The sequence below is a fragment of the Furipterus horrens genome, unplaced genomic scaffold (genome assembly GCF_987537825.1).
Source record: "Furipterus horrens unplaced genomic scaffold, mFurHor1.1.pri manual_scaffold_17, whole genome shotgun sequence".
NCBI lineage: Eukaryota > Metazoa > Chordata > Mammalia > Chiroptera > Furipteridae > Furipterus > Furipterus horrens.
In genome coordinates this window covers 75,895,533-76,039,711 of record NW_028327187.1, presented here as the reverse complement: position 1 = coordinate 76,039,711, position 144,179 = coordinate 75,895,533, and the positions used below count along the sequence as shown (strand labels likewise).

Here is a 144,179-nt window from a genome sequence, read left to right as displayed (position 1 = left end):
GCCCTGTCCACTTCTTTCATAGAAATTTCTATGCTGTTATTCATATATTCCAAAAAAAGTTAAAATAAAAAAGGTAATAAATACATCACACAATTTACCTTGTGGACAAAAGGATAAATAGAAATCGGACTCAATGACCAGTTCATTCCATCAGTAATTTCTGTCTCTGGAGATTGATAAGACTTCATGTCAAATCTAAAATGGGATTTATAGAAGGTAAGATGGCGGAGGAGTGAGGAGAGGTTGCGGTTTTAGGCTCCGGAGACCTGTCTGCAGTTTGGGCTAATTGCAGACAGAACATCTCAGTGAGCAGCTGGACATTGGTGGGAGTTGAGCCAAGGCACTGCTGAATTAGAGAAAATCCATCTGGGAACAACCTGTTTAGTGAGGATAGCGGAGAAAAAGGGGACGAAACGGGATTCCTGACTGGGGCGGCTGCCCGAGCTGCAGCGGGAAGCACACAAAGGATTTTTGGCGACCACAGGCTGCCCCGGAGAGGAGTCAGGCGGAGTGCGGACCTCTGCCCGCTGGCAGAGATGGGACTCGACCAAGTGGCATTGGCGCTGAAGGACAGGAGACAGCGTGCTGCCGGGCAAGTGAGAACATAATTCTCCTTTATATTTTTCTCTAGTGGACGGTGGAGAGGGGAGGAAAGTTTGGGGGTGGTAGGCCGTTCTGGAGGAGCCCAGGTGCAGAGGCGCGCGCATCCACTCCCCAACCCTACCCTTGGGTCGCGGGGGCGCGCATAGGGAAGTGCTCTCACTCACTGGCCCAGGTGCGTGGTGCCGTGAGTCCAGGTGTCCCTCGGACACTCCCCAACGGACATAAGATCAGTGCCCCTACGGGCACAGGGAGGGCCCACTGAACAGGCAGAGAACCGTGCACAGACACCCCTAGACAGCTCCCGTGGGCGCAGGGCCCCAGGCCGGAAAGCAGAACACTAGCGCAGGCTCTGTTTGTGCCCGCCCAGACGGGTGAGGGAAGGCGGGCGGCTGCAGCACGGGAACAGCAGGATGCGGCGACCCACGGACGCTTGCTTCCACTGAGCACAAGTGTCCGAGGCCCCGCCCTAAGAGGCGAGAGACCAACTCCCGGAGCTCGGCTCAGCGGGACTGAGGGCACGGGCGGCGCCCGAGCGCGAAAGCACCTCAGCCCGGGGTCAGTGGGCGCCAATCCTGGGGAAAGCTCTCGGGCCGCCCGCGAGTGCAGGGACACGCGCAGGGGCACCTCAGTGCGAACGCGGAACCGCCGCAGCCCAGCGACAGCAGGAGCCAATCCCGGGGAAAGCGCTCGGGCCGCCCGCGCGGACAGTGACGCGCGCAGGGACACCTCGGCTCGAACGGGGAACCACCGCAGCCCAGCGACAGCAGGAGCCAATCCCGGGGCAAACTCTTGGGCCGCCCGAGCGCGCAGGGGCTCGCGCGCAAGGGCTCGAGCGCAAGGGCACCTCAACTGGCTCCAGCAGGCAGCAAGGGAGCGCGCCGTGCCAGCAACCGCGGGCGCGCACCATAGCGGCAACCGGGGGCGCACACCAGTCCTGCAAAAAACAAGAACCTCTGACCTGCCACACTAGACCAGCTGCGGACCCAGAAAAAGAAGGCAACACACCAAGGCTAAAACGGAGTAAAAACATCGCTTTTTTTTTTTTTCTCCAAGTTTTTTCTCCCTTGTTCTTTCTTTCTTCTTATTTCTTTTCTTTCCTTCTTTCTTTATTCTTTTCCTGGGTTTTTTTTGGGGGGGTTTTGCGGGGTATATATATTTTTTTTCTCTCTTTTTTCTTTCTTTCTTTCTTCTTTATACTTTCTTTTCTATCTTTCTTGGTTCCTTTCTTTCTTACCTTTTGGGGTTTTTTGGGGGGGGTTTGTGGTAAATTTTTTATTTTCTTCTCTTTCTCGCTTTCTTCTTTTCTTTCTTCTATTTTCTTGGGGATTTTTTGGGGGGGTGTTTTTCCTTCACCTCTTCCAATAATAACAAACTTTATCTCTAACGTGTTGCATATAACCTCTCCTTCTCATCCTTTCTCTTTAATCGTTGTTTATTCGTTTGTGTGTCTAGCTTAGCCCCCCTATCACTCTAAATAATATAATATAATTACTATATAAACCCAAATACAATACAATCCCACTTTCTTACTATATTATGTATTTTTCTATCCTTTTCTTCTATTTTTATTAACATACAATGTAAATATTACTAACTGGCTTGCACAGTCTCAAATATTATTAATCTATCACCCCCTCTATCAAAAATTATATTTTTTCTCCCCCAAAACAACTCTTATCTATTCTTCTTATAGTATAAAAGCTCAAATCTCTTTACATTTATATTAATACGGGCTAGTTGGCTAACGATAGCAGGATAGAGTGGGGGATACTTTTTGAGGGTGTGGGTCTCCTGCCTGGGCTGTGTGTTTATGTCTTTAACAGCATATCCACAAAAGAACTCAAGACAAAGCGGATAGAGTGATTCTCAACCAACTAGCCAGAAGGAAGATCCTATCAAAGAACATCTGAAATATAACCGAACAGCATAAACAAACGACATAAAGGGTAACTCAAGAACATCAGGCTCAGGATATCAAAGAGACTGCACCACTGAAACTCCCAGACCTTCGATAAAGAATATTACACCACAAAGGAGGGAAGTCAAAGCAGACTACCCCCCCAAAAAAAACGAATAAATAAATAAATAAAAACAAAAAGAATCCAACATGGTAAGACGCAAAAATAACCCCTCAATGAAAAGAAAAGAGGAATCCTCAGAAAGAGAGATAGATGAAATAGACATAGCCCAAATGTCAGACATGGAATTCAAAACAATGGTGGTAAAGAAGCTCAATATACTCGACATCCTTAAAATCAACTATGACAACCTTCAAGGAAGTTACCAACAGCTCCAAGAAAATTACAGGGAACTTGCAGAGAACTACACCAGCATAAAAAAAGACATAGAAATTGTTAACAAGAACCAGGAAGAACTTAAGAATACAATCTCTGAACTGAAAAACACAGTAGAATCAGTCAAAAGCAGACTAAACGAAGCAGAGGATCGGATTAGTGAGTTAGAAGATAATGTAGAGAAAAACTCCCAGACAATACAGCAAAATGAAAAACGATTGAAAAAATATGAACAAGATGTAAGGGAATTACAGGATAGAACTAGAAAAAATAATTTAAGGATCATCGGAATACGAGAGGAAGAAGAAAAGGAACATGGAATTGAAAATCTGATAGGAGAAATAGTGACAGAAAATTTTCCGAACCTGATGAGAGAAAAAGCTATGCAAGTCCAAGAAGCAATGAGAGTTCCAATGAAGAGGAACCCCCCAAAACCCACTCCAAGGCACATCATAATTAAAATGGCAACATTCCAAGACAAAGAGAGAATCCTAAAAGCAGCAAGAGAAAAGCAGCAAATAACATACAAGGGAGCTCCGATAAGGCTATCAACTGATTTCTCAACAGAAAGATTACAAGCCAGAAGGGAATGGTCAAAAATATTTAAAGCAATGAAAAACAAAGGCCTACAACCAAGAATACTCTACCCAGCAAGGCTCTCATTCAAAATAGAAGGTGAAATAAGGAGTTTCTCAGACAAAGGAAGGCTGAAAGAATACATCTCCACCAAACCAGCATTGCAAGAGATGCTAAAGGGTGTGTTCTAAGAAAAAAGAAGAAAAGAACAAGAGAGGAGAGGAACAGAGGTACAAAGGGCAATGAATAAATACACGTCAATAATAACCTTAAATGTAAATGGATTAAATGCTCCAATTAAAAGACATAGGGTTACGGTATGGATAAGAAAACAGGACCCACATATTTGCTATCTACAAGAAACACACCTCAAAACAAAAGATTTACACAGACTGAAAGTAAAGAAATATAAAAGAATATGCCAAGCGAACGGACCGGAAAAAAAAGCCGGGTAGCAGTCCTCATATCAGACAAAACGGATTTCAAAGAAAGGGCAATAAAAAGAGACAAAGAAGGACATTTCATAATACTTAAAGGAACAACCCATGTAGAAGATATGACATTGATAAACATATATGCACCCAACATAGGAGCACCCAAATACATAAAGCAAATACTAGAAGACCACAAAAAGGATATCAACAACAACACACTCATAGTAGGGGATTTCAGCACTCCATTATCAACAATAGACAGATCATCAAAGCAAAGAAACACCGAGGATATACAGGCATTGAACAACACACTAAACCACATGGATCTAACTGATATATATAGAACTTTCCACCCCAAAGAAGCAAAATATACATTCTTTTCAAATGCATATGGGACATTTTCAAAGATAGACCACATGATAGGACACAAAACAAGCCTCAACAAATTCAAGAAAATTGAAATCATATCAAGCATCTTTTCAGATCACAATGCCTTGAAACTAGAAATCAACCTCAGAGAAAAAAATCAAAGACACCCAAACTCATGGAGATTGAATGACGTGCTATTAAATAATGAATGGATTAATAATGACATCAAAGAAGAAATCAAGAAATTTCTAGAAACTAATGATAATGAGCACACAACAGCCCAAAACCTGTGGGACACAGCAAAAGCAGTCCTGAGAGGGAAGTTCATAGCAATACAGGCATTATGTGAAAAGGATAGAAGAATCTCAAATAAAAAACTTAACCATAAAGCTACAAGAACTAGAACAACAACAACAAACAAAGCCTAGGGCAAGAAGAAGGAACAAAATCATCAAGATCAGGGCAGAACTAAATGACATAGAGACTAAACAAACAATGCAAAAAATCAACAAAACTAGGAGCTGGTTCTTTGAAAAAATAAACAAAATCGACAAGCCTCTAGCCAGTCTAATCAAGAAAAAAAGGGAGAAGACCCAAATAAACAAAATCAGAAATGAAAGAGGAGAAATCACGACTGATACCACAGAAATACAAACGATAGTTAGAAATTACTACAGACAACTGTATGGCAAGAAATTTGACAATCTAGAAAAAATGGACAAATTTCTAGAAACATACAACCTTCCAAAACTGAATCAAGAAGAAGTAGAAAGTCTCAACAGACCAATGACAAAGAAGGAAATTGAAACAGTAATCAGAAATCTCCCTGCACACAAAAGCCCTGGACCGGATGGCTTCACAGGCGAATTCTACAAAACATTCAGGGAAGAACTAACTCCTATCCTTCTCAAACTGTTCAGAAAAATCCAAGAAGAGGGGAAAAATCCCAAACTCTTTCTATGAAGCCAGTATTATTCTAATCCCCAAACCAGGTCAAGACACAACAAAGAAAGAAAACTACAGGCCAATATCACTGATGAACATAGATGCTAAAATCCTCAATAAAATTTTGGCAAACAGGATCCAGCAACACATCAAAAAGATCATGCATCACGATAAAGTGGGCTTCATCCCAGGGATGCAAGGATGGTTTAATATTCTCAAATCAATAAATGTAATACATCACCTAAACAAAATGAAAGACAAAAATCACATGATCATATCAATGGATGCAGAAAAGGCATTTGATAAAGTTCAACACCCATTTATGATGAAAACACTCAGCAAAATGGGAATAGAGGGAGCAGACCTTAACATAATTAAGGCTATATATGAGAAGCCTGAGGCCAACATCATACTCAATGGACAAAAACTGAAAGCATTCCCCCTGAATTCAGGAACTAGGCAAGATTGTCCACTCTCTCCACTCCTATTCAACATAGTGTTGGAAGTCCTAGCCACAGCAATCAGACAAGAAAAAGAAACAAAAGGCATCCAAATTGGGAAAGAGGAAGTAAAACTTTCATTATATGCAGATGATATGATAGTATACCTAGAAAATCCTATAAACTCCACTAAAAGACTACTCGATATAATAAGTGAATTTGGCAAAATCGCAGGGTACAAAATAAATATACAGAAATCTAAGGCATTTCTGTACACCAACAAGAAAATATCAGAGACAGAAACAAAAAAGAAAATACCATTTACTATAGCAACAAGAAAAATAAAATATCTAGGAGTAAACTTAACCAAAGAGATAAAAGACCTGTACTCTGAAAATTACATAACATTGAAGAAAGAAATTAAGGAAGATACAAATAAATGGAAGCAAATACCATGTTCTTGGATGGGAAGAATCAACATCATCGAAATGGCCATACTACCCAAAGCAATTTACAGATTCAATGCAATCCCTATTAAAATACCAACAACATATTTCACAGACCTGGAACAAATACTCCAAAAATTCATATGGAATCAAAAAAGACCCCGAACAGCAAAAGCAATCTTGAGACAGAAGAACACAGCAGGAGGAATCACAACACCAGATATCAAACAATACTACAAAGCCACTGTAATCAAAAACAGTCTGGTACTGGCATAAGAACAGACATATAGATCAGTGGAACAGAATAGAGAATCCAGAAATATACCCAGGTCTCTATGGTCAACTAATATTTGATAAAGGAGGTAGGAACATAAAATGGAGTGAGAAGAGCCTCTTTAACAAATGGGGCTGGGAGAACTGGATAGGGACCTGCAAAAAAAATGAAACTAGACCACCAACTTACACCACACACGAGAATAAACTCAAGATGGATCAAAGACGTAAATGTAAGCCGTGACACCATAAAAGTCCTAGAGGAAAACATAGGCAAGAAAATGTCAGATATCTCATGTAACAATTTCTTCACGGCTACATCTCCTAAAGCAAGAGAAATAAAGAAAAAATAAATAAATGGGATTACATCAAAGTAAAGAGTTTCTGCTCAGCAAAAGAAAACATCAGCGAGATGAAAAGGAAACCAACCATATGGGAAAATATATTTGCCAATGACATCACAGACAGGGGACTGATTTCCAAAATATATAAAGAGCTGATACGACTCAACATCAAGAAAAAAAACGACCCAATTAAAAAATGGGCAAAGGACCTGAACAAACACTTCTCCCAAGAGGACATACAGAAGGTCCATAGACACATGAAAAAATGTTCAACATCATTAGCCATCAGGGAGATGCAAGTAAAAACCACAATGAGATACCATTTTACACCAGTCAGAATGGCCATCATCAACAAATCAACAAACAATAAGTGCTGGCAAGGATGTGGAGAAAAGGGAACCCTACTGCACTGTTGGTGGGAATGCAGACTGGTGCAGCCACTATGGAAAACAGTATGGAATTACCTCAAAAGATTAAAAATGGAACTGCCTTTTGAACCAGCGACTCAACTGCTAGGATTATACCCGAAGAATCTTAAGACACCAATTCAAAAGAACTTATGCACCCCTATGTTCATTGCAGCACTGTTTACAATAGCTAAGTGCTGGAAACAACCTAAGTGCCCATCTGTAGATGAGTAGATCCAAAAACTGTGGTACATTTACACAATGGAATACTATGTAGCAGAAAGAAAGAAGGAACTCCTGCCATTTGCAACAACATGGATGGAACTAGAAAGAGTTTTGCTTAGTGAAATAAGCCAGGCAAAGAAAGAAAAATACCATATGATATCACCTAATACAGGAAACTAAAGAACAACACAAACAAAAGAACTAAATAGAACAAAGAGCAGAATAGCTGTCGATAGGGGGGAAGGGGAGGGAGAGAAGGGGGATAAGTAAGGGAAGGGTTTAGTCAAAGTACATATATAAATGACTCATGGACATGGACAACGGGGAGGGATATGATTGTGGGAGAGGGGGTGGGTTGGGTGGGGGAGAGAAATTGGGAGAAAAGGGGACAACTGTAATTGAAAAACAAAAAAAAAAAAGAAAGAAAAAGAAAAGAAATTTATCATATTCTTGGTACAGAAAACATAATTATCTCTACATTGAATGATCAATTTATGAATGTGCAGACATGCAAGTCATACATTGCTTTTTAAATTTTTTTAAATTGATTTTTAAGTTATTCTTGTTTATTCTATTACAGTTGGCTTAATTTTTTCCCTCTTTGCCCTCCTCTGCCCAGCTTGGAACTGGAGACTATTATGGTAAATGGAAAAAACTTGTCTGAATACATAAGATCCCTGCAACTTGGAAGTCAGAAGTGAAGAGTATAGGGGAACTTCCTCCTGGGAAGAGGAAGGGTCCAAACCCTTGAAAACCCTTCCATTTTCCTCTTCTGTTAATAATAGCATGTCCTCAGAGACTGGGATAACACAGGCCCATTTGGCTAATTATGAGCTCTGTGTATTGAGCTCTTAAGTTCATGCAAGACTAGATCATCAGCTTCTCCCTCAGGCCTTGAGGTTCCCCATCTCAGTGCAGTGGACTTCACATCTGAGTCTTCTCATCTCACATCACTGCATTGGGAAGCCCATGATGAACTCAGCCATGCTGCCAGCCCCGAGGATGGAGCCTGAACCCTTACTGCCCAAGCACGGCAGGGACAGTGGATTCTCACTGTTTGGTCCTACGGCAGACACAGAACAGCCCAGTGAGTACTGAGGAAATGATGGATGGAGAAGGGACTGCCATGAGCATTTTTTCTTTCATCATTAGGACAAATAGGAGAGTTGGGGTGAACAGATGGGAGGGCACCAATATGGAAAGTTTCAGATATTTTTGTCCTTATACAGGTAGATTTTGAATATGTGGAGGGAAACAGTCTAATTCATTGCTGACCCCCCGGCACCTATACTCTGCTTGGCAGCGAAGAACAACAATCTCTGTTAAATATTGAACAGATTCTTCTATGGATCTTAAAAAAAAAAAAAAAAAAAAAAAAAACACTGGTGATAAAGATGCTCATAGGCTTGACAGATATGCTTGAGTACGGAAAAAGCATAAGAGAAGAAGTGAAGGCTATGCTAAGTGAAAAGAAGGAAAATCCACACAAAACCAATGGTGAAGGGAAGAAAATGATTTGGAACATAAGGAAGAAAAAAACAGTCAAGCAGTGCAGAATGAGGAAGCAATAATTGAAAAAAATGAGGAAAACTTCCCAAATTTTGCGAAGGAGATGGACATAAAGGTCTGGGAAGCACGGAGCGTCCCAGGAGAGCTGGACCCAGAGGGGTCCACACCAGGATGCATCATGATTGAGATGCCAAAGGTGAAAGATAAAGACAGAGTCCTGGGGGCAGCAAGAGAGAGGCAGAGAGTTGCCTACAGGAGGGTGCCTATAGGACTATCAGCTGATTTCTCAGAGGACACTTTGCAGGCAGGAAGGGACTGGCAAGCAGTATTCAATGTGATGAAAGGCAACCTGCAACCAGGATTACTCTATCCAGCAAGGCTATCATTTGGAATGGAAGGGCAGATGAAGTGCTTCCCAGACAAGGTAAAACTGAAAGACTTTATCATCACCTGCCCATTATTATATGAAATGTTAAAGGGACTTACTTAAGAAAAAGATAAAAGCTATGAACACTAAAATTACAACAAACTCACAACCATCAACTGAATCTAAAAAATAAAAACAAAATCCAACTAAGCAAACCAGAATAGGAACAGAATCATAGGTATGGGGATCATTTGGAGGGTTATCAGCTGGGAGGGGGAGGGGGAGGGGGAGAAATGGGGATATGGTGCAGGGATTAAGAAGCATAATTGGTGGTACAAAATACACAGGGGGACATTAAGAATAATATAGGAAAGGGTGAATCCAAAGAACTTACATGCACAACCCATGGATATGAACTAAGGGGGGTAGGATTGTTGGGAGCAGGGGATACTGGGCAGAGGGGAGCAAAGGGGAAAAAATTGGAACTACTGTAATAACATAATCAATAAAATATACTTAAAAATCATTTTACCTTCTGTGACACTTTTATCCATGAAGTTGTGTAAAGTGAACAAAGAGTCTCTAGATGCAAGATGTTTGATAAAACGCTGTCAAACAAATGTGCCAAATCCAAAAATTAGTTTCTTCTCACAAATAGAATTCATTAAGGATTTTGTCATTGTGAAAGTGTTCTCAACATAATTCCACCATACAGATTCTATGTACTCCATGAGCATTGATCAAGATGAGCATGATCACATCCTGGGCTACACAACATAAGTACCTGTAGTGTTGTCCTCTGTTTATATACCTCCCGAGTAAATAAGGGGTTAAACATTAAAGCTCATGTGTATACACACCCTTTTTTCCCCAAACTTTCTATCTAGCCATTCCCCACTTTTGATTTTGAGAACATTTAATTACAGATTTAAATTAATAGTAAATTACTTAATTTAATTTATAGAAAATGTTTAAAAACATACATCTGTGTATTCCACACCCCTACTCCAAAATGATGACTTTTTGACATATCTGCTTCAAAATCTATTTTTAAAATAAAAGGATTAAAGTATCACAGATAAAATTAAAAATGCCCTTAGCCCCATCCCTAAGTTCCATTTCTTTCTCCTACCTGGAATGGACCTGTATCATAATTTTAATGTGCCATCTTTAGTTTATTTTCTTTACAGCTTCATAAATATTTGTTCCATGGAAAAATACTAAATGCATTTTGAAAATTTATATAAATTATACTATATGTCATTTTGCAATTTGCTTCCTCTAGTAACATTGTTTTGTTGAGATCTAGCCTTGTTCGTGTACATTCCATTTAATGCAAAGTAATATTTCATTGTATAAACACACCTCATTTTAGTTATCTGTTCCCTACTTATTGAAATTTAGGTGACTTCTACTTTCTAAATACTATAAATATGCTGAGTAGTGGATATTCTGGGTTACTGGGCTAGGCATTTTCAGTTTTACTTAACATGTCTTAATGCTCTCCTTTGACAGTGATAAACTGTAGCAAGTAATATTTGCATGTCATCCAATGGTATGTCAGTTACCATTTCCTCAATGTCCTTGAAACTCTTGACACTGCCATGCATTTTAAATTTAGTTCATCTGAGCATGTGCTCTGATGGTTATCAGCCATTCTGGTTTCCCTTTCCATGAATTCTCTGTTCATTTTTTTGTTCATTATTCTATTGTACTGCTGTTTTCTCTTTTTTTTTAATCCTCACCTGAGGATATGTTCTTTTCAATGAATTTTTAGAGAGAGGGGAAAGGAGGGAGGGTGGGAGAGAGGGAGAGAGAGAGAGAGAGAGAAAGGGAGAGAGGGAAAGAATTGATTGAGATTGGTTGGCTCCCATGCGTGCCCTGACGGGGGATTGAAATTGCAACCTAGGTATGTACCGTGACCAGGGATTGGATCAAACCTGTAACCTTTTTGTGTACAGGATGATGCTCCAACCATCGGAGCTACCCAGCCAGGGCTGCCCTTTTATTATTGATAATATATCCTGAATATTAATCTTTTGTCTGTAATATATAAAATTATATTCCAACTTTATGGTATCTTTCCTACTAAAATGCCATAAGTGTATTCTCCTACATTTTATTCAATTTTAATATTTAGGTTTTTTGCATTTATAGGTATTTCATTCATGTGGAATTTATTTTTGTATATGATATAAGATAAAGATCTCATTCTATTTTTTCCATAGGGATGTTACTTGTACCAAAAGGCTTTATTTTAAATTGCATACTTTCCCCATGTTTTTAGTGCCACCAAGCTCCCATATATAGTTCTCTTTCTGAGCTTTCCACTGTGTTGCATTTATATAAAAATCTATTTTTACCAATACTATGCTATGTAATTACTGTTGCTTTATAAGTTTCAAAATCCAGTAAATTTCCAAATGCTAATTTTTTAATGCAAAGTTTACTGAGATAAAATATTAATTTGAAGTAGAAAACAATAAGTAATTTATGTTATAGAACATTTCAGTTGTTCTATAAAACAAAAAGTGCATGTGAAAAGAGGTGGACAGGTGATGATGTAATACACTCAGGCACCCAGTTTCTTCTGGTAAAATAAAGCAGCTATGCAGCAATTCATTTTTGAGGGCTTTCTCTTTCTGGTCTAAATCATCTAAAGAATTGAGTGAAACACCCAACCTATTGTCCAATTTATTATGCAGTGGCTAAAATAGTATACCTTAAATACTGATTTCAAAGATATATTCATATGCAAAATGAAAAAAAAAAATTTTTAATACCCACTTCCCTTCACTTCCCTTACTTGTCGCAATTGGAAGTAAAAGGTGGTAAGCCTTTGTCAAACCAAGAACATTTTTGCAGTTGGAAATGACTACCATTTCTATACCCAGTATGCTCACCTCATTTCCATGCACCATAAGGTGATGCACAGTAACCAGAGCTTTGTACACCATCACTGAGCTGCTGCTCCTAGTTTTCTCAGAAGGAACATCAGCCAGGCATTTAACACTCATATTTGTTTCATTTATGTACTGTATTAGATCTAAATTAGAGACAGTGACAAGTATTAAAATGCAGACTGAGAAATAATTTTCAAAACCAAAATTGGTAACTTCAATTTAAAGACAGATGCAATCAAATTTCAGAGTAATGACAAAGCGAATAATCCAAAACATTTTCTTCATTACAAGTATTACAATTTGTAATGACATGTTACATGATATTTAATGCCTACCTACCCTATTGTTCTGTATACTTGATGAGGGTAGGGACTGTGTTCATTTTGGTCACAACTGTCTCCCCAAGATGCAGCATAGTAGTTGGTACATAACAGGTTACGGTAAATACTTGTTAAATGAATAGGACCCTAGAAGGTAATTAACACACCCAAGGACATACACGTAGTTAAGTGGCAGGGCTGGGATTTGAAATTATATGTTTCACCCTGGACACCAAGATATTAATCATCGTGTCATACTGCCTCTCTCAAGAAAAGTGTCATGCCATGAAGTTAGGAACTTTCTTTGTAGTGTCATTTTTCATCTGACCATTTTGTTTGTATCCTTTAACCCCTTATTGCTTCTTGAGTACATTTCCCAATAGCCTTGTACTTGGTTTACTGCAACAGCTTCCCAATTTCCTGCCTCAGGATTATAACCATTCATCAATTTATTTCATCTAGCCCCTCAAAAGCTACTTTTCATCATTTCATTTTCCAATTAAAGAACATGCAGTGATTCCCTGTTGTTTATCAGTTCAAAATATTTTTTGCTTTCAAAACTATAAATTATTATTATAAAACTTCATCCCTAGAACTTATTCGTTGATTAATCCATGCACAGCACTAGGATAGGTACTGAGGAGAGTGCTTAACAAATATACCAGTGGATTGGACCAATAGGCTGGCCCTAGCTTCATTCCCAGATTCATTTATTCAGCAAGTATATACAGAAGACAGAAAATCATGATACTGACTCAAGTGTCCCCCTTTGCATGCATTTCACATAGATAACTACTGCTCATCTTTTAGGTCTTGAGAAGCCAATTCTGATGCATATTACATTACCATCCAGGGCTAGATAATATCTGTTTTGCCAGAATCTAGCATGGGGCCTGCCCAGAATAACATTCAGCAAACTTCATATATATATTAACCTGTGTTTAACTTAGTGAACCGTTAGTTGCTGTAATACATACACACTATCATGATGATAAGAAGATAAAATTTCAGAAGGCAAATATATATTAAGTCAATGGAGTTTTAAAGCAGAATGCCAAAATAAGAGATGAAAAGCCTGAGTCAGCTATGAAGGTTTCAATAGCAGTAGGATTTAGGTATATTGCCAACAGCACATATTATTTAAATAAGTCCTTGTTCACTAGGAACTCAAACAATAGGGAGTAGGTAGATTCTGGAGGCTATTCTGTCTTTGAGCAAAAGCTAACTTTAAGAATCAAAATTCTTCCCCTGGAAATGCACACACAGGAACAAAAAAATGTTGCCGTGGACACTCTAAAGCCTATTCATGGACCTTAAGTTAAGGACTACCTATGGGAAGATCTACTTGATAGACTTTTCCTTCCTTTATTTCAGAAGTCTCATTAATAGCGAGAATTCCCGTCATTTCTAAAAGGCATTTAAATACTCCCGTATGCAACTTGCTAATGTCATGATTTATAAAGGGGCCTGGGGTGGACTTGGGAATTGAGACTTTTCTCAGAAGCCTGGGGTGTTATTCCACTACCTCTTGTGTCCTAAATTATTTGGATATTATAATTTGGACTTAAAAAGCCTCTGGGCGCAATAAAAACTTACCAGAAGTGAGAATCCAATCTCACTGGTCCTGCAGTTACACGGAGTCCGGAGCCCGGAGAGGAGGGCTGGGGAGGGGGTGGGGCGTGAGGGGCGTGAGGTCCCACCATTGTAAGTACTTAGAGCAGGCTAGCCTAGCCATCTGTGAGCCACCTTCACTAGACCTTCTACTTACCAGCTAGGTGTTTCGGCTCCAGTTCCATGGAGTCATCTGTGGTGGCCCCAAAGGCAGCTTTGGTCGCAGATGACCCCATGTGTGCTTCGTGGTAGACTGCCAGCCACGAGGATGATGGCTGCTGAGTTTGGCCCCACCCCTTCCAGATCAGCAGACTGAACAAAGGAACAGCAACCCTAGTGACAAATGGGGCACCTGAGGTGACCAAAGAAAGATCTGGCTCTGCCCGTAGCTTTCACCAGGTGATCTTCTCATGGAGCCTGACATAGATCTGCAACGCTATGAGGTGGGATTTTAAGTCTGAGGTGCTGGGGTACTGCAAGAAAGCTGGGAAAGATGGCGGCACGTCCGAGAACAAGTTCTGAAGACAGGATTGGGTTTAGGGCGGGGCAGGCAGACCCTCTGCATAGTAGACACCCAAAACAAACAATCATCAAATGAATAGTATGAGGGAGGGGGACATTTTGGCAGCTCCAGATGAAAGGTCTGCATATCTTCAGATCTAATGTAGTTAAGCAGTTGTATGATAGTACTTTGGGAATTCCGACCATTGCATTTTTAGGGCGACTTAAGTCACACATTATGGGGGCTGTATCTTTCCTGAGGTGATGTTCTCAGATACAGAAATCCATACAGTTGTTTAATAGTATTCCTTTATTATTGTTTAATGTCTCTGGAATCTGTGATGTTACATCTGTTCCTGATACTGGTAATGTAAAGGTCATATCTCTCTCTTTTTTCTTTTTTCTTTTTCTTTTTTTTGCTGGTGTGGCTAGAGAGTTATCAATTTGATTGATTTTCTCAAAGAACCACCTTTAGGTTTCATTGATTTTTTTCTATAATCTATTTAATATTACATTGATTTCTGCTCTTTATTATTCCCTGCATTCTATTTGCTTTCACTTTCTTATTTTCAGGATTCTTAAGGTAGGGTCACTTACATAAGAGTCTTCTTTTTTAATAATATAGGCATTTAGAGGTAAGTATTGCTTTTTTCTTTTTTCTTTTTTGTAAAACAACATATTTCTGCCCTGGCTGGTGTGGCTCAGTGGATTGAGTGCTGGCCTGCGAACCAAAGGGTCATTGAATCATTCTCAGTCAGGCCACATGCCTGGGTTGCCAGCCAGGTCCCCAGTTGGGGGCGCGCGAGAGGCAACCACACATTGATGTTCCTCTCTCTCTCTTTCTTTCTTCCTTCCTGCCCCTCTCTCTAAAAATAAATAAATAAAAAATCTTTTAAAAGAACATATTTCTTATAATTTCAATATATTAAGATTTATTGTTTTATGGTACAAACTAAGCTGTTAAGGTAAATGTTCTGAGTGAAATATTCTAGTTTTATATATGTGGACAATATACTTGAAAAATTGCAAATTCTAAATATAACGATGACCTTTAAATTCTTTATGTTGCACATTTGTTGGAAGTCTAAATTTTTCATTTGTAAGTAAGTGTATTGAAGTGTTCAGTTCTTCACCTTCTTATACAAAGTTATACCTACCCTGGTTTGAATATCAAATGTATATGTTCAGGAAAAAATATATTTATATGTAATTCATTTCATTTTTTAATTTTTCAATTACAGTTTACTTTCAATATTATTTTGTATTGCTTTCAGGTGTACAGCTTAGTGGTTAGACAACCATACACTTTCCATAGTTTTCACCTCGATATTTCCAGTACCCCAACTGGCACCATGCATAGTTATTACAATATTATTAACAATATTTCCTATGCTGTAACTTATATCCCTGTGACTGTTTTGTGACTAACAATTTGCACTTCTTAATCTCTTCACCTTTTTCACCCATACCACATCCCCTCCTATCTGGCAACCATCAGTTTGTTCTATCTCTAACTTTGTTAGCGTTTTGTTTGTTCATTTATTTTGTTCCTTAGATTTCACACATAAGTGAAATTATATGGTATACGTCTTTCTCTGGCTGGCTTATTTCACTAAGCCTAATAACCTCTAGGTAAATTTCATGCTGTCACAAATGGTAAGATTTCAATCTATTTTAAGGCCAAGTAATATTCCATTGTATATATGTACCACAGACTTTTTATACACTCATCTATTGATGGGCACTTGTGTTGCTTCCATATCTTGGCAATTGTAAATGATGCTGCAATGAACATATGGGTGCATATATTCTGTCGAATTTGTGTTTGGGTTTCTTCAGATATATACCCAGAAAGGCAATTGCTAGCTAATAAGGCAGTTCCATTTTTAACTTTTTGAGGAAACTCCATATTGGTTCCCATAGTGGCGGCACCAATCTGCATTCCCACCAACAGTGCATGATGGTTCCTTTTTCTCCACATCCTCGCCAACATTTGTCATTTGTGGATTTACTCATGATAGTCATCTGACAACTGTGAGGTGGTATCTCATTGTGGTTTTAATTTTAATTTCTCTAATGATTAGTGACATTGAGCATCTTTTCACATCTTTTGGCTACCTGTATGTCTTTTTTGCAGAAGCATCTATTCAGATCCTTTGTCCATTTTTTAATTGGCTTGCTCGTTTTTTTCGTGTTGAGTTGTATGAGTTCTTTATAAATTTTGGATATTAACCCCTTATCAGATGTATCATTGGTGAATAAGTCCTCCCATTCAGTAGGTTGTCTTTTAATTTTGTTGGTGTCCTCTGCTGTATAAATTTCTTTTTACTTTGATGCAGTTCCTTTTGTTGTTTTTTTTTTATTTATTGCCTGAGGAAATATATCATAAAGAATACTGCTAAGAGAAAAGTCAGATATTTTACTGCTTATGTTTTCTTATAGGAGTTTTATGTATGGTTTTTAGTCTTTTGAGTTTATTCTAGTATATGGTATAAGAAAATGAACTAGTTTCATTTTTCCCATGTATCTGTCCAATTTTTCCAACACAATTTATTGAATACACTGCCTTTATCCCACTGTATGTTCTTGCACCCTTTGTCAAGTATAAATGACCATGCAGGAATGGGTTTATTTCTGCACTCTCTATTCTATTCCATTGTTCTCTACATCTGTTTTTATGCCAGTATCAGGCTGTGTTGATTACTATGGCCTTGTAGTATAGCCTGATATGAAGTAGTGTGATTCCTCCAACTTTGTTCTTCTTCCTGAAGATTGCTGTGGCTATTTGGGAACTTTTGTGGTTCCATATAAATTTCTCAAATGTTCTAGTTCTGTGAAATACATCATTGGTATTTTGATAGGAATTGCATTGAATTTATAGATGGTTTTGAGAAGTATGGACATTTTAATGATGTTCATTCTTCCTATCCATGAGTATGGTAATATATGCTTCCATTTATTTGTATCTTCTTCAATTTCTTTCTTCAGGGTCTTATAATTTTCCCAGTACAGGTCTTTTACTTCCTTGGTTAAATTTATTCCTAGTTCTTTTTTATGCAATTGTAAATGGGATTGTTTTCTTAGCTTCCCTTTCTGATGGTTCATTATTTGTGTACAAAAGTGCAAGCAATTTCTAGATATTTTGTATCCTACTAATTTACTGAATTCATTTATCAGTTTTAGTAGCTTTGTGTTGGAATCTTCAGGGTATTCTATATACAGTATCATATCATCTGCAAATAATGCCAGTTTACTTGTCTGATTGTTGTGGGTAGGACTTCCAGTACTATGTTGAGTAACAGTGCTGAATTTGGACATCCCTGTCTTTTTCCTGATCTTCAGGGAAATGCTTTTAGTTTTCCCACTGAGTATGATGTTAGCTGTGGGTTTGTAATATATGGCCTTTATTATGTTGAGATGTATTCCCTCTGTTCCCACTTTTCTGATATTTTATTATCATAATGGTTGCTGGACTTTTTCAGTTGCTTTTTCTGTACCTGTTGATATGATATGATCATAGGATTTTTATTCTTCCTTTTGTTTATGTGGTGTCATGTTAATTTATTGGGGGATATTATACCAACCTTGCATCCCTGGAATAAATCCCACTTGATTATGGTGCATGATCTTTTTCATGTATTGCTGGATTCACATTATCATATTTTGTTGAGAATTTTTATATCTATGTTCATCGGGGTTATTGGCCTATAATTTTCGTTCTTTGTAGTGTCGATCTGGTTTTGGAATTAGGATAATGCTGGCCTCATATAATAAGCTTGGAAGTCTTCCCTCTTCTTGAATTTTCTGGAATAATTTGACAAGGATAGACGTTAGTTCTTCTTTGACAGTGTGGTAAAAAAAATACTTGTGAAGCCATCCAGTCCAGGACTTTTGTTCGTTGAGAGATTTTTCATTACTGCACCAATTTCATTAGTTGTAAACAGTCTGGTCAGATATTTGCTTTCTTCTTGATTCAGTTTTGAAAGATTGCATGTTTCTAGAAGTTTATCTATTTCTTCCAGGTATTCCAATTTGTTGGCATATAGCGTTCATAATATTTTTTTTTACAATCCTTTGTATTTCCATGGTGTCAATTTTTACTTACTCTCTTTTATTTCTGACTTTATTTGGATCCTCTTGCTTTTTATTCTTAATGAGTCCAGTTAAAGATTTATTAATCTTGTTTATCTTTTCAAAGAACCAGCCCTTGGTTTCAATGATCTTCTGTATTGTTTTGTTAGACTGTATTTTGCTTACTTATGTTCTAATCTTTATTATATCCTTTCTTCAACTTACTTTGGGCCTTGTTTGTTGTTCTTTTTCTAGTTCTCTTAAGTGTAATGTGATAATGTTTATTTGAGATTTTTTTGTTTCTTGAAGTAGGCCTGGAATGCTATGAATTTTCCTCCTAGGACTGCTTTCACAGGGTCACAAAGATTCTGAGTTGTTGTGTTTTTATTTTATTTTGTTTCAAGGTATCTTTTGATTACTTCCTTGATCTTATTGTTAACCCATTCATTGTTCAGTAACATGTCATTTAGCCTTCATGGGTTTGTGTGTTTTTCAGGGTTTTTTTAAAAAATTAATTTCTAGTTTCATAACATTGCAGTTGGAGAAAATGCTTGATATGATTTCAATCTTTTTAAATTTATTGAGACATATTTTTGTCCTAACATGTGGTCTATCCTAGAAAATGTTTGATGTATATTTGAAAAGAATGTATATTTTGCTGCTTTGGAGTGAAATACTCTGAAGATATCAATTACATCCATCTGATCTAGTGTGTTATTTAGGGCTCCTGTTCCCTTGTTGATTTTCTGTGTAGAAAATCTATCCATTGATGTCAGTGGAGTGTTAAAATCCCCTAATATGACTATTATTTTCATTCGCTTTATGTTCATCAAGATTTTCTTCATATATTTAGATACTGCAATGTTGGGTGCATAAAGGTTTATAAGAGTTGTATCCTGTTGTTGGATTGATCCTTTTATCATTATGTAGTGTCCTTCTTTGTGACACTTCATGTTGTCCCAAACATCCTTTAAACTATCCTTTAAAAAAAAAAATGTCTTGTTTTCTTTTTTGCTGCTCTGTGTGTTTCCTGTTGTTTTCTTCCAAATCATTGAGTCAATCCTCTGCTTCATCAAACCTATTGTTGAGCCCTGGCTGGTGTGGCTCAGTGGATTGAGCACCAGACTGTGAACCAAAAGGTGGCTGGTTCGATTTCGAGTCAGGGCACATGCCTGGGTTGCAGGCCAGGTCCCCAGTTGGGGGCATGCGAAAGGCAAACAATCAATGTTTCTCTCACACATTGATGCTTCTCTCCTTCTCTTTCCCCCTTCCCCTCTCTGAAAATAAAGAAATAAAATCTTTTTAAAAACCCTATTGTTAATTCCTTCTAATGTATTGTTCATTTCTGATTTCTATGGTTTCTATGTCCTTTTTCATGCTTACTGTCTCATGTTCTCACTGAGATCATCCATTCTTCCCCTAAGTTCCTTGAGTATACTTAAAACCATTCTTTTGAACTCTACATCTGGTAGATTGCTTTTCTACATTTCATTTAGTTCTTTCCCTGAGAATTTTCCTGTTCTTTCATTTGGAGCATGTTTCTTTGTCTCCCCATTGTTTGCTGTCTCTCTGTATTTGTTTCTGTGTATGAGTTAGATATGCTATGCCTCCCAATCTTATTATGATGGCCTTATGTGGTTGGTGTATTGTTGGGCTCAATAGTGCAGTCTTCCTGATCACCCAAGCAAGGCGCTCCAGGAATGCTCCTTGTGTGGGTTATGTGAGCTCTCCTGTTATAGTTACGTCTTGATTGCTGTTGGTCTGTCTGTGCCCAGGGTCAATCCTCAGGCTGGCTGACTATGGGATTGATTGCCAACCACAGTGTAAGGGCTGCTATGCAGACTCTGACCACATGCAGCAGAACTTGCCCCAGAAGATTCTGGTGCCTGCTGAGATCTCCCTTTGGATGTGCTGCTTTTGGAGCTAATGGGTCCTGCTCTGGTGTTTTCTGATGCCCGCCACCTGGTGGTTGGTTCTGGGGTCTCTTGGGTGGGACTCTGGTGCAGATCAACATCAGACACTGCCTATGACTGCCCACAGGCTACCTGTTTGAGGCTAAAAAGCTATATACACTCCGGCCAAGACAAAGGCATAGACAGACACGCTGCATCTCCCTCCACAACTAAGAAGGAATACAACTACTTCAAAACTAGAAACAACCAAAGTTCCACAAAATCAAACGGCATGGAAGTTCAGCAAACAAAGATATAAAGAAGAAATACTCATCCAGACAGGTAGGAGGGACAGAGCCAGGGTGGACAGGACGCGGTGTGGTGGCGGTAGCAGCAGTGGCAGTAGCAGCAGCAGTGGTAGGTCGGCAGAAAGCACAGTCACATGTTTTAAAGAGTCAGGAGGGACACCTACGGAGTGTTCCCAGCTCCTCATCAAATCTCGCAGCCCACAGTCCCAGCACTGGGGAAAATCAAGCCTCATTGCTTCTGACTGTGCAGACCAGTGGCAGCTGGGGCGGAGGAAGAAACTGCTGGTCTCTCAGCAAACTCCGCTTGTTTAAAGGGCCCCCATGGTCCTAGAACATCCGCAGAACCACCCATTCTGGGAATGACAGCCAGGGCAGCAGCCAGAAAGGCGCCAGTCTGGTCCAGAAGTGGGAGAGGTGCCTGGAAAAGGGGCAAGTGCTGGGTAGGCGACATTGTTCCCTTTCAGACCCCTCCCCCACACAGTGCCACAACGTGGTGAAACGGGTAGCCCTGTACTGACGAGTCCTTAAGGCTCCGCCCCTTACAACATAACAGGAGCGACAGCTCTACGTGGGACGTGGAGGCAAACAAACACAGCAGCCTGTCAGAATGAGGAGACAGAGAAGTATGTCCCAAAAGGGGGAATGGATCAAAGTTTCAGTGGGAGACCTAAGTGATGAGGAGATACCCAACCTAAAAGATGAGGAGATAGACAACCTAACAGATGCAGAATTCAAAACACTGGTGATAAAGATGCTCATAGGCTTGACAGATATGCTTGAGTATGGAAAAAGCATAAGAGAAGAAGTGAAGGCTATGCTAAGTGAAAAGAAGGGAAGTTCCCACAAAACCAATGGTGAAGGGAAGAAAACCGGGGTTCAAATCAATAATTTGGAACATAAGGAAGAAAAAAATAGTCAACCAGTGCAGAATGAGGAAGAATAATTGAAAAAAATGAGGAAAACTTCCCAAATTTTGCAAAGGAGATGGACATAAAGGTCTGGGAAGCACGGAGGGTCCCGGGAGAGCTGGACCCAGAGGGGTCCACACCAGGTTGCATCATGACTGAGATACCAAAGGTGAAAGATAAAGACAGGATCCTGGGGGCAGCAAGAGAGAGGCGGAGAGTCGCCTACAGCGTATGCCTATAGGACTATCAGCTGATTTCTCAGAGGACACTTTGCAGGCAGGAAGGGACTGGCAAGTAGTATTCAATGTGATGAAAGGCAACCTACAACCAAGATTACTCTATCTAGCAAAGCTATCATTTGGAATGGAAGGGCAGATGAAGTGCTTCCCAGACAAGGCGAAGCTATTATTATATGAAATGTCAAAGGGACTTAAGAAAAAGATCAAAACTATGAACACTAAAATGACAACAAACTCACGACCATCAACAACTGAATCTAAAAAATAAAAACAAAATCCAACTAAGCAGAAAAAAAAAAAAAGGCTATTTTCAGTTTGTGGCTGCCTCTGATGGGCCTGGGTATATGTGGGAAGAGCCAAGCTAAGCACCAAGGCTGACTTCCACCAGCGCTGAGCATCGGGGCAAGTCAGCAAAAGGCACCCTGAGATCCACCTCCACCTGCATCCACCTGCCAGCCACCTGTTAGGCTCAGTTACTGAAAGGGCCTCTGGTAGTACCTGAGTTGCATGAGGAAGGTTCTCATGAGTCACCAGGTAGGGGCAAGTGGTGTTCACCAAATTGATATAGATTCAAACTTGGTGCCAGTGCTGGGTCTGAGACCTCTCAGCAGAAGTCCTGGGGTACACAAAGGCCAGCTGCCACCTACCAGGTGACCACAGACCTTTTTGGTGTGGGAGGGTCTCAGGGAGTCAGCAGCATGAGGCCAACACAGTTCACCAGGCCCCAACAGACCAAGATTCGGCCATGTGAAGGCAGGACTCTGCAGAGGCACAGTGGCACCAGTCAAGCATGTGAGGGAGAGCCACACACTGTCTCTCTTGGATTGTACCTAGATCTCCTCAAGAGCCTGAGATCAGCATATCTGGGTTCCCAAAGAATCAGGGGTCGGGGGTTGGGCTAGTGGATCTCCAATGGGAGGGTGCAGGTCAGGCTTGCCTGAGGGGGGCGGGAATTGCCCCTGCCCCAGAGCCATACAAAGCAATCTCTCGTGGATTCTGCCCAGACCTCCTTGAATACCTGAGCTTGGCAGAGGGTGGCAGGAGTCAGGAAGGTGGGGTTACTGGGTCTCCAATGGGGGGGTGTATGTCAGCCTTCTGGAAAGGAAGGGAATAGCCCCTGCCCCAGTGCCACACATTCAGTCTCTTGACACTTCCTGAGTCCACCTGGCCTCAGGCAACTGACTCCTCTGCAGGGTAGTGCAACAGGGAGTCAGGAGTGTGGGGTTAGTGCATTCCCTCAGGCTATGCCATATGGAGGGGAGTTCTTGATCCAAGAAAGATGGCATCTTTAGCGTGGGAGAGGGACTCAGCACAGTGACCTTTCAGATGTCCCTTCAGCTCTCTCCCCAGAGCCACACAACCAAGCCTCTCCTCACATGACTCTAGTCCACTCTACCCTCCCTCTGCTGGAGCCTAGGGTGAGTGGATGTGAATGAGGTTTTGTGCACTGGCCCTTTTAAGAGGGCACCTGGGTTTCTAGCAGAATCTCATCTCTTCCTGGCGGACAGAATCCCTGCTGATTTCCACAGCCACATATTATATGTGCTCCTTTTCCTGGCTCTGGTGCTCTGGGCTGGAGAGCCTGACATAGGGTTAAGACTCCATGTTCCTCATGGGGGACCTTTGCAGCTGGGATATCCCTCCAGAATCTCAGCTACTGCACATGTCTCTGCCCTTCCTACCAGTCTCAATATGGCTTCTGTAAAACCTTGGTTATAAGACTTCTGTTCAACTAGTATAACTGACACCTGGCTGATGTGCCATTAAGGCAGCCGAGTCGTCGTCGGCAGCCGTCCGTCTCGAGAGACGATGGTGTAGCTTCTTAAGAGTCTATCTGCACCGCCGAGAATGGCTGTGCAGTCTGACTCGGGAGTGACATGGTAGTATCTGTCTCCTCCCATGTTGAATCGACATCTTATGATGACGCTGAAGCTACAGAGCCTGGGCAGGGTGATATGGAGGGTCTGCTGTTGCCCATGCAGCAGACCCCCCCTCTCTTCGCAGCTGAAGGGTCCAAGGGAAAGACGGAGTCGATACAGCTTGGGTTCAGGTGCGCCGCAGGAGTTGCCGGTGTTGACTACAACGTCAAACCGCCTTAGGGACTCCGGCTCCAGATTTTCTGTCGGGGTTTACTCCCTTAGCCTTTCCCCTGAAGAGGTATGCCGCAAGGCAGCGGAGGTTTTTTGGAGTCAGAGTTTTCCTTCTCTGATGTGCCCTGACTGGAAGATCGAACCAGCGACACTTAGCTCGCAGGCCGATGCTCAATCCACTGAGCTAAACCAGCCAGGGCAGCCGAGTAGGCAGGTGGAAATGTAGGTCAAGTCCAGATAATGGTCCAGATGGAGACATAGATTTGTCTGTCAACTGCATATAGGTAAACAATGATAGAAAATCCTTTAAATGAATTTGAAAAGAAACAGCAAGAGAAGAGAAATACCAGAAAAGAATAGAATAGCCGAAGCCAAGAGAGAGAGATTTCAATGAACAGTGTCAAATTGTGTCAAGACTGAGAAATTCATTAAGGACAGGAAAGGCATCTATTGACTTTCACTATGTGGGGGTTACTGGTGAATTTGGCAGGAGTTGTTTGAATGGAGTGATATGGGCAAAGGTCAGAATGCAATTAGTTGAATGAAGAAGAGATGAGGAAACAAAGAAAACAAGTGTTTATTGTTCCCATCAGAGTCTTGGCTGTGATTGAAAACAGAATCTGCTAACCAGAAGGGAATACAGGATTGTGAGCAGAATGCGATATGTTGTTTAAATCAGATTGGTACAGGTGGGAAGTAATGACATATCTTGTTTACATCACTGTTCCTGGTAATGCTTAACACTTAAGGACTGAACACTTAGCTAAGAGGAACCTTGGTGGTCATCTACTGTAACCTTATTTTTTAAAAAGGAAAGAAAGAGAGAATGAGAGAGGGAGGGAGGGAGAGAGAGAGAGAGAGAGACAGAGAGGGAGAAAAGAAAAGAAAAAAAGAAAGAAAGAAAGGAAAAGAAAGAAAAAGAAAGAAGACAGGAGAGAGAGAAAGAAAAAATGGAAGAGAGAGAAGAAAGAGAAAGAATAGAAAGAGAAAGGAAAGAAAGAAAAAAGAAAGGAAGAAGGAAGAAAAGAAAGAAAGAAGGAAGAAGGAAGAAGGAAGGAAGGAAGGAAGAAAAGGAAAGAAAGAAAGAAAGAAAGATGAAGCCCAGAAAGGGAGAGGGACATGTGCTCAAGGTTGGCCTGCAAAAATATTCAAATCATTTTATTGCCCTTAAAATTTATTTTTATCATTCTTATTTCATAAAATAAGTACCATAATTTATAGTACCTTAATACTTATAATTTTATTTTGCAATAATTATAGTCTTACAGGAAGTTGCAAATAGTACAGTGAGTCCCAAGTACCCTTCCCCCGTTACCTCCCAGCAATAAGATCTTACATAAGTATAGTACTACTTCAAAACCAACATATTGAAAATGGTACAATACTCCTTGCTAGATTGAAGAATTTATTTCAACTTTACACACATTAATTTCTGGGTGTGCATAGGTATATGTAGTTTTGGCACAGATATAAATTCATTTAATCAACACCACAATCAAGATACAGAACTGTTCCATCAGCACAAAGGAACTCCTTGTGTTATCCCTTAACAGTCACATATATTCCATACCCCTCCAGTTCCTATGCCTGGCAACCATTAATCTGTTCTTCTATAATTTTGTCATTTCAAGAATGTTATACAAATCAGTTATACAGTATGTGACCTTTTGAGACTTTAAAAATTTCATCATGATACTCTTGTTTTGTGTGTCAATAGTCCATTCGTTTTCATTGAAGAGTAGTATTCCTGGTATGGATGGTTGGTTTAACCACTCAATTGCAGGACATGTGGGTTGCTTCCAATGTGGGGGTATTACAAATGAAGGTAATAAGAACATTTGTGTACAAGTTGTCTTGCCAACATAGGCTTTCATTTTTTTGTGATAAATGTCTATGAGTTATGACTGCTGGGTCATATGATTATATGTATGTTTAACTATATTATTAAATTTCATTTTACTTTCCTATCAGTCATGCATGAGAGATCCAGTTTGCATGCTCAATGGCATCTGGTATTTTCAAAATTTTTTCTTTAGCTGTTTTGATAAATATGTAGTAATAAATCATTGTGATTTTAATTTGCATTCCCTGATGACTAATGAACTTCAACATCTTTTCATGTGCTTACTTGCTATTCATATATTCTCCTTAGTGAAATGTCTTTTGCTCATTTTCTAATTGAATTGTTGGTTTTTACTGTAATATATTCTAGACTGATCAGATATATGGTTTGTAAATAATTCTTTCAATGATTTCATCCTCTTACATTTTTTGCAGAGCAAAAGTTTTCATTTTGATAAAGTCTAATAAATCAACTTTTCCTTTTAGAATTGTGCTTTGAGGGTGAAGGCTGAGAACTTATTGCCTAGCCCAAAATTATGAAAAATTTTCTATGATTTTATTTGTAAAATTTTTGTAGTTTTACATCTTACGTTTAAGTCCATGATACATTTTGAGTTAATTTTTATATAAGATGTGCATTTTATGTCAAAGTTCATTTTTTTTGCCTTTGGGTGTCCAATTATTCCAACATCATTTGTTAAAAAGACTATCCTTCCTCCATTGAATTGCTTTTGTACCTTTGTCAAAAATCAGTTGGTCATATACTATACCATTTTGATTACTCCTGCTTTATAGTAAGTCTTGAAGTCAGGTAATGTGAGTCCTTCCAACTTTTTCTTCAAATTTGATTTAGCATATTTAATTTTATACCGGGATACTTTCATTGTTCCTATAGGGAAAGAAAAAAATAGAGAAGAACTGTGGCTGTGAGAAATTAGGGAAAATACAGCATTTATACTGCATATGCCCTAGTATAGTGGTATGCAAATTTTAGCATGCCTTAGAATCAGCTGGGGAGTTCATGAAAATGTCTGGGTTCCACCCCAGAGATGAAGTTTGACCTCCAAGTGATTCTGGTGCAGGTGGTCCTGGACTATATTTTGAAACATGAAAAACGATAATCTAAAGAAAAATAAGAATCAACAAAAAGCAACACTTTGTCATTGTTGCTGGGATTGGGGCTCTTTTTGTTTATTTTCTTTATACTTTATGTCTCCTCTAATTCCTGCTTTAATTTTCAGTACGCAATAGGCTTGACTCCTCTGAAGACACATTTACCATTTGTGGTTACACATGGTAAAAATAAAGCAAAAGAACTTTATAAAGTATGGGTTTTGTTATATCCTAAATCCTGAATATTCCTAGAAAAACACATTTATATTATAATGGAAGTTCCTAGGTAAATAGGATCTTCTTGATACAATTTTACTTCAGAACCAAATATGCTAGAACTCATCTATTTGGTTAGAAAGGCACTCACATAGATTCAACTTTGATACATATCTCAGAATATATATTTCAGAGATCAAGAAGGAAGACATAATCCTGTGTACTTATTTACTTGTGTAACATAAACATCATAGCTACAAAACTGAAACATTAAATACTCCTCTTCCTTCAGCTCATTGTAGGGAGTGCATCTAAAAATGAATATAAGTATTTCCAGATTACACAAGGGAAAATAAACATTTAAAATATACTCCCCAGACATTTTATTACTGGTTTTCCTTGCCAATGCACATTCCATAGCCTTTTAAAATAACCTTTAATACTGTCCTTAAATCATTTTTGCAATGTTCTTTCTAAGCAAGTTACCGGTACAGGGTTCATTAAGCCCCAATGAAACTTTTAGGAAGACGTCTTGTGTTTATCCCATACATAAAACTCATCCATTGGGATATAAAGAGATACTCCATTGTCTGCCTACACATGAGGTGTGTGAATTTTCAGACCATTGAAAAAAATTTTTTTACCCCATTTTGTCTCCAATTTTATTCTAGAGAAGAAAGTTCTTGCATAAGCTCTTCCTTTTCTTGTTGCAACTCCTGCAAATGCTGTTGGTTTTGCTCCAGTCTGTCCTCCAACCACTGCAGGAGAGGCCCGCTGACTGCTGACATTTGACTGCACAGATTCTTGGTAAACACTTCAATAGGAAAAACACATGAGATAACACTCCACTACCAGCAGCCCCTCAACTGTGAGCACAGAAAGGAGTTGGAGGAAGAAGTAGAAAAAGTGCGTTAAGTAGGACTGGCAGACAATTTTGTATAGCCAGCCAGGGAAATGAAAGAACAGTTGAGCAAAATAACCTATTCTGAGGCATTCCTGAATATCCTTGGATCCATAGTCCAGAGGGAAGCCTAGCTAAGCAGAGAGCAGAAAATGACCAGCTATTTATTCCTTTAGGCAAAAAGGCTAAGAGTTATAGAAGGTTTTCTTTCCCAAACCTTCAGCCCTTCCCAGTGTAAATAACTTTCTAGAGAGATAGAACTCTGCCTTCTGCAGCTTAGTTTTCCACAAGTCCAGTAGAAAAATTGCTTTGCAAATGTTATGTACCTTGAAGAATCCATGAATTCAACTCACTTGAAATCTTCTCTTTTAAAATGAGGAAAAACCAAAGAGATGAAGAGTAAGAGAGTTATCATCTTTCATGTCTTACTATGAATGTTTAGCTTCATGGTGACAGAAGGATTCAATGGCACTCTTTTTAAAACAAATTCAACCTAAAAGAAATATCTTTCTCTCTCATAGGAGATGACTTATTTATAATGACCACTGTAATATGGTGGGGTATATCTTCCAAGATATATATGTATGTGTATGTCTACGTATGTGTGTGTACATGTTTATATGTATACTTTAGAACAAAAACTGATTCTGGGTGTTACTTTTTCCCCACATAACAATATGCTACAGACTTTTCTGTTTCAATAAAGATCTAGTTTTCCTTCTTAAGAACTGCATAGACTTCCGGCCACAATGGAGGCATAGGTAGACATCCTGCATCTCTCTCCACAACTAAGAAGGAATACAGCTGCCTAAAAACTGGAAACAACCATAAGTTCCAGAAAATTCAGCTGCATGAAGTCCAACAAACAAAGATATAAAGAAGAAATATTCATCCAGACAGGTAGGAGGGGCGGAGCTGGACTAGAGAGGACATGGTGTGGAGGCATTGACATGACAGCAGCTGTGGCTTGCTGGTCTCTCAGCAGTTTGTTTGTTTAGAGGGCCCCTACGGTCTTAGAACATCTGCAGACCCACCCACTCTGGGAACCATAACCAGGGCGACAGCTAGAGAAGCGCCAGTCCCACACAGGAAGTGAGAGAAGTGCTTGGAAAAGGGGTGAGTTCTGAGCAAGCAGCATTGTTCCCTCTCAGACCCTCCCCCACAATGGAGTGAAACAGGTTGCCCCACAATGAAGAATACCTAAGGCCCCGCTCCTTACAACATAGCAGGTGTCACAGCTCTACCTCAGACACAGAGGCAAACACAGGAGCCTGTCAAGTTGAGGAGACAGAGAAGTATGGCCCAAAAGAGGGAACAGATCAAGGTTCCAGTGGGACAACTAAACGATGAGGAGATAGCCAAACAGACAAGGAGGCAGCCAACTTAAAAAACACAGATTTCAAAACATTAGTGATAAAAATGCTCACAAACTTGACAGATATGCTTGAGTATGGCAAACTTAGAAGGGAAGAAGTGAAGGCTATGCTAAGTGAAATGAAGGAAAATCCACATGAAACCAATAGTGAAGAGAAGGAAACCAGGGTTCAAATCAATGATTTGAAACATAAGGAAGAAATAAACAGTCAACCAGTGCAGAATGAGGAAACAAGAATTGAAAAAAACAAGGATAGGCTTAGGAACCTCTGGGACAACTTTAAATGTGCCAAAATCCAAATCATAGAGGTGCCAGAAGTTGAAGAGGAAGAGCAGGAAATTGAAAACTTATGTGAAAAAATAATGAAGGAAAACTTCCCAAATTTGGCAAAGGATATAGACATACAAGTCCAGGAAGCACAGATTGTCCCAAACAAGCTAGACCCAAAGAGGACCACACCAAGACACATCATAATTAAAATGCCAAAGGTTAAAGGGGCTCCTGTGATGAAAAGCAAGGACCTACAACCAAGATTACTCTATCCAGAAAAGCTATCATTTAGAATGGAAGGGCAGATAAAGTGCTTCCCAGACAAGGAAAGCTAAAGGAGTTCATCACCAAACCATTAATATATGAAATGTTAAAGGGACTTATTTAAGAAAAAGAAGATCAAAACTATGAACATTAAAATGACAACAAACTCACAACTATCAACAACAGAGCCTAAAAAAAAAAGACAAAAAACTAAGCAAATAACCAGAATAGGAACAGAATCATAGGTACGGGGATCATTTGGAGTTATCAGCTGGCAGGCGGAGGGGGAGAAATGGGGAAGTGGTGCAGGGATTAAGAAGCTAAATTTATAGGTACAAAATAGACAGGGGGAAGTTAAGAATAATATAGGAAAGGGTGAAGCCAAAGAACTTATATGCACGACCCATGGACATGAACTAAAGGGGGGGGGGTTGAATTGCTGGAGGGAAGAGGGGTACTGGGTAGAGTGGAGCTATGGGAAAAGAAATTGGGACAACTATAACAACATAATCAATGACATACACTTAAAAATTAAAAATAAATAAAAAATAAATTAGCAATAGATATTTAAAGTGTTATTTTAAAAGGAAGAATCAGAAACCCTTTTTAATGTTGTAAGTAAAAGTTCCTTCCATGCTGAGTACCTATTTTGTAATATTTTTGCATTGACACTTTTTAAAAAAATTATTTATTTATTTATTTTTAGAGAGTGGGGAAAGGAGAAAGAGAGGGAGAGAAACATCACTGTGTGGTTGCCTCTCACTTGCGCCCCCAACTGGGGACCTGACGTGCAACCGAGTCATGTGCCCTGACTGGGAATCGAACCAGAGACACTTGGCTCGCAGGCTGACGCTCAATCCACTGAGCCACAGCAGCCAGGTGCACTGATGCTTATTAAAACCTATTAAGCTACCATATCGGTTAAAGTATCTCTTTTGGGAAACACATTATTATTTTTAATATTAAGGAATTAGGAATTATTTTTAATGGCACAGTAACATAAAGGAAAGTTTTCACTTAGGAAACTGGCAAAGTTTAAAGGAAGATAATAGTTCTGAGATGGTCACTCACATATTATTTGGGTTTAAACTGAAGCCTTGCTAGAAAGAAAATTTGGCAAAATGTTTCCTAAATTGTATAAACATTCACCTATAGAACATAAATCCATCTTAAATTAATTTATCATAAGGGAATAGCCAGAGGCATGTACACATACTTATGTAAATAGAAATTCTATAACATTTATCATAATACCAAAAAGGTATAAACAATCAAAACAAAATCCTTTGAATTAATTAAAGTATATTCATTGGTAACTTAGATTTAACAAATATATGTGTTTAACAGTATTTCTAATATTTATAATAAAACCCCCATGCATGCACACAGAAGCATAAATACATACACAGGATATTCACCAACATTTTAAGAATAGTTATTTTAGGAGATTGGATTAAGGATTATGTTCATTGTTTTTCCCTGACTGGTGTGGTTCAATAGGATGAGCAATGTCTTGCAAACAGAAAGGTTGCCAGGTTACTGGTTGGTTTCCTGGTCAGGGCAGATGCCTGAGTTATCGGCCAGGCCCCCAGGTGGGGCATGGGAGAGGAAACTGATCACTGACGGCTGTTTCACATATGTTTCCCTCTCTTTCTCCCTCCCTTCCCCTCTCTAAAAAATAAATAAAATCTCTTTAAAAAGCAAAACAAAAACAAAAACCTGCACAATATTCATCAGAATGGATATACCAATTTAATAAAACCTCTATTGATGGACATTTCAGTGGCATCTGGCTTTTTGCTATTACAGACTGCATATTAATGTCCCTTTCAATTTATTTTTGCTCCCTTATCCTACAAATTTTTGATAGATACATCTCTGGAAGTGGACTTTCTATATTCAAATCCATTCATATTTTAAAAGTGATTATCCAGTATTTTCCATATTATACTAATTTATACCTCCAGGAACAGTATATGGAAGTGTTTGTTTTTCTCTCTCAGTTTAATCTTTGCCAAAAGAAAAATGTGAAGAGCTAATAATTTTGTCTTAATCCATACTTCTTTTAAAAGTTATTGTGAACCATTTGATTTTTCTGTAGGGGTCTATAAAAGTCTTTAATTCTTATATAGTTAGTCTTTTCTTTTTGAGTTCAGGGTTTCAGATTATATTTAGGCCATTACCTCCTTAGAGTTTGAAAAATATCCCCTTATATTTTCCTCTTGTATTTTTTTCCTTTTAAAATGAGCTCTACGAGGATATAATTCACAGAAAATAAAATGACCCTATTTTAAGTGTACAGCTCAATAAGCTTTGACAAATGCACACATCTTGTAACCACTCCTAGTCAAGGTATAGACCATTTCTATCAGCCCAGAGGCCTCTCTGCAGTTCCCTTTGCAGTCAATGCCTCTTCACCTCTGGCTCCGGCAGCTACTAATGTGCTTGCTGTCACAATAGGTTAGTTTTGCCTATTCTTGAATTTCCTATAAACTACAGAATATATAGCATTTTGTGTGGTGCTTCTTTTTCTTAGCATACTCTTCTTGTGATACATCCAGGTTGTTCATGTATCAGTACAGTAGTTTATACTTTCTGTTGCTGAGTGGTAGTTGTTCTATGGATGGATTACACTTTGTCCACTTACCCACTGACAGACACTTGGGTGTTTACACTCTGACTATTGTAGATAATGCTGCTATGAATGTTCCTGTTACATGTTCCTGTTTGAACACTTGTTTTCAACTCTTTGGAATACATGCCTAGAAGGGGAACTGGTGGGACATTTGGTAACTGTAATTGCTAACCTCTTTCCCAAAGTGGCTGTACCATATTTTACAGCAGAAGTTTATCAATTCCCAGTCAGGGCACATGACTAGGTTGCACATCAGGTCCCCAGTTGGGGGCGCGAGTGAGAGGCAACCACACAATGATGTTTCTTTCCCTCTCTTTCTCCTTTCCCCTCTCTCTAAAAATAAAATAAGTAAACAGTAGAAGTTTAAATATAGCTGGAATTTATTTTTGTATAGGATATTAGCTAGGAATCTATTTCCCCTAATGGAAATAGAATATATACTAAGTACATGAACATTAAGGCTGTCTCTTTTTTTAAAGATTTTTATTTATTTATTTTTAGAGAGAGGGGAAGGGAAGGAGAGAGAGAGAGAGAGAGAGAGAATATCAGTGTGTGGTTGCCTCTCACATGCCCCCAACCGGGTACCTGGGCCTCAACTCAGGCATGTGCCCTGACTGGGAATCAAACCGGTGACCTTTCTGGTTCACAGGCTGGCACTCAATCCATTGAGCCACACCAGCCAGGGCAAGACTGTCTCTTTTTATATAGCACTGTGCTATCAGTCCTAGATTAGTACCTAGCTGAGAGCAGGTACTCAAATGTTTCTTGAATGAATAAACTAACAAATGAACTATCCCAATACTATTTAGTAAATAATTTATTCTTTTAAAATTGATTTGAAGTAATATCTTTCTTAAATTTAAGTTCATATACACACATATCCCTATTTCTGGGCTTTATTCAGTTCTCCTGATTTGTCCACTTCTGACTTAAATTACATTACTGTGACTTTAGAGAATGGCTACATTTTATACGAGGTCTGTCCAGAAAAATGTCCACCCATTGTTAATATAACAAGAATAGTTTGCACATCATCGATGAACCTGGAAGACAAGGAGAGTGGACTGGAATGCGCATGCATGAACAATGACGACTTCACTAGTCAGTGGGGGCAGTAGTCATTGAGTGACCATGTGTACTGTGTGGCCATCACATTCAAAATGACTGAGTGAGTAGAACAATGAATCTGCATCAAATTTTGCAATAAGCTTGAACATTCCTCTGCAGAAACTATTCAGCTGATTCAGAAGGCTTTTGGGGACGATGCAATGAGTGCACCACAAATAAAAGTGTGGCACAAATTCTTCAAAGATGATTGAGAGTCTGTTGAAAGCGATACACATTCTGAAAGGCCTGCAACAAGCAGAACACCCGAGAATGCTGAACGTGTGTGGGCTGCAATCAACAAAGATTGGCAACTGACAGTGCAAGAATTAGAAGCTGATCTGAGGATTCCAAAAAGAACTGTGTTCTGGGTTTTCATGCAGGTCTTGACATGAAACTTGTCATGGCTAAATTCATTTTGTGGCTTCCGTTACCAGAGCAGAAGGAACATCATGCTGCAGTTGCTAATGACTTAATTCAAACCGCTACCAATGAACCAGATTTCCTCATGAAGGTCATAACCAGAGATGAATCGTGGGTCTATGGCTATGATCTGGAACAAAGGTCCAGTTGTCCGAATGGAAGTCACCTGGTTCTTCACGCCCAAAGAAGGCATGGCAAGGTTGCAGCAAGATGAAGACCGTGTTAACTGCATTTTTTGATTGGGAAGGTGTTGTCCAACACAAGTATGCCCTACCAGGCCAAACAATAAGGAGTAGTACCTCATTGTTCTTCATTGTTTGAGAGGTGCAACATGACGAAAACAGCTGCAGCTATGGGCAACTGGTGATTGGCAACTTCATTACAACATGCCCACTCATGCATGTCTTGTGCAGTTTTCGGCAAAACATCAAATCACCTAGGGGACTCAGCCCCTCTACAACCCAGATTTGGCACCCTTCAACTTCTGACTTTCCCTAAAAGTAAAATCACCTTTGAAAGGGAAGAGATTTCAGACCATCGATAAGATTCAGGAAAATATGACAGGGCAGCTGATGACAGTTCCAACAAAGGATTTTGCAGTGTTTTAAACAGTGGAAGAGATACTGGGAGAACTGTGTGAGGTCCCAAGGTGCCTACTTTGAAGCGGACTGAGGCATCATTGTCCTATGTACAATGTTTCTTGTATCTTGTATCTTCCATAAATGTCTCTATTTTTACAGTACACAGCTGGATACTTTCTGGACAGACCTCAGTGTATTACCAACTTTTAACTATTTGTCATGTTTTGCCTCCAGACAGAAATTATGGGACAGATACACTAACCCATCTCTCTCTCTTTTTTCCCCTCAAAATAATTACCTGTACACCTGAAAGCCTCCCCTTATTCCTCACTTTGTCAGCCACTGAGGAAGACTGCACAGAATGGCCTGAGAGTCGGGTTTAGAGAGGAAGTGTGAATGTATAGCTTTGTATGTGAAGGAAAAGTAATTTTGTATATTGTATTTAGCTTGCTGTTCCTTGGCCTGTATAGGAATTCCTACTATATTTAGTGGCATGAAACAATTTCCTCCCTTTTTTCTGCCTTTCTGTCTATCCATCTCTTTCAGCTCCCACCACAATAGGATGGTAGTGCTGTGCTAGAACCAACTTAGACCATCTCATGAAAGCCAATTGTTGAAATTTCAGAAAGTCTGTGATCTTATTGAGGCCATGTTAGTGGTCTGAAATGAGCCATGGAGGGGTATTATACCATGGAAACTGGCAAAAACACCAAATGAGAGCCCTCCCCAATCCCTGAGGACAGGTTATTAAACATGTACCAGCATACCACTGAGAAGGTCTATCATAGACCTTGTTTCTGTCTTTCCTTCAGTCTTACTCTAGGTAGTATTTATATTACTCAAGGGTCCAAGGCATTCAATAGAAAAGCTGGGAGTAGGATTAATGAAGCAAAGCTTTTGGGAAATGAAACTTGAGGATAACTTGTACTCATCACTTCAATCACAAACTAAATTTGCTTCTGTCAGCTGAGTATTTCAGAGATCACTGCCTATACTCAAGAAAAAACGTCTTACCTGAGCCATTATGGATCTTGGTTACCGAGTCCAGATGTGTAAGACTAAAGGGATAAAACAATTTAGGTTTAGTAACAAAGCAGCAGTGAAAATAAAATGGTCATAAACTATATAACAAAATGATAAACTACACCTGACCTCTGCCATCTGAATTAGATAAATATGTATAATTTAAATCCCCATTATTAAGTTTTTCATGATTTTTGAGATGTGACTCTATTCAGAACTTTGATATAATTCAAAGAGATAATTTTTAAATTACTGTTTCATCGAAGTCTTCACATAGTACACAATTATTGGGCAAGACCCAGTGGTTGGCATCAGGGCTACTAAGACATTGTAATTTATTACCTTTTTACAACCAGAAAAGTGTCTTTGCCTTTGGAGGATCCAAAGTGCAGCTGGACATAAACAAATGTTAAGATTGTTATCATGCAGTGTGAGAAACATTATAATCGGGGACTGCTATAAAGCATTTTCACAGAGAGGTAAAAGAAAAGTGTGCTCAAGAGTCGAGCTGCTAAGATGAAGGGACAGAAGAGGAAAATTGGGACTGGGATCTAGAATTGGAGAAGAGGAGCAAGGAAGGTTTCTACCTGTGAATCCTTCTATATGCATCCTGCTCCTCTTGGCACAGGATCTTGGGCAACTCAACTGCTGATTCAAGGCACACTTTCCCAATGGTTATATGAGGTACAATATGGATTGGGATTTCAATTCTCTCATACCTGCAAGACAATCAATTCAAGTCAGTTTTTTTTTTCTTTCCAGCTTTCTTGAGGTATAATTGACAAATAGGAATTACACATATTTAAGGTTTACAAATTGATATTTTGATACATACATATTGTGAAATGATTACCACACTCAAGCTAGTTAACTTATACATCACCTCACATAACTACCATTTTTGTGGTTAGAACACTTAAGATATACTTTCTTAGAAAATTTCAAGTATATAATACAGTATTATTAACTGTAGTCACCATGTTGTACATTAGATCTCCAGAATTCATCCCAAAACTTTATACCATTTGGCCAACACTTCCTCATTTTCTCCTCCAGCACCTCACCCCTAGCAACCACCATTCTACTGTCTGCTTCTATGAGTTGGAGTATTTTAGATCCCACATGTAAGTAAGATCATGTAGTATTTGTCTTTCTGTGTCTGGCTCATTTCACTTAGCATAATGTGCTCCAGGTTCATCTATGTTGATGAAAATGGTATGTATATACTCATACATATATCATCTTTTCTTTATCCATTTGTCCACTGACAGATATTTAGGTTATTTTAGGATCTTAGCTATTGTGAATAATGCTGCAATGAGCATGGGAGTGCAGATATCATTTTGAGATCAATATTTAATTTCCTTTGGATATGTACCAAGAAGTGACTCAGGTTTTAATGTTGAGTTGTCATGATCAGAAGTTATCTGCAGTTTTAACAGAAATTTGGGGATATGGCATGCGTCAAAGGTTAAACATTCCTATAATTCATTTAGTAGCTCATCTTCAAAGTGGATAGAGTTCAAACTGAGTTCATCTGGAGAGAAAATTGGAAGTATATTTGAAGAGCCAATATACTCTAGTCCCATAGAAAATCTAAGGCCACTTCTATAAACTTAACAGAAGCCCTTGGAGCTCAAGGTCCTTATGCTTGTTCCCCAGACCAGGGTAATAGCAAATTAATATTGTTTTCAGTCAGGAAGTTGCCAGTAAGATTGAACATTGATCATAAAGCCTGGGGGAAGAGGAACTGCACATTCTTCAATGACTCCATTAGATTCATTATGTACATAGGGTTACTCATCTAAATGTTTACTTGTTCTAACTCGGTGTTCACAGAGGCCCTTACTCCCCATTCTCTTCCCTGGGGGGAAATAGGTAAGAAATTCACAATTACTTGCATTTTCATGCTATGTGGGAGGAACAGCTTTGCTTGCTACTACGGCCAACCAATCTACCTCCACTTACTTCTCACCCCAAATACACCTAAACTCAATCTGCTAGTGGGTTCAGTGTGTCATCCAGGTTGAGGGCCTCTGGCACTGTGAGACCTCATTGGTACACTGTGATACCGCAGCATAAAATCTAGCTCTCCTCTCTCTTTCCCTCCCGGCAAAATGTGTCTGGGCCCCACATGGCAATCCAGACTGAACACAAATGATGAAGGATTACAAACACCCTTCCCCTCCATACATCTAAGTAGTCAGGGAGAAACTCCTTAAAGAGTATGCCACAGCTGCTTGTGGTTTGCAGAAGGTTCTTTGAAGGCAGTGACTATTGTTACTGATGTTTCCAGAAACCCTGAATAAGTCAATCTGCTACTGTTATTAGTCTGCTCAGCAGTGTTTCCCACTGAGTTTGTCAGGACCAATGAGTAGAAATGGTTCCAGTGGTCCACTGAGACTGGGTACACATCTTCATAAACTCCTAATGGAAATAGCTAGAACTTCTGTCAGTTTATTCAGAACTACAATCTCAGGACTTTGGTAGGTAGAGATCCAAAACTCAGTAGGGATTCTGCTTCTAATGAACTGGATGGTCAAGTCCAATCATCCTGTTGAGAGCAACTAGAATAGCTGGACAAAATAAAATAGCATCTTTTGGAAGACACTAGGTCACTACCAAAGCACTAAGTAATTGTGGGGTCAAGACCTGGGAAAGGAGGAAAATCCAAAGAGATGAGCCTGACATTCAAGGACAGTGTTCCTGGAAAAGCATTTGCTGATTTCAAAGGAGGAAGCTTATTGGCTGGGAAATTTAAGTTTCCCAAAAAGGGCTTATGGGTGTTAGGTGACAAAATAGGTATTCAGGGCTTGTCAGATGGGAGAGGCACTGGTAAGTTGTTTTCAGGCTTTGGATTGGAACCTTAACAGTATATTAGATCAGCCCTTATAGGGACTGGAGGCCCAACTTTGAATCATCTCAGTTCCTAAATGGATTAATATGAGCTAGTAATTCTGCTACCAGGTATGATGTAGTTCACCAAAGACCATTACACCCTCCATAATAACAAGAAAACAACAGATAAAACAAAAAATGTAGATCTAAGATCCCAGAGAACCGTGGATATAAAGATAAATCTAAATGAACTATATTCCTGAGAAAAACAATGAAATGAATATATACCAGTGGTTGCTCTCCTCCCTGGGGGGTATCTGTGTTACCTGGGGACACAGGTAGGTAAAGGTGAGGCCTGTCACACACAGATAAATGTTACTGGGGTAAGAGGAATATAATGGGGCTTATAACAGCAATGTGGGGTGATGTGACAAAGTGAAATGTGTAGAAGCCTGAAAAACAGTCAGTTCTCTCTTCCTGCTGATTTTACCCCACAAGACTTGCTGAAAGTACAGACACATAAGCAGCTGATACCTGAGCTGGAACACAGAAAGATATATTCATAATTTCATGTTGGTTAGATCTAAAGTTCCTGCTAAAAGGTGGGAACTGGAATACACACAGGAAAGATCTCACCCTGTGCTAAAATTCCAGCAAAGTGAAGTAAAACAGAAAATAACTAAAGTAGCAACACAGTTGTGACACAGCTAACTTTTGATTGGATAGAAGTGATCACTCTCCCATTCTAGCTGTTGATAGAGAAATGGGCATGACCCCTCTGAGGAATAATAACATTTAGTCTAATCTTCATGGTGCTTTTAATAACTCTTCAGTAAAAGGTTTAAAAAGAGAAATGAGAAAATAAAATATGACAAATAATCAGAGAAAAAAAATCAAGAGGAAGACCCACAGATAACACAGATATGGAGCCCACTCCAAGACACGTCATAATTAAAACACCAAAGGTTCAAGATAAAGAGAGAATCTTAAAAGCAGCAAGAGAAAATTAGATAATTACTTACAGGTGAGTTCTGCATGACTATAAGCAGATTTCTCAAAAGAAACTTTGCAGGCTAGAAGGGACTGGCAAGAAATATTCAAAGTCATGAAAAGCAGGGAACTACAGCCAAGACTGCTCTATCCAGCAGAGCTATCATTTAGAATCGAAGGGCAAATAAGGAGCTTCCCAGACAAGAAGAAAACTAAAGAAGTTCATCATCACCAAGCCATTATTATATGAAATGTTAAAGGGACTTATTTAAGAAAAAGCTCAAAACTATGAACAATAAAATGGCAATAAATACATACCTATTAACAATTGAATCTGAAAAACTAAGTAAACAAGAACAGAGACAGAATCATGGATATGAAGAGCGTTTTGATGGTTGGCAGATGGGAGGGGATTGTGGAGATATGGGTGAAGAAGTGAAGGGATTAAGAAGTACAAATACATAGGTGGTTACAGAATAGCTATTAGGATGTAAAGTACAGTATAGGAAATGGAGCAGCCAAAGACATATACGCATCACCCATGGACATGAGCAATGGTGTGGGGTGTACTGGGTGAAGGGGGCCAAAGGGGGAATATTAGGACAACTATAATAGCATAATCAATAAAGTATAATTTTTAAAAAAGAAAGCAGAAATATGAAGCCTTGGCTGGTGTGGCTCAGTGGATTAGTGATGGCCTGCAAACCAAAAGGGCACTGTTTCAATTCCCAGTCAGGGCACATGCTTGCGTTTTGAGCTAGGTCCCCAATTGGGGGAATGTGAAAGGCAACTGATCAATGTTTCTCTTGTACATGATGTTTCTCTCCCTCTCCTTCTCTCACCCCTCCCCACTCTCTGAAAATAAAATCTTAAAAAGAAATATCAAAATAAAGTGAGTCACACATTTTTGTTTTCCCAGTGTATATAAGTTATTTGTATACTTTGCCATGGTCTATTACGTGTGCAATAGCATTATGTCTAAAAAAACCCCAATGTACATACCTTAATTAAGAAATACTTTATTGCTAGAAAGGGACTTGGATGATGTAGAAGAATTATCATGCTGCTCCTACAATAGCTGTTGTTCTTGTGGGAAGGTGAAAGGAAGGAGAATGAGTGTTGAGAGAGAAGCCCTGGCTGGAGTCCAGAAGAGGTGGGAATGTATGTGGCTGCAGTTAAAGACCAGGGGTCCTCTTTAGAGTGAAGAGTGATCATTTCCTTAGAAGCTAGAGATGTGTTTGAAAAATACAATCATCCCTGGCTGGTGTGCCTCAGGCGACTGACTGCTGACCTGTGAACCAAAGGGTTGCTGGCTCAACTCCCAGTCAGGGCACATGCCTGGGTTGTAGGCCAGGACCCCAGTTGGGGGCAAGCAAGAGGCAACCACACATTGATGCCGCTCTCCCTTTCTCCCTCCCTTCCCCTCTCTAAAATTAAATAAAATCTTAAAAGAAAAGAAAGAAATTCTATTTTCCACACCCTTGCTATGACTGAACACACAGGATAACCCTGTGTGTCTATGCCATGCTGTTTCTGCTACTTTACACTGTGAGTTCAGGCTTCTTCTCAGTTTTAGAAGCAGCAGGTTTCTTCTTTCTCCACGATGTCCTGTGGAGGCAGGTCCCATGCAAGGCTTGGGGCTGAACCATGAATTTAGAAGCCAGAGTGTCTAGACTCTCCTTTTGCAATGAAGAAACTAAGGCTCAGTGAAGAATGACTGCTTCTCTTCTTAAATTTATTTTTATTGTTTTTGTATTACAGTTGTCCCATTTTTCCCCCATTGCTTCCCCCGACCCAGCCCACCCCTTCTCCCACAGTCGATCCCCACCCCATTGTCCATGTCCATGGGTTATTTACACTAGTTCCTTTACTAAAGCCTTCCCCTCTTTACCCCCTTCTCTCTGTCCCCCCTGCCCCCTGGAAACTTACTCTGTTCCTTGTTTACATCCCTCTGGTTCAATTTTGTTCATTTGTTTGTGTTGTTCATTAGTCTCCTGTATTAGGTGATATCATATAGTATTTTTCTTTCATTGCCTGGCTTATTTCGCTAAGCATAACTATGACTGAGATTAAACAATCATGATCAGGAGGGAGGGTCCAAGAGAGAAGCTAGGGCTTATGGGAAGAGTTCTCGCACTCTATGTCATAACCAGAACCCTACAGGGAGAACTACCCTTACAATAAAGCTATGGTTGTAACTGTGAGAGAAAAAAAATATTTTATTGCTAAAATATATGAACCTTCATCTGAGCTTTCAGCAAGTCCTAATCTTTTTGCTGGAGAGTCTTCCCTGTATGTTGATGGCTGCTGACTGATCAGGGTGGTGGTTGCTGAAGGTGGGAGTGGCTGTGGTAATTTCTCAAAATAAGACAACAGTGAAGTTTGTTGCATCAATCAACTCTTCCTTTCACAATTTCTCTGTAGCATGCAATGCTATTTGATAGCATTTTACACACAGCAGAATTCTTTCAAAATTGGAGTCAATCCTCTCAAACCCTGCTATATCAACTAAGTTTATGCAATATGTTAAATCATTTGTTGTCAGTTCAGTAATCTTCACAGCATCTTCTCCAGGAGTAGATTCCTTCTCAAGAAACCACTTTCTTTGCTCATCCATTAAAGTTTTATTATGAGATTATAACAATTCAGTCACATATTCAGGCTCAATTTCTAATTCTGGTTTTCTTGCTATTTCCACCACACTGCAATTACTCCCTCCACTGAAGTCTTAAACCCCTCAAAGTCATCCATGAAGGTCGGAGTCAACGTCTTCCAAACTTCTCTTAATGTTGATATTTTGACGTCTTCCCATATATCAAGAAAGTTCTTAATGGCATCCAGAATGGCAAGTCATTTTCAATTTATTGTACTTTGCCCAGACCCATTAGTGGAATCACTATCTATAGTACCTACAGCCCTATGAAATGCATTTTTTAAAATAATAATACTTGAAAGTCAAAATTACTCCTTCATACAAAATGAATGTTGTGTTAACAGGTATGAAAACATTAATTTTATTGTTCATCTCTGTCAGAGCTTTTGGTGACCAAGTGAATTGTCAATGAGCAGTAATATTTTGAAAGGAATCTTTTTTTTTTTTCCTCAGCAGCAAGTCTCAAAAGCAGGCATAAAATATTCAATAAAACACGTCGCAAAGAGATGTGCTGTCACCCAGGCTTTGTTCCGTTTACAGATCACAGGCACAGTAGGTTGAGCATATCTTAAGGACCCTAGGATTTTGGGAATGATAAATGAACATTGGCTTCATCTTGAAGTCACCAGTTGCATTAGCCCCTGACAAGAGTCAGACTGTCCTTTGAAGCTCTGAAGCCAGGCACAGGTTTTTCCTCTCTAGCTACCGAAGTCCTAGATGGCATCTACTTCCAGAAGGCTGTTTCACCTACACTGAGAATCTGTTTGTATTATTTAGTGTAGCCACCTTCATTAAATATCTTACCTAGATCTTCCAGTTAACTTGCTCCAGTTTCTACATTAGTGCTTGCTGCTTCACCTAGCATTTTTTTATGGAGACAGCATCTTTCCTTAAATCTCATGAACCATCTTCTGCTAGATTCAGACTTTTCTTCTGCAGCTTCCTCAGCTCTCTCAGGCTTCATAGAATTAAAAAGTTAGGGCCTTGTTCTGGATTAGACTTTGGCTTAAGGGAATGTTGTCGCTGGTTTGATCATCTACCCAGATCACTATAACTTATTCCATATCAGCAATAAGTCTATTTTGCTTTCTTATCATTTGTGTGGTCACCAGAGAAGCACATTTTATTTCCTTCAAAAACTCTTCCTTTGGATTCACAACTTGGCTAACTGGTGCAAGAGGTCTAGTTTTCATTCTGTCTCAGCTCTTGACATGCCTTCTTCACTAAACTTAAATCATTTCTAGATTTTGATTTAAAGTGAGAGACGTGTGACTCTTCCTTTCACTTGAACACTTAGAAGCCATTGTAGGGTTATTAATTGGCCAAATTTCAATACTGTTGTGTCCCAGGGAGTAGGGAAGCCCGATGACAAGGACAGAGATGGGGGGAATATCTGGTCAGTGAAGTAATCTGAATACATACATTTATCAATTAAATTTGCCATCTTACATGGATGCAGTTCATGGCACCCCAAGACAATTACAAAAGTAACATCAAAGATCATTGATAAAGATCACCATAAAAATTAATTAAAATGTTTGAAATTATTGTGAGAATTAGCAAAATGTGACACAGAAACACCAACTGAGCAAATACTGTTGGAAAAATGGCACTAATTAGACTTGTTTGATGCGGGGTTGCCACAAACTTTCAATTTATAAAAAAATGCAGTATCTGAAGCAATAAAAGGATATATGTCTGTATACTATTGGTGGAAATATAAAACGATGCAGTAGCTATGGAAAACAGTATGCAGGGTTCTCAAAAAAATCAAAACTAGAACTACCATGTGACCCAGCAATCCCACTTCTGGATATATATATATATGCAGTAATGGAAATCAGCAGCTCAAAAAGGTATCTGCACTCTCATGATCACTGCAGCAAAAATAAATAAATAAAAGACATGGAAACAACCCAAATGTCCACTGATATAGATGGATGGATAAATATGTGGTATACACATACAAAGGAATAATATTCAGCCATAAAAAAAGGAAATCCTGCCATTTGTGACAACATGGATAAACCCGGAGGACATTATCCTAAATGAAATAAGTCAGTCACAGAAAGATAATACTGCATGATTGCACTTATATGAGGTATCTATAATAGTCAAACTCATAGAAGTAGAGACTACAATAGCCAGTGGATGGGATTATGGAAGAAAGGGGTTGTTATTGAATGAGCATAAAATTTCAGTTATGCTACATGAATAAATTCTAAATTCTGCTATACAACATGGTGCCTAGAGTTAACAATAAGGCATTGTACATTTCAAAATCTCATGATGTCTCCTTACCACAAAAAACCAAATAAAACAATAACAAAACAACAAAAGACACAAGAAAGTTTTGGAGGTGTTGGATATGTCTATTACCAAAATTGTGGTGAAGGTATCACATCTACATATATCCAAACTCATCAAACTGTATTCATTAAATATTTGCAGTTCTTTGTATATCAATTTTATCTTAACAAAGCTGTTAGAAAACAACAATAAGCAAAAAGGAAAAAATAACACCATGCAGCTAAAATGAAGTCTTAAAAATTAAGGCAATTTATAAAATGACAACACAACACTCAATGGATGCTATATTTCATTGTTCATGATTATCTTTATTATCTTATGTAAGATGACATTTTGGCCCTAATCTGATTTTTTTTAAATTATTTATTTATTTGTTTGTTTATTTATTTTTAGAGAGAGGGGAAAGGAGAAAGAGAGGGAGAGAAACATCACTGTGTGGTTGCCTCTCATTCGCGCCCCCAACTGGGGACCCGACGTGCAACCTAGTCATGTGCCCTGACTGGGAATCGAACCAGCGATACTTGGCTCGCAGGCCAACACTGAATCCACCGAGCCACAGCAGCCAGGGCCCTAATCTGATTTATAAGTAGGTTCTAGATCATTTTTAACCCAATAAAGGCAGAATCAAAAATTTAAAAGCAGAGTGGAGATAAAACAAGGATAAGTCAGGAATTCAAACCACCAAGAGAGGGTCATCTGCTTCTAGCCCAATCAAAAATCTGTTTTTATGAAATGCAGAAGCAGCATTTGTAGTAAGACTAATGATCTTATCAGTGCCTTCTCTAAGTTACATAGATTTGGGCCTTGACATTCTTAAAAGGAGACATAGAGTAAGCATTGGCCCTGCTCTTGTTCAGCCACGTGGTCTTGAATAAGTCACTTTATGTCCACAGACTTGAGTCTCTGAAAGATTCAGTGACTTTTAAAGTACTTTAGGCTCTAGTGACTAAGAATTCAATTACTCTCTCTTTTCTTTCATTATGGCAAAATTTCTCCTTTACAATTCAGCACTATTTATTGAGAATGCAACGAGAAAGACATTTTGAAACTCTAGTGGAACTAATATGGAGAGTACATTTCCAGCTAAAAAGTTTTCCCCCAGTAACGCACTCCCAAATATTTTTCAGACTCATAATCTTCATCATCCAATAGAAATAAATTTACTCTTAATACTTAAAATGTTTTCACTAAGTGATCCCAAAGTTCAGGAAAAAACCAGTGCTTTATACTTCAATTAACAATAATCATCAGTCACCTATAAAGAATAATATCATCATCATAAAGAAGAATTACCTAGGGGGAATTCATAAGTAGTTGTCGTCGTCGGCGGCAGCCGTCCGTCTCGAGAGACGATGGTGTAGCTTCTTAAGAGTCTATCTGCACCGCCGAGAATGGTTGTGCAGTCCGACTTGGGAGTGACACGGTATCTGTCTCCTCCCGTGTTGAATCGACATCTTGCGATGACGCTGGAGTGTCCTCTCCAGTGAAGCTGAAGCTACAGAGCCTGGGCAGGGTGATATGGAGGGTCTGCTGTTGCCCATGCAGCAGACCCAAGTAGTTGTAGACTTTTTCAAAAATAAAAACACTAGGTGCAGTATCCCACTTCTGTAATCCCTGTGTTTGTTTTCCATCTAGTGAAACAGCTCTTATCCTTTCCTGTACTAAAAGAATGGAGACTGAAAGACAAAGAGGGTTTTGCACCCCAATTTTGCTTCTGAAGTTTTTTAAATTATTTTTTGTGCTCTCATCTTGCATTTTATTTTTCACCTCTATTGAGGTATAATTACAACTAAAAATTATAATTAAGGCATACAACTTCATGTTTTGATATACATATATATTGTTAAGTAATCACCACAGTCAAACTATTTAATATATCCATCACCTCACATAGTTACCATTTTCTTTTTCATTTTTTTTGGAGCGGGGTGTGTAATGAAAACACTTAAGATTTACCCTCAGCAAATTTCAAATATACAGTACAGTATTAGTAACTCTAGTCACATTGCTGCATATTAGATCTTCAGAACTTATTATGCATAACTGAAACTTTGTACCCTTTGACCAACATCTCCCCATTTTCCCCACCTCCCAGCCCCTGCCAATGACCTTATCAAATACATGGTTTGCTAATATTTACTCCGATTACACAAGTTGACTTTTCACTTTGTTGATTGTTTCCTTTGCTATACAGAAACTTTGTATTAAAAAATAATACTATGGCAAAGTAAGGTTTATCTCAGGAATGCAACAATTCACATTTTTATTTTATTTTTTTATTTTTTTAAGATTTTATTTATTTTTAGAGAGACAGGAAGCAGGGGAGAAAAAGAGGGAGAGAAACATTAATGTGTGGCTGTCTCTCATGCGCCCCTGACTGGGGACCTGGCCCGCAACCCAGGCATGTGCCCTGACTGGGAATTGACCTTAAGTTCTCAGGCCAGCGTCCAATCCACTAAGCCATACCAGCCAGGGCAGTTCACATTTTTAAATGCTTTCAATGTACATCATTACCTTTATTGGCTTAAAGGGAAAACAACCACATTATTAACTCAGGAAATGACAAGCAGGCATTTGATAAAACTAAAGAAACATTCATGATTAAAAACTCTCAATAAACCAAAATTAGAAACTTTCTTAACTTAATATAGGAATAGAGTGCCTACCACAAAATTATAACAAACTAATTAGAGTCAGAAAGACAATGATGTTTGCCACCTAATTCTGTTATTCCACTTTTATAAGTACATACCAATGAAATAATAATGTCCCTTAAAAATATACACACACATATATAAATATTGGAAAGAGTCAAACTTGTCATTATTTTCAGATGATATGATCATCTATCTAAAAAAAATACAAACTAATTCAATGACAAACTACTAAGAGAGTTCAGCAGTATGGATAGTTATAAGATCAACATAGAGAAATCCATAGCACCTTTATAGCAATAATAAGCATCCAGAATTTACAATAGAAAAAGGAAAAAATCCTATTTAGAAGAGTAACAAAAACTATGAGTCTAATGAGAACCTGATTTTAACACATGTGCAGATTCCTATAACCACTTTAATGAAGATACAGAATTTTCCACGACCCATGCTAAAAACTCCCTCACGCTATCTCTGTATAACTCTCCCTTTCTCCCTCCCTTCCCTGCTCTCTATAAAAAAATAAATAAATAAAAATATTTTAAAGAAATAGTTAATTTCTTTTTATTGCTGAGTAGTTCTCCATTGTATGAATGTCTTAAGAGTTTGGTGATCAACTCAATTATTGAAGGAATTTGGGTTGTTTCCACTTTATGACAATTATGAATAGAGCTATTATAAACATGTGTATAGGGTTTTGTGTAGAATTATGGTTTTTTTCTACAGCAGATACAAAGGAGTAAGACTGCTGAGTCACACAGTAAGTGTATGTTTAACTTCATATGAAACTATCAGATAGTTTCCTAAAGTGACTGCAGCACTGTGCATTTCAACCAGCATTTTGAGTTCCAGTTCTATATCCTTGGCAGCACTTGGTACTATCAGTGTTATATTTTAGTGACTCTAATAGATATGTAGGAGTATCTCATCATGGTTTCAATCCTTTTCATTTCCCCATATAGCTAGTGATATTCAGCATCTTTTCATGTGCGTATTTGCCATCCTAATATACTTGGTGAAGCATGTGATCATTCATGTCTTTTGCCAATTTTTAATTGGGTTGTTTGCCTTTTTATTGTTGAGTTTTGAGAGTTGTTTATATGTTTTAGATATGTCTATTGCCAGATATGTGTTTTACAAATATTGTAGTTAGTCTTTCCATTCTTTTAACAGTTTCTTTCACTCAGCAAATTTTAAATTTTGATGAAGCCTCACTTTCCAAATTTTTCTTTTATAGAAAAGGCTTTTGTTTCCATGTGTAAGAACTTGTTGGCAAACAAACCCAACATCATATAGATTTTCTTCTATCTTTTCCTCTAAAACTTTCATAGTTTTTGTTGTCTATTTGGATAATGATCCTTTTTGATGATGATAATTTTTGAGGTTTAAATTGATGTGTATTATTTTGTATTATGGTAGTCTGTCCTAACATCATTTGCTGAAAATGCTATCCTTCTTCCAGTGAATAGCTTTCTCAGTTTTATCAAAATTCAGTTGACCATCTATGTGTGGGTCTATTTCTGAACTCTGTTCTGTTCCACTGACCTAGGTGTTTATCCCTTAACCAATACCACTACACTGTCTTGATTACTGTAGTTTTATAGTAAATTTTAAAATTGAGTAGTGTGATTCCTCTAACTTTGTTTTGCCTTTTCAAAATTGTTTAAAGTATTCAAGTTCTTCTGCCTTTCCATATAAATTTTATAATTAGTTTGTCTATGTCTACAAAAATATTGCTGAAATTTTTATTGCTATTGCTCCAAATCTATAGATTAATTGGGGAGAACTCAAATCGTTATGTTGAGTCTTCTAATCCATAAATAAGCATGGTATGTCCTTCCATTTAACTAGGTTTCCTTTGACTTCTTTCAACAATTGGTGGTTTTCAGAATATAGATAGGATGCATGTTTTAATGAATTTACACCTAAGTGTTTCAGTTTTGGAAGTACTGTTAAGTGGTGCCATGTTAAAGTTTTGATTCCAATTTTATATTGCTGGCAAATAGAAATATGATCACTTTTGAATGTTGACAGTATATCCTGTGACATCACTTAACTCACATGCTAGTTCTAGGAATTTCTTTGTTGATTCCTTGGAATTTTATTTGTAGACAAACATGCAAATAAGAATCAATTTATTTATTCCTTCTCAATCTATATGCCTTTTATTTTTCCCTATATTGCACTGGGCTTTTTCAGCACTACACTCTTCCTATTCTACTTCAGGTATCTCTTCTCTGTTTGTTTTTAAAGTGATGTAAAATTCAGAAAACAAAATTCACCACTTTAACCATTTAAAATTTGTGTATCCCCCACCAAATTCATATAATGAAGCCTTAACCCCAGTACCTCAGAATGTGACTTATTTGGAGATAGGGCCTTTATAGAGGTGATTAAGGTAAAATTAGGTTGAGACCTAACCCAATGATGAATGCCCTTATAAGAAACAGAAATTTGGACACACAAGGTGACACCAGGGTTCTAAACACACAGAGGAAGGGCCACATGAAGACACAGTGGGAAGGCAGCCATCTGCAAGGCAAGAGAGGCCTCTGAAGAAACAAAATCTGCCATCATCTTGATCTTGAACTTCTAGCTTCCAAAACTGTTAGAAGATAAATTTCTGATGTTTAAGCCACCAAATATGGCCTTTTGCATCAGGCTTCTCTCACTTAGCATATATTCAGGGTTCATCCATATTATTGCATTTATCAGTAATTCATTCCTTTTTATGACTGAATATTCATTGTACAGACAAACTACATTTTATTTATCAGTTGATGAACATTTGGGTTGTTTCAATTTTGAATAGTGCTATTCTGAATAGTGCTACTATGAACATTCATATACATGTATCTGAGAACCTGTTTTCAATTATTTGAGTATATACCTAGGAATAGAATTGCTAGCTCATATGAATATTCTAATTTTAGCTTTCTGAAGAAACACCAAACTGTTTTCCAAAGCAGCCACATCATTTTACATTCCCACCAGCACAACTCCCCCATATCTTTGTCAACACTTGTTACTTTCCATTTTTAAAATTACTGTCAACTTAGTAAATGTGAGGTGGTATCTTGTTTCACTTTTGATGTACATTTTCCAAGTAACTAAAGAGGCTGAGCATCTTTTCATATGCTTATTGGCCATTTGAACATCTTTAAAAAAATGTATATTCAAGCCCTTTGCCCATTTTTGAGTTGTTTGTTGTTGAGTTGTAAGAGTTCTTTATATATTCTGGATACTATACTCACATCAGCTATATGATTTGGAAATATTTTCTACTATTTTTTAAAGATTTTATTTATTTATTTTTAGAGACAGGAAGGAATATCAATGTGTGGTTGCCTCTCATGCACCCCCAACTGGGGACCTGGTCCTCAACCAAGGCATGTGCCCTGACTGGGAATCAAAGCTCTGACCCTTTGGTTCACAGGCCTGTGCTCAATCCACTGAGCCACACCAACCAGGACATTTTCTACCACAATATAGGTTGTTCTTTCATTTTGCTGATAATTTATTTAATTTTTATAAAATCCAATTTATCTAGTAATCTTATTCATGCTTTTTGTGTCATATCTAAGATTACAATGCAAAATCCAATGTCATAAAGATTGAACGCTATGTTTCCTTCTACATGTTTTATTGTTTTAGCTCTTTTACTTAGGTCATTGATCTATTTTGAGTTAATTTTTATAAATAGTATATGTGGCTATCCAGTTGCCCCAGCACCCCTTGTTGAACAGACCATTCTTTCCTCATTAAATGGCATTGGCACACTTGTTGAATATCAACTGGCTATAGATATACAGGTTTATTTCTGGAATTTCAATTCTATTCCATAATGGTCTATATATCTATACTTATGCCACATCCACAGTTTTGTTTACTAAAGCTTTGTAATAAGTTTTTAAATTTGGAAGTGTGATTCCTCCAACTTTGTTCCTCTTTTCCAATATTATTTTGGCTATTCATTACCTTGTAATTCCATATGAATTTTAAGATCCTCTTTTTCATTTCTGTAAGAAGGGCATTGGAATTTTCATAGGGATTGTACTGAAGCTGTAGATCTCTTTGGGAAGTCTTGTCTTAATAATATGTATCAGTTGATGGACATGGAATGTCTTTTTTTATTTTTTTTCGGTTTTTAAATTACAGTTGTCCCATTTTCCCCCATTTCTCTCCCCCACCCAGCCCACCCCCTCTCCCGCAATCATATCCCTCCCCGTTGTCCATGTCCATGAGTCATTTATACAGGTTCCTTGACTAAACCCATCCCTTTCTTATCCACCTACTCTCCCTCTCCCCTCCCCCCTATCGACTGCTATTCTGCTCTTTGTTCTATTTAGTTCTTTTGTTTGTGTTGTTCTTTAGTTTCCTGTATTAGGTGATATCATATGGTATTTTTCTTTCTTTGCCTGGCTTATTTCACTAAGCATAATTCTTCCTAGTTCCATCCATGTTGTTGCAAATGGCAGGAGTTCTTTCTTTCTGCTATATAGTATTCCATTGTGTAAATGTACCACAGTTTTCTGATCCACTCATCAACAAATGGGCACTTAGGTGTTTCCAGCACTTAGCTATTGCAAACAGTGCTGCAATGAACATAGGGGTGCATAAGTTCTTTTGAATTGGTGTTTCAAGATTCTTCGGGTATAATCCTAGCAGTGGAATTGCTGGTTCAAAAGGCAGTTCCATTTTTAATCTTTTGAGGTAATTCCATACTGTTTTCCATAGTGGCTGCACCAGTCTGCATTCCCACCAACAGTGCAGTAGGGTTCCCGTTTCTCCACATCCTCGCCAGCACTTGTTGTTTGTTGATTTGTTGATGATGGCCATTCTGACTGGTGTAAAGTGGTATCTCACTGTGGTTTTTACTTGCATCTCCCTGATGGCTAATGATGTTGAGCATTTTTTCATGTGTCTATGGACCTTCTGTATGTCCTCTTCAGAGAAGTGTTTGTTCAGGTCCTTTGCCCATTTTTTAATTGGGTTGTTTGTTTTCTTGATGTTGAGTCATATAAGCTCTTTATCCACTTTGGAAATCAGTCCCCTGTCTGTGATGTCATTGGCAAATATGTTTTCCCATATGGTTGGTTTCCTTTTCATCTTGCTGATGTTTTCTTTTGTTGAGCAGAAACTCTTTAGTTTGATGTAGTCCCATTTGTTTATTTTTTCCTTTATTTCTCTTGCCTTAGGAGATGTATCCGTGAAGATATTGTTACGTGAGATATCTGAAATTTTCCTGCCAATGTTTTCCTCTAGGACTTTTATGGTGTCATAGCTTACATTTAAGTCTTTGATTCATCTTGAGTTTATTCTCATGTGTGGTGTAAGTTGATGGTCTAGTTTCATTTATTTGCAAGTCCCTATCAAGTTCTCCCAGCACCATTTGTTAAAGAGGCTCTTCTCGTTCCATTTTATGTTCCTTCCTCCTTTTATCAAATATTAGTTGACCATAGAGACCTGGGTATATTTCTGGACTCTCTATTCTGTTCCACTGATCTATATGTCTGTTCTTATGCCAGTACCAGACTGTTTTGATCACGGTGGCTTTGTAGTATTGTTTGATGTCTGGTATTGTAATTCCTCCTGCTCTGTTCTTCTGTCTCAAGATTGCTTTTGCTATTCGGGGTCTTTTTTGGTTCCATATGGATTTATGGAGTATTTGTTCTAGGTCTGTGAAATATGTCATTGGTATTTTAATAGGGATCGCATTGAATCTGTAAATTGCTTTGGATAGTATGGCCATTTTGATGATGTTGGTTCCTCCCATCCAAGAACATGGTATTTGCTTCCATTTATTTGTATCTTCCTTAATTTCTTTCTTCAAAGTTATGCAATTTTCAGAGTACAGGTCATTTATCTCTTTGGTTAAGTTTACTCCTAGGTACTTTATTTTTCTTGTTGCTATAGTAAATGGTATTTTCTCTTTTGTCTCTGTCTCTGATATTTTATTGTTGGTGTACAGAAATGCCTTAGATTTCTGTATATTTATTTTGTACCCTGCGATTTTGGCTGGTTTGGCTCAGTGGATTGAGCGTCGGCCTGCGAGCTAAGTGTCGCTGGTTCGATCTTCCAGTCAGGGCACATCAGAGAAGGAAAACTCTGACTCCAAAAAACCTCCGCTGCCTTGCGGCATACCTCTTCAGGGGAAAGGCTAAGGGAGTAAACCCCGACAGAAAATCCGGAGCCGGAGTCCCTAAGGCGGTTTGACGTTGTAGTCAACACCAGCAACTCCTGCGGCGCACCTGAAGCCAAGCTGTATTGACTCGTCTTTCCCTTGGACCCTTCAGCTGCGAAGAGAGGGGGGGTCTGCTGCATGGGCAACAGCAGACCCTCCATATCACCCTGCCCAGGCTCTGTAGCTTCAGCTTCACTGGAGAGGACACTCCAGCGTCATCACAAGATGTTGATTCAACACGGGAGGAGACAGATACCGTGTCACTCCCGAGTTGGACTGCACAGCCATTCTCGGCGGTGCAGATAGACTCTTAAGAAGCTACACCATCGTCTCTCGAGACGGACGGCTGCCGACGGATAGGATTTTCTAGGTATACTATCATATCATCTGCATATAATGAAAGTTTTACTTCCTCTTTCCCAATTTGGATGCCTTTTATTTCTTTTTCTTGTCTGATTGCTGTGGCTAGGACTTCCAACACTATGTTGAATAGGAGTGGAGAGAGTGGACAACCTTGTCTAGTTCCTGAATTCAGGGGGAATGCTTTTAGTTTTTGTCCATTGAGTATGATGTTGGCCTCAGGCTTCTCATATATAGCCTTAATTATGTTAAGGTTTGCTCCCTCTATTCCCATTTTGCTGAGTGTTTTCATCATAAATGGGTGTTGTACTTTATCAAATGCTTTTTCTGCATCTATTGATATGATTGTGTGATTTTTGTCTTTCATTTTGTTTAGGTGATGTATTATATTTATTGATTTGCGAATATTAAACCATCCTTGCATCCCTGGGATGAATCCCACTTGATCGTGGTGTATGATCTTTTGGATGTATTGCTGGATCCTGTTTGCCAATATTTTATTGAGGATTTTAGCATCTATGTTCATCAGTGATACTGGCCTGTAGTTTTCTTTCTTTGTTGTGTCTTGACCTGGTTTGGGGATTAGGATAATACTGGCTCCATAGAAAGAGTTTGGGATTTTCCCCTCTTCTTGGATTTTTCTGAACAGTTTGAGTAGGATAGGAGTTAGTTCTTCCTTAAATGTTTTGTAGAATTTGCCTGTGAAGCCATCCAGTCCAGGGCTTTTGTGTGCAGGGAGATTTTGGGTTACCGTTTCAATTTCCTTCTTTGTTATTGGTCTGTTGAGATTTTCCACTTCTTCTTGATTCAGTTTTGGAAGGTTGTATGTTTCTAGAAATTTGTCCATTTCTTCTAGATTGTCAAATTTCTTGCCATACAGTTGTCTGTAGTAATTTCTAACTATCATTTGTATTTCTGAGGTATCAGTCGTGATTTCTCCTCTTTCATTACCGATTTTGTTTATTTGGGTCTTCTCTCTTTTTTTCTTGATTAGACTGGCTAGAGGCTTGTCGATTTTGTTTATTTTTTTAAAGAACCAGCTCCTAGTTTTGTTGATCTTTTGGATTGTTTGTTTAGTTTCTATGTCATTTAGTTCTGCTCTGAGCTTGATGATTTCGTTCCTTCTTCTTGCCCTAGGCTTTGTTTGTTGTTGTTGTTCTAGTTCTTGTAGCATTGTGGTTAAGTTTTTTATTTGAGATTCTTCTATCCTTTTCAGATATGCCTGTTATGCTATGAACTTCTCTTTCAGGACTGCTTTTGCTGTGTCCCACAGGTTTTAGGCTATTGTGTGTTCATTGTCATTAGTTTCTAAAAATTTCTTGATTTCTTCTTTGATGTCATTGTTAATCCATTCATTATTTAATAGCACGTCATTCAATCTCCATGAGTTTGGGTGTCTTTGATTTTTTTCTCTGAGGTTGATTTTTAGTTTCAAGGCATTGCGGTCTGAAAAGATGCTTGATATTATTTCAATTTTCTTGAATTTGCTGAGGCTTGTTCTGTGTCCTATTATGTGGTATATCTTTGAAAATGTCCCATGTGCATTTGAAAAGAATGTATATTTTGCTTCTTTGGGGTGGAAAGTTCTATATATATCAGTTAGGTCCATGTGGTTTAGTGTGTTGTTCAATGCCTGTATATCCTTGGTGTTTCTTTGCTTTGATGATCTGTCTATTGTTAATAATGGAGTGTTGAAGTCCCCTACTATGAGTGTGTTGTTGTTGATATCCTTCTTATGCTCTTCTAGTATTTGCTTTATGTATTTGGGTGCTCCTATCCTGGGTGCATATATGTTTATCAATGTTATATCTTCTTGATGGATTGTTCCTTTAAGTATTATGAAATGTCCTTCTTTGTCTCTTTTCATTGCCCTTGGTTTGAAATCCGTTTTGTCTGATATGAGGACTGCTATCCCGGCTTTTTTTTCCAGTCCGTTTGCTTGGAATATTTTTTTATATCCCTTTACTTTCAGTCTGTGTAAATCTTTTGTTTTGAGGTGTGTTTCTTGTAGACAGCAAATATGTGGGTCCTGTTTTCTGATACATTCCGTTACCCTATGTCTTTTAATTGGAGCATTTAATCCATTTACATTTAAGGTTATTATTGACATGTATTTATTCATTGCCCTTTGTACCTCTGTTCCTCTACTCTTTTTTCTTAGAACACTCCCTTTAGCATCTCTTGCAATGCTGGTTTGGTGGAGATGTATTCTTTTAGTCTTCCTTTGTCTTAGAAGCTCCTTATTTCACCTTCTATTTTGAATGAGAGCCTTGCTGGGTAGAGTATTCTTGGTTGTAGGCTTTTGTTTTTCATTGCTTGAAATATTTTTGACCATTCCCTTCTGGCTTGTAATCTTTCTGTTGAGAAATCAGTTGATAGCCTTATCGGAGCTCCCTTGTATGTTATTTGCTGTTTTTCTCTTGCTGCTTTTAGGATTCTCTCTTTGTCTTGAAATGTTACCATTTTAATTATGATGTGCCTTGGAGTGGGTTTTTTGGGGTTCCTCTTCATTGGAACTCTCTCTGCTTCCTGAACTTGTACAACTTTTTCTCTCATCAGGTTCGGAAAATTTTCTGTGACTATTTCTCCTATCAGTTTTTAAATTCCATGCTCCTTTTCTTCTCCCTCTCTAATTCTGATGATCCTGATATTATTTCTTATCACGCTATCCTGTAATTCCCTTACATCTTGTTTATATTTTTTCAATCTTTCTTCATTTTGCTGTATTGTCTGGGAGTTTTTCTCTACATTATCTTCTAACTCACTAATCTGATCCTCTGCTTCGTTTAGTCTGCTTTTGACTGATTCTACTGTGTTTTTCAGTTCAGAGATTGAATTCTTCATTTCTTCCTGGTTCTTGTTAATAGTCTCTATGTCTTTTTTTATGCTGGTGTAGTTCTCTGCAAGTTCCCTGTAATTTTCTTGGAGCTGCTGGTAACTTCCTTGGAGGTTGTCATAGTTGTTTTTAAGGATGTCGAGTATATTGAACTTCTTTACCACCATTGTTTTGAATTCCATGTCTGACATTTGGGCTATGTCTATTTCATCTACCTTTCTTTCTGAGGATTCCACTTTTCTTTTCACTGAGGGGTTATTTTTGCGTCTTACCATGTTGGATTCTTCCTGTTTTTATTTATTTATTTATTTGGGGTGGGGGATGGTCTGCTTTGACTTCCTTCCTTTGTGGTGTGAGATTCCTTATGGGAGATCTGGGGGTTTCAGTGGTTCAGTCTCTTTGATATCCTCAGCCTGATGTCCTTGGGGTACCCTTTATGTCATTTGTTTATGCTGTCTGGTTATATTTCAGATGTTCTTTGGTAGGATCTTCCTTCTGGCTAGTTGATTGAGAGTCACTCCATCCACTTGGTCTTGAGTTCTTTTGTGGAGATGTCAGCTCAGCCTTGGTGTGTCGTCTTCTTTTTCTGCGTCCACAGCTGGTCTAGTGTGGCGGTTCAGAGGTTCTTGTTTCTTGCAGGACTGGTGTGCGCCTGCGGTTGCCGGCACAGCGCGCTCCCTTGCTGCCAGCTGAAGCCAGCTGAGGTGTCCTTGCGTGCGTGCCCCTGCACGCGCGGGCGGCCCGAGAGCTTGCCCCGCGATTGGCGCCTATTGTCGCCGGGCCAAGGTGTTTTCGCACTCGTGGGCCTGTGCCCTTAGTCCTGCTGAGCCGAGCTCCGGGAGTTGGTCTCTCTCCTCTTAGGGCGGGGCCTCGGACACTTGTGCACAGTGGAAGTAAGCGTCTGTGAGTCGCAGCCACCTGCTGTTCTGGCACTGCAGCTGCCCGCCTTCCCTCACCCATCTGGCTGGGCACAAGCAGAGCCTGAGCTAGTGGTCTGCTTTCTGGCCTGGGGCCTGGCGCCCACGGGAGCTGTCTAGGGGTGTCTGTGCACAGTCCTCTGCGTGTTCAGTGGGCCCTCCCTGTGCCCGTTGGGGCACTGATCTTATGTCCATTGGGGAGTGTCCGAGGGGCACCTGGACTCACGGCCCCACGCACCTGGGCCAGTGAATGAGAGCACTTCCCTATGCGCGCCCCCGCGACCCAAGGGTAGGGTTGGGGAGTAGGCGAGCACACTTCTGCGCCTGCGCTCCTCAAGAATGGCCTACCACCCCCAAATTTTCCTCCCCTCTCCGCTGTCCACTAGAGAAAAATATAAAGGAGAATTATGTTCTCACTTGCCCAGCAGCATGCTGTCTCCTGTCCTTCAGCGCCAATGCCACTTGGTCGAGTCCCGTCTCTGGCAGCGGGCAGAGATACGCTCTCCTCCCGACTCCTCTCTGGGGTAGCCTGTGGTCGCCAAAAAGCCTTTGTGTACTTCCAGCTGCAGCTCAGGCAGCCGCTCAAGTAAGGAATCCTGTTTTGTCCCCCTTTTCTCCGCTATCCTCATTAAACAGGTTGTTCCCAGATGGATTTTCTCTAATCCAGCAGTGCCATGGCTCGACTCCTGCCAGTGTCCAGCTGCTCACTGAGATGTTCTGTCTCCAATTAGCCCAAACTGCAGATGGGTCTCCGGAGCCTGAAAGCGCAGCCTCCTCTTACTCCTCCACCATCTTCCCTTGGAATGTCTTTTGATTTCAGTAGAATTTAATCTCTTTCAGTAATATATTTTAGTTTTAACTTTACAAGTCTTTCCCCTCCTTGGTTAAATTTTTCCTAGGTATTTTATTATTTTGGATGCTATTATAAATATAATTGTTTTCTTAGCTTCCATGTTGGATTGTTCATTGCTGGTGTGTAGGAACACAACTGATTTCTGTGTCTTTCTTTTGAACACTGCAACCTCACTCTAGTGGTTTTGGGAGGCGTTTTTGGAATTTTCGATATATAGAATATATTACCTACAAGTACAGATAGTATTTTTTTTTTAAGTACAGATAGTATTACATCTTTCTATTTTAGATGCCTTTTATTTCTTTTTATGCCTAATTGTTTTGGCTAGAACTACCAATACAATGTTAAATAGCAAAGGTTTATTTCCTTTAGCTTTTTGAGAATATTTTAAATAGTTGATTGAAAATCTTTGTCAAATAAATCCAATGTCTAGGATTCCACTGGAATTTTTCTATGGGTTTCTTTTTGTTTAAAGATCATAATTTATTTCTTTAAATGCCTCTTTTTGTTGAAAACTGGACATTTGGAATATTATAATGTGTGATAACTTTGGAAATCAGATTCTACTCACTCCCCAGAGTTTGTAGTTGTCGCTTGTTTTACCTGATTTTGTCTGTTTAGTGACTTTCCTGAACTAATTTTTTATAGTCTATATTCTTTGCTATGTGTGGCCACTGAAGTCTCTGTCCTGTTAGCTTTGTGGCCATTAGTGACTTGACTATGATTTCCATAAGTGCTGGGATTCTGGTGTTTTCTTCTTGATTAAGTATTCATCTAGTGGCTACAAAGTTTTGATTAGCTTTTAGAGTTCCAATAAAGTTGATTCTGACAGTTTTTGCAAGATTATTTGCTGCTATGTATAAGAAGACTTTTGAAGTTTCCCACTATGCCATTTTTTTATGTCTCTCCATTCACTTTTTTACTCAATATTTTTCTCTCTCATTCAAATTGGATAACTTCTACTAATCTATCATCAATGTTCACTGTCTCCTTCCTCTGTCATCTCCATTCTGCTATCAAATCCATCCAGTGAGTCTTGTATTTCAGTGGTTGTATTTTTGGTTCTAAAGTTTGCACTTGGTTCTTTACGTCTTGCATTTGCTTAGTAAGGCTTTCTATTTAATAAACATTTGTTGAAAGAGTGTTTGTGATGCTTTTTTGAACATTTTTATAATAGTTGCTTTAAAGTCTTTATTAGATAATTCCTTCATCACTGTCATCTAGTGCATTGGCATCTGTTGATTATCCTTTTCCATGCAAGTTCAAAATTTTCGTGGTTCTTCAAATGCCAAGTAATTATGCATTGCATCCTGGGTATTTTTAGTATTATGTTAAGAGATACTGGGTCTTGTTTGTATTCTATGGAGAATGACATTTTTGTGGTAGCAGACAATCTGCCTAGTTAAGTTCAGGTGGAAACTTCCACAGTGGGCTGCATTTCCAATGTCCATTCAATTTCAAAGCCTTTTAGTGCTCTTCAGATCTTTCCTGCATATTTACCACCCAGTGGTCAGGATGGGACCTATGTGGTGGTCTATCAGTTAATCAGTTCTCAGGTATGCTAATTAGGATCAGATCCATGCATATATGGCTCAAGTGAGCCTAGACATTTATAAACACCTTCATGAAGTTGCTTTATCACATTCCTCTCTTTCAGTGATTTCCTAGAGACTACCCCTTTGGTCCTCCTACCAGAAACATGGAACTCTAGTTACTCCTCTTTTGTGTTCTTTCATAATTGAACCTCTGAATGCATAGAATGTTTAGTAACCAGGCTTCCATTCTTAAGCCAAAATCATTATCATCATTAGCAGCAACAGCAGCAAGAGTTCTCCTAACAAATAAAATCAACTATCTAGGAGGAAATAATTGTTAAGACTGGTATCCTAGAGCCACATACCTGAAATCTTATAGTTAGTGATCCCTGAGAAAAATGGCAGGCTCTCAAGAGACTCACCCTAAAACGAAGCTTCTATTGACAAGCCAAGAGTACAAATAATGAGTTATCACTCATAATTCTGTTTCCTTGTTCATAAAAGATAAAGAAGATAAAAATAAACATGAAAACATGACTACAGAGGAAACAAATAACTGAAAAACACAAGAAAATTTAACATTTCCATATTATATCAGTAAATGAGGAACAGGATATTGTGAAACAGAAATAACCAGTAAACAAGGAAAAAATCTCTTGGAACTTAAAAATGTAAAATTGCTAAAATAAAAACTTCAATGAATGAGAAGATAAAATCAAGAATATACCTGAAAAATTAGAACAGAGACAGAAAATATGAGTGAAAAGGGTTATTGTGGTCAACCTAGGAACTTTATTATCTGACTAATAGTACTAGAAAGAGAAAGGGAAAACTAGGGAGAGAATTATCAAGAATAGAGAAAAGGATATCACACATCTGTCCTACTAACTTATGTGAAGGAGGGAGAAAGTCATGAAAGAGGAAGATGTTAATGTATCGCTTTATGTTGGGGCTTTAAATCCATGTAAGAGGAGTATATTGACTAAGTGGCAGTTAGCACTGACCAGGAAGCCTTCTTTCTCTATAGCACAACTTTGTTTACGTCATCTCCCCAACACTGCGGATGCCATCTTAGAGTCAAACTTGGGGAGAAAGGGAAATAACTGAGGGATTAGGAGATTATCCCCTGAAGACTGATTTAAACTTGGAGAAACTTCAAATTATGGGATTGGATTGAAGTGTAAATAATATTTCTTCTTCCCAGGTACTGGCTAGGTTATGGATTGTTTTATATGGGGCTACAAAAAAACAAAACAAAACAAAAAAACAATAGTAGAGAACTTCCCAGAGCTGAAGTACAAGTGCTGTCTGATTGAAAGCATCTGCCAATTTGAGTCATAAAGTAACCATAATCTAGCTATATCACAGAAAATTTCACAACCTTAAGAAAAGAGAAGTTCCTAAAAGCTATCAGAGAAAGAAAGAAAAAAAAGTCCTCTGCAAATGAACAAGAACTGGACTGGTTAAAGAGTCCATCAACAACATTGGATCTTTAAAAACAATGAAATGATGCCTTAGAAGTTCTGAGGGGGAAAATGTTGATTTATAATTCTTTATCCATTAAGGTTATTAATAAAGAATAAACAATTTTTTCAGACAAGCATGGACTCAGAACGTTTAGTTGAAATGCACACATTTCTTAGGAAGTTACTAGAGGGTCTTTAACACCAAAATGACAGAGTAAACCAAGAAAGGTCGCATGAATTTCAGACAACAGCAGCTCCAACCCAGGAGGATAATGAAGGAAAGTCCCAGGATGTTAGCTGAGACTAGATTAGGGCACGAAAAGGAGGGTTTCAGGGAGCAATCCTTGGAAAAGCAAGGAATCTAAAGAACTTTATATTACTCCTAAGGAATTTGGAGCTCAGGAAGGTGATAATGACAGAAAAGTAAAGGGAGAAAAGCTATTCCAAAACCCTATGAAAAAGTAAGCTATACAAGAAAGAAAATAGAGTCATAGTATTATCACTTTATACTGCTTGGTTGTACATGGAATATTTACATGATCATAATATAAACACTATTTTCTACTCTTAGAATAAACTAGTAGGCAAAGCACAGAAAACATAAGTATTGTTACAACACAGAACAAAAATATTTGCAACTATAAAAATACAAAGTTTTATGGAAAAACTGCAAGTAACAGTAGGAAGCCAAAAGATATTGTCTATTGTCTGTTGTTGATAGAATAAATAAAAGGGTAAACTTTACTTAAGAATAGAAAAGTAACCAACAGAAGAATGAAAAGTAGTAATAAAAGTGCTCCAGAGGGGGAAAAAAATGCTTAAGCACCACTTTAAAAAAGTGCTCCAGAGAAAATGAAGATCGGGCAGTGTAAGTGAACTAAACCATCATTTATGAGAGGCAAAATAACGTAATAATAAGAACAGATAATAGCTAAAATTAGTAAATCAAGAAAGAGTATCAAAAGTATTTTGAGATATCAAAGTAAACGTCAGAACTAAAAACAGAATTAGGAGAAAGAAGTGGTTCCTTTTGACAATTGAGACTATTTATTGTAAGTTCTTCCATACCATTTGATATTTTTATGCAAGTACATATATTACTTTGGAGAAAATTTTAGAAATTAAAGTTACTTGATGAGGCAACACTTTTGTATGGTTCAACATCCCAAAGCTACATAAAAGTATACAATGACATCTCCACACCCCCTACTTCCTCATTCCCACTTCCCCTCTGCTGTGGTGCTTCCTTCCATACATTCCATGTATTTATAAGCAAGTATGCTGGTATGTTCATGTATATATTTCTCTCCATATTCTTACATGCACGGCAGCATACTATATATAATATTCTTATACTTCACCTTTTTTGTTTAACAAATGTATCTTGGAGATATTTCTGTATTACTACTGAGCTTCCTCATATTCTTTAAGGACTACATATTACTCTATTATTTGGATGCATCATACTTTATTTAATCAGTCTGTACTGACAGGCATCTGTTTTTTCCAGTTCATTACTATTTCAAACAATGCTACAATGCTATAATAATAAATTAAAAATTATTAAAAGAAAAATTTAAGACAGTCTTTGCTTTTGTTTCCCAATTAGATGATGAACTTGGCTTTCATCTTTGCTTCCTCAGTGCCTACCACAATGCTTGGCATATAGTATATATTAAGATTTTCTAAATTAGGTAGAATTGAATTTAAATGAGGAAACTAAACTATGCAAACATTTGAATGTGATACCATAATCCTAAAATGACGTTTATGGAACAGCAAATACAATAGTCTATACAAATCTATAGTACTCTGCATACTCAGTCTTTGTTTTATAATTCATCAGAAAAAAAGGGAAAGTAGCACTGCAATTCAGCTTAGAATAACTGCAATAAAGGAAATATAGGACTGGCCTGTGATGATGTAATTGCAATTAAAAGACTACTTATATGATCCCAGCTCTCTAGGTCCCCATTATTCAGGATGTTAAAAAGATTCTAACTCCTTACAGAGAAGTTAATGGGTACAAATAGACCATAGAATTCTTAGTGTCTTACCAGTAAGAGAAATAAAATGAAACAAAACAATCAAGTTATTGGACTAGAGATTAACCCACCAATATAGACATACATACATCTCTGTCATACTTACTCTGAGCTCTTCTGGGCCTGAATGGATTGAAAGCAAGTGTAGAGCACCCGGCCAGTCTACAAAAAATAAATAAATAATAAGAAAAGAAAGGTCACACAGAAAATAATTAAGTTTGGAAAATGTATACCAATATAGTAGACTCTATCCTAAAACGCAAAGGCACTCTGAAAGAGGAAGGTTAAAAGAGATTACAAAGATGGAATATGCCATAAATCAGTTTCTGTAAGAAGTATCATATAACTAATTCAACATGAAATGGCCATAACCAAACATTTTTTCATGTGACAGCAGAGAACTACTCACAAACATGAGAACCAACTGCTTTGTTGGAAGCGGACCAACTTACTCAACAACTATTTATAATGACAACAAATAAATTTATGACTACAAAACCAAAAGCATTTTAAATGAAGTATAAAGTTCAAAATACTGAATTTCAGTGTTTGTGGAAAAGTGGTTTTATGAAGACTATTCATTGTTAACACGGATTCTGAGAATACAACTAATGTACTAAATGATAGCACACACTTGATATTCTTGGCAAAATTCATACCTATTAATGTTAAAAAGCAATTTTCTTTTTGTTTGAACTGACACATACCAAGTCTCTTGATGCGAACATAAAATTCAAAAAGAAGAACTCTAAATAGAGAAAGGCAAGACTAGCCATTGATCAAGCTGCTTAACATCTCTAAGCTTCAGTTTGCTCATCCATAAAATACGGATAATAATAATCCTCATATGCTTTTTGTCAGAGTTAGAGCATATTTATGTAAAACACCTAATAAGTATATGCCATACAACAGGTAATAAATGGTAACACTTATTACTATTATTAGCCATTAAAATATATGCAGATTCCGGCCACTTCTCATTGCCTCCACCCCAACCACCGTGGTCAAACCTCCATCATCTCTTTCCAGATTACTGCAATATCTTCCTAATTGCTTTCACGTATACCATACCTCCTCCCTCCCCACACTTTCAACTCCACCCCCTTTCCTGTCTCTTATCAACACAGTAACCAGAAAAATCCCATTAAAACATAAAATCACCCTCTAGCCCAGCAATTTTCAACTGGTGAGCCACAAGAATTTTTAAAACATGCAGTACCTAACTATTTAGTCAGGGGCACTGACCTCTTTTCCTTTAGATTGTCAAATAAAAAAATTATAAGAGCCAACACAACAGTAGCTGTCCAGTATAAATGAATCAAAATTACATCTATTTTTTGTCAGATCAGCAAAAAGTATATTTTGTGGTGTGCTGCAGGATTTTAGTAATTAGTTTATGTGTACCATGAGATGAAAAAGGTTGAAAATCGCTGCTCTAGTGGCTTCTCAACTCAGAGTCAAAGTCAAGGCCTTACAAGATCTGGCCCCAGTTACCTTCATACCTCCATGTAGCATGACCAAATGAGTTATTATACAAACCAGGACACTTCCAAGAAGTGAATTAACTGAATAGGAGACTGAGATAATGGGGTAAAACTGGGACTAACAGAGGCAAGCTGGGACATATGGTCACAATCTTCCTCACTCTGCTGCAGCCACACTGGCTTCCTTGATGTCTCTTGAACATGACACACTCACCTCAGGGTCTTTGCACTGGCTATTTCCTCTGCCTGGAACACTTCCCCCAAGAAATACACAAGACTTGCTCCCTCACTTTCTTCAGGTCCTGACTCAATGACCTCTCTCATTGAAACCTTCTCTGGCCACCCTATTAAAATTGCAAAAAGATTTTTCTCTATTCTGCATGTGTATAAACACATACACATGAGACACATGTGCATATGTGTGCGCACTATACCTTTGTGTTTTTATCTTCTATGAAACAGGAAAAAATAAGTCCTACAAAGCCTTGATCCATCATCTGGTACATGGCTTGAGTGCGAACATCTGTAAATAAAAATAAAAATCTGCTGTCAATAAACTGTCTCATATACATGATGATATTAAGATAACAGTGGTATATAATTCTTGCAGGATTCAGATTCTATAGGCAAAAAAAAAAGATATCAGGACAATATGATTGTCAAAGTATAAATATTTTACTAGGTTAGAGAAATACTATGGGAGGTCTGCAATTAAATAAGAAAACTTATTAATAACTCTAGACCTCCTAGTCCAACATTAGCCCTGCTATGGAATGTAGCATAGAAAGAGAACAATGGAAAACTTCAGTTAGCCCCCAAAACTTGATAATTTCTTCCAGGGGACTCAAAGAAAGGAAAATATTGGAAGGAAACAAAAAGATTTCCTAAAATAAAGCTTTTCATTGACAGCTTCTAGGGAAGTGAATATATTAGACTTGATACTAAAGAATGGAAGTGTAGAACTACTACAGAGGAAATTCTTATAGAGGAAACCACTGTATAAAAGTGATTGCAATAGAATTAAATCCAACATTCCAAGGAGTAGAAACAAAATCTCACAATATGCTTATGCAATTTTTGAAAAGAAAATTGTAAACAGACACCAAATAACAACATTTGAAATGATTAGTTAAAAGGTTAGCAAGGACTGAACAGAGGAAAAATATAAAGATCTGAAGTCTTCAGACCAATGAAGGATATAAAAGATCAAGTATTATAACAAAACGCTGCAGTGCATGGTTTGGTCCAGTGACTTATTCTCACTTTGCTTGACAATATGTTCTTAAATATTCTTTTGCCCTTATACCTTTGATCTTGATTGGGACTTCTCCCCAATGTCTTTCTAAGTAAAGAGTGAGACAAACAGTACCTAGCAATGAATATGAAGGAAACACTGACTGAAACTGTTGCTGAAAATAAAAAGCACTCTATAAACAATCTCTGTACTACTATATGACCTTGGTAAAAAGTTTAATACCTCTAAGCCTATTTCCTCATAAGTTAAATAAGGATATACATCATCCCTACTCTCACAGGGTTTTGTATTTTAAAAACTGCAAGATTTTTTAGCACAATACCTAGCTATTCAAAGGTACTTCATCAGCATTTTCTTTTTTTAATTGTTCTATTTGAGTTGTCCCAACTTTTCACCATTGCTCTCCCCTACCCTGCCCACCCCTCTCCAACAGTCAATCCCCCCCCTGTGGTCCATGTCCAAGGGTCATTTATACCTGTTCCTTGACTAGACCCTTCTCCTCCCCCCATCTCCTGCTCCACTCCTCTGCTTGCTGTCAAGCTGTTCCTTGTTTCCATACCTCTGGTTCTTGTTTGTGTGTTTGTTTGTTTTTTCATTAGGTTCTTCTTATAGGTGAGATCATATGGCATTGGTCTTTTGCCTCCTGACTTATTTCACTAAGCATAATACTCTCCGGTTCCATCTATGCTGTCACAAAAGGTAGCACTTCCGTCTTTCTTTCTGCTGCACAGTATTCCATTGTGTAAATGTACCCACAGTTGTTTTATCCACTCCTTTACTGATGGGCACTAAGGCTGTTTCCAGCACTTCGCTATTGTAAATAGTGCTGCTATGAACATTGGGGTGCAAAGATTCTTTTTGAATTGGTGTTTCAGGATTCTTTGGATATAATCTCAGAGGTGGAATTGCTGGATCAAAAGGCAGTTCCATTTTTAGATTTGAGTAAATTCCATACTGTTTTCCACAGTGGCTGCAATAGTTTGCATTCCCACCAACAGTGCAGTAGTAGGGTTCCCGTTTCTCCACATCCTCACCAGCACTTGTTGTTTGTTGATTTGTTGATGATGGCCATTCTAACTGGTGTGAGGTGGTATCCCATTGTGGTTTTAATTTGCATCTCTCTGATGGCTAGTGATGTTGAGAATCCTTTCACATGCCTATGTGCCCTTTGTATGTCCTCCTTGGAGAAGTGTCTGTTCAGGTCCTTTGCCTATTTTTTAACTGAATTGTTTGTCTTCTTGGTGTTGAGTCATATGAGTTCTTTACATATTTGGAGATCAAACCCTTGTCCATAGTATCATTGACAAATATGTTCCCTTTTCATTTTATGTTCTTTAGCTGTACAGAAGCTTTTTAGTTTGACGTAGTCCCATTTATTCTTTCCTTTATATCCCTTGCCATAGAGAATATATCGTTGAAAATATTGCTGCATGGGATATCTGAAATTTTCCTGCCTATGTTTTCCTCTAGGACTTTTATGGTTTAAGTCTTTTATCCATTTTGAGTTTATCCTGGTGTATGGTGTAAGTTGGTGGTCTAGTTTCTTTTTTTTTTTTTTTTTTTTTTTGCATGTCTCTGTCCAGATCTCCCAATATTATTTCTTGAAGAGGCTATTTTTATCTCATTTTATGCTCCTGACCCCTTTGCGCTGGTGGGTCAGAGGGGACAGGTTCGCGCGCGCACCCGGGGGCCCTGCGGTGCGGTCGCTGCGGGGCGCGCGCCCTGAGAGCCGCGGGCCATCGTGCGGTAGGGTGCTGTCATTAACAAGGGACGCGCTGCAAGCAGCCAGACCACGGGCGTTGATCCTCGACGCCCATCACTAAGAGAAGCCAGTGTGACATGGAAAAGGCAGGCTGTAGAAACAGTGGCCGCCAGCGGCGGGTGTGAGGAATGCTCTGTTAGGTAGGACAGATAGTAAACCGAGGCAGGGAAGAAGAGGGAGACGTCTCACGCACCCACTCGGCAGCCCCAAGCCCAGGTGTCCGAACGCCAGGTCACAAGAAACACCGTAATAGTGCAGGAGCAGGGGAGCCCTTGGAGTTCTGTGTGCATGGGTCCTGCCGTCCGAGACTATTGCTCCCAAGGCCTGGAAGGGGAAGAGAAGGGGGTCTACAGTGCTCAAAGGAAGGGAAAAAAAAAATATATATATATATATATATGTGTGTGTATATATATATATATTTCCCCTGGCTGGTTTGGCTCAGTGGATTGAGCGTCGGCCTGCGAGCTAAGTGTCGCTGGTTCGATCTTCCAGTCAGGGCACATCAGAGAAGGAAAACTCTGACTCCAAAAAACCTCCGCTGCCTTGCGGCATACCTCTTCAGGGGAAAGGCTAAGGGAGTAAACCCCGACAGAAAATCCGGAGCCGGAGTCCCTAAGGCGGTTCGACATTGTAGTCAACACCGGCAACTCCTGCGGCGCACCTGAAGCCAAGCTGTATTGACTCCGTCTTTCCCTTGGACCCTTCAGCTGCGAAGAGAGGGGGGGTCTGCTGCATGGGCAACAGCAGACCCTCCATATCACCCTGCCCAGGCTCTGTAGCTTCAGCTTCACTGGAGAGGACACTCCAGCGTCATCGCAAGATGTCGATTCAACACGGGAGGAGACAGATACCGTGTCACTCCCGAGTCGGACTGCACAGCCATTCTCAGCAGTGCAGATAGACTCTTAAGAAGCTACACCATCGTCTCTCGAGACGGACGGCTGCCGACGACGACGACGACGACGACGACGACCCCTTTGTCAAATATTAATTGACCGTAGAGACCTGGGTTTATTTCTGGGATCTCTATTCTGTTCCATTGATCGAGGTGTCTGTTCTTATGCAAGTACCAGAGTATCTAAATTACAGTGGCCTTGTAATATAGTTTGATATCAGGTTTTGTGATCCATCCTACTTTGTTCTTCTCAAGATTTCTGAGGTTACTGGGAATCATTTTGGGTTCCATGTAAATTTTTGAAACACTTGTTCTAAATCTGTAAAATATGTCATTGTTTTAAAAGGACTGTGCTGAATCTATAGATTACTTTGGGTGGTATGGACATTTTAATGATGTTAATTCTTCCAATCCATGAACATGGTATGTGCTTCCATTTATTTGTATATTCCTTAATTTCTTTCTTCAGTGTTCTGTAGTTTTCTGAGTACAGGTCTTTTACCTCCTTGGTTAAGTTTATTCCTAGGTATAGTACTTTATCTTTCTTGTTGCTATAGTAAATGTTTTTTTCCCCTAGTTTTTGTTTCTGATATTTCATTGTTGGTGTACAAAAATGCCTTCGATTTCTGAATATTGACTTTGTATCCTGCTTTTTTTTGCCAAGTTCACTTATTAGGTTGAGTAGTTTTCTGGTGAAGCCTATAGAGTTTTCTGTGTACATTACAATGTCATTTGATAATGATGATGGTTTTACTTCCTCCTTTCTGATTTGGATGTCTTTTATTTACTTTTCTTGTCTGATCGCTGAGGCTAGAACTTCCAATACTATGTTGAATAAAAGTGGTGAAAATGGACACCCTTGCCTTGTTCCTGATCTTAGGGGGAAAGCTTTTAGTTTGTGCCCATTGAGTATGCAGATGGCTATAAGTTTCTCATATATGGGCTACTTTATGTTTAGGTATGCTCCCTTTATTACCACTCTGCTGAGTGTTTTTGTCATAAATGGGTGCTAGATTTTATCAAATGCTTTTCAGCATCTATTGATATGATCATGTGATTTTTGTCTTTCATTCTCCTTATATGGTGTTTTACATTTATTGATTTAAGAATATTATACCATCCTTGCCTCCCTGGATGAGACCCACTTATCCTGGTGTATGATCTTTTTAATGTATTGCTGGACTGGGTTTGCCAATATTTTATTGAGGATATTAGCATCTATGTTCATCAGCAATATTGGCCTGTAATTTTCTTTCTTTTGTGTTTTTACCTGGTTTTCAAATTAGGATAATTCTGGCCTCATAGAAAGAATTTGGGAGTCTTCCCTCTTCTTGAATTTTTTGGAATAGTTGAAAAGATTGAAATCAGCTCTTCCCAAATTGTTTGGTAAAATTTGTCTGTGAAGGCATCATTTTATCTTATATATGTATTGCTATTCCAGCTTTTTTCCCCCATGTCCATTTGCTTGTTAATATTTTTCCATCCTTTCACTTTCTGTCTGTGTAGATCTTTTGTTCTGAGGTGGGCTTCCTGAAGACAGCATATATGCGGGATCATGTTTTTTTATCCACTCAGCTACCCTATGTCTTTTGATTGGAGTATTTAATCCATTTATATTTAAGGTTATTATTGATAGGTACTTATTCATTGCCAGTTTTTCCCTTTGTACCTGTGTTTCTTTCTCTCTCTCTTTCTCTCCCTCTCTATCTCTATCATCTCCTTAGAGCAGTCCCTTTACCATCTCTTGCAATGTTGGTCTGGTGAAGATGTATTTTTTAAACGTTTTTGGGCTTGTTTGTTTGTTGGTCTGGGAAACTTGTTTTTCACCTTCTATTTTAAATGAGAGTCTTGCTGGGTAGAGTAGTCTTTGTTGCAGGCCTTTGCTTCCCATTACTTGGACTGTTCCTTGCCATTCCCTTGTGGGTTCTCGTGTTTCTGTTGAGTAGCTGTTTGTCCCTTGCTGCCTTTAAGGTTCTCTCCTTGTCTTTAAATTTTACCATTTTAATTATGAGGTGTCTTGGAGTGGTCCTCTTTGGATTCATCCTGATTGGGACCCTCTGTGCTTCCTGGGCTTGTGTGACTTTTTCTCTCATCAAACAGGGTTTCTATTCCTTGCTTCTCTTCTCCTATCCCTGTGATATGAATATTATTGTTTAATATTGTCATGCAGCTCCGTTAAACCCTCTTCATTCGAGTATTTTTTCATTTTGTTGCTCTGTCTAGGAATCTTTTTCTATCTTCTCACCCAACTCACTGAGGCAATCCTCTCTTTCATCTAACCTGCTTTTAATTCCTTCTAGTGTATTCTTTATTTCAGATATTGTATTCATTTCCTCCTGGCTCTTATTGATAGTTTCTATGTCCCTTTTCATGCTGGTGTAGTTTGCTGTAAGTTCCTTGTAGCCTCCCTAGAGTTCTTTGTAGTTCTCACTGAGCTCATTGAGCATCCTTACAATGGTTATTTTGAACTCAATGTCTGGTAGTTTGCTTTCCTCAATTTCATTTAGCACTTTCTAGGGATTCCTCCTTTACTTTTGTTTGGGGGTTCTTTTGTCTCCCCACTTTAGGGGACTCTTCTTGTTTGCTTGTTTCCTAGATTGGTCTTCTTTGACTCCTTGTCTTGAGGTGTGACCTTCCATGGTAAAAGACCTGTGGGATTCAGTGGTGCAGTCTCCTTGATCTTCTGAACTTGATGCTGTTGGATATCCTTTATGTCATTTATGTGGGCTCTCTGGCTGCAACTGGGTTTTAGTTGTTGTTGGGTCACTTTGGTGGGTTCTTCCCTCCAGCTGGCTGACTAAGAGTCACTCTGTCCACTGCATCTTGTATACTGTTGTATAGATACGGCCAGTACAAAACCAAACAGCCCAGGAAAACAAACCCACACCCGGAAAAATAACTCCAACCCACAATTACACTATCAACAGCAAATGAGCCAATATTAATAACTGTGTAAAGAGATTAAGACTATTATAAGAAAGGAAAAACAAATATGAGATGACTAAAAGAAAAATGATTCGGAGGGTAGAGGGAGAAGCAATAATAAGAGTAGGGAATAGAGACAAGGCAGAGAGAGAAAGAAAGTAAAATTTACATCATAAATAAAAAGGGGAGGGAAACTCCCAGCCACTAAAATTTTCCTCCTTCAGCACTTCATCTGCTACCTGTGGGAGCCCAGCCAGCCCTCTTGTGTCTCCTCTGCACTCTGTACTAGTCATGTTGTGGTGAACCAGTTTCTTCTGTCTGTCTGTGGTTATAAGGGTTCTCGCCCACTATTGTTCAGTTGGTTATTCCAGATGATTTCCCTACAATTTAGTTGTAATTCCAGATTGGTCCTGGGAGGTGGTTAGTGTAGCTTCCACTTACTGCTCCACCATCATGGATGTTCCCTCATAAGCATTCTTTCCATTCCATTTCTTCCATACCATCCCACCCAAATTACTTTTGGCAAGATTACCAATGATCTACTCTTACCTGATTGCTTCCTCCTTGGCCTCACATTCCCACTCTTCCTATCTATCCTCCTAACTACCTTGCTCATCTTGTCCAGTCTCTTTTGCTAGATCCTTCCCCTCTTTCCACTCCTGAATTATTGGCATACCAAGGACTGAGTCTTCAGTCCTTTTCTCTTCTCTAGCGATACTCACTCCCTTGGGGATGTCATCCAGTTCCATGACTTCATACCTCATCTCTACACTAGCCACTCTCAACTCATATGTAATAAACTCTAGTCCCAGACTTCTAATCCAAACTCCAGAATTGTATATCAATTGTCTACCTGACAATTTGACTTGGTTGGCTGAATTCAGTGCTACTCACAATAGCAGGTCCATGAACTATTTGTTACCTGTTCATAAAGAGACAAAAGCTTGAGCTGGAATGCAAATTAATGCACTGTTTCCTTCACTGATAGTCTTAAGAAAAAAAGCAACACTATGTGCCTAGTGTTATAGATGATTTATATACAGTATTAAGCTCCTTATCTCATTGATCAGAGATAGCTCAGAGACCAATGCCAGTCTATGTATCACTTGCCTAACAGATATCTGAAAGTCAATATGTCCAAAAGCAAACACATGATTTCCCCCACAAAATCTAATACCTCCCAAAGCTTCCCCATCTTAATCAGCAGCAATTCCATCTTTCCAGGGTTAAAGCTAAAAAAACTTGCATACTGTTTTTATTCCTCTTTTATACACTATGACTAATTCATCATCCTGTTAGTCCTATCTTCAAAACATAATCAGAATTTGATTACTTCTTACCACCACCTCAGCTACTACCGTGATTCAATAAAGCCACCATCACTTCTATCTTGGATCACTGCAATAGCCCTGTAGTCTGTTCTCAACACAGTATCCAGTGATCCTTTCCAAAGTTAAGCCAGATCATGCAATGCCTCTGCTGCAAATTCTACAATAGCTCACAATCTCACTTAAGAGTGAAAGTTAGAATCCATGGTGGCCTACAATGGCATACATATTTCCTGGTGCACCCACTACTTCACTGCTCTCATTTTCTACCATTCTCATTCTTCGTCATTCAGCTCCAGCCACACTGGCCTCCTTGCTTTTCCTCATATACTCCAGGCACACTCCTCATCAGGGTCTTTGCGCTGGCTATTCCTCTCTGCTTGGAACATGCTTCACCCAGATATTTGCATGGCTAACTCCCTCACTTCCTTCACATTTTTGCTCAGCTGTTAACTTCTCCATGAGACCTAATCATATTACTTAAAACGTAAACCTCACCCCCACCCCACAGGCACTCCCTATGCCCCTTACCCTGCTTTACGTTATTTTCTCAGATATCTTCATTACTTCTAACTAACCTCCTAAATGCCAAATCCATAAAATACAGTTTAGTCTAAATTAGTGCCACCCAAGAGAACATTCTGCAACTGTGTTGTCCAGTTTTTCTTTCAGCATTAGAACAGATCACTATTTCATCAGTTGAATACCACAGGCTGTACAGTAGTCCCTCTCTATATCGCGGTTCACTTATTGCGGCCTCACTGTATCACGCGGGATTTTTTGAATTATTATATTTAATTATTTATCACGGATTTTTTGCTATATCGCGGGATTTTGCAGTACTATATACATATGTTGTTAAAGTTACGTAGGTTTAAGAGTGTAGAATATGTTTAAGAACACAAGTAGTGTTTATAAAAGTGTGGAAAAGTTTAATAAGGGAGTGGGAAAGGTTAACAAGGGCCTGGGAACGGTTTATAAGTGTGTGGGAAGGGTTTATAAAGCCTTAAAATATGTATAAATACTAAAATACAGTATTCCCTCACTTATCGTGGGTATTACGTTCTAGACGCCCCCGCGAAGTAGGAACCTTACATTTATTCTACACTCTTAAACCTACGTAACTTTAACAACATATGTATATAGTACTGCAAAATCCCAGGCAATAAAGAATTTTAAAAGAATGGGAGAAAATATACACAAATTTTTTAAAAATACAAACCCTGAAGCCCTGACTGGGTAGCTCAGTTGGTTAGAACATCGTCCCAATATGCCGAGGTCGTGGGTTCGATCTCCAGCCGGGCCACATACAAGAAGCAACCAATGAATACACAAATAACTAGAACAAATTAATGTTTCACTTTCTCTCTCTCTCCTTCCCTCTCTCTCTCAACAAGATCAATAAATATAAAAAAATATATAAGCCCTGAAGTAACCATTTTATTACAGTAAAATTTCAGTTTAGTCTTCACTTATTCTGTACGTTGTCCTAATAGAGTTTCCATCTAAGTCTGTTTGCTAAGTAAGGCATTACAAATGTATTATAATATCAAAAATTGTTTATAATGATTCTAAGGAGTATTGACTTGTAACTCCTAGGACAGAATACTTGTTCGGGAAAAATGTACTTTGTTAAAATGATTGGTTGTAGAAAACTGCTTAAAGTTGCAACCTATATCTGTCATGGGAGATCTGACCCACCAACTTTAGTGATAAATTAAGTCATTATATCACTGTTTATAGCTGTGTCTATCACCTCACTCTGTATGAAAGAATTTAGCAGGTCTCAAAATTATGAACATAGCTACTGGCATATTTCTCCTTAATATGCAGTTACAATGACAACAGAGTGAATAGAGGAGTAACTTTAAAATAGTGCCAAGTTTCATGAAATTTATGAAATAGCCTGCACTATTTGAGTCACTTCCCTTTTACTTTCACAAACCATATATAGGTAAAATTCAGGTAAGTTAATTGTGTGGGTATGATATAACTCAACTCTCTTACCCTATCACCAAACCTATGCTTCCTAAATTTCCTGTTTTCATAAATAACATTCCCTCCTCAACCCCAACTGTGATCCAACAAAATACCATCACTTCTATCTTGGATCAAAGCAAGACACTGTAAAATGCCTAGGCCCCTGATTTATACAAACCTCAGTTCAGGTACTGATTCTGCCACTTATTTAGCTGTCTGGTTTTAGACAATGTATTTCAACTCTGAGCCTCAACTTAGTTTCTTCTCTTAATCACATTCTCCATGATTATTTGGGAAGTGTTTCAAGAAGTAGGTAATAGTTGTAGTGTTAAGTGCTACAAAAGATAGAGACTTAAAATGCTCACTAGATATTCAACACGGATGTCACAGATTACTTTAGCAAGAGCTACTTCAACACAGCAACAGGCTAGAAGCCAGACTAGAGTGGGGTGAGGAGTGTGGGTGAAGGGTGAGAAAGTGTAAGTGTATATATCTTTTTGAGTTTGGCTATGAAGGTGAGGAGAAAGACAATATACTTGAAGGGGAAGTGGGACTGGGAAAAATTTTCTGTTGTGTTTTCTTCAACATGTGAGGTATGTTTGAAGGCTCCATGAAGGTAGAGACCTTATTTCTCTCCTCCACGGCTTTATTCTCAGTACCTTGAAGAGAGCCAGACACATAGCAGACACTCTTAACGTATTTGTTGAAGGGACAAATAGCTTATGGGTAGAATCCAGCACAGAAGAAAGGGATATAGATGTAATAGAAGTATAATGAATGGTGTAAGGTTCTTGAGACCATGGGAGGCAAAAATTGAGAGCAGGTGTGGATGGATGGGTATTAGCTAAGGGAAAGGATATATTCTTTACTGTAACAAGAGAGAAATGCAGACTATGGGTACAGTAATAAGTTGGTGAGTTAAAAAAAGAAAAAATTCCTTGCTAATTATTTGTTTCTTCTATTAAAGTAGGAAGGGTGTTAGCTGCTGAAAGTGAAGGAGGAAATGAAGAGTTCAGAGATTTCAGAATGAGAAAAAGTCCAGATTTCAGACTAAAATGACATGAAACTAAATGCCATGCATGATCTGAGATTGGATCCTAGACTGGAAAGGAAAAATTGCTATAAAGAGCAAAATTGGGATAAATGGCAAAATTTGAATAAATGTGGTAATTACAAAGGAAATTATATCAATTTTCCTGAATTTAATAACTGCACTGTGGTTATGAACGTAAACATCCTTGTCCTTGAGAAATAAGTTACTTTCAAATAGTGTGTGTGCTGGGGCGATACAGAGAGAAAAATGATAAAGCAAATTTGGCAAAAGGTTAACAATTGTTGATTCTGGTTCTTCGTGTTATTCTTGCAATTTTTCTGCAAATCTGATTTTCTTTCTTATTCGTTTTTAGTTATTTTATTGTTGACAAAATTACAGATGTCCTTCATTTTCCCTTATTTTGCCCACCTCCACCCAGACCCCTCTCCCCTCCCTCTGGCCCTCACTGCACTGTTATCTGTGTCCATGGGCTATGCATATGTTCTCTGGCTAATCCCTTGACCTTCTTTCATCCAGTCTATTCCCCTCCACTTCCCCTGTGACAGCTGTAAGTCAGTTCTAAGTTTTGAAGTCTTAGTGTGTCTGCCTGACCTACATTACCTTTGCCTTTGGAAACACTAACCGCCCCCGCCCCCCAAAAAAACCAAAAACAACAACTCACTTTATACGCTTCAAGGAATGAAGTTTCCTTTCTACTCCTTACATGGAAAACTTTCCTTTGTATATTTTATTGCTATGGTGGGAAACATAATTTAACATTGCTTCATTCCTTGCTGTGCCTTTTATTACAGAATGGCAATCTTCTCTCACCCTTTTGCTAATGATGTAACTGCTACCATTATCTTCTCCATACAGTTTAACCTAGCTTATTATTTTTTGTTCAAGTTTTTAGCTTGTCTTTAATGATATATTATTGTGTTTATTTCTTAATCTTAAGGCTTTTATTTTTATAGGTGTTTACCCTGTTTATGTTGCTGGTACAAATGTTCTATTTCTTCTTTATTGTTTTTATTCTTTGTTTCCCCTTAGTACTATGTTTTTCTTCCCCACAAAATCATAAAGTCCAAATTATAAGTTCCAAGACAGTATAAACCATGATTGTATTATTCCATAAAGGTATCCAATAAATGTGCTGAACAATCATTTATGTAATAATCCTCTTAAAATATGTTTAGAACACTGTCTTATTTAACCCACTGGAACTTAGCCTAATTCTACTAATTACCTTATCATAAAAAGCATTAAAAATTTTTGTTACACACGCACAAATACACATCACTGTCACATCCCTCTCCCTCCACACCTTTTCTTTAATGGAAAAAATTTCACTCCTTCTCACTTGCCATTCTTTAACATAGCTTGGGATTATTTTCCTATTAAACATACTTATATACTTTAAATCAACCTATTTTTTTCATCATTCATTTTTTCCCCAAGGCTTGCTAATACAGGGCCTGTTTGATTCAATTCTTGAAGAGTTGTTTGGAGATGAGTTATATCTTTCTATCTACAAAGTCAAATAGGCTCTGGAAATCTACAACAATCTATTCATTGTGAGCACTAGCTTAGTTGGGAGGTCATTTTTCTTTAGTTTTACCCATAATTTTATTACCACAAATACAGTTGAGAGACCTGATATTTTCTTGTTGTTAATTCTTCAAATGTCTGCCCTTCAACTTTAGGTATTTAATCGTTCTCTGTGTGTGTGTATGTGTTATGTCGACAAAGTTTTATAAATAAATGCTTTGGCATCTACCTTTGGTATTGCAATAAGCATGGAATAAAATGCCATATATATGATTTCATAACTGCTCCTAACAACTCTGAGACTGCTAATATGTTCTTCATTTCTGACAGAGAGGAAAGTATGGCAGAGAGGTTGAAAGGTCTTCTCAACTAGTTAAGTGACTGAAACATGGAGCAGACTAACAGCTGTAAGAGGGGAGTGGGGTGTGGAGACTGGATGAAAGAAGATGAAGGGAGTAGCCAAAGCACATATACGCATGACGCATGAACATGGACAATGATGCGGGGGTTGTCTAAGGGGGGGCTGGGTGGAGGGGGCAAAGGGGGGAAATTGGGACAACTGTAATAGCATAAACAATAAAATATTAAGAATTGGGATTAAAAAAAAAGTGACTGAAATGAGATTTTAACACAGACCTATTTCCTAACAGAATCCAAAGTTGGTGTTCCCAATCCTCATGGTATGGTAACTCTCTAAACTTTCTATTTGCAGTTTAAAAAATTAACACTCTCAGGAATGTCTTTGAGCATAGCCTTTATTAAAGTTTCTGTTATTCGTTCCTTTTGCTTATCCCGTTAAGAATTATCGTTTTCAGGTAAGATCTCAATGTTCCAGTCTCCAAATCCATTGTGTTGAATTATTTTCATTTGGCCCCTTAATCATTTCATAATTTAGAGTTGATTTTTTCAATTACATTCTGCGGTATCCTTGTTTTCCTAACTACTTTTATTGTTGCATCACAAATGCTTCCCTAGGTTCTTGTTTAATGGTGTGGCTTTTCTGCTCCTGAGAGGGAAATTCAATCATTTTCTGAATTATGAAGACTTTTTGGGTATTAAACTTCAGAAACTGATACTGGTTTTTCCCCCCATAATTTCTCAGGGAGATACTTTTCTTACCACAAAATTTTACATCTTTTCAGTTATAATTTATTACTGTAGTGACAATAATTGTTCAGAAATATATGCTTCAATAATTGTTCAGGAACATATACTCCACTTTCATTAGTAGTTGGTACTTACCTCCTCCTAGCTGATGGCACTATCATAAGAGAATTTTGAGGTCAACCTGACTTTAGTGTTGATGGTGGCAAGAATAATAGAGCTTTTATTACTGAGTAAAAGTTAGGTACAATCAAACACTGAATTTATTCAGTGATAGTCAGGTTTATAGGAATACATTGATAGCTATAAAAACCACATTTATTGGGACATTAGTGAGTCAACTGAAGAATATGAATATGGTCAGCAATTTAAATAACGTCAGCAATTTAAATAATAGTATTATATCAATGTTAGTATCTCAATTTTGATAAATATACTATAGTTATATAAGAGAATATCTTTGTGTTTAAGGAATTCACACTGAAGAGTACTTTCAAATACTTCAAGGAAAACATTGTACTCGAATGCACATATAATACACATACATGTACAAAAGATATAGCAGAAAGAATGACAGAGCAAATGCTGTAAAATGTTAACATTTGGCAAATCTGGGGAGAGAGTATTGAAAAAACTATTCTGATAATACATTTTTAAATACAGGATATCTTAGGTATGCCACTATTATGTTACAGTGGTCAGGTGTAAGTTTCTGTCAGCAAGAAACAGAGCAAGTCCATTTACCACCCTTATTCTAAATCAGTATTTAACTGGGGCTATGCATCAGAATTCCTCGAGGAGCTTTTTCACAACATACCTGACCGCTTCGGTTCCCACGCCATCCCCCCTCCCCCACCTGCTTGCAGCTACCTGGGAGTTTCCCATGATAGTGGGGTGCATCAACCCAAGCTCCGTTTGGCCTTGATCAGCCCTCAGACTCACAGGTGCAAGATAAAATGACTGATTTCAATAGTTTCTTTTTTCTTCCCCCTATAAAACAGCCTCCCCCTTCCCTAGGACCCTGGAGTTGGGCCATTCACAGCACGGGTTCCTCCCTGCTTGCTAATTTCCCTCAATAAACTTCTTTTTGTCTGCTCGCTGCCTCCTCATGGTTCCCTGAGTGACACCATTCTTACATTATGGTGCTGAAACCCGGGATTGGGACACTGGCTCAGTTGGGACTCCCGAGTCAGACTCAGGCCCAAGCCGACCCCAATCCTTGGACCCGGAGTCGCTCAGACCTCCACAGGTTGGTGGCCCGAGTGTCCCCTCTGGCCTGCTGACCCCTTCTGCTTCTTTTTTCCTCCGACCCCCCCCCAACTGCCATCTACTCCCAGTCAACACCGGCCCTCAGATGTATAGGTGAGTTCTCCGCCTCCGTTTTCTCCGGTGGTTCTGTTACCTGGTCTAACCAAAGACCATTCTGGGCAGTCCGGCAGTAAATCTGAACGCTCAGTCAGAACCACTCCTTGGGGTCAAACTGGATCGCTGTCTCTGGAGCATGATGAATCCCAGAGATGCCTGGGATAAATCAGTGCCTCTCCTCTCGGCCTTTGGCCTTCCACCCACTGGTCGAAATGGGGACGCTCGTCTCGACAGAGTGTGAAGCTGGAAACGTTGGCTTGAACTCACCCTCCTCCTTTCCTTCTTCTTGGACCCACAATAACCGTAACTGTCACCATGGGAACCTGTGGGCAACCGCTCTTCATGGTTTAGGGAATTGTAGCCCCAGCCTGAGCACGACTGCCACCGGCAAAGCCGGCAGTGCTTGTCTTTAAGTCTCAACGTAAGGCTTTGTGTGGAACATGACTGACAACCACTCAGAGGGTTGCCATGGGAATTAGATTTGAAAACTGCTTATTATGCTTTTATGCTTTAGAACTTGCTCTGCCTTCTTTATCTGTAGTATAACATAAACAATCTCTAGCAAGGAATATATGAAACCTTGCACCTAATGCCAGTGTGGCGTCAAGATGTTTGATAGACCCTGACACAGACTAGTCTGTACCCTCTGTAATGTAATCTGTTACTGTCAACTGTAATCCTAACGCCTCCAAACTATTGATGATTCATAGATCTTGACCTTGTATCTCTCATGTGTATCCTCCTCAATAAAAGGCATGAGGGAAGAAGGTCTAATTGCTGTCCTGCACTAGAGAGAGCAGTCACCTTCCTTCCCCCAGACATAATAAAGTGTCCTGGGTAAAAGTTATTTCATCGTTCATAATAAAGTGTCCTAGGTAAGAGTTTATTCCGCCATGGTCACGAAGACTCTGCTGGACAGAGCAGCTTCCAACAAAGCTTAGGGTGTGTGAGGCACTTCTGCTTCACCTGGCGCCTGGATGAGGGGCAGGCACTCAAGAGAAGTGACACCTGGAACGGCTGCAGGGCCAAGAGCCAGACCGTGAACAACCACACTGCACGGATTGGAATTTCGGCCACTCACCCAGAGTAAGGGCTTGCAGCCCCCAGGCTCTTTCTGGAAAAGGCTGCCTGTGTGGTTTAGTTCGGGAAGGGAGGATTTCTTTCTGCCACTCTCTCTGGCAGGGGTTTTTGGTTTTACCTTTCTCTCCTTTCATTCAAAGGACCATTTGGCTTCTCTCGTTCAATAAATCACCACAAAATTGCGGGCACGGGTCAAGCAGTTAAAAGCTGATAGGGCGCTCGCCGCTTTAAGTCTCCCATGGCAGGATAAGCTGGTACATGGACCGGGTTAGAGCACTAGGCACCTGCCAGCTGCAAGTCAAAGTCCGTGCAACGTCAGGAACACAGTCACAAGCACTCACTGTCCAACCCTGTGGCGTCTCCCACCAACTAGGGTTTTACCAGAACAAGAAAAGCTTTAGGCCAGAAATAGGATTTATATGAGGGCTCTGGCAATGACTGAGCTCCGAAGATAAGAGGCACTTCCTCCCTCTGGCCCGAATTCTCGGGTGTCCCTGAGTGGGGACCTAGCAGAGGTGTCTGGGGTCATCCCCCGAGACGCACAGGGGCCTCATAGAAAATTCCCTTCACAGTAATATAATTCTTGGCTCATCCAGGGACATGCAAAATAAGAACCAGTCATTCAGCACTCTGAGCCCTTCCAGTTGTTTTAGATGACAGAGAAACTGAGACACGTATGAGAGGTTGGAATGACCAAGGCGTTACACCCCTGGGAGTCCTCCTCACAAGCAGCACACTTTGACCCACTATACTAATTAATCCCTAGTTTAGAATTAGGAAAATTACTGGTCCACTTTGAACGAGAAGCAGAAAAAGGGGAAAAACCAAAACCGACAAAAAGGGACCCACTTCCCATGAAAGAATGGGGTCAAGGTTATCTAAAAAATAAGAGCTTTATTTTCCATTGTTAGAGCAACTGGTAAAAGGAACTGGATGTCAAATTAAGGAAAGGTATCTTATTGATTTAGTATATTACTCAAATACTTAACTAATATTCAAAAATTCATGTTTCTCAATGTTAAGAACTAAATTTTTGTCAGTCTGTATATTATATACCTTTTATTATCACTTCAAATAGTCAAATATCATTTCATAATATATATTCCTTAGTTGACAAAATTTCAAAGATATAAAATTTTTAAAAACCTCCTTATAGACTTGGGGTATTTCAAAGGGCCCTTGAAATAGCTCAAGAATTTATTATTTTCTTCTTACCACAGAAGAAAACTCTAGACCAATCAGGCTTAATACATTTTAAAATACTTGGAAAGCTTTGTCAAATAAAATTTTACAAAAAAGCTCAAAAACAATTGGTTTTTGAGAACGCTAATGGAGAATGTAAAACAGTTCTTCATCCTCTTAAACAAAACTTTCAAAATATTAGTCAGTTTATTCAGGCTTCTCAAAATATTGGCATAAAAAATTATAGTGTCTCTGCTCGCTGCAGCCATCTCTACGGCAACTGCCAAAAGTCAAAAAGAAATTAAATGCTTTGCTTGTAGAAAGACAGGTCACCTTAGGAAGGACTGCCGCAATAATCAGAAAGGAAATTCTAAGTCTCCAAAAAAAAAGACTGTCCTCTTTGTGGCAAGGGTAAACATTAGGCCAATGACTGTAAATCTAAAATTAATAAGACTAGCAAATAGACAGGGCCTTCTGCTAATCAGGGAAACTAGCAGAGGGGCATGAACTCCAGTGCCCCAAACCAAAACAGGAGCCCCCAAGGCCCCAATAATCAAATGTTTTGGACTCAAGGCAGTGCTGAGGCGCAGACCTACGTGCAGCCACAAGCTGGAGCGCAGGGCTGGACTTGGTCACCACCCAGCAATTAACTCTTAAAGAACAAGATTGCACCTCTATTGCTACTACTAAAGTATAGGGACCTTTGCCTAAAAAATGTGTAGGTTTCATAACTGGCCAATCTAGCCTTACTGTTAAGGGTATTATTACTCAACCAGGAGTTATTGACTCTAATTTTAATGGAGAAATAAAAGTAATAATACAAGCCATGGTATGCTAACAGTCGCATAGCACAGCTTATACGTCTTCCTTATGCTGTGCCTGCAACTCAAAATGTTAAAAGAGGAAATAAAAGCTTTGGCAACACTGATAATCAATCTGTTTTTTTAGACTGCCAAAACTACAAAAACCGCTTCTAAAAATAAAAATTAAAGACAAAGCATTTCAAGGACTATTAGATACTAAAACTAACTCTCTGCCATATCCAGCCAATTTTGGCCATCCGACTGGCTTCTAATTGAAGGAAACTTAACCATTACTGGAATAGGAGGTGTTTCACAGCCTAAAAGAAGTGTGTGGACTCTCCATTGTTATGGTCCTGACAGCCAAGTAGGATGAATTCAACCTTACAACCTGCAGGGCCCCCTTAACATCTGGGGAAGAGATTTACTCACTCAGTGGGGCATGACTATTAACTTGCCTCCTTTTCCCTAGTGGCCACTGTTCGTATATCTCCTCTCTCCCTCACGTGGCTTTCTGATATGCCCGTGTAGATTGACCAGTGGCCCCTCAAAGGGGAGAAATTATTAAAGGCTCAAAAATTAATACAAGCACAATTAAAAGCTGGACATATAGAAATATCATATAGTCCTTGGAACATGCCCATCTTTGTAGTTCCAAAAAAGTCAGAAAAATGGAGACTTATTCATGATCTTAGGAAAATAAATGAAATTATACAGCCAATGGGAGCACTTCAACCTGGTGTTCCTAACCCCGCTTCCATTCCTAAAGACTGGCCTTTGCTAGTTATTGATTTAAAAAACTACTTTTTCACTATTCCCTTAGCTAAAAGGAATAAAGAACGCTTTGCTTTCTCCGTCCTAGTCATCAATAATTCTCAGCCTTTACAAAAATATCAGTGGAAAGTTCTTCCTCAAGAAATGCTAAATAGTCCTACTATTTGTCAATACTTTATTCACCAAACTTTATTACCTATCAAGAAAGCTTTTCCTGACTCTATCATTTATCATTATATGAATAACATCTTAATAGCCGTCCCTTCACAGGCGCAATTAGCTAAAACCTTTGAACTTTTACAAAAATAGTTCCTCAATCAGACTTACAAATAGCACCAGAAAAAACTCAACAGTGTCAGCCTTGACAGTATTTAGGTTTCACCTTATCTAATAGAACAATACGACCTCAAGCGGTAGAAATTGTTCCTTCAAACCCATTAACCCTTAACAATCTTCAACAATTATTAGAAGTTAATTGAATACGGCTCAGTTTAGGCATAGCTACTCAACAGCTTACTCACCTTTTTAATACCCTTAAAGGAGACCCAGATTTAAACTCATCTCATACTTCGTCTCCTCAGGCTTTAAAAGAACTTAATATTGTAAATCAGCATATTAGAATAAGACAAATAGAAAAAATTAACCCTTCCTACCCAATTAGGCTTTTTTGCTTTCCTACATTATGCTACCCCACAGGACTTCCAGGACAGCTACAGCCTCAGCTCCCTATGATTGAATAGTTGTTTCTTTCTCATCAATCTCAAAAAACTATAACTACTTATACCTCTGCCCTTTGTCAACTAATAATCAAGGGACAAAAAAAAAAAAAAAAAAAAAAGCCCAGCAATTATTTGGTTATGACCCGGAGGTTATTCACATGCATCTAACTCAAATATATTTACAACAGCTTTTTAGTCAATCTCTAAATTTCCAATGTGCTATAATTATGTTGGAAAGCTTGAAATTAATCTTCCTTCAGATAAACTTTTACAAAACATACCTCAGTTGAATTTGCATGTTAAAAATAAAATTAGACCTACATAAATATCTGAGGCATAAACTATTTTCATAAATACATCAGAAAAAAAACTAAAAAAGCAGCCATTACATGGAGGGAAGAACAAAATTGGAAAGACTGTGTAACTCACAGCCACTCATCTACCCAGAGAGCAGAACTCTCTGGAGCCATTATGGCCTCCCAACAATGGCCAAATAAACCTCTAAATTTAGTTTATAATTCTAACTATACGGTATATAATATACTCCACATAAATCAAGCTTTACTTAAAAAGTCTATAAATCCCCAGTTACTTAGTTTATTCCTAACTTTACAAAGTCTAATTAATAGGAGAGAGCATCCTATATTTGTCACCCACATTCACTCTCACTCAGGCCTTCCAGGCCCTATGACAGAAGGCAACGACTGTGCTGATGCTTCAGTCAGTATATTAACTACCTTTCAGAAGGCAGTTGCCTCTCATCAGTTTTACCACCAAAATTCTCAAGAACTTTGCAGAGAATTTGGCATTCCTCATTCTCAAGCTAAGCAAATTATTCGGGAATAATGTGCATATTGTCAGGTGCTGGGTGCAGCGCCTCACAGTAGTGGGACCAACCCTCAAGGATTGGCCCCCAGATTAATTTGGCAAACAAATGTTACTCATTGTCAACCTTTTAGAAAGTTTAAATATCTCTATATATCTATAGATACTTGTTTTGGAGCATTACAGGCCTCTGCTCTTACAGAAGAATCTACCAAAGATATTCGAGCACATTGGCTCGAGGCATTTAGTTTCTTGGGACAGCCACAGCAAATAAAAACTGACAATGGCCCAGGCTATATAACCCGCTCCACCCAAGAATTTTTACAACAGTGGGACATTAAACATAAAACAGGAATTCCATATAACCCAACAGGCCAAGCCATAGTTAAACAGGCCCACCTTACTTTAAAAAATCTTCTTAAAAAACAAAAAAGAGGGAGTATGGAGTCATCCTCAAAGAATCTAACTAATCTAGCAATCTATACTCATAATTTTTTTAAATTGTGATGACTCTCTTACTACTCCTATTGAAAGACACTTCTGTCATCATGGACCAGAAGACAGAGAACCTCAGCCCCTAGTGTTGTATTGGGACCCACAAGGAGCACAGAATTGGGAAGGCCCGGTTGATTTGCTAACCTGGGGGAGGGGATAGGCCTGTGTTTCTACCTCTACAGGACCTTTGTGGCTACCAGCAAAAAGAGTGAAACCATACCATGGAAGACAACCAGCACTAGGAGAACAACCATGTGGAATGCACCAGGCAGCTTGAGGACTTGACTGACCAGCTGTCTCAGCTGGCGATAAATGAGTGCTGGTATCGGAACCAGGCTTGGAATCAGGCCAGGAATCAAGTGTGGAACCAAGCGTGTCACCAGCGTCAGACGAGACGAGCAAGAGAAGTTGGGGGAAAAGCAAACCCCCGTGAACCTAGAAATGTAACTTGGGTAGATTTAAGAAGTCTTACTAATAGAGCTGAGGAAGTAATAGAAATTGTTGGAGTACCGGACACCCCTGAAAACCGTTTTCTAGCTTTTTAAACTATATTGTCCTCTAATTCTATGAGAAATCTAACAATTATAGCTATATTGATTTGTCTCGAAGGTCTAGGCCTCTCTGCTAAGACAGAACATGTATATTGGAGCCATTACTTAATCCACCAGTCTTTAAGCTCCTTACTTGGTGGAACTCTGAGCCTCCCCTGTCCAAGAGTGACACCAAGTGGACAGGAGGCACCCGGCTCCCACCTGATGGGACTTTAGAAGTAAACAAACATTGGTTGCCTCTTCCTACCAATAGTATGTATATATCAAAGCATTTACCTGCTTGCTTCTCCATGCTATGTGGCACCTTGTGTTTACCTTTAATGAATGTTTTATGCCCATGCTGTTTATAAGGGAAAGCAACAAACTATTATGTCCATGATAGGAACAGTTGGAATCCAAAAAGAATATCCAACCTCAGCCAGTGCTCCCCCGGAGTTGCCTCTTTGTAAGCCAATTAACCAACCAGCGAAGACTATTACATGGTCATTCTGCAGAGGCACAGAAGCCTCCACTATAAGAATTCCTGACACTCCCTTACAAACTGATAATTGGAGAGCCTATTGGGAAATTAAAGGCAATACCAGCAATGGTCTAGTTATGGCATTTCCCATGTTACCTATGCCAAACTAGCATGGACAGGGCTAGGTACTGGGGCACCCATTATTCGCATTACATCTCAAAATCATAGTAGCCCATGCATGGCATATAAATATATGGAAAATGGGATTACCATTTATAGAAAGGATTATAGGACTCTTCTAATCAGGATCCTAAGACAAAAAAAAGGTTATTTTGATATCAAAATCTTAAATAAGGCATGGATTACTGTGTGCACCTCTCACCCTTACTTGTTTCTTGCTATTCCTGGGGTTCCACAGCTTAATTATAATCATTCTTTCAATGTATATTATCTTCATGTTACTGCTGACTCTATTTACACTAGCTGCATCACTCAGACCAATGTCACTTAGCTTAATTTAACAACAATCTTCATGGTGCGGAGGCAATCAGAAATTTGGTTGCCAGTTAATGTCACCAGGAAATGGCGAGACCCTAGAGGTCTCACCACATTCAATCAAGCTCTTGCTGAGATTAGAGTCCGATGCTTTATAGGCACTCTTGTTGCTTGTATTTCTCTGCTGTTGTTCTTGCTACAGCTGCCACCACTGCAACTGCCCTCGTGGAGTCTGTCCAAACTGTCCATACAGTGGAAGCGTTGCTCACCAACACCACACAGGAGATGATCCAGCAGACTCGTATTGATCAGAAAATCCTGGCCCGACTCTCAGCCATGAAATCAGCCGTACTGTGGCTGGAGAAATGTCAGAATGCCCTGGTCACTTGTGACCCAGGATTTTAAAAACTCTACGTTACTCCTCTGAGATGAAATTCCAGCCAGCATTCCTGGGCAGACATCCAACATCGTCTTCCAGGGGCCTTTTCTACCAATATTAAAGGCCAAATTGATCAATTGCAGTTTGAGCTCCATCAGCAGCTTATGGACATTAAGCAGCTTGCTGAACAAAAAGTGTTTCAAATCCTAAGTGATAACCTTCAATGGCTTAACCCGAAAAATTGGTTTCAAGGTCTAAATTTACGTATTTGGATAATGGGAGCAGCTGGATGTTTATTAATCACTATACTTTGTGTCCTTTGATGTATCTGCAAGGTATTTACCCATGATCATATTAGAGAAAAGCCAAGTACCAAGCTTCATAGGCCTATCTACTATAGGCATCACAAAAAACAAATAAGGGGGAGATGTGGGCAACCACTCCTCATGGTTTAGGGAATTGTAGCCCCAGCCTGAGCATGACTGCTGCCAGCATCCCGGCCATGCTTGTCTTTAAGTCTCAACGTAAGGCTGTGTGTGGAACATGACTGACAACCACTCAGAGGGTTGCCATGGGAATTAGATTTGGAAACTGCTTATTATGCTTTTATGCTTTAGAACTCGCTCTGCCTTCTTTATCTGTAGTATAACATAAACAATCTCTAGCAAGGAATGTATGAAACCTTGCACCTAATGCCAGTGTGGCGTCAAGATGTTTGATAGACCCTGACACAGACTAGTCTGTACCCTCTGTAATGTAATCTGTTACTGTCAACTGTAATCCTAATGCCTCCAAACTATTGATGATTCATAGATCTTGACCTTGTATCTCTCATGTGTATCCTCCTCAATAAAAGGCATGAGGGAAGAAGGTCTAATTGCTGTCCTGCACTAGAGAGAGAAGTCACCTTCCTTCCCCCAGACATAACAGTGTCTGGGGTAAAAGTTATTTCATCGTTCATAATAAAGTGTCCTAGGTAAGAGTTTGTTCCGCCATGGTCACGAAGACTGCTGGACAGAGCAGCTTCCAACCGAGCCTAGGGTGTGTGAGGCACATCCGCCTCAGGAACCGGCCAGTCCCTCTCACCCAAAAATACCCCTCTTGGGTGTTAAGCCCATAATCTCAGACCTCTCAGACTAAATGGAGAAGTCAAGGCACTGTCGCGTGGCCCCATATCCTCTAAATAACGAAAGTCAGTAGACAAAAAACGGCACACTTAACTTCGGAGTTCTCACAGACCTCTATAACTTTCTCCAGAAGTTGGACAGGCGGTCAAAATTATTTCCCTATACTCAGGCTTTCTAGACTCTTCAGACCAAGCACTCTCTCTGCAAACAGCTCACTGTCCACCAAATTCTCCTTATCCGAAAAAAAATCCACCTTCCTCTTGACCTTCTGCACCCCCTTTAACCCTTTCTCTTCCTTCCTTACACACACACACAATTAATTACAACGAAACACCGAAACACAGATTTTTAGCAATAACCAAAACATTTATTCACAGACCAGCAGCTCTGGGCGCAGCCAATGACCAAGGGGGCTGCCAAGCAGCATTTTCCCATTTCCCAAAGTTTAGTAATAAACATCCTCCCCTTGGATTTCGGATGTCCTTTGTTCTGAGGCGTTTGTGCTGAACCGTGAAATGCCCCTTTTCTAATGCTAGTATTGTTAACTCTGGCTCAAAGAAACCCCTCTAATTACATTTGCCCTTTACTGTTAAATATATTTCCACTGGTCTAAAAGCTTCTTTAACACTTTCGCTCACCCTCCGGCGCCACCCCACCCCGGTTTTCACAGGTGCCCCCGGGCGCGCTTGGCGCCAGAAGCGAGAACCCCTCGAGGCTCGCCCTGCCCCCACCTCACCTGGTGGGTGAAAAAACAAAGTAATAGTTTTTCACCAGCGGCCCATGAGGTTGGCGGACCCCTCCCCACCACCCCAGTCAAACTCCCCACCTGGTACTGTCCCCAGTACGCTTCTGTCTCCCCGCACCACGGCGGGGCCGCCAAGGGAGAACTGAGGCGTGTGGTTTCCCCTCTTCCCACCCCTGTGCACCAGCTCCGCCTGAGGAAGGGAATCCCCCTCCCCTCTCCCCCCTCCCCGCCACCTTCAAAACCTTGGGTCAGTTGCCTGACTCCTCATAGTTCCCAGCCCTTCCAAACTCTGGACTCCGCCTCCCTCCACCAGCTCCCTCCCTCCCAACCACGGCCAAGCGCAGCCCAAGCGGGCGCTGGGCCAGGAGACATATAGGGAGGGGCTCGCTGGCCCGGGTTGTGCTGCTATGGCCGTGGTCTCCCCCACCGCCACTGGGTTGGACCCACTGGGCCCGCGGAGATCTAGGTCAGGCCCCACCGCCAGGGCCACGGGACTCATGACCCCACAGGCAGCCAGGCCGCCCTCCCCACCTCCACACGCTACTCTTCGTCCCTCATCTTCCTCCCCCCGCATGCCGCCACCACCTTCTCTTCCCCATAGACAATCCCAAAGGCCCATCCCTGCTTCCCCTTCCCCAGTCCCTCCCAGCTCTGATCAGCATTGCCCCTCTAGTCTCCACCCCCCACCCCCACCCCACGAGGTCGTTAATAGAGATGGTGTCATAAGAATACACGGCCCACTTAGCCTAAGGGATACCTCTTCTTACCCACCCACTTCATTAATCAATTGGCCCCAAACATTCAAAAAAGCTCCAAAAATTACAAACAAGCCCCAAAACCCTTCGATATATAAATTGCCTTTCATATATAAAAACCGGCAAGAGAAGAGGGAAAAGGAGCCACAAAAATGGAAATGCAAGCACTCTCTTTTGCTGGCTAATGCCCTAAAAAATTCCTCCAAGAAAAAGTTAAATTAAGCCTAAGAGCAAAGCCTCCACCACCAGGCAGCCTCCAGGCCCATTTCCGGTGAAATCAGGAAAAACATTGGGCAAAGCTCTGTCCAAACCCCCGCTTACCTCCTCTAGGTCCCTGCCCTTTCTGTCAAAAGACAGGTCATTTGGAAGGTAGACTATCCATCGGCCTCTAACCGAGGGACTAGCCCGCCTACCCCAGCAGTGGATCTGGACGCTGGCCTTAGGGTTCCAGACCTCCTTGGACTTCCACCGCCTGAGGGCCCAGGTTCTAAAGCCCCGTCCTGCTCGCTGCCTGCGTTGCCTCCTCATGGTTATCTGAGTGACACTATTCTTACAATACCCACCTAGGACCCACTCCCAGAAGCTGTTACAGTATGTTCGGGTTAGAAAAAAATGAATTTAGGCAGTACATTTTACAAAAGCTCTCCCAGGTGATTCTGAGAAGTATCCCCCCCCCCCCCCCGCACCAAGAATCGCTACTCTAGATACAGAACCACTCCTCTGTTATTAGAAGTCAGAAACTGCACTGCTGTGGATATTCTGGCATTCATACCACAGCATAGATGAATATAGAATTTGCAGTCAACTAAAGCCCCTATAACTAGAAACAGAAAATCACAGTGGAAAGAGCACAGACTTGGGAGACAGACCAGGGTTCAAACCTCAATTCTGCTGCTCATTTAACCCTGTGAGTCTCTATTTAATCCTCAGTCCAAGGGAGAAAGATTTCTAACTCATGGGTTACCATGAGGATTACAGAAGAAAACATTCATAAACCAGTAGCACATAGTTAAATGCTCTCAAGATGTTATTTTATTTTCTCCAAGTAAAGTTATTCTACCTCAGGAGAATCACATAGCAACAAAAAATGACCATGATTCAGGGAAAGGGGTAAAGATAAAAAGAGAGAAAATAATTTTGTAACATTATACTGATTAGAGGGGTAAGGAGGCAGGCTGAGAGCTCCAACAGCTAGGATGGAGTGTGTATTCAACAGAGATTATGAACATCAGTTTTGTAAATTTCGCCCTTCACATAGGAATGTGTTGGACAGTGGCATTCGGCAGTCACCAATTTTCAGTTATCTTTTTAAAAAGATTTTATTTATTTATTTTAGAGAGAGAGGAAAGGAGGGAAAGAACGAAGGAGAGAAACATTGATAGGTTGCCTCTCACACACACCACAACCAGCAACCTTGTCTGCAACCCACGCATATGTCTGACTGTGAATCAAACCAGCAACCTCTGGCTTTGCAGGACGATGCTGAACCAACTGAGCCACGCAAGCCAGGCCTTTCAGTTATTTTTTTTAACATCAGTCAATTGTGAGGCTTTAGTAAATCTTGATTTCCTAAATAGTCAAAATAGAGTGCTGAAATTTTATCTCTATTAAAAAAAGTGAATATGATATAAATCATCACTTTTAATACATAGCACAGCCCTGGCTGGTGTGGATCAGTGGATTGGGTGTCAGACTCTGAGCTTAAAGGTCGCCATTTTGATTCCCACTTGAGTGCATGCCTGGGTTGCAAGCCAGATCCCCACTTGGGGGGGGTGTGTGTGAGAGGTGTATCTCTTGCACATTGAAGTTTCTCTTCCTCTTTCTTCCTCCCTTCCCCTCTCTCTAAAAATAAATAAATAAAATCTTTTAAAAACTAAAACACAGCACAATAAAAATAAGGACACCTGTTTAAAGATAGATTTTAGTTTAAAACAACCATAGCCATGTCATGGAAAAGGAAAATTATATTCATTTCTAAGAACAATAGACATTGAAACCCCATTATACTTACCAACATGTGAAGGCCAGACAGTTATATGAGGATGGGAATGATACCAGCCCACAACTCTCATGGGGCGACCTGTTAGTTCAGCCAACCTGTGTGTCTGTCAAGGTATTTCCAACTGGTGGGAACAAAATCTGTGATGCTAATAAGGGCTCAGAAAGTATGCTGAGGTTTAAAACTAACCATTTATAATATAAGGTCAATAAAAGAATGAAATAAGGCTGATGCCCAGAATTTCCCAGACTTCCCTTTAAAAAAAAAAAAAGTGTTCCTTTTTTAAAAATGGAATCCATTTGATTTCCATATTATATATAGTTGCATCCTCTTAATCCAATTTAGTTAATGTTTGATCACCCAAATACTTATCAATGTGCTATCCAAAATACTTTTTCTTATCTTTGGAAGTCACATTATTAACTTGAGTACTCTTCTATCCACTCTCTAACTCCATTCTACTCCTATTTTTGAAAAAGAAATACAAGATTTTAAAAATTCATTTGATTTCTCTCTGGCAGGATGCCAATGTCAAAAATAGCAATTTGGGTGGTTTCAGAGACCAAATAAACCTAGTTCAGTGTCCCCATTTGCCTGGAAATATCCCCCAAAAGAATATTTTCCTCCTTTGTTCTAGAAATAAAATTTTCCCATAATTCTGAGTCTCAACCCAGAGACAAGAAGCTGTCCCTTCTGTTGCTGCCCACTGAGATTGCTGCATCTAAAGTATAAAATGCTGGCTCACTTCCCTGCAAATTACATTAAAACACAATAATCCTTTCTATATAACTAAGTCTGAGAAAGAATACATTTTACATAATTTTTTATTTTCAAATGCCAAGAGAAATCACTTAACTGCTCTAAACCCATTTCTTCAGCTGCAGACTGGGTGGACATCCAGCTCACACAGCACTGAAGAGTAAATGAAGTAATCCAAGCAAGGTGTTCAGCATCATGCCTGGCACCAAGTAAATTCTTAACTGACACTCATTGTCATGTTAGTACATTAACATGTAACAACAATGTGTCCAGCCATCCCTCTCCCATTTTGGGTATGAACTAGTTTTAGTTTGAAGTTATAATATATAATCACAATAATAAATATCTTTTATACAATTATTTTCTGGGGATTTTACTTTGGCGAAGTTTGTTTAAACACCAATACATGGGCTTTCTGCTTCTGGTTAAAATGGAATAAAAGGGACTGAACTTATCCTCCTGAGACAAGCAAACAGGAAAGCAAGTAAATGGGAAACAGACAAGATGAGCCCTTGAGAAAACTTCCACGCCACAGAGCAGAAAGGGGAATTGAGGTGGAGCTCACTGGCTCCCTGGGTTTAGGACAGTGCAGTAGGTAGAGTTTGCGAGGTAGAGGACCACAAGGAGAGAGCAGCAGAGAGAGAAACCTGCATATCCACAGAGGGTCCCCCTGGAGTATTCCACAGACCACTGATCAGCACAAGCACGTGAGGAAACTACATGAGGCCGGGGGAGGGGAGAACTGCCTGAAGGGGAGAAACGTAACCATGCCCAGCACCGAAGCAGGACAGGGACTAGTGGCAGTCCCCACTGGCCAGGATGGTAAACCTCACAATTTGGGAGACATCGGGCAGGGTGTTCAGAAGGGTTTTGCTGCAGTAATGTGGGGGGAAAATGACTCCTATTCTAAAAGGGGCCACAGAGCAAATCTTCAGAGCCAGACTCTAAAGATCCAACTATTCTGGGTAACTTAGTAGCACTGGCAACAAAGCTGAAAAATTATGTCTAGTAATAACTATAAAGATATCCAGCACCCAAGAGAAAATCATAATGTGTGGCATATGACCTAAAAGTACCAGGCATGCAGAGAAGCAAGAAAATCCAATACTTAATGAAGAGATGGAAAAGCAATTAGTGGTGGTAAGGGTAGAAATGCGGGGAGGGGAAAAGTAAAAAAAAAAAAGGCCAATCTTAAAAGATCACATACTGCATGAATTCCATTTATCAAACATTCTTGAAATTACAACATTAGAGAGATAGAGAACAGATTACTGGCTTCCAGGGGTTGGGGTAGGTGTGACTACACAGGGGCATGAGGCAGATCTTTATGGTGATGGAATAGAATAGTTCTACATCTTGACTGCTATGGTAGCTACATATATCCATACACATGACAAAATGGCATAGAACAATACATTGTATCAATGTCAATTCCTGGTTTCCATGTTATACTATAAGTTATGTAAAATGTAATCTTCAGGGAAATAGTACAGGGTGAAGGGTACAGGGACCTTTCTATACAATCTCTGCAACTTCCAAGGAATCTATAATTATTTCAAAATAAAGAGTTTTAAAAAAGGTACATGCCACAAAAACAGATTGTTACATCTGATTATATAAAAATGCAAAAACAATTTGGACAAAAACACATACACCCTGAGTAAGATGATTAAAATCATTATCCTTATCACAAAGGGCTAAGTTTCTTAACATACAGAGTGCCTATAAATTAAGAAAAAAATTTCCAAATAAATAGAAAAATGGGCAAAGGAAATAACCAGACAATTCAGAGAAAAATACAAATAATGCTTAAAAATTAAAAGCTGATCAAATATTCTCATTATTTTTAAAATGCTATTTAAAATGATAAGAAATAAGATATAATTACAGATTGGCAACAACCAAAAACTTTTGATTTACCAGGGCTTGGTAGCACAAAAACAAACACAAATCTTTGATGACACATACAGTTCACGAGTGTGCAGGGAAACAGACACTCTTGCATATTGCTAGAGGGTACACTGGTAAAACAGTAGAGCTACATGTAGCCTTCGCTCCAGCAATTTCACCTCTAGGAATTGGTACTACAGACACATGCACAACTTGTGAAATGCAGAATATGCTTCCAAACAAAGAAAATATTCATATGTTTCTATATTCACAGAATTTATCTGTAAGGATACATGAAAACCTGATAACCCTGGTTATGTCCAGGGAGGGACGGTGGGGAAAATTGGGGCACAGAGGTTTGAGAAAAATACTTATTTTGTATACCTTTTTGTTCCTTTTAAAGTTTATACTATGCATATGTGCAACCTATTTTTAAATGTTACTTTTAAATTGACTACAAGATTAACTTAATCCAAAAGACTGATTACTAAAACTACTGATGCAGGTTTAACTTACTATAGCTGAAGTATGGAGTCCAGATCATAGGAAGCAAATGTCCCATTTGCTCATTCTTTGGTTGTATTTAACGTGAAATATTATTGCATTCAGTTTTCAGCATTGCATTTTTTTTTTTTTGAGGCAGCCTCAAAAGAGAATCTTTCAAAATGATAGAGACCAATATAGTAAAAAGCCTAGAAGTTAAACGATACTAGGAAAATTAGGAAGGGTGGGCAGAAGGGACTGAAAAGGGGTGGGAGGAGAAGCAGGAAGGGACTCCCCAGCAAGCTTGTTGTCATAGGATTTGACCTTGGGATCTTTTAGTATTTAAGAGCAGAAATGTTAAAAAATTTCTAATTCTTCCAATTAAAGTCACTCAAAAGAAGTGGGCAAAAATTCTGATTAACCAAGCAGCTGGATTTAAGGGGTGAATATGAAAACTGAGAACAAACGAGCCACCAGGAAGAAAACCTGTGAAATCTCCTAAAGCAGGCTAAGGTAACCAACAGGAACCTGGTCTAGAAGCCCCAGAGCACATAAAAGTTTCTTATCATCCAGTAAGGATATCTCTGCCTCTGTTGAGGCCGCAGATAGCTGCTCTGGAGAAATTTCCACTCGATCCTTCCTCTTATCAGAACGTCGCAAGATGATGACAGAATGAATATGAACAATTCTCACGGTACCAACCTAAAAGAAAATCCATAGAAATGTTTACTTGTCTCTCTCCAGTAATACCTCTCCCTGCAATGATAGAATTGTATTGTATTACATTACATTATCGGGTTCAAGATTCCATTTTTCTCATGAATAGTGGAATATTTCAAGTAAAAGACATTCAACCTCAACATATACATTTCAAAACAAAAAAATACTAAAGCTAATATTTATATCAAGGCCTTTTGGAATGATCAATGAATAATCATTTGATTCACACCTATGTGCAACACACTGTCACACAAAAGAATACAAGTCAAAATGCTAACAGTCTGGTTGAACAGCAAGTATCACACATGAAGCTACATTAAAATAATGTAGTAAACTAATGCTATAGAAGCTCAGAGGAAAGGAGTCACTTAAATTAGAAAAAAAAATACTTCATAGAAAAGGCAGATGAGTGTATATATTTCCTGACTGCTGTGTGTATATGTGTGTGCAGATAAATTTTCTGTACATGCTAAATGGATGCTAGTAATATGTTTGAGAGACAAGTTGGCCAATTGATTTAAATGTTAATATAAAACTTTAGATGGAATGGCAGACAGTAAAGCTAAGAAAGAAGGCTAGAGTATTGATAAAAATGTGCAGGACCTCAAATGCCAAGCCATAATGTGCAGGATGACCTGGACGGAGGAAAATCATTTTAGAAAGCCTGGACATTAAGTAATGATAAAGTATAGGACTGACTGGATGGCAGAGATGGAAGAGACAGAATTGAGATTCATTAAGAAGGAAGAATCCACAAGATTTGGTAGCTTATGGACCATGGGTGATAGAGGACAGGAAATTGTCAAGGATGACTCTTCGAGGTTGAAATGGTGAAACACAGGAGGCAGATCTAACTTTGCAAGGACCAGGAAGGAAGGAAGATGAGCGTGTTTTCAGATGAGCTGATGTGGTATGGGACAATGTAAATAAAAACAAGGAATAGTGTGGAGAGAGGGGGCAGAGATCAAGTGGCGTAAATCAAGTGGTGTGCCCACATTTTGGATGGGATACAATAAGAGGAGCCAGGAAGGAAGACAGAAGAGTCAAAACCAAAACAACGAAATGGTTCAAAAGTTACAGGGGAAACGGTGGGTTGCGACACTGTCAGATGTTGCAGGAACATGGGTAAGATCTGAGAGGAGACTTTTGGAGTAAGCTATAGACCTACTGGGACACTTAGGCTGCACATCCACAGTGAGCAGCACACCCACAGCTGCAGTGCCAACCAGGAGAGTCCCAGAGAGAAACTCTCCTAAAACTGTCGGAGGCACTGGCAGACTGTGGACAGCCCTGACCAAGACACTTTGTGTTTTTTGGGGAGGAGGAACACATGGAGAACTGGCCCAGGGCTCAGTGCTGCAATGTGGGGGCCACATAGAGACTCTTAAAAGAGGAGCTGAGGCGAGACTCAGCAGGGACCCCGTACTCACACAGTGGCTCTGCCAACAAAGAAACCAGAATGAAAGCGTATTTCGGCCCGACTGAATCTACCTTCACAGGAAGAACAGAAAGTGTCATGCTGAAGGGACTATGGGACCCAACCCTGCATGGCTGGCAAGCAAGGGGCTGTGCAGAGTGGAGAGTGGGCCTGCGTCTACTGCGAGAGTGGCAGACTGGGGACTGGATGGCCAGGAGCTAAACACCTGAGATAATCTGCAGCCAGGCAGGTCCTCTCACAGGCAGGTATGCCTAACCCCCACCTGTGGGACTGCAGGATCTGCAGACCAGTGAGGCCAGGCTCAGGAGCACCCTGCTCCCTGCATAACTGCAGGGGAAAGAAGGAGAAGCTCTGAAAGGGCCCTTTCTGAACTTCTATCAGACACTACAATCTACCCTGGTTCCTTGGGCCCTGATCCACTGAAACCAGCAGAGAAGAGATTAAAGACAGGTGCAGCAAGGGGTGTTCAGGGTCCTTCCCAGTCTCCACTCTTAGACAGAGTTGCCATCAGTGCCAAGCAGGAAAAAGCTGCTGCTTTTACACAGACTGGCCCTCACAGGAAATGGACAACTAATTCACCAGAGACAATACATTATTGGAAATAATCTGGGACAAAGACCTGTGGTGGTAGAGGCGGGGAAACACTCTCACCATCTTCCCTGAAGACTGACCGATGACCCCAGGGGTGACACAGAGAATCCACCCTCCTGATTGCACCACAGGCCCCCTCTTGGTACTAGCAGGGCTCTCAGTCTTTAGATGAACCACTCCTAGGCCTTGTGTGAATGGAAAGCCTGCAGGGCAGAACAGTGAGGACCACCCGGGCCTGAAGCAGACAGCCACAGACTGTGGATTGCTTGTAGTCTCAAACAGGCTGCCTAGGGCCAGATGAGGACACCATCAGACATTACCAGGGGAGGATCCAGAAAGAGAAAACAGTGGCAAACAATAGACTTCTGAGACAAATTCCACCATGGTCTTCTTCATCATTTGTTATTTTCTCTCCTGCATAGCTTTTTAACATTTTTTTCTTTTCTTTCAAATTCGTCCCTATTATTTCACTATTTTTTTACTTTAGTTTATTTCAAATGTCATATTTTACTCCTCCCTTAATTCATTTTGCCTTCATCCCCTCTCTTATTTTTGTTCTAAATTTTATTTCTCTGTTGCTACTATTTGTTTCTATTCCATACTCTTAATATTTATCCTCCCTCCAGCCTCTCAAAACCATTTTTCTTGACATTAGTCATCTCACATTCGTTTTCCTTTTCTTATAATATCCTATTTTCTCTCCACCCTTATTAATCTTTGCTTGTTGGTTGTTAATATGGTGGTTGTTGTTGCATTTCTTCAATTTTATTCCTAGATGTTCACTACTTTTGTATTTCAAATATTAAATTTTATTGTTTCCTTCTCCTATTCCATTTTGCCTTTCTCCTGCCCTTTCTTTTCTTGTGTTAAATTTCATTTTTTCCCCTATCAGCCTTGTTTTCATTCCTCATTATTCTTTTTTAAAGATATTATTTATTTATTTTTAGAAAGAGGGGAAGGGAGGAAGAAAGAGAGGGAAAGAAACATGAATGTGTGGTTGCCTCTTGCTCGCTCCCAACTGGGGACCTGGCCCACAACTCAGGCATGTGCCCTCACTGGGAATCAAACCAGTGAACCTTTGGTTCACAGGCCTGCACTCAATACACTGAGACACACCAGCCAGGACTCCTCACTCTTTATTATTTCTTCTCCCTTTATCCTCTCAAAATCACTTTTCCTTCCTTTAGACATCAACCCTTTTTTTCTCTCTTTTCTCCTTCTTAGTCCCTTTCCACCATTACCAGTCTTTGCTCATTTGTCATTGATATTGCTATGGTGGATGTTTTTCTTCAATTTTGTTCCTACTTTTTCACTATTTAAAAATATTTTTTGTAACATGTATAAATGACCCATGGATGTGGACAACTGGGTGGGGACTGACTGTGGGAGAAGGGGTGGGCAGGGTGCGAGGAAGCAATAGGGAAAAAAGTGGCACAACAGAAGTAAAATAAAATAAAAATAAATAGATAATAAAAAATTTTTGAACCTTATATTCTTCCCTTTTCTTATTCCATTTTGCCTTCCCTCCTTTCTTAATTTATGATGTAAATTTCATTTTCTCTCTTTGCCTTGTTTTTATTCTCTACTCTTATTTCTCCTCCCTCTGCCCTCTCAAAATCACTTTTCTTTCAGTTATTCATCTTATATTAGTTTTTCCTTTCTTATAATAATCTTAACCTCTTTGCACATTTACTAATATTTGCTCATTTGTTGTTCATAGTGTGGTTCTGAGTGGGGGTTATTGTTGCAGGTGTGGATTTGTTTCCAGGCTGTTTGGTTTTGTTCTGGAAGTGCCTATACAACAGCATACAAGACGTGGTGGGTGATGTGACTCTTAGTCAGCTAGACGGATGGAATAACCCACCAAAGAATGACCCAACAACAAACAAAACCCAATTACAACAAGAGAGCCCACATAAATGGCATAAAGGGCATCCCTAGAGCATCCATCTCAAGAGATCAAAATGACTATACGACTGAGTCCCACAGGTCTCCTACCACAGAAGACCATGCCACAAAGACAAGGAGTCACAAAGACAGAGAGTCAAAGTAGATCAATCTAATAACAAAAACAAACAAGATGAGTCACCTAAAATGGAGAGACAATGAAACATTCTCCAATTGAAAGGAAAGGAGAAATCCCCCAAAAGAGTGCTAAATGAATTTGAGGCAAACGATCTATCAGACATAGAGTTCAAAATAATGGTTATAAGAATGTTGAAGGAGCTCAAGAGAACTACAAGGAACTCTGTGGAAGCTACAAGGAACTTACTGAGAACTATATCAGCATGAGAAAGGATATAGGAACTAGGAATAAGAGTCAAGAAGAAATGAAGAATACAATATCTGTAATGAAGAATACACTAGAAGGAATTAAAAGCAGGCTAGATGAAGCAGAGGATCGAATCATCAAGTTGGAGGACAAGGAAGAAAAAAAAACCCACACAGAGCAACAAAACAAAAAAATATTCAAAATGAACAAAGATAGTTTAAGGAAGCTGCATGACAACATGAAACATAATATTCATACCATAGGGATACTAGAAAAGAAAAGAGGCAAGGGATAGAAAACTGGTTACAAAAATGTAATGACAGAAAACTTCACTAACTTGGTGAGAGAGAAAGTCACGCAAGTCCAGGAAGCACAGAGGGTCCCAATCAAGATGTTCTCAAAAAGGCTCACTCCAAGACACATTATAATTAAAATGGAAAAATTTAAAGACAAAGAGAGATTCTTATAGACAGCAAGGGAGAAACAACTAGTAATATACAAGGGAGCTCCAATCAAGCTATCAGCTGATTTCTCAACAGAAACACTATAAGTCAGAAGGGATTGGCACAAAATATTCCAAACAATGAAAAGCAAAGGCCTACAACGAAGAATACTCTACCCAGCAAGGCTCTCATTTTAAATGGAAGGCCTTCAAGACCAAAAAGAGAAAAAAAGGTAAAAGAATACATTTCCACCAAACCAGCACTGCAAGAGATGCTAAAGGGACTGCTTTAAGAAGATGAAGAAAGAGACAGAGAGGAACACAGATACAAAGGGGAAAATGGCAATGAATAAGTACCTATCAATAATAACCATAAATATAAATGGATTAAATGCTTCAACCAAAAGATATAGGGTAGCTGAATGGACAAGAAAACATGACCCACATATATGTTATCTACAAAAGACCCACCTCAGAACAAAAGATCTACACAGGCTGGAAGTGATGGGATGGAAAAAAATATTTCAAGTAAAGAGACATAAAAAAACAAAAAACCTGGTGTAGCAAAACTTATATCAGACAAAATAGACTTGTAAACAAAGGCCATAACAAGAGACAAAGAGGATAACTGCATAATAGTTAAGGGAGTAGTCCAACAAGAGGATATAACCCTTGTAAACATATATGCACTCAACATAGAAACACCTAAATATATAAGGAAAATCTTGGAGGATTTCAAGAAAGATATCAAAAGCAACACAGTAATCGTAAAGTATTTGAACAAACCCACTGTCAACAATGGATAATCTTCCAAACAAAAATTCAATAAGGATATTGTGGCATTGAATGACACTCGAGATCAAATGGACTTAATTATTTGATATATACAGAAACTTTCACCCCAAAGAACCAAAATATATATTCTTTTCAAAAGCACATAGAACATTTTCAAAGACAGATTACATGGTAGGACACAAAACAAGCCTCAAAAATACAAGAAAATAAAGCTGGGGTAGCAATACTTATATCAGACAAAACAGATTTCACAGCAAAGGCCATAAAAAGAGACAAAGAAGGACATTTCATAATACTTAAGGGAATAATCCATCAAGAAGATATAACCCAAACCCTGACTGGTGTGGCTCAGTGGATTGAGTGTTGGCCTGCGAACCAAGTGTCGCTGGTTTGATACCCAGTCAGGGCACATAATTAGGTTGCACGTCACGTCCCCAGTTGGGGGCACGAGTGAGAGGCAACCACACAGTGATACTTCTCTCCCTCTCTTTCTCCTTTCTCCTCTCTTTAAAAATGAATAAACAAATTATTTTTTAAAAAAAAGAAGATATAACCCTGATAAACATAAATACACCCAACATAGGTGCACCAAAATATATAAGGAAAATATTGGAAGACTACAAAAAATATATCAACAGCAAGACACTCATACTAGGGGTCTTTAATGTGCCATTGTCAACAATGGATCGATCTATGAAGCAAAGAAACACCAATAATACTGAGGCACTGAACAACACTCTAGAGCAAATGAACTTAATTGATATATATAGAACTTTTCACCCCAAAGAAGCAAAATATACATTCTTTTCAAATGCACATGGGACATTTTCACAGATAGACCACATAGTAGGACACAAAACAAAACTCAACGAATTCAAGAAAATTGAAATTATATCAAGCATCTTCTCAGATCACAATTCCTCAAAGAAAAAACTCAAAAACATTCAAACTCATGGAGAATGAATAACATGCTATTAAATAATGAATGGGTTAACAATGACATCAAGGAAGAAATCAAGAAGTTTCTGGACACAAATGATATGAGCACACAACAGCCCAAAACGTATGGGACACAGCAAAAGCAGTCCTGAGTGGAAAGTTCATAGCAATATGCAGACCTACCTAAAAAGGACAGAAGAATCTCAAATAAAAAATCTAACCCTACAGCTACAAAAACAGAACAACAAACAAAGCCCAGAGGGAGTAGAAGGAAGGAAATCATCAAGATCAGAGCAGAACTAAATGATATAGACTAAACAAACAATTCAAAAGATCAACAGAACTAGGAGCTGGTTCTTTGAAAAGATAAACAAAATCGACAAGCCTTTAGTCAGGCTCATCAGAAGAAGAGAGGACCCAAATAAACAAAATCAGAAACGAAAGAGGAAAAATCATGACCGATATCACAGAAACACAAAGGATTGTAAGAAATTACTACAAACAACTACATGGCAAGATATTTGACAACCTAGATGAAATGGACAAATTTCTAGAAACATATAATCTTCCAAAACTAAATCAAGAAGAAGCAGAAAGCCTGAACAGACCGATAACAAAGAGTGAAATTAAAACAGTAATCAAAAAACTCCTGGCAAAGGACCTAACAGACAGTTCTCCAAGGAGGAGATACAGAGGGCCCATAGTCACATGAAAAGATGCTCAACATCAGTAGGCAACAGAGAGATGCAAATTAAAACCACAATGAGATACCACCTCACACCTGTCAGAATGGCCATCATTAACAAATCAACAAACAAGTGCTAGCAAGGGTGTGGGGAAAAGGGAACCCTAGTGCACGGTTGGTGGGAACGCAAACTGGTACAGCCACTGTGGAAAACAGTATCAAATTTCCTCAAAAAACTAAAAATGGAACTGACTTTTGACCCAGTGATACCACTGCTGGGATTATACCCTAAGAATCCTGAAACTCCAATTCAAAAGAATCTATGCACCCCTATGTTCATAGCAGTGCTCTTTACAATAGCCAAGTGCTGGAAACAGCCTAAGTGCCCATCTGTAGATGAGTGGATCAAAAAACTGTGGTACACTTACACAACGGAATTCTATGCAGCAGAAAGAAGGAACTCCTACCCTTCACAACAGCATGAATGGAACTGGAGAGTATTATGCTAAGTGAAATAAGCCAAGCAGCAAAAAAGAAATACCATATGATCTCATCTATAACAGGAACTTAATGAAAAAAAATCAAACAAATGAGCAAAACAGAACCAGAGGCATGGAAACAAGGAACACACTGGCAGTGACCAGAGGGGAGGGGGGAGTGGGAAAAGGGGGGAAAAAGGTGAAGGGTCTACTCAAGGAACAGGTACAAATGACCCATGGAAATTGACAACAGGGTGGGGACAGACTGTGGGAATTGGGGGGTGGGGTGGGCAGTGGGGCAGGGGAGAGTCATGGGGTAAAATTGAGACAACTGTAATAGAACAACAATGAAAAAAAGATGTGTCACATAGAAAGTAAAATGATGGCAGCAATAACCCACATATAGCAATAATATAGTAAATGTAATTGGACTAAGTACTCCAATTAAAAAGATTATCAGACTAGATTATCAAAATGATGTTGCTGCCCTGGCTGGTGTGGCTCAGTGGGTTGAGCAGTGGCCTGTGAACTGAAAGGTTGCAGGTTCGATTCCTGGTCAGGGCACATGCCTGGGTTGCAGGCCAGGTCCCCAATTGGGTGAGTGAGACAGGCAACTGATTGATGCTTCTCTCCCTCTCTCCCTCCTTTCCCCTTTCTCTAAAAAATAAATAAAAATTTTTAAAAACTATTTTGGAAATAAGAGGCACACTTTAAATATTAGCACATAAAAAAAATAAAAATGTAAGACTAGAGCCCTGGCTGGTGTGGCTCACTGGATTGAGTGCCAGCCTGCAAACTGAAAGGTTGCTGGCTCGATTCCCAGTCAGGGCACATGCCTGGGCTGCAGGCCGAGTTTCCAGGTGGAGGCTTGTGGGAGACAACTGATTGATGTATCTCTCACACATGGATGTTTCTCTCCCTCTTTCTCCCTCCCTTCCCATTTCTCTAAAAATAAAAAAATAAAAGTAAAATAATGGAAAAAAATATCCCATGCTAACACTAACCAAAAAGATCAGGTCACTGAAGTCAGGTAGCTTAATATCTATTTGGATGGTACAAATTGACATAGAATTCAAGATAAGGGAATACACGCTTGAAAAATAAAATCATGTCATTAAGATTGGAAATGCATTTTAGTAGGAGTTAATTTCAAGGGTGAATATTCTCTCTCTCTAGTCAGAGAAGTTTTCTGTATTTAAGAGGAATGAGCAACAGAAGTTCAGGAGAGGATGGTGAGACCAGCCCAGGAACAGATGAAAATCAAAATAAAACAAGCACAAATAAAGGCCACAAAGGACTGACAGATGTCCTTGAAAGCCATGGCTAGCTGAAGGGCCTGAGGAAGACTGTTCTGGTCATAGTGACATAAGAAGTAAGATATTCCACCTTGGTTAGATAGGCTCCTACACCTTTTCAGTCTTAGAATTAAGATACTAAAGCTCAGTTCCTTTTGTTCCTTTTGTTCCTGTGTCTTGCTCCTGTGTATAGATCAAGGGTCAGCAAAGAGTAACCTGCCCTTGCCTCCTTCAGGCCAAATATGGCCACATTCATTTGTTTGTGTATTACAGCTACTTTTGTGCTACAATGGCAGAGCTGAGTAACTACAGCAGAACCATAAAACTAAAAATATCTTTAACATCCTACCCTTTCCAGAAAGTCTGCACTTCCTGGCATGGCTTTCCATGGGTAATAGGCAGGTAACACTAATTTTCTACTGTAGGGGATGTACGCTCATTCATACGACATCTATCTATTGAGTATGTACACACTATATGGCAGGCACTTCATGATGGCCTAAGTATACAATGCTAAACAGGATATAGTAGTCACATCCAGGAAGAGAGGCTGTATATAAGCACTGTAATAGGTATGTTCAAGGACCTAGCGTGGCACAGAGGAGGCTATCTAACCCAGCCTACAGATCGGGGCAGGTTCCTTAAAGGAAGCAAGTGGCAACCGGGATGAACTGCCAGGGATAAATTGTTAACCAAGCAGAGAAGAGAGAGCCAGTCCATGCATAACACGCAGAAGATACAAGGAGTGAAACAGCACAACATAATCTGGAAATAAACATAATATACCATGGTTAGAACTTGGATCGATGTAAAGAAATGTAACAAGATAAACAGAAATGAGATCATGACAGGCCCTGAATGCTTCACTAATGAGACTTTATCCTAAGGTAATGGGAAACCCATTGGATTTTAAGCAAAAGTATATCAGACTCATGTAAGAAAAGACTAGAGGCAAGAGAGATTTGAGGCAAGGAGACTTGTGGAGAGGCTAGCACAGAAGTTGAAGAAAGAAGTGACGACTATCTCAAATAAGGTAGCAGTAGTTGGGATGAAGTGTTGGAAATATAAAAGCAATTTAGGTTAATCGTACTGAATCGCAGGCAGCAGTTCCCAAACTTCGCTGCACATTAGAATCACCTGGTTAGCTTTTCAAAATTCTGCCACCCAGGCCTCACTCCAGACCAACTTAATCAGCAACAAGATTTTGTCAAGATTATTGGGTGATTCCAAGTTGCAACCAGGATTCAGAACCACTGTAGCAGAAAGAATGCTGAAGGGTTTATGGAAAAAGAAATGTTTAGTTCTGAACATTAGTTTAGATCCCGGTATTTAGCTAAATTTGGATGTCCAGTAGGCAGTTCAGTATGACTTTCTAGAGCTTGGAATAATTTATACTAACTAGCATCTATTGGATATTAACAACAGTCAGAATGGCCAATACTTATTGGCTACCTGCCATGTGTCAGGGACTTGTAAAAGTGCTTTTCAATTATTAAATTAACTCTCCCAATAGCACACTGAGGTTGGTACTATTGTTGTTCCCATTTTACAGATGAGTGTTTTATATACATTACCCAAATCCAACTCTCCCAACAACTCTGAGGTTACTGGCTGTCATTATCCCTGTTCTACACATAAAGAATGCAAAGCTCATAGATGTTAAGTAACATGCCAAATGTCGCACGGTAAGTATCAGAGAAAGGATCTGAAGACAGATCACTCTAACCTCAATGTCTGTTGCAGTAAGAGCCACAGGGGAGGTAACATTGCCTAAGATGACATTCTGGGAAGAGAAGGAGGTCAAGGCAGAAACTTGGAGAACATTTAATGCACAGGTAGGGGAGGAAGAGTCCAAAAAGGATGGGAGAGAAGGGGGAGGAACAGGGAGACATGGCAAAAACAAAACAAACAAATAAAACCTCATGAGAGTTCTGAGATTCAAGTTAAAAGATTAAGATAAACACCAAGAGGACTTCCAGCCAAAATGGAGGCGTAGATAGATGCGGTGCATCTCCCTCCACAACTAAGAAGAAATACAACTACCTCAAAACTAGAAACAACCAGAAGTTTCAGAAAATCAAACTGCATGAAGTCCAGCAAACAAAGATATAAAGAAGAAACACTCATCCAGACAGGTAGGAGGGGTGGAGCCGGGGTGGATAGGACGCAGTGTGGTGGTGGCGGCAGCTGCAGTAGTGGCAGGCCAGCGGAAAGGGCAGTCACATGTTTTAAAAAGTCAGGAGGGACACCTGGGGAGTGCTCCCAGCTCCTCACCAGACCTCGCAGCTCACAGTTCCAGCACCAGGGAAAATCAAGCCTCATTGCTTCTGACTGTGCAAATCAGTGGGGGTTGGGACGGAGGCAGAAAGTGCCAGTCTCAGCAGATTCCGCTTGTTTCAGGGGCCCCAATGGTCCTATAAAGACCACAGACCCACACACTCTGGGAACAACAGCCAGGGCAACAGCTAGCGGGGTACCAGTCTGGTGTGGAAGTGGGAGAGGTGCCTGGAAAAGGGGCGAGTGCTGAGCAAGTGGCATTGTTCCTTCTCTGACCCCTCCCCCACATACAGCACCACAACATGGTGAAACAGGTCGCCCTGTACTGACGAATCCCTAAGGCTCCGCCCCTTACAACATAACAGGAGCGACAGCTCTACCTGGAATGCAGAGGCAAACAAACACAGGAGCCTGTCAGGATGAGGAGACAGAGAAGTATGGCCCAATAGGGGGAATGGATCAAGGTTCCAGTGGGAGAACTAAGCAAGCCAACCTAACAGATGCAGAATTCAAAACACTGGTGATAAAGATGCTCACAGGCTTGACAGATGTGCTTGAGTATGGCAAATGCATAAGAGAAGAAGAGAAGGGTATGCTAAGTGAAACAAAGGAAAATCCACACAAAACCAATGGTGCAGTGTGGGGAACCACTCCTTGTGGTTTAGGGAATTGTAGCCCCAGCGTGAGAATGACCTGCCACCAGCACTCTGGCTGTGCTTGTCTTTAAGTCTCAACAATGGCTGCATGGGAGACATACCCGAAAACCATTTAGAGGGTTTCCGTGGGTATTGGATTTAAAGAATATTAATACGCTTTAGAACTTGCTCTGCTTTCCTTTATCTTATAATTAAGTATAAAAAATCTCTAGCAGGGAGTATATGAAACCTTGTACCTAGTGCCAGTGTGGGGTCAATGTGTTTAACAGACCCTGGCACAGACTATTCATTGTACCTGCTGTACTGGAACTTGTAATCAGTTATTGTCAATTGTAACCTAGATACCTGAAAGCCATTGATGATTTATGAATGTTGATCTTGTATCTCCCATGTGTATCCTTCTCAGTAAAAAACAAAAGGGACGGAGGTCTAGCTTCTGTTCTCCACTAGAGAGAGCAGACACCTTTCTTCCCCCAGACATAATGAAGTATCTTGGGTAAAAGTTATTTCATCGAAGACTCTGCTGCACAGAGCAGCCTCCTACCAAGCCTAGGGTGTGTGAGGCACCTCCACCTCAGTGAAGGGAGGGAAACCGGGGTTCAAATCAATGATTTCGAACATAAGGAAGAAAAACACAGTCAACCAGTGCAAGATGAGGAATGAAGAATTGAAAAAAATGAGGAAGGGCTTGGGAACCTCTGGGACAACTTTAAACGTGCCAACATCTGAATCATGGGGGTGCCAGAAAGAGAAGACGAAGAACAAGAAATTGAAAACTTGTGGGAAGAAATAATGGAGGAAAACTTCCCAAATTTTGCGAAGGAGATGGACATACAGGTCTGGGAAGCACGGAGGGTCCCAGGAGAGCTGGACCCAGAGGGGACCACACCAGGACGCATCATGATTGAGATGCCAAAGGTGAAAGATAAAGAGAGTCCTGGGAGCAGCAAGAGAGAGTTGCCTACAGTGGGGTGCCTATAGGACTATCAGCTGATTTCTCAGCGGACACTTTGCAAGCAGGAAGGGACTGGCAAGCAGTATTCAATGTGATGAAAGGCAACCTGCAACCAGGATTATTCTATCCAGCAAGGCTATCATTTGGAATGGAAGAGCAGATGAAGTGCTTCCTAGACAAGGTACAGCTAAAGGAGTTCATCATCACCAAGCCATTATTATATGAAATGTCTAAGGGACTTACTTAAGAAAAAGAAGATCAAAACTATGAACACTAAAATGACAACAAACTCATAAATATCAACAACAGAATCTAAAAAATAAAAACAAAATCCAACTAAGCAAACCAGAATAGGAACAGAATCATAGGTATGGGGATCATTTGGTGGGTTATCAGCTGGGAGGGTGGAGGGGGAGAAATGGGGAAATGGTGCAGGGTTTAAGAAGCATAATCGGTTGGTACAAAATAGATGGGGGGAAGTTAAGAATAATATAGGAAAGGGTGAATCCAAAGAACGTATATGCACGACCCATGGACATGAACTAAGGGGGGTGGGACTGCTGGAAGGAAGGGGGGTACTGGGCAGAGGGGAGCAAAGGGGGAAAATTAGAAGTACTGTAACAATATAATCAATAAAATATACTTTAAAAAAAAGATAAGCACCAAGAAATAACCCACTGATGTAGCAATGAGGAGGTGGCTGGATAGGTAGAATAGAAACCAGATTTTGGTGGATCTGAGTGGAGAATGTAAATAAGTTATGATTGTAGCCTATTATTTTGAGAGGTCTGGCTATTGCCCTGGCTGGTGTGGCTCACTTGGTTGGGCATCATCCCTCCAACTGAAAGGTCACCAGTTCCATTCCTGGTCAGGGCACATGCCTAGATTACAAGGTCGGTCCCTGGTCGGGGCAAGTACAGAAGGCAACCGATAGGTGTTCCTCTCTCACATCAATGGTTCTTTCCCTCTCTTTCTCCCTCCCTTCCTCCTCTCTAAATAAAAATGAATAAATAAAATTAAAGAAAATAAGAGGTCTAGCTATTAAAAGAAGGATTTAAGAGTAGTGACTACAGGAAGATATAAGATTGCAAATTTATTTTTCTTTCCTTTCTGAAAATGAAAGTAATTTAACCACATTTGTATCCTATGGAAAAAAAGCCAAATCCTGACTGGGAAGGTCAGTAGGTTAGAGCATTGTCCCGATACCCCAGGGTTGCAGGTTCAATCCCTGTCAGGGCACATACAACAATCAACCAATGAATACATACAATGGAACAACAAATTGATGTTTCTCTCTCCCTCTTTCTTTCTTTCCTCCCCCCTTCTTCTCTTTCTAAAATCATTAAATTAAAAAAAAGGAGCCAGATAACAAGAAAAGGTTGAAGACTCAGAGGAAATTAGAAGAACGATAGGATAGTTTATAAGCTAGGTCTTTGAAGAAGCTGCAGCTCTGAACAGGAAGTGAATTTCTTTCCTTCATATGGGAAGAAAGGAGGCAAAGCAGTTGGCATGATGAAGTCTGTATACAGGGATAATAAGTAGATGGATTTGTTGTCCTATAGTTTTTATCACCTCCATTATCTGCTTGGCAGGAGAAGACATAACTTATTTTTATCATCTTTTACAAAAGTATTGATCTGCACCATATTGGAAAAAGATGAACTGTTCCTATATAACAATTAGGCTGAGAAGCATTACTCTAGACTATAAAGGCTAGAACACACCAGAAAAGAGAATGTCAAGGTAGACTAAGAACTATGAGCTTTGGATGGTTTGCCTATAAGGAAAGAGGTGTTGCTCAGTACACTCTGGGACTCAAGATAAAAAGATAACAATGACATGAACCATCCAGAAAACAGGCAGATGTCAGCAAGGAGGAGAGCTGACAGTGATTACTCATTTGATCAAGTAGTAATTTGCTACAAAGAAGAGAAAATTAGGTATAATTCCTAGTGACTAGACTTTACTAGGGAGAACACCCCACCCAGCCACAATGTGGCCCTACACAAAACAGATTAATCCCTGGCTGAATTTATCAAACAGAGCACAGAAATCCCTCCCCAACTGCAAGTTTCCATCATGCAAAATTCTAGCACACATACCTTTTCAGCAACTGTGCGCATTTCAGTTCCGGCATATGTAAATTTAGAGTCACTCCTTTTGGAGATAAATTAGAAAAAAGGGAACATAAAACCTTAGCAGAGACAAAGAAAGAGGAGGGAAAGTAAACAGAAGCTAAAGCTGTACTCATAGGTCTGTTAGTAGCAGTTTGGGACACATGCATATGTGGCTGAGTGCATAATGTTTTGATGGGTAAAGCTAAACTATAATCCTCAGTATTAAAGAGGTGGGCTTGAGAGTACACACCCTGCCACTCTTCAAAGTTTAAATTAAAATAACCCAAAGCTTTTACCACCTCAAGCATCCAAGCTACTGGGGGTCTCTGAGATCATTGTAGGGCTCACCATGGGGAGGCAGAAAGCCATAACAATGGAAGGGCCAATTTAGATGGACAAATGGATCAATAGGGGGAAACGTCTCTTAATATGCACATTATCTGCCACAAAAAATTACCAGTATCTCGCTGTCATTTTAGGGAAAGAGAACATAAAACATATCAAGCAACAAAATGGAAGATAATAGCACCATATTAGTCAACAAAATTGTATCTGGAAGAGCTTTCACAGGTTAACTCAATCTTGTTTCCCTCAACCACATTTTTCACATAAGGTTATACAGAGCTCAACTAAAAATCCTCCTACCAGGAAGTAAGGTGGAAACCAACCTTCAGGGTTGGGAGTTTACTCAAAATGTATAATTGAGGGAGCTCCAGACTGATAATGGTAACTTAAAATACAATCCATAAAAAAAAAAAAAAATACATCCCATACACAATATTGTTGAACTTGTCATAATTCTGAGTTAATAATGACATATATACCAAAAGACATGAGTAAACCAATATTGTCTTACCTTGTGTCATCATTCAACTGGAGTGGGAAAGAGGAGAAAACATTATTGATCACATTACGCTTATCTGATGTACATGGATACAGATTATATGAAAATTAGTTCATATAGTTCTGTACACGGGCTTGAAAAACTGGAGAATTTTTAATTCAGATTGTAAACAACTAAGCTCTATTTCCTCATCCTCTTTCGCCCCTCTGCAACACCTAACGCTGTGTAAATTTACGCGTTTTTGAAACTCCTCTCTTAGATTGATACAATTAAAATGCGTCCCAGAGCGAAGACTGGAGGCGAGGTAAGGGGCCCTAATAGTGGTCAGTAGCTTCTTAATACACTGATGTCCTATTATACTATAATGTCTTTCTGGCCCGATTTGCGTTTTTGGTTAATAGGATGATAACTCTGGATTTAAAGAATGAGGCCAGAGGTTACTAGAAAAAAAGACTCTCCCTCATCCCCAAACTTATGCGGAACGCTGGGTGACGGGAAGCTATACAAGCGTGAAGCAACCAGAAGATACCGGACCCTCGCGACAGATCCATCCAAAGGATCTAAGTCAGGAGTGGCTGTGGCCTCCGCAGCCCTGGGCGCTACTAACACCGACTCCAAGAACACTCTGGGACTGCTCATCAGGGTTCCGGTCAGGCTAACTGACCTACTCACCTCCCCTATACACAGCCCCATCACTTCCTCCTTCTCTGTGCTTAGAGCGTGGTTGAGACAAACTAGGAAAGCATCCGATTCAAGATGAACCGCCTGCACCGCCTGCACCACCTGCACCGCCATCTTGGTCCGACCCTGCTCACGTCAGCCTTGGGCCCACTCAGGCCTGACCAACCCGCAGCTCCAGCAAGCGGGTTCCGCGGAGGCGGGACTTGGGGAGCGCGGGCGGGGCAGGCACGAGGTGGGAGCGTGGAGGCGGAGCTTGGGGGCGGGGGCGGGGCGTCCCGGCGGCACCTGGGAAACGCCCGCGCCGGTTGGGGCAAGGCGTGGCCGTTGGGACGGAGAACTGTGGCCGGCTGCTGACGGGGCTTTAGGCCGGGCGGTGGGGGCGGCGGGGGCGGCGGCGACGGCGGCGACGGCGGCGGGGGTGGTTGGGAGGCGGTGCTCTCGGGCCGCAAGCGGACGTGGTGTGTGAGCAGCTCCGGGGTGGCCGGGCAGGCGTTTCCCCAGCGCCGGCGCCCATTTTGCCCGCCCGCTGAGGAGAGCCTTACGCGGCCTACACGCTCTGGGTACAACCCTGAGGCAGCATCATCGCGCGCGCCAGCCCCGTGAGCTAGTGGGACGCTCTTTTGAAATTTAGTCCTAAGATAGTTAAGGTTTTATTTTGTTTTGTTTACAAGTTACGGCCCCTGAATTTTGTACCACTTTCCCTGGACCACTTCCGGTTGCCGGCCCTTGCCTCGTAACTTCGGTTCGGGTGACCTCGGCCCCAGATGCCCCTCGGCAATTCCTGGGCTCACATCCTGATCCTGGCTTGACTGGCCCGAGGTGGGGGACCTGGAAGTTTTAGCCTCGCTGATCCCGAGGCGGATTAATTAGCCCAAGAAACATTATATTCATGTGAGTAACCTCTTGCAGAAAGTGCTATACTGTATCTGAAAAAGTATCACTGTCAAGCTTGGCTGCTGCTACTTTCTACAAAGGCTTTTAAGTATTTGTTACAGGGAAGGGGAATGGAGGACTTCAGTTTTGATTCAAGGTCGGATGTATCACAGTAGTTATCCACCATACAAGTTTCCTCAGATCTCCCTGTCTTGATGTTCAGACATGGTGAAATTATAGGTAAAAGTAATTTTCTTTTGACGTATGCCAAACGTGCCATGGGTTGAAAGTACAGCTCTTTTAACTCCCAAGGTTAGAAATTACACGTGGATTTTAGGAACGATTCTAAATCAAAGAAAAATATATGCCTTGCCGCCTCCACAGCCCTTCAGTGTTTGTTTGTTTGATCTCATTTCCCTGTGTAGTTTTGAAGCCAGGCAGACGTGGCAGTACTGGAAAGGGAACATTCCCAAGGTGCTACCTGAAGACGTGTTGATGCTTTGCTCTTTTCTCCCAAGTCAGTTCCAACCCAAGTCTCCCACAGATAGAGCCCTCATAAAGTAGAACTATTTGGTATACATGCCAGTAACCTCCATTTTTACCTAATGCTTAAAAATCACGTGGCACATCTTTCCATGATAAATTTTGATGATGATGAAGCTTGGGAGAAATTCTGTGTGCAATTACATTGGAACCATCTAAATATTCTCTTGTTTCGATTTTGCACCATATATTATTTTCAATTACTGTTCGTAGCTAGTATGCTCTGCCCTGATGGGTCAAGGATGACTTATTATGTTTAGTGATGGAATATTTTGAGTTTATAAATTGTTTCTAGGTATCTTCAAGAAGAAAACCACCTTTGTTGTTGATGTTAATCTCATAATCTAGAATGACATTCTCTTTTATAATGCTGATGGATGCGTTTTACAACCCTAAACGTTTAATTGGAGTAGAAAAAAACTATTAACATTTCTGGTGAAATTATGGGTTAGACGATGTACAAGCATATATATACCTTTTATATGTAAACTGCCCCAATTGGAATCAGGCTCTGCAACTTCCGAACAGTGTGACCTAAAGCAAGTTACCTAACTTCTCTGTGCCTTACTGCCCTCATCTTTAAGTGGGGAAAATAATCAGGTGATTATGAAGATTAAAATATATATATAAATATATATTTATATATATATATAAAACTTTAGGAAGTGCTAAATAACTGCTATTATGATCAATATGTTCTTTAATTCTCATTTTACATCTTAGAAAACTGAGGTGTAGAAAGGGTAACTTGTCTGAGGTCACAAAGCTAGTAAGTCACAAAATCAGGATTTATACCGAGGCGAGGCTGACTCCAGGGCCTACGTTCTTGGTAACCTCACCCACTATAATTGGGTGAGTTCATTAATTGACTTAAAATGAATTAAGTGTATTCAACTGATGAATGTTTAAAAACTTCAAAATGCCTAGAAATTAAATTATCCTTTTTCAAAAATGACAAAATAATTCACTCTATAAAGGAAAAATAATAGTTTCAGTTATATTACTACCGAAGGAAGCCTTCTATGTTGTGTATCACCCATTTAAAGTTAATTTACAAAATGCCTTCGTAAGAAATATTCTCTCTAGGCCAGTGTGGTCTCTGTTGTGGATTGTGTAATCAAGGTGACCCCCAAGGTGACAATCTCTTTGAGTGCCTTCATGGATGATAAAGCTATATAAACACTTTTAAAAATCCATTTGAATTTGCAGCTGGTAGTATTCCTTGAGTTGAGTGGAACAAGTTTATGTTCTGTGTGTTGTATTGCACCTTGTACCTAAGTTTATCTTGAGATTTTAAGAGATTCATCCTAGTTTAAGAGGTCCTGAATTTTGTGAGCAAGTGTCACATGCAGAGAAATGTTCTCTAGTCAAATAAATTTGGGAAATGTTAAAAATAATAGTTTCTTCATTGCATAACTTACCAGAGCTTTTACTATGTTAATGTGCTTTATAACTCTACAAGATTCCCGAAGTTATTTGACCAAGGAACATGTTAGGGGCAAGTGTTCCAAGAATCACATTTATACAACCTGTAGTTTTGTGGGCTTTGATCTTAATCCCTCTCACTCAGCCTTTATGTTTCTGTGTTGAGTATGTTAGTTTATGTTCATATGACAGCTTCTTGGTCCCTTCATCACTGCAGTTGCCTTTTACTGGGCCTTCATGCTATCTCTGAGTGGTAGTGTACACAATGCCAGGGTCATCCTGCTGATGCCCAGCATATTGACTTTTGGATCACAGCAGCATGCCAGGCTGCCCTTCTAAGAATATTTTATAATGATTCATAGGCCTTTTTGTAGTGATTCATAGTAACTCAGACCATTATCTCCAATTTGTTTGCCCTCAGTTCCACTGGAATTATTTCCTTTTAATGTCAGGGTACCCAGTAAAATTTTGTTTTCCATTCGAAACAAATTTAAATGTCAGTAATGTTGATTGTTGCCAGGGCCTGTCTGTGAAGTTGAGATGGTCCTGAAACCCACAACACTTGGTTTCTTTCTTTTTTTTTTTTTTAAGTAGCCACACTTATTTCTTTTGTACTTGAAATCCAGATTTTAATATATTTTATTTTGACATTAGCATTTACTGGGGTTTTGATTGTATCACTCCTTCCCAAAGATCAGGGGAGGCAGAGAGGCAGAACAATTGTATCTGCTAAATGGAAAAACATGGCTGTGAAAAATATATAAATAGCTATATAATATTCACACCTAGAGATTAAATCTCTACCCAAATATATATGACCTTCATCTATTTCCCCTCTTTACTCACCATATATATCAACCCAGTTGCAGGAATATTATTTGATCAGTATTTGAGATTTGAGGTGCCCAGTACTGTATCATTCCTGCTATTGAAGAGCTTATAATACTGTATTTGGGGAGAGACAGTACTTGTGAAATAAGCAGAGCAAATATGCAAGACAATTTATAGATGCCAAAATATGAGCTTCATTTTAGACATAAATGCTACAGTAGTCATAGGGACAAGAAGTTTTCATAGAGAAGGCAGGCAACTTCACTCTGCCATAATAGTACTGAGGTAGAGAGGCCTGAAAAGGCATTTTAGGCAAGTAGAAAGCAAGATCAAGGATATGGAACTAAAAATGAGCCTGGTATTTGGGAAAGTATATTTCAAATATGGTGGTAGTGGTGCTTCCTGGAATTGGTGACAGGATGCAGCAGCTGAACCAGATGAAGAACTCCAAGAGAACTCGTAAATTTCTGCAGGATAAGAAGGGGTAGTGTTGCTACTGAGAGAAATCAGAATTTAGTTAAGGGGAAGGGGTTTCACTTTAGATGAATTTGAAATGAGGGAGCCATAAAAGACATTAAATTTGAAATGAGAGAGCCCTATAAGGCAGGAGCTTACAATGGGCTCAGAATCAGGGTATGACGGGCAAAGCAACTGTGATGTTCTTAAATTATTCACTAAAGTCAGACCATTTCTTAAATCTATAAAAGATATTTTCTACTTTCCTTTAAAAAGAAGATAAAAGGAAAGTGTTTAGAGAAAATAATCAGACTCAGACTTTTGTCCTTGAAAAGGGGCCTTGGTATAGCTGAATTAATTCTTTCTGGCTGACTTTGTCCTGGACTGCATCATACTGTGTTCTGGGATCTCATTTGCTCTTGACAATCTCATTTGAGGGTTTAACGACTTCCCAAGCTGTGCTGCAATTCCTTTCCTACCTAATGGCCACCTAATGGGAATAGGAGGCCTTTGTTTTGGGGGATGCGGGGAATGGATCCCCCAGTGTTATATCTGTGCTCTTCCAAAAGTAAAAACAGTGAAAACCATGCTGTACAAAATGCAAAATGCAAGTCACATAATTGTGAGGCCCTGAAATCAGATCCAGAGCTGGGCAGAGGATTGTTATGGGTTTAGAGCCTAGTCTGCCTTACATAAAGAGTTTGACCAGGAGGTGGGTTTCCTTTATACCTCTCAAAGAGCAGAGAGACTTTTCTGGCCTTCTGACTAGGAAAATCAGAATTTAAACTCACACTTGTATGGAAAATGGGCTGCTGTGACATCTTGAAGCATTATTAAAATGAAACAAGGACCTAGGTGGCTATCATTTTCTCTCACTCAGCTCCAAATCACCATGATCCCAAAAGTCTCTTGCAGCTCAAAAATTCTATGAAGCTACCTTAAATATTTTCCTTAATATAAAAACCCCCTTCTGGAACCCATCTGCTATAAGTAACCTTTCTAAGTAAACTGATTAAGTCATTTGCTCTTAAAACAAACTTTTAATTTCAATTTAGAAAACTATGCACACGATTCAACTTCCACAATCTTAACCTTTTAAAAGGAAAACTGCTTTTACATGAAGAATATGTCATACATGTGTCTGTTATACTGCATTCCTGCCAAATAAGTGTGCCCTTAGGCACACCTCTGCATATTCCGTTGCTGACTGGTTTGTCAGACACTGCTTTGTGAATGCAGACTTGAAACCACCACCAGCTTCCTGTATTGCTATGAGGGGGACCCCCCAAAAAATGGAATTTATTAATTAAAAACTGTGTGTTTATTCTTACATGTTTAAACTTCAGTCACCTTCAAAGTGCTCTCCATTTGATGCAATACACCTGTTGAGGCAATTTTTTCCACTGCTCAAAACAGTTTTTGAACTAGTCAATTTTGATGCCTTTTAGTGCTTCTGCCATTTTTTTTGTTTTACCTCTTCCACATTGGCAAAATGTTTCCCTTTCACAACTTTTTTCATCCAGGGAAACAAAAACGTTGCTCTGTGGGTGATCGGGTGAATAGGGAAGGTGGGGCATAGGGGTCATACTATTTTTGGTAAAAATTGCTGAACACACACACAGTGCAGTGTGGGCAGGTGTGCTTGTAAATCACTAATCATGAAATGGGCAAATGCGTTGAAAAGTGTCTTCAAAAAAATCACTGAAGCAAAACACAGCCTCTCATGACAACACCAGCTGATACACTGATACAGATGGGTTTCTTAGAACACTCACCTAGCAGGGAATGCCTGTACTATAAGGGGCCCATGATCCAGAAGATAATTCTGTTTTTTTGGGGGGTTCCCACTCCTAGTCCTACATTTCCACAGAACTCCTTACCCAAGCGATTCTTGAGTACTTTGTAGTCAACCCGAGGCTCTGCCTGAGTGTCACTTCAGTGTCTTTCAGGGAGCTTCAGGTATCCTTGGTTCTATTTAGGCTGTTCAAGTAGACATATATGAGGTTTGGTACTGGTTGGTGGTTGCTAGTACCAGGTCACCTTGCTCACTGGTGAGTTCATTCAAACCCAAAAAGTCACACCTGTGTCCTGTGCGCGGGTGCTGCAGGCTTAGGTGGAGAAAAGCAGGGCTAGAATTGGAACTCAAAGCCCAGAATGGCAGGAGAGGATGTGGGGGCTCCACCCGATCACCTCTGGGTTCACCAAGAGGGTATCTACCGCGACGAATACCAGCGCACGTGGGTGGCCGTCGTGGAAGAGGTAATTGTTTACATTTTGGTTATTTCTTTATTGATTTTGCTTTCAAGAAATGGTTTCTAACTAGTCTCAGTATCCTAAAGTGTTTGGTTTTATTTTTTTCTCATTTTTTTCTATTAGGGGACGAGTTTCCTAAGGGCACGGGTCCAGCAAGTTCAGGTTCCCTTAGGTGACGCAGCTAGGCCAAGTCACCTTCTTACCTCCCAGCTACCTCTCATGTGGCAACTCTACCCTGGGGAGCGCTACATGGATAACAACTCTCGCTTGTGGCAGATCCAGCATCATTTAATGGTACACATGTTGCTTAATCATTTTCCATTGTATTGGGACTCTTGTAACAGAGTACTCTATAAACTTTTCTTTTTCTGACAGGTCAGGGGAGTACAGGAACTGTTGCTTAAGCTTTTGCCTGATGATTAACCTGGTATGTATTTTTGTTTCTCCACTGTCTCTTCTTCTTCATTTTCAGTCTATTCAGTTGTGGTGATTTTAATGATCTATTTTTTTCCAGGTGCTGGAATTCTAGGAAGAGATGCTCCTCTGTTCTGTTCAGTATATGGCAATCACTTCATCCACCACTGCAGTGCACCCATCTGTGGGCCTGGGGGAGGGAGTGGGTTGAAAAACTGCGCAAGAACACAGAAGTTTAGGAAGGGTCATGAAGAACACCGAAGTGGAACTGCAGAGAGAGGGTTACACAGTCAGAAAGCGAGTCAACAAAAGCACTTAGTCAGGATATATAACTTGAAATTGACTCCTTTGGAAGTTGCCATAGAACCTTTAATGGACATCATCAGCTGGAACTGGGATCTGATGAATCCCACAACAGTCAGCACCTGCTACAGAACAGATGCTCTGATCACCAAGGACTTGGTTCTGATTTAGAGAGAAGAGAGCAGCTCCTAGCAGCATCAACATCTATTGGTCGCTTATTTGCTCTGTAGCAATTCACCTGCCTTTCCTTCTCCCATCCTGTAAATATTCTAGGTTTTGCTCCAGTGTTTCCCATCCCAGTACTGACCTAACCTGGATTTACTGAGAACCTAGGGGGCTCTGGATGGGGAGGGAAAGAGGTTATTTGCATTAATGAATTCAGCTACAAAGGCTCCTGGGCCTTTTTTCTTTCTGAAATTGTGTCTTCAAATTATTAGAAGTTGCTGATCAAAATCGTGGGCACTTAAGGTCATTCTCTGGTTACAGCTATCTTACAATAGTCTTTTCTGTAAGAGCTCCAAAAAACATTTTAGCTGCTTAACTAGCACCTTTCTCAGGGCCAAATATTGCTGCTTCCTAGGAAAGCATTTACTGCCTGATAAATAATTTCCTGAGTTAAAATAGCTATAACAGGTTATATGTAAAAACCGTAGTTTTACTTTTTAAAAATCTTGGGAACAATAGCTACCATGTAGCAAGTCCTTACTGCCTTGCAGACACTATTCTATGCACTTTGTATACTTTATCACATTTAATTCTTCCATCAATGCTTTGAGGTAGGTATGATCCCCAGTTTACACACAAACAATAAGAAAAAAGGCTCAAGGAGCTTGATCATTTAGCAAGGGTGGTTTTGTGAGTGATAGATCCGGGCAGTGAGCAGGCCCTTCAAGCTGTGGTGTTGCTCTTCTAGCCCAGCATTGGTTTACAATATTCAAAATGAGTTAATTGAATTCAAGCGTTTTTATTTCCATGTAAAGCTGCTTATATCTTCCAAATCAAATGAAATGGATATTATAAAAATACAGTTGATTCATCCTATGAATGGGGGAGAGTATTTTTCAGTGTAATTGTCTTCCAGCAATTGAAAGTGCATACTGCTTGTCTCTGAAGAAAATTCCTTCTAGAGGGGCTTTAAAGTATTTATGAATAAAAGACAAAATAAAAATCATTTTTCTTATTTTAGTTTTCTGGATATGCTGCAGAAGGATCCGTGCCAGAAACAAGCCTGTGAAATACAGAAATGTTTACAAGGTACTATGTTCAATGATTTTAAAGTATTTTTCCACTTTTATCTGTGAACTAACTAAAGCGACCAATTGTTCTTTTTATCAGCAAACTATATGAACTCCTCTCAGAATATTTCTGTAATTAATTTAGCCAGAAGATCTTCCTCAATGTATAATCAAACATGCAGAAAATAAAAGGCGGTGTGATCTAAGCTTGGAGTTTGCAATCCTGGGTGTATAGTAGAATCACATGGACAGCTTTAAAAACTTGCCTAGAACAATGAAATCAGACTGCCTGTGGGTGGGGTGTGGGCAGGAATCTAAGAAGCTAACCAGGTGATTTTAATGTGCAGCCAGAGTTGAATTATTAAGCTGAGCAAAGTCCTTTAACAAATGACTCTTTTTTTTTTTTTCCTTTTTATTGAATTTATACGAGTGGCACAGGTTAACAAAATTATACAGGTTTCAGGTGCACAATCCCATAACAAATCATCTGTACACTGTATTGTGTGTTCTCCGCCCCAAGTCAGGTCTCCTTCCATCACCGTTTATCCCTCCTATACCTTCCTCCACTGCCCCCCCCATCCATGCCCCAGCAATCCCCACTCTTGTGTGTCCGTGAATTTCTTTCTTATTTTCTCAGTCCCTCCACTCCCCCTGACAGCTGTCAGCCTGCTCTCTGTCTATGGGTCTGTCTCCGTTTTGCTTGATAGTTCATTTTCTTCATTAGATTCCACATATAAGTGAAATCATATGGTATTTGTCTTTCTCTGATTGGATAATTTCACATAATGCTCTCCAGGTCCATCCATGCTGTCGAAAGGGTAAGATTTTTTTTTTATTTATTTTTTTTTACAGCCAAGTAGTATTCCATGTGTAAATGTTCCACAGTTTTATCCACTCATCTACTGATGGATACTTGGGCTGCTTCCAAATCTTGCTATTGTAAATAACACTGCAATGAACATAGGGGTGTATATATTCTTTCAAACTGTGTTTGGTTTCTTTGGATATATTTCCACAAGTGGAATCACTGGGTCATAAGGCAGTTCCATTTTGTTTTTTGAGGTTACTCCACACTGCTTTCTACAGTGGCTGCACCAGTCTGCATTCTCACCAACAGTGTGCACAAGGGTTCCCTTTTCTTCTTCACCAACACTTCTTGTTTGTTGATTTATTGATGATGACTATTCTGGCAGGTGTGAGGTGATATCTCATTGTGGTTTTAATTTGCATTTCTCTGATGAATAGTGACATTGAGAATCTTCTCATATGTCTATGGCCCATCTCTATGTCCTCTTTGGAGAATTGTGTATTCAGGTCCTCTGTCCATTTTCTAATTGGATTGTTTCTTTTTTGGTGTTGACTTTTGTTAATTCTTTATAAATTTTTGATATTAACGCCTTATCAGATGTATCATTAGCGAATATGTTCTCCCACTCAGTAGGCTGTCTTTTCATTTTGGTGATGGTTTCCTTTACTGTGCAAAACCTTTTTAGTTTGATGTAGTCCCAATTTTTCCCATTATCCCCCCTCCACCCAGTACCCCCATTCCCTCAAGCAATCCCTCCCTTAGTTCATGTCCATGGGTCATACATACAAATTCTTTGGCTACTCCATTTCCGATACTGCTCTTAACATCGCTCTTGTCTGTTTCATACCTAAGATTTGTACTTCTTAATCCCTGCACCTTTCCTCAGTCTCCCCCTTTCCCCTCCCAACTGATAACCCTCCACATGATCTCCATATCTATGATTCTGTTTTTGTTATGCTTTTTTTTTTAGTTTTTTAGATTCAGTTGTTGATAGTTGTGAATTTATTGCCATTTTAATGTTCATAGTTTTGATATTCTTTTTCTTATAAAATTCCCTTTAACGTTTCATATAATACTGGCTTGGTGATGATGAACTCCTTTAGTTTTATCTTGTCTGGAAAGCACTTTATCTGCCCTTCAATTCTAAATTATAGCTTTGCTGAAAAGAGTAATTTATGTTGTAGGTCACTGCTTTTCATCACTTTGAATACTTCTTGCCAGTCCCTTCTTGCCTGCAAAGTTTCTTTTGAGAAATCAGCTGGTAGTCTCATGGGAACTCCTTTGTAAGTAACTCTCTGCTTTTCTCTTGCTGCTTTTAAGACTCTGTTTATCTTTAACCTTTGGCATTTTAATAATGATGTGTCTTGGTGTGGTCCTCTTTGGGTCCATCTTGTTTGGGACTTTGTGCTTCCTGGACTTGTATGTCTATTTCCTTCACCAAATTAGGGAAGGTTTATTTTTTTTCATTATGTTTTCAAAGAAGTTTTCAGTTTATTGCTGTTCTCTTCTTCTTCTGACACCCCTATGATTTGGATGTCAGTACATTTGAAAGTGTCACAGAGGCTCCGTAGCCTATCCTCACTTTTTATGAATTCTTTTTTCTTCTTGCTATTCTAATTGAATGCTTTTTTCTTATGTTCCAAATCGTTCATTTGCTTCTTGGCTTCATCCCCTCCACTGTTAATTCCCTTTAGGTTTTTTTTTTTTTTTTTTTTTTTATTTCACTTAATGTAAACTTCATTTCTACAAGGGTTTTTTTATACTGTTGAAGTACCCAATGAGTTCCTGGAGCATCCTGATCACCAGTGTTTTGAACTCTGCATCTGACATGTTGCTTATCTCCATTTCATTTAGTTCTTTTTCTGAGTTTTGTTCTGTTCTTTCATTTGGGCCATATTTCTTTGTCTCCTCATTTTGGCAGCCTCCCTTTGTTTGTTTCTGTGTACTAGGTAGAGGTTCTTTGACTCCCTGTCTTAGTAGCATGGCCTATTGTAGAAAAGTACACCTGTAAGTTGTATGGGGCAGAGCCTTAGGTAATTGCCAGGGCAAGGCAATTTGAGTCACTGTTCTGTGGCTGTGTGTGTGGGAGGGCTCAGAGGGGGGACAATGCCACTGCCTGGCCTCTGGAGTTTTGCCCAGGAGGAAGCTGTTTCCCGGCACTCATCCTCATGCCAGTCAGTTCACTTTCTCCCTGTATGCCAGTGGTGCCCTTCCAGCTGTTGCCCTGTTGCTGAATCCCAGAGGGAGTGGGTCTGTGTAAGTTGTAAGACTATTGCAGGCCCTTTAAAAGGAGTTTCCTGTGAGTCCTGCAGTTTCTTCTGCCACCCTACCACCACTGTTTTTTTACAGCCAGAAGTTATGGGGACTTAAGTTCCTGGCACTGGAACCCTGAGCTGGGTGGTCTGGTCTGGGGCTGGGATCCCATGCTCCCAAGGTATCCCTCCTGATTTTTATGCACCACATGTAGGTGTGTCTCCCTGTCTCTGTCCCTATTACCCATCTGGATGAATGTGGCTTTTTAAAATCCTTGGTTGTCAGACTTCCATACAGCTTGATTTTCTGGAGTTTCTGGGTAATAACTTTTTTCTGTAGTCTAGGTGTAATTTTTTTCTGTAGTTGTGCGGGGAGGCAAGGTGTGATTACCTACACCTCCACCTTGACTGGAAGTCTAGCAACTGAGTCTTAAAGGGAAAAGTGAATTTCAACTATGTAAACTATATTTGATGTGATTTGTCTACTTGGTTTTAAATCAGCCAATATGTTTGACTAAATGCCAGAGGAGTTCTTTTTTCTTTTTCAATCAGCGAACAATTATTGGCAAACAAATAGAAAAAGTTTCCAGAGTACCTGAATTTGAAAACTGACTTTTTAAATAATTTTCCCATTAAGTACAGTATAGAGATTCATACCCATGAAAATATAGAAAGATAGGAAAGAAAAATATTGAGCTTCCCCTAAGACTCAGCACCAAAATAACCCTTGTTTGTATATTTCCTTTGACTTTTAACTTCCATACTTGAACTTATTTTATGATGTAAGAAATATTTTGTTTAAAATATTTTATTTTTTAACTCTTTTAACCTAAAGTGTTACTGTATACTAATGCCCTTTTAGTCATCCCTTTCTTACCTTTCTCCAAATTTAAGATAAACAAAAACTGTTTTTCACAATTAATTTCTTCTCTCAAATAAATTCTTAACTGATTTGAATTAGCAACCTATGGCTAAAGGAGAATAAGAATCAAGTTAGGGTAGTTATACCCCTTGCTACAGTGTAGGAGGATTGAGGGCTGGAAGGACTAAGAGGTAGCATTAAACATTCCGTGGATGACAAGCACAGCCAAAAAGTCTTTAAACATCATTACATCATTCAATCACTTCATCCACGAGGTAGATGTTACTATGACACCCCCCCATCTTACAGATGGGTAAATCAACACAGAAGTTATATGACTTGCCCACTGTCATACAACTAGTAAAAGGTATAGTGAGGATTTGAATCCCATTAGTCTGACTCTAAGCCTGGACTCAGACACTCTTACTACACTCTTTTTCTAGTCAGAACTATCTTTCCTAACACAGACTAACTCCCATGCACCCCATTTTAGTATCAAGGGACTCAGGACAATTCCTCCTTAACTTAGGATCTACGTATAGTAGGGGGTCCGCAAATGTTTTCTGAAAAGGGCCAAACAAAATATTTTAGGCTTTGGAGGTCAGGAGGTCTCTGTTGGGGAGAAAGAAACACACACACACACACACACACACACACCCCACCCCCCACCCCACTCACCCACCCTTTGAAATGTAAAAATCATTATTAGCTCACAGCTATTAAAAAAAAAAAAAAAAAAAAAAAAAAAAGGTTGACCATGAGGCTGCAGTTTTCAAACCTCTGATGCATAGACTTGGTAGGGAAGATCTACCAACCACCTTAAAACTGTATGCAAAATGACAGGCAGGGTACGGCATTTTTCTAATTCACCAAATTATAAAGGAGTTAGTGACCCCCCCCAAAGGGGGAGAGATTAAAAAACACTGTCCTAGAAAAAGGCACAAAAGCTATTAACTCAGCCTTAAAGAAAATAAAATTATACAGAGAAATACCTTTTGACCACTTTGTAAATCACACTTTTCTTCCTAATTAACCCATTGACTGGTCTCTAAATCAGAAAGAATTCAGTGGGCTTTGATACATCCTCTTTCTTCCAGATCTGTAGATACAATAAAGTGAAAAGGAGTGGGAAGCATTGATCTAAAACTCCCTGTGCATTAGTCCTATGAGATCATGACTAGGGTCTGCCTGTCTGTTTTTCAGCCAACAACTACAGGGAATCTAAGTGTCAGGCTGTCATCCAAGAACTTCGTAAGTGTTGTGCTCGCTATCCCAAGGGAAGATCTCTCGTCTGTTCGGGATTTGAAAAAGAAGAGGTAGAAAAGCTGACACTGAAGTCCACACCAAAGTAAAGTTCTGCAGAGAAGTTAAATGCTGCACCACGTTTCCACCAAGCGAGTTTTATTTTTATCCTCCTATTCTTCAGGCCAGGTAGCAGCAAATATCAAAAGTCAACTATAAAAGTTAATAAATATGCCATCTATGCAGAACTGATAGAAATATATTAAATATGTAGACTGTAATAAAACTGAGCTAAAATAAAACTGTTAAGTGAAAAAATTTTGGTTTGGTTCTTGTGATATTGTCACATAAGAAATATATATTTGATTTTTGTCTCTGTTCCAGGCACAGAGCTCCTAAAACCCTTTGGAATTTCCTAAGTGATAAGAGTGATAAAGGTGTCTTTTGTTACATTAATGAGGTGACTTTTAATGAGGAAAGCCACTAGGTAACCCATGGATGGGGACTGGATTCCAGGGGAACCAACCACGAGTAGAGGGTTGGAGCTTTTAGCCCCCAACTCCATGCCCACCCTGCAACCTCCGTGGAGGAGAGAGGGGTTGGAGAAGATTGAGTTCAATTCAATCACCAACAGCCAATAATTTAATCAAATAAGGTGTTAGGTGAAAACAGTCCTCCAGTGTCACAATCGTGACACATTTCATAGATTAGGTGCTAAATTCAAAGGTTTCTCTAACCCAACCTAATATCTGTTGTATTTCCAATAATTTAGAGCAGTATCTTCCAAAATGCAAGGAAGAGCATTTCTTTCTGCTTTTGCATCCCTATCATAGTGCCTAGCCAGAAAGCATACCATACTTACTCAGTGAGTGGTAGGAAAGGCATAGAAATGATTCTTATACTATTTAATGACCCCTAATTTATCATGAGAGAACTTTACTGGAAGTCAGACAGGCAGCAACAGAATTAGAATTCTTAGGTGGTTTATCTATCTTTATATTATTAAAATCATGATGTTAACACAATGCTGCCAAAGGAAACCTGTTGACTTCATGTAGTGGGTGAGGGGTGAGGTGGGGGAGTGACAGTATCAAACAGGCCATTTGCTTCCTCCCTACCCCCCAACAACAACAACAAAAAAGTTGACTTCCTAAGCAAGAGCAAAAACAAATTCTGATAGGTTCTGGCCTTAGTCCATTCGAGCTGCTGTAACAAAATACCACAGACAAGACATTTATTTCTCACAGTTCTGGCAGCTCAAAGTCCAAGACTAAGGTGCTGCAGATTCAGTGTCTGGTGCAAGCCTGCTTCCTGGTTCATAAATGGCTGCCTTTCCGCTGTGTCCTCACATGCTGGAACGGACAAAGAAGCTCTGTGGGGTCTCTTTTATAAAGGTACTAACCCTTCATGAGGGTTCCACCCCCATGAACTCTTCACCTGCCAAAGGCTCCACAGCCAAATACCATCACATTGGGGATTGAAACCAAGTTTAATTACTTGGTTAAGTAGAGACTGACAGACCTCTTGGCTAGAAAGGTAGTTTTCCCTTTGTAATGGGTAATATGTGCAGTGATATGTTGGTGCCCTATGAATATCCCACAACCTTTTATCTAATAGCTTTGGCATCCACTGATGACAAAAGCCCCTGCTCTGCCATTATGCTAGTGTGACAACACTCTTCCCAGCATCCACTCCACACTATTCCTATAACACTTAATAAATTGTAATATTTCAATTATGTTCAGCATCTGAAGTTGTATGGCACTTAACTTAAAAGGCTTTAAAGGGCCAGTTAACAGCAGAACTCTAATTTTATTAACACCATCTTCCCACTCTGTATTTCAGCGTTTCTCAACCTTGGGTACTCATTAGAAACATGAGGCACGTTAAAAACTCAGGCTGTCTCAATGGTACCCCAGACCAGTGAAATCAAAAGTCTCTAGGATAACAGGCAGGTGTCAGTAGTTTGCAAAATTCCACAGGTTGATTCCCACGTGCAAGCAAGGATAAGAACCACTGCTTTCAATAATCCTAATGACATCTCTTACCATTTCAAATTCAGAAAGGTAGACAGCTGGATGAGTCAATAAGCTGACTTACATTTTATAAAGTGAAAAAAGTGCAACACTCAGTTTTCTTTAGAAAAACAGTGATCTTAAAATTCACGATTCCTTAAGAATCAAACTATATGATTTCTGAGAAATCAGGTCCAGATTAAGATGTATTTTTCTGCCCAGTTCTCCAAGAGATCTCACTAACACTTTATAAGTGATTAAAAAGGTCCCATACCTGGACTTCATGACAAAGAAACAAAACTGATAAGTTGGTGGAGGAAGCAGAAAGGGCAGCAGTCTAATTTTCCCTATAGGGTCCAAAACTGGCCTTCAGTGAGTTTCCTTCTGAGAAGAAACTGATATCATCCTGATAATTAATGATACTCAGAAATTTAAAATCTATCACTATACCATTTTTTCAACCAGAAATTTATTGTATTTTCCCAAACTATACAAAAGTAGAGATTTCAAGTAAGATCCCAACCATCAGTCATGTCCATCTTTCTGGCAAATTCCAAACAGAAGGATAGTGAAAACATTCTTATCATAGTCAACTACATAGTAACTGCATTTCAAAACCACAAGCATCCGCCCAAAGAGTTTGTTACCTACAATTATGTAAGATTTATTCCTTTAAGAAAAATGAATACGGGAGAGAGGGAGGAAAGGAAGGAGAAAGAGAAGGGAAATAAAGGTGGGGGTATGGGAGGTGGGGAGATGGGGAGAGGGAGAGAGCATGAATATGAATAACCCAATCCTTTCTTCTGTCTTAACTCATGATGTGAACAAATCCCCATGTGAGAATACTATTAACCGATTTTATTACACAATAAAACACTTGAAATCAAATAATAATAATAATAATAATAATAATCTCCTCAAAATGTAATCACCTCCTGTCTTCTGCCAGCATCCATGAGATGGGTAACTGCCCGGATCAAGTAGGGAGGGCTTTCACCCAAATGGTAGGTCAGGTGAGACGTCAAGCCCCACCCCCACACCCATCCTGTTGCTGAATGTCCTAGGCTGAGTGGTGAGAGGGAAGCAAACAGGGCAGCAGGAGCAAAATCTTATTAGTATGTTATCACAAAGGCAGTGACATTCATTACAATGGGGATGCTCAGGCAGGAATCCCATGAGCTCAAACTGTCAGCAATGAGGGGCTTCCCTCTCCTTAGCGAGGCTGAAAACGTTGGAGTATTTGTTGAGCCTCAGTGCAGCCATAGAAAGCGAAAACACCCCCGGATCCCTCTCCCCCTTCTCTGACACCAGGAAGAACTTCGGGGAGAAGGGAGTCAAGCATTATAGCTCTACTGTACCCGGTCCCAAGTCCCCATCCTACACGGTTCCATCGCAGGAGGAACGCTGAGTCAAAGGGTGGCCCAGAATGGCAAGGACGCCGCGCTGTGAGGAGCTAAAGGGGAGAAAAGCCTCGTAGGGGTTCCAGACATCAGGTGTGGATGGATGGATGTGTTTTTTGCCAGACGAGATTCTCCCAGTTGGGGTCAAGCTACAGGTAGAGAAGCCGTGAGACCGGCGTTACCACATCCCTGCCAGCAGGGGGCGACAAAACTCTGAAGATGTTCAAAGTCAAGTTCCTGGGGCGGAACCTCTCCGAGCACGCTGAATCCTTCCAAGAAAAACTGCTGTTTCTTCGCCCCCACCCCTGCTACTAAAAAGAACGCCTAGCACATTATTGAACTCTGGAGAAAAAGTGGGTACTAGTCAAATGAAAACAGTGAATTCACAGCTGCAGTAGTCTGGCCCTGGTATCTTGGTTTTGCATGAAGGGGTGGCAGTTCTTCCGAAAGAATCTTCTCTCCCACTTCACCACCTGAAGCAAAGCTGCTGGCAATAGGGCCTCAATTTAGGGGCTCCCCTAAATGCCTGAACCTACTTCACTGGCGGTTCAGCTCAGCTGAAACCCAGTGTGCCAGCACTGCCACTTTTCAACCTCAGCACCAGCTCTGCACAGCCACAAGTGGTGGCCCCACTCAGTGGGCAGAACTCAAGGCCATTCTCATAGCAGCAGGATGAGGCCAACATGGAATATAAACCTCAACCATGCCTCTCAGGGTCCCAGAAGCAGACAGACAGCTGAGAATAAACTTTAGGAAGGACCTATAGATCTTATTTCAGTCTATTATCTACTATTACAACCCACTCAAAGCAGCTTAGAGTAGCCTGCTAATTTCTGTTGTCATCACCAATAATCACAGAAAAAATAGATGGACAAAAGGCAACTGGAGAGGCGTTCAGTGGCCACTCTCCCCCACATGCAACCCAAAGGTGCACAGGGCACTTCAGTTAGGTTTTAGTCATTATTCCATTGGTCTGAGGTTTTAGTCATTATTCCATTGGTCTGGGTGAGTCACATGAGTAGTCATCAAATGCCTTCAGCCTTGATTGCCATATATGGCATAACCCAGGCACCCAGCCATCATAAGCAGAATATGGAGAACTAGGGAATAAACCAGTGTCTTCAATAAATATAACGCAAATCAAAATTAAAAACATGTAAGAATGAGACTTAAGACACATATCCAAATGCAATGTGGACCTTAGATGGATTTTGATTCGAACAAACCAAATGTAAAACTTAAGAGACAGGAAATTTTGAACACTGACTAGATATTTGCTGATATTAAAGAATTATTGGGTTTTGGTATAATAAGGTATATTTATAATTTTTTGAAATATTTTATTTATTTATTTTTAGAGAGAGGGGAAGGGAGGGAGAAAGAGAGGGAGAGAAACATCAGTGTGTGGTTGCCTCTCAGGCACCCCAACTGGGGACCTGGCCTGCAATCCAGGTATGTGCCCTGAGTGGGAATTGAACCAGCCACCCATTGGTTCACAGGCCAACACTCAATCCATTGAGCCACACCAGCCAGGGCATATTTATAATTTTTAAAGAGTTCTTACCTTTTAGAGATACACAATGAAATATAATAAAATTACACATTTGGTATTTATTTCAAAATAATTGATAAAACAAGCTATAATTTATCATTGTAGGTGGATGGTGGATACATAGGACATCACTGTACTATTTTCTCTATTTTGGTAATGTTTGAAAGTTCCCATAATAAAAAGTGAAAAAAAATTTAAGTTCTTGTATAAAAATGTACAACAAAGAGATTCATAGTATTGTTGATGATTCATAAACATTGTAAGCGAAATACCTTATGCTGCCTTAAAGTACTACTGTAATATGAGAAAAATGTGAATGAATTCTTAAAAGTTCCATACATCCACTAGTAGCTACAATTTCCACATTCAATACATCATTCTCAAGATAAGTTAAAAGGCAAACATTTTAAAAGGCCTTAAACTTGCAAGGGATCACCTACAGGTTTAAGAATTAATTCCAAATTTTCTGCATTCTCAGAACTCATAAAGTCTCAATTTTTTTGCATCAGTCCCTTTTCCATATACCTTTGTATAAGGTCATTACTCATATATTCAACAAACAGTGCGTGCCCATTAAGTGCTGGGTATAATGGTGCACACACTAACCTTGCCCTCTAGAAGCAGATATTCTAGATGGGGTTGCAGATGTGGTATTAGGCCTTTACAGCAAAATGTGCTAAGATTCTAAGCATATGTGTTTCTATACTTTTATTTTAAAGAATAAGTTGAAGAGTCATCATGAGACAGATTATATTTCATGATGGAAATAATTTATTTTATGTGTCCTATTGCCACCATTCTCAATTCTGAATACCTAAAATGCTATCTCTTCAATGCTCTGGTTCAAATGTTATATATTTTATACTAACTGGATAAAGAAATAGAACTGGCAGAGGAGCTATGACTACCCTTAATGTTTTGACAAGTAAAGAATACTTCATATTTCAAAGTTTAAAACCGTTTGCATGGAATAAAAATCCAAGAGCTTATTCCTTCTCCCACCTAAAGTCACTTATTTTACCATAAATAAGCCCTCTGAAAATAGCCATGAGATGCACTATCCTGTATGGTGGAAACCCCCACCTCTGGATAATATCTTAATGCCCCTAAATGATTCATTAAGTCTGACTATCCAACGATGTATCTATTGGTTGATTTCCCTAAAGATTTCTCCACCAAACACAGTATCTTCAGTTTAGCATATATATCTTTAGCACAAGTTCATTCTATATTCATAATTTTTCCATTATAGTGCTTATACCACCATTTTATCAGGATAATTATATCAGGCATAAATACCTCTTTTTCTGTAATCTAAAACCAACTAAAAAAGAAAGTAAACACCAAGATACCAAAATCGTGCATGCTTAAAGGCAAATGTATTCAGTTCCTTTCCATGCAGCACAGAATAAGGTATCTATGTGCTTGTTATGCCTTTTCCAAATCATTTGGGACCACCTTTGAGGATCCACTCATCCTCCAATGAGCCATCTTGCACTATGTTCTAGTAGGTATCTTATGTAGGGAGGAAAAGGAACATTCTTGCTGACCTACAGATTAGTCAGATGGGGAGTGTTCTGGGAGGAGAGTTAATGTCTATTGTCTCTTCCATTGTTGTCATGAGGCTCACAGTAGGGCCATATCAGTTTGTACCAAGAGATGCCTATAGAAGCCATTCAGATATGCTACAGCAGGGAGGAAGGCACAGGAGAAGAGGGGGAAGAGGAGACTTGAGGTCCTATGATGGAGTGAAGAGGCTGCTAGTTGTAAAAAGCAGGAACAATGAGACGTCCTCCTTAGGATGCCATGCCAAGCAGAAATCCTCCGAAAAATCCACCAGTCACTATAACGTTTTTCTTCACAAATGACACCATCTATTAACAGAAAATAGCAAAATGGGCTATTTTGCTAAGGACATTATGATTATTAGAAATCATCTCTATTAGCTATGTAATCGTGACAATGTTGATCCCCTCATCTGTTGAGTAATTTGTACTTTAGCTACAGGGCAACAGAAGACGTGAACAGACTAACATGTGAAAAAGACCCTTGGTTGCAGTGGGGAGCCTGACAGGAAGCAGAACAGATCAGGAGGTTAGACTACAGGTCTTTGGATCAAGGTGGTAGCAGAACTGCTAGTGCACAGTGATCAAATTCAAGCGATGTTTTCAAGACAGGACTTTGTGTGGCCAGATAACTGGCCATCTGGGGGATTAGGAGAAGTCAAGGGCAACTCAATGGATTATCTCTTTAGCAACAGAATTAAGAAATACGCCCAAAAGTTCATGCAGGCACAGGGAAAGACAAAGTTCACAAGGGCAGTTACAGGTAAAGTTGCAATCGATAAACTAGTCACAGAGACAATTCACGATTTCCAATTTCACTCCTTCCATTTCTAATACCTACTCTCCAGTAGAGGCTGCTCACTATGAAGTCTCCAAATTTCTCCATATATTCATCCCATCCATCCATCTGTCCATGTATCCACCCACCTGCCTCTGAGACCTAATCTGAAGTAGATGCTATGAGTTCTTATTCTCACACTACACATCAGAGGAAGATTAACAGGAGAGGTCCTTATTTTCTTAAATTCTCAAAGCCTCCAACCTCCTGTACAAGTTCCAACTTATCTGAAGCTCAGCATAAATACTCAGCACCCTTTGGCTACTGTCTGTACTCTATAATCTCCATTTCAGAGAGGACTTGGTAAAAGAACTTTCTTCCAAGTATAACAACCTTAGAAAGTTTCATAGGGACAACACATCTGGTATTCTGACCTAATCATTTCAACTGAAGTACAATGACTTCATCACCCAACCATTTAAAGCCACTCACATCCTGACCTTCCCCTGATCTTTTCCACTCTCTACTCCATCCTTCCGAAACCCTCTAGCCTCCTCACTTCTACTGGGCCTGTCTTCTTGTGTCACTTTCACCCGTCCCGCCTCAAATGGACCTCACATTTCTCTCTTAATGTATTGTCTTTTGCCATCTGCTGTCAAGGGGAATGGAAAAAATCATACAATTTCCTGAAATAATTGCTTTCATTCATTATCTTTACTTTCTTACTTCCTACTCATTCCTCAAGTTGCTATAGTTTGACTTTCAACTCCACCACCTCACTAAAACTGTTCTCACTGAAGTCACTGTTGTGGCTAAACGCTGCATTTATTGTTTTCATTCCAATTCCTAAATGAAACATGAACTCTGAGTGGGGAACCAGCCACTATCCCTGAGGCATGTGACAGTGCCAGGCTATGAATACGAATACAGAAATTTACACTGTCAGGTGTGGCTCAGTTGGTTGCACATCATCCCACCAAGTGAAAGGTCACTAGTTTGATTCCCAGTCAAGGCAGATGCCTAGATTGGGTATTCGGTCCCCCATCATGGTGCATTCAGGAGGCAGTGGCTTGATGTTCCTCTCCCTCTCTTTCTCCCTTTCCCCTCTCTCTAAAAATAAATTTTAAAATGTGTTTTAAAAAGAAAAGAAATACAGAAATCTGTGGAATAAACCAATTCTAAACCTTTTGGTTAGTTTATAACAAGTTCCCTCTGTGATTAAATAGGTGGTTCTAATCAAACACTAACCTTATCATTAAAGAAGTTTTTAACAATCATGTATTACTTATGTAACTGTTTGTATAATAAAATTTTTGGCAAAATGAGAAAAGTATAACTTTCATAACCTGAGCTTGAAGAAGGATGGAAGGAGGGAGGGAGGGGGTAGTACTATCTGTGCTCCTGGGCCCCCACAAACGCCACTTTCCACTCTGAGTAAAGAACCAGCTTTGGCCAACCACTCGCCAACATACAAAAACTGTCATCAGGTACCTGGCGATGCGGAGCTCTGTTCAGTATTTTCTAATCTGCTAAGTCATTTATCACTCATCTATCTGTTTTCCAACTCCCCAAAATTTGCTGACATTTGTTCTTTACTGGTATTCCTCTCCTGTTCTTTAGGTCCTTGTAGGTTTAATTATGTTCATTCTGTTACCATCACTTAGATATATTTCAGAAGGAAGCCAAGATAAATGCATGTGTTTAATCTGCCATGTTTAACCTAAGTTAATCTATTACCACCTATTCTACTTGATTACATGACTTCCTCCTGTTGCTGCTACTATACTAGAGTGTGAGTGCCTCAGGAACAAGGCCAATTTCAATTTACCCTTAGATCATAAACACCTCCCCTCTTCTCTGTGAATCCAGAACTCCATTGCTCCAGGCTATGAAAGGTGCCAGGAACCTTGATCCTGGTTTATTTCCCTCAAGTTGGGACATTTGACTATTTCTAAAGGTAATAAAGCAGCAGCAAAATGCATCCTTTCAAAAAGGAAAAATTTTTCCTTTTCCTCCCGTGCCAGCCAATATAACCTAACCTGGTTTTATGTATTCCATCAGGGGTTAGCAAACTACACCCCATGGGCCAAATCCAGCTGGCTGCATGTTTTAAAATAAAAGTCCACTGCAACACAACTGCACCCAGTTGTCTACATATCTATGGTTATTTTCTTGCTACACAGTGGAGTTCAGTTGTTGTAACACAGAGCACATGGCTTACAGAGCTGAAATTATTTACCATTTAGCCTTTACAAAAAAAAAAAGGTTACCAACCCCAGAGCTAGATATCCCACTAGTTATATGTAGGACAAGTATGCACATTTCAGAGATGTGTGTGTATGGATATAGAATGATCATCTTGGCTACACAGTCTGCATCCTTATCTTCCCACTTACTGCACTGCCCCAATCCGTACAAGAAATAGTTCAAAGGATGACTGACTCACATACATGCATATATCACTTTGCAGTCTCACTCACTGACAAGTTACCAAACACTTCAATTACCTAACTTAAATCTCTGAAGTGAAGCTATTCCATCCAAAGTTGACAAACAGGTGTGTCTAGCCTCATTTTTGTGCATACGAAATTGTCTGCCCCCTTCACACACGACCCATCAACAAAACTGGTCTCACCTCCTCAGCTTTGCTTTTCACCTCCGTAGATAAGTGGTTGCTCTTACGGATCTTCAGCTGTTCCTTGGCTTTCTTCATGTCCTTTTCTACTCGTTGCCAGTCAACTTTGATGTACCCAGTATGGTTTGCAAGCTATAGTTTCAACAGCAACAGCAAGAAATAAGGAACATGGGCTTGTTGTTTCTTTTTGTCAGGATAAATCACTGAAGTACATCATTGAAAACCCTTCTGACTTTCCATTTTTGGAGACATTTACCACCCAGTTCTTTGTATGACAATGACATTCACTCAACATCATGCAAGGCCCTATGTCTGGCGCCAGAAATCAACAGATTGCCGTTCGATGACTGCTGATAATTCTTTTACTTTATTTATACTCTTTCTTACCCCTCTCTAAAGTTTTAAATTAGCTTTAAAAATAAAATGGTAAAATCAGAATTGGAAGGCAAGATGCAAGGTTAAGAAAAAAAACTTTACAGCCAACATAAGTCTGAGTTTTTTTAACAGAGCCAGGCTGTCAGATAGTAATCAATGTTGGTTCAGAAAATCTAGCACATGGCCCCTGAGATTTCTTGCAAGTGACTTCATATAAGGGGTACTGCGAGAAGTACACCCAAATATAATTACAGAATATGCCTACTCCCCTTGGTAAAGACAGCAGGCACAAACACTAAAATTCAGTGAAAACAATTTGATCAAGAATGTGTGAACTGGATAAAACCAATTCAAATATGTAGTCTTCTGGTGAATTAGTATTATCCATGGAACCAAGGAACTGATTACAGCCTGTAAACTAATCCTCCATCGATATCACTTCTTTCCACCAAATTTTTGTTAAGTCATACCTACCTGAATATCTCTACATATCTAAAACTCTTCTCCCCTCTATAGTTTCCTCCTGCATTGTTGCTCTTCCTCTAGTCTCTATTTTAATGATATCACCAACTAAGTTACCCAAGCCAGGCTGGAGAAATTATTTGCAATATATATAATAAACAAAACATTAATAGTAATAAAAAGTGAAATTCTCCTAGAGATTGGTAAGAAAAAAACCCAACAGAAAAATGGGTAAAGGCAACTGACAGAAATGGCCAATAAAAGGCAAAGGTCAACTTCACAGGTAATCAAGGAAATTAAAATTAATGAGCTACTATAATTTTTTATCAGATTGGAGACAATTAAAAGGTTGAAAATATCCAGCATTCATAAGAATGTGAGAAAATAGACACTCTAATCCACTCTTAGAGTGCTATCTATCAATTGGGAGATAGCTGTAGGACTGAGGACAAGTACACAAGGAAAGCCACCAGAGCAACTAAAGCTATCAAGTATCTAGGAATAAAATTGAATCACAGATATACTAGAACTATATGGGAAAAAAAACAATGAAAGTCTATGCAAACACATTAAAGACCCTAGCCCTGGCTGTTGTGGCTCAGTGGATTGAGTGCTGGCCTGCAAACCAGAAGGCCGCTGGTTCAATTCCTGGTCAAGGCACAGGCCTGGGCTGTGGGCCAGGTTCCCAGTTGGGTGTCTGCAAGAAGCAACCAATGTATCTTTCACACATCAATATTTCCCTCTCTTTCTCCCTCCCTTCCCCTCTCTCTACAAATAAATAAATAAAATCTTAAAAGAAAAGAAGACCCTGTAAAGGAGCTATGATAAGAAATATCATAAAATGGGCATAAGCCCCCGTTTTATAAATGACAAAATAAAATGCAACTAGTAATTGATGAAGTATGACTCAAAAAGTCACTAGCACTTCAAATAGTACATGTAAACAAGTGCAAAAGGCTATTCTAGTATAACAGAGCCAAGACTATATTATAGCTCCTCGCACCACATCCCTAAATGGTCAAGAAGAATTTCCAAACATTAAGAATATTTCACATACAGACCTGAAGGAGGAAAAATCCTCCTCCCACAGCTGTTGCAGCCAACTTTCCAACCTTCTGGAATATGAAACCCGTGCACCTATAAAAATCAAACCAACAACAGACAAGTTGACAGGTTGTTAGGTATATGGAAACGGTTGTGATATATAATGTGTGTGTGAGATATATATATATATATCATATATTATATATCAAATATTATTCAGCCGTAAAAAATAGAAAAAATCTTACCATTTGTAATGACATGGATGGACTGAGAGGGCATTATGTTAAGTGAAATAAGTCAGAGAAAGACAAATACTATATGATCTCATTTATATGTAGAATCCTAGAAAAAGGGATAGAGAGCAAGGGAGGGAGATTTGGAGAAAGGTAGTCAAAAGGTACAAACTTGCAGTTTTAAGACAAATAAGTACCAGGGATGTAATGTACATGATATATAGGAAAGTTAATGAAAAAGGAAACACTGAGAGTTCTCGTCACAAGAATTTTTTTCTTTCCTTTTCATTGTGTCTATATGAAAGGATGGATGTTAACCAAACCTACTGTAATCATTTCACTATATATGTAAATCAAACCATCATTCTGTATGCCTTAAAGTTATACAGCGATGCATTCCAATTATGTCTCAATAAAACAGGTAAAATGAAAATAGCAGTACCGATTTCAGAGTTGTTGTGAGAGGAAAAATATATATGTAAATATATTATATATATATAATATAAAATATATTTGAAATAGTACCTGGCATGTAGTAAATACTATGTGTAACCATTAAATGGCACTTTAACATGGTGTTTAGATTAATGCTACACATGAAGTGATCTGTGATCTATTTCACAGAAGTCAGTGTTTTTTTTTTTTATTAGTTAAAGAAAATAATTCCTATAACCACAATACTAAACCATAAAAAAAAAAAAAAAAAAGACACTGGACATCTTTCACATCACTTACCATCCAGTGACACCTCCAATTAACAGCTGGGTTGCCACACTATACTTTTCGGCTGAGGGCCCAGATTCCTGGCCAAACAGCTTGCGCCACCATGGCTGCTTTTTGGCAAGTTCTGCAAGGTCCAGTGAGTCAAAATTTCCTACAAGAATTTAGGTATTTAATAAGAAAATAGTTACTTTTACAATAATTCACTACCATTCCTAACTAGATTAAGAGATTTTTAAGGAGGTAGTTGTAAAGAACCTACAAATATTATTCTATTTTAAAAAGTAAATTAACTCTGAAATTCTGACTGGCAATTTAAAAAAATCAGACTAAAATCAATAGATAATATCTCTCAGAGGAAAAAAAACCTAGACAATATAGAATCAGTACTATAGTTTTTCCTCTCAAATTTAAAAACAACCAAAAGAACCTAGGAAAAACTGCTAATAATACTTAATAATGCATCCAAAATAATATGGATTTTCTTCATTTTCTTCTCCTTTTCAGGAGTAACTCAATACTATTCAATAGCCTACAAATTCACAAATCCTCAGTTATTATGTGGATCTCTAGTGATAATAAATATGAGGTAATGTTTCATTGTGCTTTTACTAGTTACTGGGCAATATGCTAAGCAATAAACATCTATATCTAGTTAAATCCACAGAACAAGGTGCTATTTATTAACCCCATTTTATAACTAAGAAATGGAAGCTCAGAAGTTATTTGCCTAAGATGGGAAAAGACTTAATAAAATGTCTAATACCTTTCTTTGTGGAAGATAATGAAGGAATAAATTTAATGAGAGATGCACAAGACCTCTATATTGTAAATAACAGAACACTGCAGAGAGAGACTGAAGAATGCCCTAAATTAATGGAGATATATAAAGTACTATATACTATATCTATGTTTTGCAAGACTCAATATTTTTAAGATATTCATTCTCTCCATATTGATGTATAGATTGAATATAGCCCCAATCAAAAAGGTTTTTATATAGAAATTAACAAACTTCTTCCAGTTACTATGGCTATACAACAAATTACCCCCAAAACTTCATGGAGCAAAACAATCATTTATTATGCTCTCAGACTCAGTGGATCAGGAATTCAGACAGGATACAGCATTACAGCACACATCTGTTTCATGATGTCTGAGGCTTCAACTGGAAGACTTACAGGCAGGCGTCTAGAATCATCTACCACAGTCATAGGCTACTCCTCTATGTGGATTAGTTTAGACTTCCTTCAAGCATCTAGGTTCAAGGGTGCCTGTCCCAAAGGAGTATTAAGTCCATTGCATCCTGTTGGAGCAGTCACAAACTCCCACCCAGATTCAGGAAGGACTACAGACACCATTACTCAGTGGAAGTAGTGTCAAAGTCACAGTGAGGGAAAAAAAGGGCATGTGGAATGGAAGATACTGCTGCAGTCATTTAGGAAACGACAATGTGCCGTAAGTGGCCAAAGCAATTTTGGGGGGGAAAAAAGAACAAAGGTCAAGGAATTTCAAGATTTATAAAGCTACCATGTTTGACACAATGTAGACCTCACCTAAGGATATACAAACACAAAAATGGAAGAGAATATACAGTTCAGAACTAGATCTATATGTACTGTATAGTCATTTGATTTTCAAAACATGGCACCAAGGTAATTCAGCCCTGGCTGGTGTGGCTCAGTAGACTTAGCACCAGCCTGTGAACCAAAAGGTCACTGATTTGATTCCCCATCAGGGCACACACCTGGGTTGCAGGCTGGGTCCCTAGTTGGGGGCACATGAGAGGCAACCACACATTGATGTTTCTCTCCCGTCTGTTTCTCCCTCCCTTTCCCTCTCTAAAAATGAATAAATAAAACCCTTTTAAAAACCAACAAAAAGGTAATTCAGCATGGAAAAAGTCTTTTCAATAAATTCTGTTACAACTACATATTAAGTATCTGTAAAAACAAAAACCTCAATCCCTATCTTACATATCATACACAAAATATAATTCATGAATTAATTCAAGATGGATTATAGATCCCAATTCAGCAGAACCAAAACATGAATGTTTGAGGAACTGCTCCCTCTACAGCCTCACAGGCTGTTAAATGAAAAAAAAAAATTCTAATATAATAACAAAACATTACTGCTATGTTGTAGAATAAACTCTCTCCCTGGGTTAAATATCACTGAAAACAAGAATGAGTTTTGGGTTTTGCTATAATGTAATTTTACCAAGCCCTTTAGCTCCAAAGGAGATCCAGTCAAAAGGGGGATCAGATCAGAGACATTTAGTTCACACTTCAGTCATTCAATAAACACTAAAAAGAACTATATAGACAAAAATATGTCAATAGCCATGCTTATGGGATATCAATGACCACAGTGTTATGTGATCATCACTATGATAAAGACTGAAATTACTCGAAACAATTTCCTACGGGCAGGAAAATAATTATATTGTGTATTCCAATCCCTTAGTCATATATATTCAGTAGTGTGCTGGTAAATGTTTAGCAACCAGTTTTGGGAGAGGGCTGACTTGTACTGTATGCCAATTTCCATGGTGTGTTCACTTACTGTGAACATGACATCACTGAATTGTGACATCACTGAATAGGAGTTTGGGAAGAGATGCTCAGTAGCGTTCCATACTGTTATTTCCACCACATAGAAAGAATAAATGTAAATAGCCTTAACAGCATAGATAACAGCCCTAGCTGGTGTGGCTCAGTGGATTGAGAGCTGGCATGTGAACAAAAGGGATGTCGGTTCAATTCCCAGTCAGAGCACATACTTGGGTTGCAGGCCAGGTCCCCAGCTGGGGGCGTGAGAGGCAACCAATGGATGTTTCTCTTTTCTCTCCTTCCCTCCCTTCCTCTCTCTCTAAAGATAAATAAATAAAATCTCTTTTTTTAAAAGAGGAAAACAGTAAAACATGGCAAACAAAGTGAGTTTTGAGTATTTTCACTGCTTTCTTTTTAAATCCTCACCCGAGGACATGCTTACTGATTATTTTTACTGTTTATGCTATTACATTGTTCCCGCTTTCGCTTTTTCTTCCTTTCTCCATCTCCACCCAGCCCCACCCTCTCCCCTCCCTAAATCAATCCCCATACTGTTCTCTGGGTCCTGAAGTTGTATATAAACGCTTTGATTAATCCTTTACCATCTTTCATCCCGTCCCCCACCCTCCCCTCCGGCAGCTGTCAGTTTCATGTATGCTTACTAATTTTAGAGAGAAGGGAAGGGAGGGAGGGAGGGAAACAGATGTGAGAAACATCAATGTGTGATTGCCTCTTGAACACACTCCAGCCAGAACCGAACCCGCAACACGGGCATGTGCCCTGACCAGGAATCAAATCCACAACCTTTTTGGTTTCCCGGACGTGCCAACCAACCGAATCACACTGGCCAGGGCCTTTCTTTTAAACATAATTTATGCAATTTAAAGTTTATATAACTGAATTTTCGATGATGGTTCTGTTTAGTAATCAGATCTTGTAAGCAAGTACTGGACTGACTGTAAACATGAAACATTCAAAGTATGGAAAGAATGATTTAAACATGTGCTCCAGTGAGTATTATATTATTGGAAATCTTTTGACTACGCAGACTAAATAAAAGACTATTTCAAGTACCATCGCAAGTGTACTACTCTTTGGAAACCATCAATAGCACCAGGGGAGATGCCTTGCACACAGAAAAACACTTGCCAGGTGTTCGCGATGAACGTCTAAAGAGATAAAGAAGCTGCCTAAGTCTCAAAGTGCCAGAGCCTTCAGAGAAGAATTATGGAGTCTTACGGTTTAGGCTTTTGGGGACGGCGCCGGGCGTCTAAATGAGCCCAATTAAGAGACAACACCGCAGGGCAGTTCGGCCCCAGCCTGCTACCTGACCTTGACTAGATCCTGGGATCAGCTGGGCCAGAAGTAAACCCGGGACGCCCTCCCCGTCCTTGCACCGCTTGGGCTCCCTGCGGAGTTCAGACGGCTTGGGGAGCCCTTCCACGTCCGCAGCCCAAGAAAGCGGATCCCAAAGGCGCCGGCAGCACGCGCTCCCGTCCCTACCTTGACTGGACGCGGCCATTTCAGCGATCTCGTCTCGCGATGAGTCCCGCAGAGGCTAGGCGCCGTAGGACACGGAGTGGCGTGCTGTTTTCGCCGCAACCTGGCTTCCGGCACGTGGGGTAGATGTTTCCATTCCTGAGGCCGCACCGGAAGAGGGCAGGCTGGACTCCCGGCGGTCACTCCCTACCGCGCGCGCAACTTCGATCACAAGGCTCCCAGGGCGGAGTCACAAGCCCCCGAGGACCCGCCCAGCAGATGCCCCGGGATGCGCGTGCGCAGACGATGTCTCCCGGCCGAGTTCTCCGTGGTACTTTGGTGAGTTTGATACGCAGCTAAGTAGGAGGTTTCGTGGGCGTGGGCGTGACTCGGCCCTTCGTTAGTAAAGAGTATTTTATCTATTGCCTTTACTACAAATAAAGAAAACAGGCTTGTCATATTTGTTCATGTGAACAGTGAACAAATATTTATCAGTGCCGGCTCTGTGCCCAACGCTGTTCTAGTGCAGGAAGACAGTCGTTTTAAAAAATTTTAAACAATCACAATTAGAGAAGCTCTCGGAAAGAAAAGAGTTTCATTGCCTGCAATGCCTACGGAGCCCTTTAATTTTGTGCCAGGGCACATCTCCCCACCTCACCCCTGAACTACTCCTCTCACTGTCTACCTGTCTCAGTTAATGGCAACTTCACCGTTCCGAAACCTTCGCATTATTCCGAGTTCCTTTCAAACCCCACACATCCAATTCATCAGCAGCCCCCATAAACTCTACCTTTACAGTGAATCCAGCCATTTCTCAATTCCCCATTGCTACCATTTAGCCCACTCACAATCATGTCTCACCCCAGTTAGTGGGTTGACCAGGTTGACTCTTGTATCCTTTGTAAGAACGGAGTCACTCAGAAAACCATCAAGATGCAGCAAGAAGAAAAGGAAATTTATTGAGGGAAGTAGCAAGCCAGGAGGGAGCCGTGCCATGAGAATGGCTCCAACTCCAAACTCCTA

General features: G+C 39.6%; 4 protein-coding genes across 12 annotated transcripts; 2 read left to right on the top strand and 2 right to left on the bottom strand.

The window, feature by feature from the left end:
* Positions 1 to 25,289: 25,289 nt before the first annotated feature.
* On the bottom strand, positions 25,290 to 113,024 carry BRCC3 (BRCA1/BRCA2-containing complex subunit 3). Of its 5 annotated transcripts, none has more exons than XM_090264998.1 (11): positions 112,838 to 113,022; positions 112,178 to 112,194; positions 111,307 to 111,361; positions 96,243 to 96,362; positions 92,541 to 92,628; positions 65,382 to 65,470; positions 63,570 to 63,625; positions 36,410 to 36,541; positions 35,814 to 35,857; positions 27,891 to 28,060; positions 26,743 to 26,806 (listed from the first exon to the last, which is right to left on the bottom strand). In XM_090264998.1, exons 1-10 carry the CDS (start codon positions 112,958 to 112,960, stop codon positions 27,909 to 27,911), a joined length of 876 nt encoding a protein of 291 aa, XP_090121124.1. In that variant the 5' UTR covers positions 112,961 to 113,022; the 3' UTR covers positions 26,743 to 26,806; positions 27,891 to 27,908. The 5 variants fall into 5 exon arrangements, with proteins under 5 accessions (XP_090121126.1, XP_090121124.1, XP_090121128.1 ...); XM_090264999.1 differs by lacking the exon at positions 26,743 to 26,806 and adding an exon at positions 27,498 to 27,557; XM_090265000.1 differs by lacking the exon at positions 27,891 to 28,060 and having other exon boundaries at positions 25,290 to 26,806; positions 112,838 to 113,024.
* Positions 113,025 to 113,178: 154 nt separating this feature from the next.
* Positions 113,179 to 120,204, top strand: MTCP1 (mature T cell proliferation 1). The gene is made up of 5 exons (XM_090265405.1): positions 113,179 to 113,737; positions 119,082 to 119,233; positions 119,351 to 119,521; positions 119,603 to 119,654; positions 119,742 to 120,204. Exons 2-4 carry the CDS (start codon positions 119,129 to 119,131, stop codon positions 119,648 to 119,650), a joined length of 324 nt encoding a protein of 107 aa, XP_090121531.1. The 5' UTR covers positions 113,179 to 113,737; positions 119,082 to 119,128; the 3' UTR covers positions 119,651 to 119,654; positions 119,742 to 120,204.
* FUNDC2 (FUN14 domain containing 2) lies at positions 119,486 to 143,338 on the bottom strand. Of its 5 annotated transcripts, none has more exons than XM_090265400.1 (5): positions 143,181 to 143,337; positions 139,138 to 139,276; positions 138,187 to 138,262; positions 136,289 to 136,420; positions 119,486 to 119,856 (listed from the first exon to the last, which is right to left on the bottom strand). In XM_090265400.1, the coding sequence occupies exons 1-5, from the start codon at positions 143,197 to 143,199 to the stop codon at positions 119,794 to 119,796; spliced, it is 429 nt and encodes a 142-aa protein (XP_090121526.1). In that variant the 5' UTR covers positions 143,200 to 143,337; the 3' UTR covers positions 119,486 to 119,793. The 5 variants fall into 5 exon arrangements, with proteins under 5 accessions (XP_090121526.1, XP_090121527.1, XP_090121528.1 ...); XM_090265401.1 differs by having other exon boundaries at positions 119,768 to 119,831; XM_090265402.1 differs by having other exon boundaries at positions 119,848 to 119,909.
* CMC4 (C-X9-C motif containing 4) lies at positions 121,131 to 126,532 on the top strand. The gene is made up of 2 exons (XM_090265406.1): positions 121,131 to 121,198; positions 126,305 to 126,532. Exons 1-2 carry the CDS (start codon positions 121,141 to 121,143, stop codon positions 126,451 to 126,453), a joined length of 207 nt encoding a protein of 68 aa, XP_090121532.1. The 5' UTR covers positions 121,131 to 121,140; the 3' UTR covers positions 126,454 to 126,532.
* Positions 143,339 to 144,179: the final 841 nt, after the last annotated feature.

Excerpts from the sequence above, each read along its gene's own strand:
- BRCC3 (XM_090264998.1), bottom strand. The coding sequence starts at position 112,960 with ATGGCGGTGCAGGTGGTGCAGGCGGTGCAGGCGGTTCATCTTGAATCG. Across the intron at positions 96,363-111,306 it reads TGCGCACAGTTGCTGAAAAG|GTTGGTACCGTGAGAATTGT; the intron begins GTATGTGTGCTA and ends ATTTTCTTTTAG. Across the intron at positions 35,858-36,409 it reads GCATATAGAAGGATTCACAG|TCTTACACATCTGGACTCGG; the intron begins GTAGAAACCTTC and ends TTATCCCTTTAG.
- CMC4 (XM_090265406.1), top strand. The coding sequence starts at position 121,141 with ATGCTGCAGAAGGATCCGTGCCAGAAACAAGCCTGTGAAATACAGAAA. Across the intron at positions 121,199-126,304 it reads AATACAGAAATGTTTACAAG|CCAACAACTACAGGGAATCT; the intron begins GTACTATGTTCA and ends TCTGTTTTTCAG.
- MTCP1 (XM_090265405.1), top strand. The coding sequence starts at position 119,129 with ATGGCAGGAGAGGATGTGGGGGCTCCACCCGATCACCTCTGGGTTCAC. Across the intron at positions 119,234-119,350 it reads GGGTGGCCGTCGTGGAAGAG|GGGACGAGTTTCCTAAGGGC; the intron begins GTAATTGTTTAC and ends TTTTTCTATTAG. Across the intron at positions 119,522-119,602 it reads AGATCCAGCATCATTTAATG|GTCAGGGGAGTACAGGAACT; the intron begins GTACACATGTTG and ends TTTTTCTGACAG.
- FUNDC2 (XM_090265398.1), bottom strand. Across the intron at positions 138,263-139,137 it reads ATTGGAGGTGTCACTGGATG|GTGCACGGGTTTCATATTCC; the intron begins GTAAGTGATGTG and ends TGATTTTTATAG. Across the intron at positions 136,421-138,186 it reads GAGGATTTTTCCTCCTTCAG|CTTGCAAACCATACTGGGTA; the intron begins GTCTGTATGTGA and ends TTGAAACTATAG.